Source organism: Neovison vison, chromosome 1, assembly GCF_020171115.1.
Source record: "Neovison vison isolate M4711 chromosome 1, ASM_NN_V1, whole genome shotgun sequence".
NCBI lineage: Eukaryota > Metazoa > Chordata > Mammalia > Carnivora > Mustelidae > Neogale > Neogale vison.
In genome coordinates, this window is record NC_058091.1 from 66495133 (window position 1) to 66639311 (window position 144179).

The 144179-nt window shown below is 39.1% G+C and overlaps 2 protein-coding genes across 3 annotated transcripts; both read left to right on the forward strand.

Moving 5' to 3' along the window:
• The first annotated feature begins 6702 nt into the window (after positions 1 to 6702).
• On the forward strand, positions 6703 to 91569 carry HBS1L (HBS1 like translational GTPase). 2 transcript variants are annotated; one of them, XM_044248383.1, is made up of 18 exons: positions 6703 to 6888; positions 10864 to 10929; positions 18555 to 18683; positions 19188 to 19382; positions 56490 to 56598; positions 61542 to 61801; positions 62261 to 62426; positions 65114 to 65231; positions 69527 to 69673; positions 71458 to 71532; positions 72090 to 72207; positions 73296 to 73364; positions 76050 to 76154; positions 79878 to 79968; positions 80389 to 80497; positions 86547 to 86647; positions 89651 to 89795; positions 90912 to 91569. In XM_044248383.1, the coding sequence occupies exons 1-18, from the start codon at positions 6846 to 6848 to the stop codon at positions 90921 to 90923; spliced, it is 2058 nt and encodes a 685-aa protein (XP_044104318.1). In that variant the 5' UTR covers positions 6703 to 6845; the 3' UTR covers positions 90924 to 91569. The 2 variants fall into 2 exon arrangements, with proteins under 2 accessions (XP_044104318.1, XP_044104328.1); XM_044248393.1 differs by lacking the exons at positions 56490 to 56598; positions 61542 to 61801; positions 62261 to 62426; ... (9 more) ...; positions 89651 to 89795; positions 90912 to 91569 and adding an exon at positions 20611 to 23352.
• A 9053-nt stretch (positions 91570 to 100622) lies between these two features.
• On the forward strand, positions 100623 to 122373 carry ALDH8A1 (aldehyde dehydrogenase 8 family member A1). Its single transcript, XM_044248405.1, has 7 exons — positions 100623 to 100851; positions 104752 to 104899; positions 106219 to 106374; positions 107984 to 108133; positions 112315 to 112571; positions 115987 to 116148; positions 121322 to 122373. The coding sequence occupies exons 1-7, from the start codon at positions 100714 to 100716 to the stop codon at positions 121772 to 121774; spliced, it is 1464 nt and encodes a 487-aa protein (XP_044104340.1). The 5' UTR covers positions 100623 to 100713; the 3' UTR covers positions 121775 to 122373.
• Positions 122374 to 144179: the final 21806 nt, after the last annotated feature.

The following is a 144179-nucleotide window of genomic DNA, read 5'->3' on the forward strand; positions in this document are numbered from 1 at the left end:
TTATGAATAAGTTAGGGTTTTCTGTATCCAATTAAAAATCTTTACCCATCTTGTCATATAGATATTTTCCTGTATTTTTTATAGAATTGTGATCAAACTATTATTGACAAGACCATCCTTTCTCCTCCTGAGCTGCAGTTGTGCCTTCATTGTAAACTGGATGATTACATGTGTATGAACCTGTTTCTGGATTGTTTATAGTGTTTCCATGGTGTATTTGTCTATCCTTGAATCAATATCACACTGTCTTCCTTGCTGTTACCATTAAAGCAAGTCTTAGTGATAGTGTAAATCCTTCAACTTGAGAAGGTCATTTTTTAAAAAAGATTTATTTATTAGAGAGAGAGAGCACATGCGCACATGAGAGGGAGGGGTGGGGTAGAGGGAAAGAGAATATCAAGCAGGATCCATGCTGAGAGCAGAGCCCAACCTAGGGCTCTATCTCACAACCCTGGGATCACGACCTGAGCTGGAACCAAGAGTCAGGCACTTAACTGACTTGTGTTTACCAGGCGTCTGGAGAAAGACATTCCTTTTTGAGATTGTCTTGACTATTCCAGAATCATTGCAGCTCTGCTTAAATTACAGAATCTGATTGTCAATTTCTACCAAAGAATTGTTAGAATCTAACTAGGATAATATTAAATATAAATTCATTTGGGGGCATTTGACATCTCTTCCTGTTAAAATGACATAGTATATTTCTCCATTTAATGTGACTTTCTTTTATTATTCTGAGCAATATTTTCCAGTTTCAGTTTAGGCTTTATTCCTATTTCTTTATAGTAATCATAGGTATTTGATCATATTTTCTATGCTAATGTAATTTATTTTTAATTTTTATTTTTCCACCTTATTCCTATCATATATAAGTACATTTTTGGTGTATCCATGGCACTAATTAACTTACTAATTTTAATAGTGTAATTATGTACCTTTATCTTTAAATTTTAAAAATTATTATCTAGGGGCATCTGGGTGGCTCAGTGGGTTAAGCCTCTGCCTTTGGCTTGGGTCATGATCCCAGGCTCCTGGGATGGAGCCCCACATCAGGCTCTTTGCTCAGTGGGGAGCCTGCTTCCCCCTCTCTCTTTGCCTGCCTCTCTGCCTACTTGTGATCTCTCTCCCTCTGTCAAATAAAGAAATAAAATCTTTAAAAAAATAAAAAAATAAAAATTATTATCTATAATAGAATAAAAACACATGGAATAATTAGAACTACATTATCAAAAGTTGTGTAAGACTAGTCACAGCAAACTGGCAAGCATTACTGAGGGAAATTAAACATCCTTATAAATGGAGAGACATATGATGTCATGTGTTGAAAGAGTACATATTTGTAACAATGTTAAAATATCAATTTTCCCCAAACTGATCTATACATTCAATAAAATACCAGTCAAACTCTCAGCAAGAATATTTGTAATAATTGATCACCTCATTTAAAAATTCATATAGAGGGCACCTGGGTGGCTCAGTTGGTTAAGCATCTGCCTTTGGCTCGGCTCGGGTCATGATCCCAGGGTCCTGGGATTGAGCCCCATGTCGGGCTGCTCACTCGGTGGGGAGTCTGCTTCTCCCTTTTGTTCTCCCTCTGTTCTTTCCATCTCTCTCTCTCAAATAAATAAATAAAATCTTTAAAAAAATTCATATAGAATGTCAAGGACCTAGACTAGCTAGAAAACTCTGAAAAAATAAGAAGTTTGAAGGATTAACATTATCTAACTTTAAGAATTTTGAGGGGCACCTGGATATCTCAGTTCATTAAGCGTATGCCTTCAGCTCAGGTTGTGATCCCGGGGTCCTGGGATTGAGCCCCACATAGGGTTCCCTGCCCAGCAATGAGTCTGTTTCTTCCTTTCCCTCTGCCCCTGGTGTCTCTCATGTTCTCTCTCTCTCTCTCTAACAAATAAATAAAATCTAAAAAAAAAAAAGGATTTTGAAGATACAATAATCATGACAACATGGTATTGGTGTCAAGCTAGATTGATAGAATGTAGAACCTAGAAACAGATCAGACATATATGGACAACTGATTTTTGATAAAGATGCAGATGAAACTAAGTGGGAAAAGGACCTTTTTATATTTAAAAATAATTGTTCTGGAACAACTGCATATATATATATATATATATATATATATATATATGAAAATGAACTTTGATCCAAACCTTATACCATACACAAAAATCAGCTAAAATGGATCAGCTGAAAATGGATTTAAAAAAAGCTAAATGTAGACCATTAAACTTTTTTAAAAATTAAGAGAAAATTTTTGTGACTTTGGGTTAGGCAAAGATATCTTAGATACAGTATCCATATTTTAAAATAATATATTATTTTAAAAAATTGATGAACTGAACTTCATCAAACCTAAAAACTTCCACTATTTGAAAGACACTGTTAGAGAATGAAAAGACCAGTTACACATGGGGAGAAATATTTACAAATTGTATCAGATAAATTAGTTTTATCCAGAATATTAAAACAACTCTCTAAAGTAAAAAAAAAAAACAAACACCTTATTGAAAATAGACAAAAAGACTCAGACATTTTACCAAGGATATAAAAATGTCAGATAAGCACATCTTTAGACCATAACCAGTGGAGAAACTGGAACTGTGCAGATGGTGGGAGCATAAAATATTACAACCACTTGGGAAAACAGTTTGGCAGTTTCTTTCTTTTTTTTTTTTAAAAGATTTTATTTATTTATTTGACAGACAGAGATCACAAGTAGGCAGAGAGAGAGGGGGAAGCAGGCTCCCTGCCGAGCAGAGAGCCCGATGTGGGGCTCGATCCTAGGACCCTGAGATCATGACCTGAGCTGAAGGCAGAGGCTTTAACCCACTGAGCCACCCAGGCAACCAGTTTGGCAGTTTCTTAAAAAGCTAGAAATAATCTGTCATATCATCCAGCTATTCCCCTCCTAGGTATTTATCTAGGAGAAATCAGTGTATGGCCATAAAAAGAACTGTACATGGATAATCATAGTAGCCCTATTTATAGTAGCCAAAATTGAAAATGACCCAAATAGCTATCAATAGGTGAATGGAAAAATAAATTGTGGTATATCCATACTATGGAATTCCCCTCTGCAATAAAAAGGAATGAACTATTGATTAAAGCACCTATACTGATGAAACTCAAAATTATTATGTTGAGCAAATGAAGACCTATAAAAGAGAAAACCTATTATATGACTTCCGTATGTAAAATTTTGGAAAATACAAACCGATATCTATAGTGACAGAGATTAATTGCTGCATGGGACCAGGGTGAGGAGGCCTCGGGGTGGGGAGGGGGTTGCAGGAGAGAGATTATGAGGAAACTTTTGGGAATCTGGACATGTTCATTTTCTTGTTTGGGTTAATGGGTTGACGGGTAAATACATATGTCAAAATGTATCAAATTGTATACTTTAAATATGTGTAGTTTATTGTTTATCAAGGATTCCTCAATAAAAGTATTAAAAACTTTTCAGTAATCTATGCTATTTTCATTCATAACCTTTTTAATGAGTTGATGTAAAAAAGAATTATTTGTGTGGTTGTTTATGCCATTTGTTAAATATGCTGAGAGACTATATCATTTTTTAACAATTATTTTATTTGAGCATAGTTGACACACAGTATTACATTAGTTTCAGGTGTCCAACACAGTGATTACTGCTCTATACAATATGCTGTGCTCCTAACACATGGAGCTACCATATGTCACAGTGAAATTATAATATCACTAACCATATTCTCTATGCTATGCCATTTATTCTTGTGACCTTTTTGTTCCATAATTGGAAGCCTTATGTCCCATGCGCCCCCACCCATTTGCCCATCCCCCTTACCCTCTGGCAACTATCAGTTTGTTCTCCCTATGTACAGGTCTGATTCTGCTTTTCGTTTGTTTTTTTCTTTTGTTTTTTTTTTTAGATTCCATATATGAATGAAATCATGTGGTATTTGTCTTTCTCAGAGGATCTATTATTTTTAAATTCATTAGTTCATTCGGCAAACATTCACAGTCCTGGGGAAACAAAGATCAAGCTTTCCAATTAGTTGGATAGAGAACTAGCATTTATTGAGTATTGAAGGAGTCCAGAGCCTTTCACCCCAAAATATGCGACTTTGGCATACTGATTGTCCTGAGCTGAAGGAACCTCAGAAATAGCAAATTTATCCTTTTCTATATAAAACATGCCATGTCATTTCCCTTATGAGAAAGGTACCCTCCCTATACCAGGATGAGAAAGTGTCCTTATTGCCAGAGACTGGGAATTGATGCTGAAATGGATCTGTACAAATTTACTGAAATAACCCTTATCTTCTGCTTGTTTTGTACACTCTTGCCCCACCATATATTTCCTAGTTACTTCCCCACAATTTACTATCCATAGCCCATATCCCTTTGTCTTAACAATTCTTGATAAGTTGATCATTTTTAAATTTAATTTTTAAAAATATTTTATTTATTTATTTGAGAGAGAGAGAGCCAGAGAGAGCATGAGGGGGGAGGAACCTGAGAAGCAGACTACCCATGAGTAGGGAGCCCGACATGGGATTCCATTCCAGGACCCTGAGATCATGACCCGAGCCAAAGGCAGATATTTAACAGACTGGGCTGCTCAGGAACCCCCCTTTTTTTTTTTTTTTTTTAAAGATTTTATTTAGTTATTTGACGCAGAGAGAGATCAGAAGTAGGCAGAGAGGCAGGCAGAGAGAGAGGAGGAAGCAGGCTCCCTGCTGAGCAGAGAGCCTTATGTGGGGCTCGATCCCAGGACCCTGGGATCATGACCTGAGGTGAAGGCAGAGGCTTTAACCCACTGAGCCACCCAGGTGCCCCCCCCCACTGTTTTTTTGTTTAGAAGGTATAAAAGCTTCCTGCTCTGGTCACTTCTTTGGATCTTCATTCTCTTGTGAAGGCTCCTATGTATGTGCAAAAATTTAAACTTACATGCTTTTCTCCTGCTTTTAGAGTTGGAGACCCAAAGAAGGTAGAGGTATTTTCCTCTCTTACAGAACTTGTTATGTAACAGCTCTGTTTTACATCCATTACTTCATTTACTTTTCACAAAACAGAAGACATATCTTTTTATGCCCATTTTCCAGATAAATAAATTGAGCTCCCAAAAGTTAACAGAATGTGGCAGAACTGGCGCTGAAATCCAGGCTTGTATGACTCCAAACTTATGGTACTTTCAATCAAACAACAATACAAAAATCACAACTAAAGAGTTCTAGGGGCCGAGAATAAAATCCCTAACACTTTCTGAGGAAGTCAGTGAAGTCTTCACTGCTGAAGAAGCTCTATTGCTTGAGATGTAGTCAAGGCTCTAAAAAGTATTTAGAATGTAAGAGAGTGCATTATTGATAAACCAGAGGCAAATTATATACTATCCCTCAGACAGAAGTAATATTTTTCTTCTTCATTGCTTTGTAGTACTGTTTATGTGGTCATTTTATAACTCATCCTCTTCGTACCTCAGTGAGTTATACTGAAGCTCATAACTGACAATTATACCACACTAGAAGCTGCTATTTGTATTTTAATAATGCCTAATATTTTAAAGCATCTGAGATCTGTGTGAAATCATCTTAAAAGGATAATTTATTATTCACCACTCTGAGTTAGATGCTATTACTATCTCCATTTTACAAAGAAACAGGCTGCAACATAAAAATTACCTAAAAGTGTAAAATAAAACCCTTAGGCCATATAAAATTAGCAAATTTTTTGGTATAATTTTGTCTTGGAGCTACATTAAACATCAATGATAGTTAAGAACAAACACTTGGTAGTCAGACACAGTCAAATGCACGTTTCAAATTATATTTAAGCCACTTACAAATATGAACTGCATCATTCTTTTTAAAATTATGTATAGTAAAGTTGAGGAAGATTTCATTTCTAGAATTTGGTGTAAATTATCACCATTTTGAAAACACAGGCTAAAACCGAAACGTAATTTTAGTATGATAATGACGTTGGTTTTTTACATGGCATCATTTACTTTGAATTTTGTTTCCACTTTGTGTGCTAAGAAATGAGGACATCTAAGGCCAGCGCTATGTCCAAAAAGCTATATTTAATACCCTTAGCATGTTACACATGATTATGTGTTCAGTGAATGCTCAAAGAATTCTTCATGATGCTGATGGTAGCTGCCTGCCTCGCCAAGGGCCGACCTCTGCTTCCTAGAGACGTTAACGCAGGATGGAGCATATACGTAAAACCATAAATTAACATAAACGAAGGCGTGGTGACCTATTGTAGCCAGGTTCTCGGTTAAACCGTATCTACCCATTTAAACAGAGTCCTTTTTACCCCCCTCTAAATCTTGGACTACTTCTTAAATTAAACGAGTACCAATTTGTGAGTGCCTATTACGTCCCTAACTAGGCCTCAAAGGTTAAAGTTACCTAAGTTTCCTGCTTCTATTGAGCACACAGTTAGCTTCATTATGAGAAACCAGACCCCGGAAATAACCTGGGACGCTGACACAGGGCAGGAACGCGGGCTCCAAGTTTTTGGTACAAACCGACAAAAAACCACGGACTGGGATCCCGCCCCTTTGAGCCCTCTGTCAGTCAACCTGTCTGTGGGCGGGCGCCAGGCTAAAAGATTACGTCCACGCACATCTCTGCGCATGCGCCCCAGGGAGGCGGGTGACCCTGGGACGTTACCGTCGTGCAGTGCGCAGATAAGTCGTCGCGCGTGCGCAAGCGCTCAGCGCGGAGGCCTGCCGGAAGTCAAGATGGCGCGTATGTGGTGTCCAGGCCGCAGTTGGCGCTTTATCAGTATCTAAACCGTGTGTTTTCTAAGGGGTGGCTAACGCCTTCTCCGCCGCCATGGCCCGGCATCGGAATGTCCGAGGCTATAACTACGATGAAGGTAGGTGGCAGGGCATGCCGGAACGTCATTTTCGCCGTTCCAGCTGGAATCTCAGCCCGGTGGCTCCCACTTGGATCTGTGAGTTTCTCGATAGTGGTGCCAGGCTGGAATTCGGAGTAGCCTCAGTTGGAGAAAATAACAATACATCTGAGTGCCAGCGACTGGCATTGTTTTAAGTCATGATTTCTGCCCTCTGGGATTGATTTTATTTAGGGAGAGGGAGGTTGCTGCATGCCGTCGTATGGGAAGGACATTTGGGAATGTTGGGACCTGGTGATATTTGTGCACGTAAGCATTATCATCTCTCCCCACCATTTTCTCCTCCCAGGTCGGGTAGACAGTTGTCTACTTCTAGGTAGTGTCTTCCGACCCCCCCTTTCAAAAATGCCCATGAAACTGTGCTAATTTGTAAAAGGCCGGTTGACTTCATGCTTACATTCAGCTGTCTGCTGTAACTAGATTTACGTGGTAAATTGTTTGAGTTTGTTCATACATACTTAGTACAAAACCTGGCTTGAGCAAATAGCTTATTCTCTATGAGTTTCAAGTTAAATTGGAAAGTTAGGAGACGATAAAAAAGATATCAGAAAGACCCAGTGAATAAGTGGATCAGATCATCTTGAGGTGTGTATACCCAGTTCTTGGTCGATCATGCTGAATTTAAATGTATTTTGGAATGGGAGGAGAAAAAAAGGCGATGCTAGAAGCAGGGGGGCTCTGGATCATACTTGATTAAAAAAAATGAAATAAAAATGTGCATATGAATGTTCTCTAGGAATTTAAAAGGAGTTAGAATTAGTTTAGGGTAAGTGCATCCTCTCTACAGTGGATAATTATAGGCATCACCAGCATCATGCAAACTAAAATTATAAACAAATATGAAGGAGTACAAAAAAGGAGTAAAGATCTATTGCTTTTTAAAGTGCAGGTCGTGTAAGTGTGCTTAATATGTTGGTGGTTGTTACTGGCACTGCCAGACAATTATTCTAGAACATCAGTATTGCCCTAACCACAGTGGAGGGTAGCTAACACCCTGTGCTACATTTGGAGACTGTCACCTAGTCATCTTGTCATGTGTTATGTTCCTGGTGTTCACTTAAGATTGGAGGCCGTTTTAAGTGTTGCAGTGGATGTAAACATGGCGTGTGGATCACTGCTACCTGCGAGATGACTTTAGCCTGACAGTTATTTTTGAGGTTATGATATGAAAAATATGAATAGGCCTAACTGCAACTTATTTATTAAATAAGTATTTATGGGACGCCTGGGTGGCTCAGTTGGTTGGGCAGCTGCCTTCGGCTCGGGTCATGGTCCCAGGGTCCTGGGATCGAGTCCCACATCGGGCTTCTTGCTGGGCAGGGAGCCTGCTTCTCCCTCTGCCTCTGCCTGCCTCTTTGTCTGCCTGTGCTCACCCGCTCGCTCGCTCTCTCTCCCTCTGTCTCTGGCAAATAAATAAATAAAATCTTTAAAATAAATAAATAAATAAATAAATATTTATAATTTCCTCAACCAACATTAATTGAGTGCTTATTCTTCATTAATGGAGTGCTTAGAGTACTTCTTTAAGCTTTGGGGACTGATAGTTGGATGTTTGAGAGACTCTAAAGGGGAGAATATACAAGTAACAGATGAGTCGAGTATGACATGCTACAAAAATTACTCCCAAGGTGCTGTGGGAGCTATGTAAGTGAGAACACCTTATTCAGTGTGGGTTGGCGGAATTTAAGCAGGATTTCTATGTGAAGTAAAGTCCTTCTGGAGGAGAGGTGCTTGGCATGTGGGAGTAAGTGCCAAATCTCTTTTCATCTAGGCAACTCCAGTTCAGGTTGTCCTTCATGTTTCTTTGGAACAATTGGTGACATCATAAACAAGCTGTTCCTATAGCATAGGAAGTTCATCCCCAATTCCTGGTTATAAAAGTTCTACTCATTTTAAGGATTCAGTTTATTTCTCTTTTATCTTAAAGTTTCCCCCCTTGTATTAATTTCAAATAATAATTTGAAAATTCTTAAAAGTAATACGATGTTATTAGAAAGTATGTGCTTTAAACTTGTTGGTTCCTCTATTTAACTTTCACTTTGTTCTTTGTAATTTGGGTAGTACTTTACTTGGCTGCCTTCATTCAGCTAATGCTATGTTAACTACTAATTTAAAAGTGCTAGGAGGGCATAGTCCATACCTTATTGTTATGTTTACTCTATTGTTCTATTTATTCCAGTAGCTGGAACAATGCTTTATGTGCAGTAAATATTATAGAATTTTATTGAGGAGAAGAACCACTTTACAAAAATCTTAGGGAAGAATTCTCTTCATTTTTTTATATTATGGCACTGTTAGGATCAATTTCAGTTGAAAAACTGACCTAGAAAAGTTTCTTGGCATTCATATCTAAAAATAGTATTTTGCAAGTGGCTCCTTATTAATTTGCTGATAATAAAGTGTTTACTTGGGATTGTGGTCTAATAGTTTATTGACTGTTACATATTTTTTAAAAGATTTTATTTATTTATTTGACAGGAGGAAAGAGAGAGAGAGAGAGAGACCACAAGCAAGGGAGCAGCAGAGAGAGGGAGCAGCAGAGAGAGGGAGAAGCAGGCTCTCTGCTGAGCAGGGAGCCCAGTATTGGGTTGGATCACAGGACCCTGGGGATCATGACCTGAACCGAAGGCAGACACTTAACTGGCTGAGCCACCCAGGCATCCCAGGCAGCTACATATTTTTATCCAATAGTAGCATTTATCTAATTTTTCTTTGCTGTAAATGTTTCATCCCTTGAACATGTGTTCCTGCTATATGAATACCGTCAGAAACTAGCTAACTATCCTTTGGAATTTGCTTAAATACTTTTTTCCCAGGGATCTTTCCTTAGCCACCCCACTCCCAGTTCTGTTTTTGTTGTTCGTATGTGTGATCCCAAATCACTCAATAATCACTCTGTATTTCTCATGTCTCAGACACTTATCATGTAATTTTGTAATTGCCTGCTTTTGTGTCTTTTTTCCTGTTAGATTTTAGATTATCATAGAGATCTGGAAATGTACCTGTCATTCACTGTTGTCCCTCAGATACGTCTAATAGTCCTTGGCATAATCTATATATCAAATGAATGAATGCATTTATGTAAATATATTTACCTTTTTTGTATGTTTTAGTTTTAAATTGATTCACTAATTTATAATAAAAGGAAAACTAATTTAGTTCTAGCCGTGTGCCAGGTAGTTGGCTAAGACAAAACCTTTCCCTGAAGGAGCTTATAGTCTCATGGAATGAAACAGATAATAGTGTTTTGAAGGCAACTGGAGGAGTGTGCTAGAGAGTGGAAGTGGCACGGGGGCTTGTGGCTTTACCAGAATGGTCAGGGAAGACATATGCAAATAGGTGATGTTTTAGCTAGAACCTTACTGAGGAAAAAGAAACAGCCTTAGGAAAATCTGGGCAAAGTGCATATTCTGGTCAGTAGGAAAAAAGTCTCATTAGCATGAACAAAGAGCATAAGGGAATTTAGGATAAGATGGTTTTTATAGAAATTAACCAGCTGGACATGAAGAAAAACTGCTTTCATGCTCTGATTGTATTCTTTATACTAGTTAGTTGTATGGGAAACAAATGCTTTGGTCATGGAAGGGCACTTGGTGAAAAGAATGAATTGATGACTTCAGATTTTTAACACTGGAGAGACGATTCAAGTTTGAGGTCTCTGATACTATCATTTTTTAACATGCAGTGAAAACTTGGAAGAATTTTAAGAAAACCCAGTTAGCTTAAAAACCAAAGAACTATGTATGTCTTTATGAATATAGAAAGTAGTACCTACATTGGGGTAAAATTTTTAGAATTTTTTGGAGATATAGACATTCCAAGCTCCTTAATTTTGAGGGACAGTTTAGTTTGGAGAGAATTCAGATGCTCCTTTGTTAATAACTAAGAATATAAAACGAACTTATGAAGAATTTGTCTCTTGTTTTTTTATTTTAGATTTTGAAGATGATGATCTCTATGGCCAGTCTGTAGAGGATGATTATTGTATTTCGCCATCAACAGGTGACTTTTAAAAAAGAATTTGATTTCCACTTATTTGGGTGTTAAAAAATGTTAAGTATTATTGTCATTCTAGGACTAGAGTGTTCCATAAGACTATAATGTTATGTAACATTTAAAAAGATAATGTCTTTAACTTTTATAAATGTATAAAATTATTTCTTTACCCATGAATAGAGACTAAAGTTTTGATTTCATCATTTAGCTTTAAACATTTGAAGAAAACTTTGAAAACTATGTTTTTTCCAATATTCTTTGTAACTTGCAAATAATCTGAGTTGTACCGAAGTGGTAATTTAGTCAGTAACGAAAATCTAGAACTTCTGAAGGCCGGTAGTAATTAATTTTATATATTCAGCAATCTCTTGAATCTTAGAAACATTGAGGTGTCACACATAGACTTCCCTTCATATGGTACTTCAGTTTATCTACTTTTAAACAGTTTGTTAAATCAACCAAATCCATGTAGGCCAGTCTTCCTGGAGACAGACTGATTTAGAGTTCACGCTCCTATAGGACTCCACATTAGAGCTTCATCTCCCGATTATACCAGCTAAAAGAGTTCTTCTTGACACCATATAAAGGAAACATGATACATTCATACCTTCTTTTCAGCAAAGACATAGTCTTCGACCAGACCTTTTCTCCTAATTTCCCTAACAATGTATTTGTCTTCATATTTCTGCCTACTCTATAAACTTTTGGTTAAAATGCATTGCTGAATTTTACTCCGCCAGGAAAGGGTAAAATTAAATATAGATAGGTACAACATAAATATATTCACAAAACTCATTTTCTGTGACTTCAAAGGCTTAATACAATTAACATTTGTATCAAAATCCACTTTGTCTTTAATACCATATAGTCTGCAGAGCTGTCCTGTACCCCTGTGCCTGCTGTAAGCTCCCTTTCAGTCTCTGAAGACCAGATATGTTCTTTTGACTTTAGAATTCCTTTTTCTTTATAAAGCATAGGTGTTCCACAAGTTGTCTTAGCACCTCTTCTCTTCCTGCCATTTCTTATCCTGTTACTTGTTCCTCTGAAATGCATCTAGCTCTTTATTTGTACTTTCCTCATTTAGCCTTACTAATCAAGGCCTTTCCTCTTTCTCTAGTGTTACACTGTTACCAATCAGGATCCTATTAGGAGATAGAAATTGCACCAGTTGTTTTGTCAGAGAGAATTTAATACAAGAAGTTCACCAGATTTTAAAGAGTGAAAAATGCAAGAAAGGCAAACAAAATATCAAGGAAGGTGGTAACTTCAGGAAGCATTTAGTTGTAGAGGAGCAAATGGGTGAGGTCAGACCCAACTTTTTAGAAGCTTGTAGAGGGCCTCCTTGGAGCTGGGGCTTATACCTGTGATGAGGGTTCTGCTTTGCCTCTGAAATTCAGAGGAGGGACTGTGAAATGGGGGATTCAACTCTCTGAGGAGGGGGACTGCATGGCTGGTACTGGTGTCGGCAAAAGGACCCTGTGAACCTGGGATTCAGCCTCTTGAAGAGGGAATTCTAGCTGGCTTGCTGGTCATGGTGTCTGAGGGATGTAGGTGGGGACACATGGAAGCTGGTTTTGGGAATTTTGGGCAGACTGCTCACTGGTTCTAATTGCCGTTACTGTAGTGCGCAATGTGGGTGAGGCAAAGGGGGCTGCACAAGTAGTAAAAAGGAAAGGAGCACTTGTGTTCTTCCCCTGGGCTTCCAGTCTCCCTTTAGCATCTTCCCCATTGGCTGATCCCCAAAGGAGCTAACTGTCGAAGCAAGGAACTTCCTGGAGACTGCAACCCCAGTATCACAAAGCAGAATAAAGAAGGCTGGGTGTGAAGCTCTGATGGCTTCATCAGCATTCCTTTAGAGCTCCTTATGCAGGGGTTCAAGGCCACATTGCATAGGGATGAGGAATAAAATAAAAGAAATAAAAAAAAAAAGTTTTTGTCCAAGGAACCTCTCAGACCCATGCCATTTGCAATGTTAAAGAAAACTTCATGGCTTAACCCTTGCGGGCTCCTGTAATAATACTGTCAGAGTTAACTAGGTGATAAAGTGATAGCTGCTGGCATGAACTTCATCACTCATATTGTTAAGCACAGTAGAGAGCATGACATGCTCATGAAATAAGAAGATGATGTGGGTGTGATAATTAGATTGGAGTTTTAAAAAAATCCCTTCTACAAAGTAGAGACTGGATTGAAGGCGGTACATGAGTGGATATACATAGATTAGTTTGGAGGTTATTGTACTAACTAAAGATGGAGATATTAGACAGTTCTCAAAATGTCCATGTGCCATTAGCATCACTTGAGAATTTATTAGAAAAGTAATTCTTGACCCTGTTCCAGTCAGAAACTCAGAATGGAGCACAGCTACTGTTTTAACAAGCCCTCAGTGGTGTGTTGATGCTTGCTTTGAGAATCATTTGTTTAGGACAAGGGTGATAGCATTAGATTTGGAGAGAGATTCTAGAGATAATTAGAGGAGTTAAGGCCTACAGATTTAGAAGTTGCTTGAATCTGACTTGTACAAGGGTGGGAACCTTTATAGAGGGAGGAACTACTGAAAGAAATCTTAATCTTGCAGGTTAACACATTGATTTATCTAGTCTTATCTGAATAAATCATGCTTAATCTTGTGTTAGGAATTGATGATACATTCTGAGGTCAGACATTCTGAGGGTGTTTTTCTGAGATTTACACTCTTGGTCTAGCTTACCTGAGGTCAGAGTTTATCCTTGTGTCTCTCAGCTCTTTATGTGTGTCTTGTGTGTGGTTCATATTCAGGACAGTTTTATAATTTGAGTTACTTTGGTATACTCCAAGAAGTCAGTGATATTATTGAAGCAGGAGATAGTTAAATGGTTTTAAGTTTTTTCTGTGACAAACTGTGTTTTTAACAAAAACATCTGGTTTGGGATTTTTTAATTTTTTAAAACATAGTGATGATATTAGATCAGAAACTTTTCTTCTTTAGTGGTATATTTTCCAGGTGATTTTCAGGAAAAATAATGAAGAGTTTTAGAAGGATCCTCTCTGTTCTCAAACTGCCACTGTCATTGTAGAGATGATCATATTCATGGTCTTAAAGAATTCTAATAATTGAGTACTTTATCAATAGGAATTTTTCTAAAATTCATCAGTGCTTATATTTTTTTGGACTCTATTAAGCACAGTTTTCGTGATTTTTAAATGTTACAGCTTTTTTTCCTTTGGAAAGATTGACTTTGATACTGAATATTGAACATATGTCAAGGAATTGGGGATGGCAAAAACAACATATATATAACTTTATTTGAACAGTTATGGGTTTTGTTTTGCCTACTGAAATTAGAAGTGTTAAAAGATAAACCAAAGCATATTGAAATTTTTAAGAATTTATTTGAGCAAACATCAGTTTGAATCAGGTAGCTCCAAACTGGAGGTGGTTAGGCGTGCTCCACTGGAATGGAGCTAGGAGCAGGGGTTTTATAGAGAAGACAGGAAACAAAGCAAAGCAATTATTTGTTTGGCTATAGCTTAAGGGTTGCATTATTTAGGAAAGCCTAGTTGGCTTTTTGTGATTGATTGTTCCTGAGACATTCATAGTAATTGACTCTTTGCTTCGTTTTTCATTTGTTAACAAGGCATTGGAGCTACTGTAGTCAAAAGGTCTTCTATGATAACTTAAGCAGTAGTAATCTTTATTCAGTGCGTTCCAACTCAGAATCTTTATTGAGTATTAATGTGTATGAAAACCCCTATTTAATAAATTTATAAATTAGTTTAAGGTAGCATGTTAGAGGTCGTCTTCAGACATGCCATAGCAGTGTGGTGGGTGGAGCCATACTCCTACATGAAGGGGCCTGGGAAGGCTTCTGGAAGGAAGGGAGATTGGACTGGTCAATTTGGGAGGAAGAATGGCTTTGTTCCGAGGAAGAAAATAGCGCTTGAGCAGTGGCCTCTATGTGAGGCTTATTTGAGAACACATACGATGCAGCAGGAAAGAGGACTAGGAAAGAAAGTAGGAGGCAAGCTGTGGAAGGCAATTTTTTTTAAAAGATTTTATTTATTTATTTGGCAGACAGAGATCCCAAGTAGGCAGAGAGGCAGGCAGAGAGAGGGGGAAGCAGGCTCCCCACTGAGCAGAGAGCCTGCTGGGATGCGGGGCTCGATCCCAGGACCCTGGGATCATGACCTGAGCTGAAGGCAGAGGCTTTAACCCACTGAGCCATCCAGGTGCCCCTGGAAGGCAATTTTTAATTGTAGGTGTGTCCTGTCAGCTTAGTGAAGGGTTTTGAGTGAGGGGGCTGTATTTTGGGAAGGGGATTGATTGACTGTACAGAGTGGACTATGGGGGGCTTATAGGCCAGTATTTCCTAATCTTCCCTGATGATACTGGTTAGCTGGGAGACCAAATGCAGCTTTAAAAATACAGGTTTCCTGGGGCGCCTGGGTGGCTCAGTGGGTTAAAGCCTCTGCCTTCAGCTCAGGTCATGATCCTGGGGTTCTGGGATCGAGCCCCGCATAGGGCCCTCTGCTCAGCAGGGAGCCTACTTCCTCCTCTCTCTGACTGCCTCTCTGCCCACTTGTAATCTCTGTCTCTCAAATAAATAAATAAAATTAAAAAAAAAATACAGGTTTCCTGCCCCATATCCAACCTCACTGAATCAGAACCTCTAGAGCAAGAAGCCCAGACAGCTGTGTCATTAATGAGTGCCTCTTAGATGATTTTTATTTTAAGGTGTTAAGGAAACAATTTGGTTTTGAATCAGGTTTTGAATTCTTAAAACTTTCATGTTTTTTAAACTGCCTTAAGTTTTAAATGTCAACATGGGTGTCCCAATTTTTCAAAAAGCATTTCCATTAAAGTTTGTGATTTAAATTTAGAAACAAATAGCATTTTGTATTATCCTTTTTCTCTCCATTGTTTTTTTTCTTACTATTGTATTGTATTTGTTGCCTTTTGGGCTCTCATTTCAACTTCAAAGATTTGGACTATTTTTCCCCACTAGTAATTATTTTCCCGGGGGAATTTGTCTATCCTCCTTCCCTCCCCACTTGCCAGCAAATCTAGCCAACACTGCTTCCAAAACAGCGGCCATAGTATAGGTTTCTGAGTTGGGTTTGTGTGTTCATCTGGGGTAAGAACCCCCCACCCCACCCCGGAAAAAAATAGCTCCTCTGAGGTTGAGTTGCAGCCTGGATATTGACAACTTCCCTTTTCCTGTCAGTATTTCCTAAGTAAAAATTGTTGGGGGAAATTATCTGATTTTTTTCCTCACTTAATTTTTTATTTTTCTTGGGGTTTTCCTCACAGGTAAAAGCTATGAGAGGAAGTTGGGGCAAGTATATTTGTTACTTTTAAGCTAAACTGAATAGTGTATTATAGCTAGGAAAATAATTTGTAAATCACCAGGCACAAAGTGGCCCAGTTTATGTTTTTTAGTACTACCACATTTTATTAACCTAAGATGCCACAGAATGTAAGGTATATTGTAATTTTAGGTACCACCTAAAATAAATCTCCTATCAGTCTAAGTGTTGCATGATGTTGGATGCCATTTGATTGTAAGACACATCCTCGTTCTGAGATTTTAACATGAAATTAGTGGTCATCTTAGAGAGTCTGTAAATAGGATGACTCTTCTGTTTAGCCATGCTGACTTTTTAATAGTGTTCTATTCTTGTACTGAAGGGGGATAAAAATAGGGAGAAATATATAAAACATAATGTGTGTATTCTTGAAAAACCTTATGGTCTTCAAAACTGTATACTGAAAATAACAGAACATCTGGGAAAAACTAGGATCATGACAGATCAGTCAACCTGTAAAGTACTATCAAAAGCAGTAATCATCTTAATAAAAATGCTTGCACATTTGAAAAGATACCTTAACTTGCTAATAAATATTCCAGTAAATACAGGAGTTCACATTTTAAAAAACGTAAAAATCTTTATAGAAATGTGAGAAAAAGTTGAACTAATGAATAAAGTTGCAAAGGCAAATGCTCACAGATGTTGGAGAGCTAAGCAGTAAGCATGCACAAAGCGACACACGTCCTCCAAACTGAGCCAAGAGGAAGCCTGTGGGTCTCTCTGGCATTGCAGTCCCATTATAGGTACAGTGTCATATTCTGTGCTGGGTATTCCCTTGTCCCTGCTGCTTTTAGGTGATGCCAAACATTTAAGTGTTGAGGGGAAAAAAATCTCATAAGTCAAAGCACTTGAATATTAAGTCCTCATCATTCTCCTCTTCACCATTTGTGTGAATAGGTCTTGTTGAGGGAACATGCCTTGTAGCAGAATAGATTGAATCTCTCAGCTGTCCTGTATCTCTCTTGTTTGTTTTTCTTGTCCAACATGTCTTCCACCTCTTCCTCAGTTTTTCTGACCCTCTTACCTCATTTTTTAGAACTGTGCTGATCTTCAGTGATTACTTAATCTTCTGTGCTTCTTTGGCACTTGTTATCTATATTGCTCTTTTGGCTTTTAAAATACATCATTACATTTTTCTTCTTGGCCTTTCCTACTCTTCCGTAAGGCCATCGTTGATTTAGTCTATGCATAGATAGCTGTTATGCTACAGCCTTCTGCATATGGGAGTTACACATAAGCCATAGTATTATTATCTGGGTCTTATGTGCATTATTTATATGCAATAGTTGCAAACTTTGAATGGAGTTAGCTTCCCTTTATTTCGTAGATGTGCCTTCTTGAAAACATGAACAAAAGTTAAGTGTAGGAACACTAAGCAGTATTGATTTCAGTGTTATGTGCTCTTCCAGAAAACTAAATAATATAAAATCCCTAATAACACCTTGCCTGTAGAATACTGTATTGAAATTTCCTTCTTATTCTTTAATTTTATTTCTTCACAATTGAGCACAGTCCTAGGAATTGAGTTCATTGGGAATTCAGCTGAGGTGGAAGAGTTAGCACGTGGGATGCGTGTGATGATTTTGTCCTTTGCTCACTTGCGTTTTATTTATGATACTCAGACATATATTGTCTTTCCTCCTTTTAATGAAATCTACAATACCAGCAATATATTAAGTAATGATACTGCTGTAGAATGGCAAAGACTAATCGCTAAAAGTCAGTGAGGTATGTGGCACTAGTATACAGCATAGACAGTGTTTGACTGAAAGTAGGAGTTGTTCAAAAGTTAAGGCCTATGATTTTGGTCGCTGTTGGGTTCAAGCAAAATTAGCAATTCTCGGAAAGTGAAAATTAACTTGTTTTTAGTATTTTCTTAATTATGCAGATAAGCAGGTTTGGTATGTGGTTTGAAATATTTGTTCCAAAGATGAGAACATTTTGCATGGAAGATGGAGTAGTAGGCAGGGATGAGGTGTTAGGAAAGGTAGTGTTCGAAAACTATGACAAAAGTCAGCTCGGTGGAGCTGTTAGAGATAGGAAGAAAGAAGGAGGATGGTTGTTAAAGCCAGTGAGTAGTTACTGAGGACATCCGACCAGGATTTAGGATATGGTATATTTTGTCTTTGTTTTTGATTCTATCCATTATTCTAGAATTTGGGTAAATGGCCATAGGTGGTAGGTCAGAATCTTTAATTTCTATTTTAACTTTTGTCGGGGGAATAAAAGACTTACTGGGAAGTGGCTGTGCTACAGCATTTTCCCATCATTTTCTCTTCTAGCTGCTCAGTTTATTTACTCGCGGCGTGACAGACCTTCCCTTGGTGAGCCTGTAGAAGAATACGATTACGACGATCTGAAAGAGTCCTCCAATTCTCTTTTGAACCATCAGCTGAGTGGAATTGATCAAGGTATAGTAAAGAGTAGTTAATCTGTGCTTCCTGTGTGAACGTGATTGATGATCAATACACCAGAATTTATTAGGTTTATTGCAGTTGTTCACAGTAGTGATTGTGGGTAAGAATGGTACAAAAATGTCTCTTATGTCTTCAAAGGAAATTTACATTTTATTAAGTATATTTTTTGAGGAGTGTATGGTTAACTCGATGGTTGAAATATTGGTTGTGTGGCTGTTATTTAGTAACTGGAGTATTTGACTGAGATCTTCACTTATTTAGGAGAGAAACTTAAGTGGTTTATTTTCTTTTAGCAATATTTATTGTTTCATGAGCTCTAATAGGGAAAGATAGGTATGTTGTGGATAAAAATATAGTCATTATAAGTAATTTTTGCCAAGGAAGGAGGAAAGTTGGACATCCTAATAGAGTTTCAAATCCTTCTTTTGTTTTGTTTTGAAAACTGAGGGTTCTTTCATGACATCATTTATGTATGGCTTTACTTACTTTCTGTTCTAGCTCGTCTTTATTCATGCCTTGATCACATGAGAGAGGTGCTTGGAGACACTGTGCCAGATGACACTTTGATTGAAGCCGTTCTGAAGAACAAGTTTGATGTGCAGAAGGCTTTGGCAATGGTTCTGGAACAAGATAGAATGCAGAATTGGAAGGTCAAGAGTGAGGGAGCAATATCTACAGGGAAGATAGCAAAAGGTATGCTTTTACTTGTTTTCTTTTAGTTTTTTTACAGTTAATGCTTTAAAAGAGGCTTTGATTTGCTTTAGCTGTTTAGAAAAATGGGCAGAAAATTGTGCATGTTACAGTAATCCTGATGATCATCAATTGATTTACCCATTTGTGAATCTTTAAACTGAGTGCTGTGTTTTCTTTCCTTTGTTAAAGATTGTTTTTTGATTATTTCCCTGCTTTTTTTAAAACTAGAAGAATATAGGGGGAATAAAAACAAGACAAGACACTTGTTGCTTCTTGTCAGTAGCTTAGAGAGTTTTTAAATTTTTTTTTTTTTAATTCTGATGGCTCAGGAGATGGAAATTAATAGCCAGACAATTAATTACAAAAATGCCCTTATGTTTATAGCATTTGTAAATGTATTAGTTTTATTTAAATGTCGTAATATCATAATTATACTGTTCTTGCATTTCAAAGCCTGATCTTTTATTTTAAATTTATAGAATTTTGGGTTAGTTTTTGAATTTAATTGGCATAAGAAGGGAACTGAGGTATCTTTATAATAATTGGTATGGTGTCTGTCCGTAGGAGCATGGTGATTTATTAACTGGCTTGATATTTCCTATATCCCGAGGACTAGATTTTCACCATAACAAAGTTGTATGCAGTCTCTTAACATGAAATAAGGGTGGTTTTTTATTTTTTGTTTAAATTTTAAAAGAATTTTGATGGGGAGGTACCTGTAACTGACCAAATGAAAATGAGTCTATAGTATTTTATCTTTATTAGTAGTTCATTCCAGAAATTACAGATTGTTATTTGTTTGCGTGTTTTTAATACATTAAGAATATAGGAGAAGATGAACTAAATAAGTTCCTTTCATTGGTCTTTTAGACATTTTTAATTTGACAGTTCTGATGATAATTTTAGTATGTTAAAACCTCACATTATACAATTTTTGAAAATTAGAATATTGACTAACTTGGTACTTGTATTTGTATATATCAGTGAGCAAAGTGAGAAGGTCACTTTAAGATGGTTAAAGGAAGGTAAAATTCCATTATTATTGTTTTTTTAGAGTGTTCACTTTTATTAAATAATGATCAAATGTTTGATCACTTTATTCATGTTATAATCAAAAGAAACATTTAGTAATTAAATGCCTCATTTCATGTTTCCTTTTGGTTGCTGTGACTGCCTTCTGCATATATCAACCTATTCATCTGAAAATTAATGGCTTTTGTAAGGTAAGGAGTCTTATTATCTTCCTCTGACGTTTCAGCTGATAATATTCAAAGCTCTTGTCCTCAATCTGCAAACCACTTGGATTATAGTAGCAAACCCTTTGATTTTTCTGGCCCAGTAGGAAAATCTGGATTATATCCTAATTCCTCAGTTATACCAAGTCACTATTTACTCCACAAAAAAAAGAAACTTGACAGACCTAAAAGTGAAAAGAAACTAGAATCATGTAAGTTAACAAAAGAGCTGTCACTAGCTGACCTAATTGATGAAATGCCAAGAGATTCTTGTAAAAGTCAACCATCAGTCAGATTATCAAACACAGGTAGTCTGGAAGGTCTGTTTTCAAAGAATCTAGGTGCTGATATGTTAAGACCTCATGAATCTGAATGTGTTTCCAAAGATGATTCTTCATTCAAAGAAATACCAGATTTAAAATCCTTAATGACAAAGGACATAACACCTAATAACTCTTTATGTACTCAGAATAGTTCACTACCTGATTTGCAAAGCATTCTAGTACAAAACAGCATAGGAAGTTTAAGTAATCCTTCTCTCTTAACTAGCACTTTGGAAGATACAGCTCATGATAATGTAAACGCTGCTAAAATGACTGAAGTTGGAAGTGTTTCTTCAATTGAACAAAGTACCAAGAATTCCATTTTAAAAAATGACAGTTTGCAGTTTTCCCAGTGTGAAAGTCCATCCCTAGCTGAACTCTTTCAGGAACACAAAGAAAACAATCCAAGCCAGTGCTTTCCTTTATCTGATCTTTGTAACCAGTCATCTGCCAGTTTCACAGATCTAAGTTTGGGATCCTTTCCCCTGTCACAGCTAGCAAATCGGTATCCATCTTCGACTGGAATATCAGAATTAACAGGATCCCTGTCATCTTTGGCATTTTGTAAAGCTTCTCCTACAAGAGATCTTGAGAATTTGTCACTTTCTGATTTGATTGCAGAAACAATTGATATAGACAACACTCAAATTAGGAAGGAGTCTTCTAAGCTCAGTTTATCTGAAATAAGGTCACCTGGAATAGATTCAAATATTGATCTTAGTGTCCTTATAAAAACCCCTCATCTTGTTCCAAAACATGCAGTAGACCAATCAGTTGCTCCAACATCAGAAACAAAAGTTTTAAGTTCAAAGTTAGGGAAAAGTTTCAATTCTACTAAGTCTAATAAGAAAACCAATAAAGGCTCTTTGACTAGGAAACCACCTTTTTCTCTCTCTTGGACCAAGGCCCTTGCTGCTAGACCTTCAGCTTTTGCTTCAACACTGTGTCTTCGTTACCCACTGAAAAGCTGCAAGCGACGCACTCTTGACCTATATAAGACTTTTCTTTATAGTAGACAAGTTCAAGACGTGAAGGACAAAGAAATAAGTCCTCTTATAGCAATAACACCATTTGACTTCAAATCCGCATCTCCTGATGACATTGTAAAAGCTAATCAAAAGAAAGCTTTCACTAGAGAATAGTAACAAAAGGAAAACTTGCTAACTGTTGAAGAGCTTCTGTTTTAATTTAGTCTTTATAGAATTACTTGATATTATGGGATTCAAGTTGTGATTTTTACATTAAAATCGTCTTAAGTCAGTTGATAGTTTTAGTTGATAAGTGTTTTTGCACTGAAAAAATTTTTTTAAACTATATCTTCTTTTAAGTGATAACTGGCTTTATTTAAGTTGTTAGCCTAAAATGGGTGTATGTTTACAAAGCGTATATGGAAACTTGATATTGTGAAATCAAACCTCTCAGATATTTTTGTTTGAGCATTCAACTTTATAAGTTTTTACAACAAGACATTTTCTTTTATAAAGTATTTTTGTGCTTCGTTCTTAAACGAAAATGCCACTTGGGATTATTAAAGTTTAGTGATGAAGATTTTTCTTATGATACGTGGCATAGCATAGGTGAGACGTAATTATATTTTAAAATATTAGTGATATCATTCCGATTCATTATTTTTCTGTAGGTGAATACTTAAAATTTTTCTATTAGAAAATTTTAAAATTCCTGACTCTTCAGAATACTGTGGAGGTTGTTGAAATACATTTTTGATGGTAATGAAATGAAAAACCTTTAAAGGACCATGTACGTACTGAAGTTGGATTAATACTAAATTATTTTTATACATTTTCAAAACCATTTGTCCTAAATGCACACTCTGCAATAAGTATGTATGAAATGTTTTCAAGTATGGCTGCATGTTGTTTGAGTAGATAGTTTTATCAGATCTCTTACTTTTTTTTTTTTACTGTGAGTAATGAAATGTGGAATTTTCCTTTTTGATACTGACAGCTGTGTGTACTGCAGTGACAAAGTTACAGCAATGGTAGACCAGTAAGAGCTCTTCTAGTTGCTAGAACAAGTATGTAATTCATTCCTTAAAGCAGTGGTCCTTAGCGAACAATCAAAATCGCTGGGGAAATTTTTTCAAAACACAAGATACTGTAGCTTCCTGAGGGTTGGCATTTGGGAATGTGTATTTTCAAAATAGTCCCTAGGTGATTTTGATATGTTACTTTTACTTAAGAACCACTGCCTTAGGGGAAGAAATCAGTAGCATGAGAGGCATTACTAATGCTAAGACCAATGTGAATTTATACTTATAGTTTCTAGGAATCAGGAATACTAAGGAAATTTCAAATTAGGAATTACAGTCTTTTACATAAGAGGGTGCTGATGGTGTATTATTAATATTTCTTGCAGGAAAAAAATAGTATCTAGAATGTTATTTCTTAATGAAAATGAAATAGCTGGCCTTTTCCCAGTAAAGAAATATTTTTCTCAGGCAGCTACTTCACTATGCTTTTGTAATTTTTTTTTTTTTATTTCTTGTTTCAGTTTATTTTCAGAATGACATTCCAATATTTTTAACTGTGTATGATGTTTTTATATCCAGTGTTTTGGTGGGAAAACTTAAGCCAGAATTATGTCTTCATTGTTCTTGACCACTTTTTTTCATGATGTCTTCAGTTTTGTTTTTAACTGTATATTTCAGTGCACATCATACTGATGCTTAGGAGATCATATAAATCACGTTTTGTTTATGGTCGATTTTAAAGTTTGAATGAACTCAACTGCTGATTTTGTTTTCCTAGCCTTAAACCTTTGATGAAACATTTTAGTAATTTTGCAAAATTAGTATATGTCTCATCAACTAGATTTATGTATGGGCAGTCTGCCACTTAGAATTAATTGTATTCTATGAGTCTGTTTGGAACTGACAATAATTCCAGATAGATTAAGTGTTATGCAAGTGGTCCACTTTGCACATGAACCCACAAATACTTAACCCATATTGAAATTGAACAGTGGTACTATTATTTTACCTTCTTTTATAACAGATTTTCAAGTGGAAATACAATACTTTTAAGCCATATATTAGATCTTGTAGAGTGAACTAGGTCTCCTTTTGTTGACTGATTAGGATTGTAACTACCACTTGTAAGATTATTTAGGGGGAAAAACTTTGTTGCAGAATGTTAGGTCTCCCTGTTGCCCTTGTCATGCCTACTCGTCCATGAGGCACATACATGATATGGCCTTATTGACTAAGGATGTGTCACAGTTTCTGAGATTCAGAGAGTAGAACCGAGAAGGTCCCTTGCCCCTTCTTCCTTTGGCCTTTGGCCTTTGGCCATTGATAAAGAGACCAGTAGCCTCTGTATGGATACATTCCAGTGATGATGATTGCTTGCACTGAGTGCATATTCTGCACCAACTGCTGGTTTTTGACTGACTGCTGTCTTGGTAGCTCAGGTATGCTAAGAGTTTTAGATTATTTTCTAATTCCAATATCAGTTTTGTGATGCAAAGCCATTTTTATTTGATTATGATCAAGAGCATTTTTCTTTAGGAATGTAAATGATACTGTAATTATATTCTAAGTGACATAAAATACAAAAGATATTTAAAATTACTATTTTTGCTCACTTTTTTTGGTCTTTAAATGATCTAAATGGTTTAAATGGTTCATGGATGTTTTGTCCTCTTGCATTCTAAACTCTTCATTTGGCTTTTTTGGTTATGGTTCTTCTTTTCCATTAATTGCCAAGAACTAGGGTTTCACTTGTGTACATGATGTTTTGCTTAACTTTTCTTTCTTTTTTTGTTTTACTTTTTTCCTGCTTCTAGTTTAATAACTTGCATTCTAACCTCTTTTTGGCTTTGAATCCTCCTTTCTTGAACTTTTCTTTTACCCTTTTTTTCTTCTCATATAAATAGTAATAAATATTCCCAGCGTGTTATATTTCAATATTTAGTATTCAAGTGGCAGGTCATCCAACTGATTGTCACACTATACTAGAGTTTAAACTAGCACAGTGCTTTTCTTTGTGTGTAAAAGGGAGCACTGTTAAGATAAACACAGGTAAGAGAAAAGTAATGAGTTCTTATGTGATTATTTACTTTTTAAATTGACCCTGAATTTATATGTGGACCATTACAAATAAACAAGTACACAGTTACACATCGAGGAAGAACTATGTATCAACTGGTTTTTTGTTTTGTGTTCCTACAAGTATATGTTTGGTTATGGAGTCATTTTTGTAGTAGCCTAAAAATTGCTTTTTGTTACTTATATAAACAAAGAGAATGTTGACCCGACAGGGAAGTGTTGATAGTAATTTCTTTACCAGTTTTCTTCGAAAATTATATAAGACTCGATGTATGCAGTTGTACATTATATTTTTAATTTTTAGGGTGTAAAAGACTTGTCATTTTGAGTGTATATATACATTTTTGTAAAAGCTACATTGAAATAAATTATAATTCTGGGATTCTCTTAAATAAGAAAACATCACAGTTTATCCGTAGGGATTTTTTAGGTAAACTTGATCCTTCAGAAGGGGATTTTAATAATTTATGCTGAAGGTACCTGCTTTTATGTTCCTATAAACAAATTAAACAAAACAAAACACAAAACTATCTGGTTGTAAAGAATTTCTTCTAAGATATTTGTCACTTAGAATTCTTGCTTTCCAAAAGGTAGAATTTAATAAATGTTTACCTTGGAGGACTTAACATACCATGCTAAAGGGGGGACCATTTTAAACAGCAAAATTACCAACTAAAATTGTAATATGAAAAATGTGACACTGGATAGGTCATATAAAGGGTATTTGTTTATGGTGTGAGAGCTGAAACAAGAAGGCAGAGTATCTATCACCTTTTGACCTCAGCTGGGACTGTGCATGTTGGGGGGGTTCTAATTTTTTGCTTCTCTGCACTTTTGTGGGCATGATTGCAAAAATGCCTGCTGCACATAGTGATTTTTGGGGTTAATACATTTTAGTGAATAGGTAAATTTGCAGATATGGAAACGGTGAGTAATAAGGATGGACTTACATGTTTTGACCCACTAGTCTCCATTCTTACTGCTACTTTACCTTTAAAAGGCTCTTAGTTTGGGGCAGAATTACTGAAACACTGTCTGGTTTCTTTACTTCTCCGTTCATTTCGCCCAAAACACTTGACACATTACAGCCAGAGTAACTTTTCCAAATTTAGCTCTTTCTATCCTCTGTATAAATTTTAAAAATTATTTTATAAGACCTTTTAGGAGCTGGGTTCTGCCCATATGTGCCCCTCTCCCCAACCCACTCAAGAACAAACCACTTGAGTTTCTTCTGCTTCTTTGTAGTGTTTTGCCCATACTGTTGCCTGCATTACTCACCCTGGCTGACCATCCTTCAGGTTGTAGTCTATATATGACTTTATCCCAATCCTCCTGTAGGGGAACCTTCATATGCATCCTAGTTCACTATATTCCTTTTATTACCATTCCATGTAAAATTACAGTCTTCCTCCCTGGTGCATGTAGTCCCTTTCCCTTGTAACCCTGCTTTATTGTTCCTCACAGCACTTAGATCATCTGACATTGTGTGTGTTTACACAGTTACTGTTTTCTTATCTGTCTCCTTACCAATCCCCATGCCCCCCATGCAGTTGCTATGGGTACAGGGATCTTATGTGCTTGCCTCTGTCTCCTCAGCTTAGAATACGTCTGGCTCATAGATGTAGGAAACGGTTTAAGTAGAAAGTGAGTGTGGTCCTTAATACAGTCCCACATTCTTGTTCCCTACAGGAAGTTGTAAATAAATCTGTAAACAATTTGCTTCTTTTGTATTATTCCTCTAGAAGTTTACTTACATATCCCGTATGTGTACCTACATGTACATATTTAGACAAATGGAAAGATACATGACACTTCTATGTCTGTATCATTTACCACAGCATTTTGCCTATCATTCCTTACCATTTATGTAGAGATCCATCTCATTCTTTTCAGAAGCTGTGTAGAATTCCATAATAGGGTTGTACAGTAAATAGCCCTTGTTGATACTCATTTTAAAGTATTTTCAGTTGCTTTTGCTATGACTCCAAAATGAACATCCTACATTTTTAGAAATTGAATTTCTAAGCCAAAAAATATAGACTTTAAATTTTTGATTGATACTACCTAATTGTCTTTAACAGAGGTTGTTCCGATTTCCTTCTCACAAGTTTGTCAGTGTTTCTCTTCAGATTCTCACAGATATTATTACTCTTTTTGGTATTACACCAACCTGATAATTAGAAAATATTTTTTCATTTATTTGTATGTCTTAAATAGAGTTAAGGTAGCTGCTTTATTGTATATTTAGATACATTTCTATTTCTTCTTCTGGGAACTGTCTGTTAATCTTTGCCCATTTCTCTGCTTGTTATTCGTAATGACTCTTAGTGTGTGTGTGTGTGTGTATACATACAACGTATGTATGTATTGTATACACACATGCATACACATATGTGTATTTAAATGGTAAAGATATTAGTCCATTCTTATATGCATGGAAAAAACTTTTTTTCGGATTCCCAGCTTGTCATTTTTATAAGACAATTTTAATTTTAATACGTTCGAATGTGTTGATCTTTCTCTTAAAGGTTTTTGTTTGAAAATTCTGTTCCACTACAAGATAATTTTTTAAAAGATTATTCATTTTTTCTAATACATTTGACCTTTGCCAGAGTTGTCTCTTTTTCTTTCTTTCTTTCTTTCTTTTTTTTTTAACACCTTTAAGTCTTTGATCCAGCTGCCATTAGGGAGTAAGATTGGAATCCAGTTTCTTCACCAGCATCTTGTCTTTCGAACAGCTGGATTTGTAATGGTACCTTTTCTTGAATTACATATCCCTTTTCTTTCTTAACTTTATTTGAACTGCCATCTTTGGCATGTACTAAGTTCTTCTCTATCTAATTTGGGACTCCACTGTTCCATTTCTTTGGCTCGTTTTATGCCAATACCAGATTTTTAATTACTGTAACATTTATTTTATAATTTTGATTATGTTTTGTAGGCTCTCTTGTTTCTTCTTTCCTTTTTTATAGTTTCCGTCAGTTATCCCACTTGATTATCTAATTTGGAAACAGCTTGTCAACTTTTCTGAAAAAAATTGTTATTTAGATGTTTAATGATATCAGAAGTTTTGTGGAGAAAATATACTTGTTTTTATAGATAGTAAGAGGCTTTTAATATTACGTTATTAAACATAAAATTTTATTTAGTAGATTTTCTAGTAGACCTGTAATATTGGAACAACCTTAGTTAGTCATGGTAAATTGTTCTTTTAATATGATGGATTTTGTTTGTTAATATTTTATTCAAGATTATTCCATCTATTCATAAATTTAATTTGCAGTTATGTGTATGTATGTATGTATATGTTTGGGTTTTGGTTTCTCTTTGTGATGTTTTTATAGAGAATTTAGAGTTTTTCTTTATCCTTAAGTAATTTTTTAAAAAATAGAGATTATTTTATTTATTTATTGTTTTAAAGGTTTTTTAATTTATTTGACAGAAAGAGGCACAGCAAGAGAGGGAACATAAGCAGGGGGAGTGAGAGAGCGAGAAGCAGGCTTCTCCTGGGCAGGATCCCAGTGTGGGGCTCGATCCCAGTATGCTGGCATCATGACGTGAGGCGAAGGCAGATGCTTAATGACCGAGCCACTCAGGCACCTGTATCCTTAATTAATTTAAAGAGCATTGAAGTTATTCCTTTCATCATAGGATTTATCTTTCTCAATATTCTGGTGTCAGTTTGAATGTTTTGTTTTTCTTAGAAAACTATCTTCATAGTTCACAAATGTATTTGTTTAGCATTATAGCAAACGTCTTTTTTTTTTTAATTCTTGTATGCAGTTAAATCTCCATTCTTATTTAACTATTTTTGGTAGTTTATTTATTTAAGTAATCTCTACAGCCCATATGGTGCTCAAAATTAGGTCCCCAAGATTAAGAGTTGCTTGCTCTTCCAACTGAGCCAGCTAGGCAACCCTATCTCCATTCTTATTTTATTTTATTTTATTTTTTAAATTTTTTTACTTTTTATAAACATATATTTTTATCCCCAGGGGTACAGGTCTGTGAATCACCAGGTTTACACACTTCACAGCACTCACCAAAGCACATACCCTCCCCAATGTCCATAACCCCACCTCCATTCTTATTTTAAATATTGTTTTCTCCCCTCTACTTTGCTCTTCCCCTCTGCCCATTTTTTTTTTCTAATTACCTTTGTTTTATTCTCTGAACACTGGCTCCTGGATTAATAATTAGCTCTACTGGTATTTTTTCATTAGTTTGTGAGTTCATCTGTTTATTACCAAATCTGTTTTCCATTTTTTGTCCTTCCTTTGTGAGTGGAACATTTGACTCAAACACATTTTTAATTCTTTACCCTTAGAAGTTAATTTTTATTTATGAGATTGCAAACAGAAAATTTCAGAAAATAATTAGCAATCACTCATGGACCCATCATTTAGTTTCAGATCTCTTCCTGTTATTAAGAAATAAATTGTTTGATCGGAGTCCTAGCGCCACCTTTTCCTTATTCTTCCCCACTACCTTGTAGTAGATATGCATTGTTCACATTCTGTCTCATTTTCTTAGGTCTCTGAAATTATATTTTTCCTGTGGGTACTGCATTTGCTGTGGCTCATGGATTCTTTTAGAATTACTATTATTTTTTGGGTTCTTTTAGAGTTACTTTATTTTCTGGATAATTCACAGTTTTGATTTTTGATTTTGATTTCCTTTTTAAGCCAAGAACCTGAAAGAATTTTACAATTTCCAGGTTGTTGTGGGAGTTTTGTTATTATTGTTGTTGTGATTATTGCTTTCATTGTACTGTTACCAGAGAATGTGATCTCTGTCCTTTACTTACTGAAGTATATTGAAGTTTTTCTTTGAGGCCCAATGTAGTTTTAGAATGGTTTCATAAGCATTTGTCAAGAGTATGAATTCTGCCTGAAGAATACAAAATATGATACATTTCTGTTAGTTACTTTTTTGGGTTACTATTTATTTATTTATTTTTAAAAGATTATTTATTTGAGAGAGAGTACACAGGTGGCACAGGTGGCAGGGAGGGGCAAAGGGAGAAGCGGACTCCCCATTGACCAGGGAGCCTATGCAGGGCTCCATCCCAGGACTTGGATCATGACCTGAGCCAAAGGCAGATAGATGCCTAACTGACTGAGCCACCCAGGTGCCCCTTGTTAGTTACTTTTAAATTGTTACAGGGTTCAGTATTCTTACTTAAATTCTGTTTCCTTAATTAGTGTTTTAAGCTGAGAGAGGTAAGTTAAAATATAATAAGACCCTTGCATTTTATTTCATCTTACTACTTACAGGTTTTACCCTATGCCTTTTGAACATGATCTGTCTGGATTTGACGTCTTCATTAATATAAAGTTCTCTATGATTTGTTTTATGTTTTTTGACTTAAATTCAATTTGCTTACTGTCATGATTGCTGCTTTCTCTGGAGTTGTATTTGTTCATCCTTTTGCTTTGAATCACTTTGGTTTAGTAGATGTGTGTAATTGTGTTTGCCAGAGACTGTTTTAATAGATGAGTTTTTCTCATTTATGAGAATGATAGGATAGATATAATGCTTTCTGTGATATGTGGTCTGTGTTTTGACTTGGTGTGTACTCTTTGATAACTTTGATTTGTACTGTCTTTGTAACATAGTCACATACTTTAATTTTTAAATTTTCCAACCCTAAAAGGTACCTGTTGATCTCATTATGAAAGATGAAGTGATTAATTTATACTTCATCTCCACTCTATTTCTCATAGTTTTTGTTGATATTTTAAGTTCTTATTTATACCTTTTATAATATGTTTAATTTCTACTAACTGAATTATTAACTTTAAACAGTTATTTAAGGAGTCCTGGATTTAAAAGTTGAGCTCAGCAAAGTTACACTTTCTCATACCTGCCCCCTTCTCTCTTTTTGTCCTGTATTTTTAGTTATGTTATTTATTGCCAAGATTTATAGCATTTTAATTTTATTCTTTATTCAAAACTTCCTTAGTTTCAAACCAGCCATAGTTATTTTAAAATAGATTTCTCATAATTAGGCTTCTTTTTGTATCATTTGACTTTGACATATGGTTTCACAGATCACCTTGTAAAATATATATGTGTGAAATGTTTCCCAAATTTTTGAATATTTGAAAATGATTCTGTGGCCTGTGTTTGCATGGCAAACATTGAGAGATCATGGTTTCGGGTCCCTCTTTCTTTTGTGGAGGGCTTTGCAGACATTGCTGTACTGTTTTCTAGTGTTGTATGTTGCTAGCTAGTCTGATTCTGCTGCTTTTAGTGTGACTTTTATTTCTCTAGTGTTTTCTCCCCTGTATTTCTGAATTCTTCAGGCTTGCTTTCCAACTTTTTCTCCTCGTGTTTTTAGCATCTTCTCTTTTATTCTTAGTGTTGTTCTCTTTCTCTTTCCTACCTTCCTTACCCCGCCTACCCTGTGTGCACGCGGGCATGTATGTGTGCATGTGTGTGTGTAGAAAATGGGATAGAAACTAGACATTTTTTTTCCTTAAAGCAGTTGACAGATTAAACACCGCCTTTTCAACTGTAAAACTAGACTGATTGGAGAGACTCATGAATAAGGCAGACTTTGTACCAAAGATTTAAATACTTAGGTATAATGATTCCAGTAACCATATCAACCTGATTTGATCATGATGTACCACTGAGCAGCATAGAAGGAAATCTATTTCTCATGTAGAGAATATTTCAGTGTCTTTGTACTTTTAGGATTTTGGAACAAGAACTTAATACTTGTGTGAAAAGTGGCCTTTTATTATGGTGTAATGAATTAGAACTCTGATGTCTAAAATAATGCATTAAATGTCGATGTGTCTCCTTAATTCGGCTAACATTTTAGTTCATTTTTTTAACATATGTAATATGGAAAATCACCAATAGCAAATATAAATGACCTTCGATGGGTTATTGTGTAATTTTGTTACACATTAATATGAGTGGACTGCTAAAAGAGCTTTTATTTATTTATTTATTTATTTATTTCAGAAGATTTTATTTATTTATTTGAGAGAGAGAGACAGTGAGAGAGAGCATGAGAGGGGAGAAGGTCAGAGAGCAAAGCAGACTCCCCATGGAGCTGAGAGCCTGATGTGGGACTCGATCCCGGGACTCCAGGATCACGCCCTGAGCCGAAGGCAGTCGTCCAACCAACTGAGCCACCCAGGCGTCCCAAGAGCTTTTATTTAGAGAGTAAAATCCTGGGTATATCTTTAAGTTTTCTCGTGTTTTCCTTGCTACCTTAAATCTGCCAAAGGAGAAAACACTCTCCAAAACTGAGTAACACGGACTCTTTTTTTAAACAAAGGCATCCAAATTGAGATATATATAGTATTGTTTGAAAGGAACGTTCTTGGCATAAAAATCTCAATATTTATCTTCAAAATTGTATAATTCGTCAACCTAACTTGGAAGAAAAATAGTTTTCCTCACAGTGGATATTATTATGTAAGATGAGGTTAAACTCTTTGATGGCTATTGAGGCTTTTTCTAACATTAAGTTTATTTTATTTATTTTTTTATTTTTTAGAAAAATCGTTGGCCTTTAAAAAAGTAAGCATTGAGAAAAATAGCTGTCTGCAAATCTGGTAAAGGAATCATATGTAATTTAAATTTAATGGTTTTTACAGTTCTTAAATTGATATTTCCATTGCCTTACAAAAGTAGGCAATAATTATTTAAATTAATTAGATCATTCAAAGAACTGATTGTTTAAAAATGTTGGAGGCTTTGGAGAAATCTATTTCAATAGTGTACTTTGTAGTTGAACTACTGTTTTTGGTAAGACTTGTCTTAAGACATTGGCTTGCCCATACTGTTTAGAAATCTACTCATTTTCTTTTCCCTTTGTGTTTCTTCTTCTTTTCCCTTCATTTGGAAAAGAAAGTCTAATTTTACATAGTGAAGTTGTATTTTCTAGCATTGCTTTTCTAGGTTTTATAGTGTTAATACTCTATTAAACAGTCTTCATATGGTATATCTGTATTCTCCTATTTGAATGTAAAATATTTATAACCGTACTTTCATGTTCTTGAGTCTTAATGGTAGGTTATTCACGAAAGAAGGTACAGGAGTTAAAAAAAAGATAAAAGCAGAATTGTAAATACGTCTGCAACAGGATCATTTTTTTCTACTTCTTTATTGTGCTGTATTTGTCTTTTCAGCATTACCTGACTAAATTGAAGAGAAAGTGACATTAGATTTTTAGGAGATGCCGCCTCCTCTTTCCTCTTGGGTAGAGCATTTTGTGAGATTTTTATCTTTGTCCCAAAAACAAATCCCAGTTTTAATTTAAAAAGTTTGTATTACAAAGAAAGCTTTAAATAATGAGATTTTATGAACACTTTTATATGAACTTTCAGTAATGTGCTTAAAATATGTATTTCATTTTACTTTAATCCTTTGTTGTAAGGAGTTTAAAATAGGTATATTTAATTTAAACTACAGTATTTTTTATGTCCCTTTCAATATCTTTCTTTGAAAATTTTTTTTCACTAGCTTATCACTAAGTAACTTTATTCAAGCAATTAGAAGAATTTTATACTTGTATAGAAAACTTCAGAATTAATTGGCTTTCTGCTTTAAAATTATGTGGGCTTTTGAAAGGAAGTGGTTTATTTCACTGAAGAAACTCATCTGGTTCAGAATGTTTTCAGATAGGTCTTAAGATTCTCTTTGTACACCTACACTGGAAAAACTTAAAACCCTAATTGCTTAATTTAAAAATAATTTGCTTTAGATTCTCAAAACAGTTTATCATCTTCTTGATAGAGCTAGTACCTTATAAGAATTGCATGAATGCTAAATACAGAGTTTTCTTTTGGGCTTAATTACTTTTTTTTTCCAACCATAGAAATTATAATCTGATTACAGGTGTATACTTTCATATTTGATTCCTAAGCAGTTCTTTTAGTATGTTTTTGAGTGCTTAATGTATGTACATAAGTATTGCTAAGTACTTGAGCAAGGAGTAGAATGGAAGCAAACAAAAAATTCATTTTAGTATTTAATTTTCATATTCATTTTTTATGAGAAAACCGTGTGGTAGCCATTAGAGACATAGATATAGGTCACAGACTTTTCTGTGGAGCTTTATAGTAGCTCCAGTATCCTCCTCGTCTTCAGGAGAATCTGGGGGTTAGGTGGAAGAAATTGAGGCCCAAGTAAAATAAATAATTGGAGTTAATTTCACATGAATATTGAGGGGCAAATTGTAACTCAAAATGAGTTCTTTTGAACTCCATTGCTTTTTTCATGGTTACATAGTACTCACGACAAAGTTTTATATTCTAAGAATTTAACCTTGTTCGGTGTGTTTTGGTAAGTATTTTAAGGATAAAATTAAATGCTTTGTTAAGGAAGTCATCTTTACCATCAGTGAGGTATTCAGAAATTACTTTCAAGTATTTTTTCTGCCAGTAATGACTTCACTAAGAGACAAGGCATTCATGTATAGAGAATTGGTATTAATTTCTAAATCCTTGCAAATGAGCAGTCCTAAGAAATGAAGCCCTTTCTCATTTAATTTTAAGTCACTTTGTGGTCTTCCATTTCTTGAGCAACAATTCTGTTTGATTTAAAATCTTGAAAAATTTAATTTTTTTGTAGTTGCAGGCCTGGTGCCATTTTAGAGCAAAAGCTTAAATAAATAATAGTGTTTCTTGAGCAAACTAAAAAATTCAGATGAGGAAATGAAAGAAAAAACATTGTACCTAGTCCCATTATCCAGAATTTAGAGTTAATAGCATTTTGATGCATTTAAGCAATAACAGTAGACAATATGAGTGATTACTTATATGCCGGATATTGTACTTTTTATCTCTGTTTTCTCCTTTAATGTTCACAATAATCACATAGAGGTTTTTTTTTCAGGTTTTATTTATTTTGAGAGAGTTGGGGGATGCAGGGAGAGAGGCAGAGGGAGAGGGAGAAGGAGGCTCTCCACTGAGCAGGGACCCTGACGCAGGGCGTGATCCCAGGACCTGGGATCATGAACTGAGCTGAAGGCAGATGCTCAACTAAGCCACCCAGGCACCCCATGTAGGGATTATTTATATCCTAGTTTTATACCTGGAGGATCAGAAGCTCAAAAATGACTAAACATCTTGCTCTAGGCCACGAAACTAGTACATGGCGAAACCAACGTTTCTAGTAAGATGCTTCAATACCAATGTCCTTCTCTCTTACACATTTTTTGTGTACCTGTTTCTGTATATAGAGAATATTAGTTTTTTTTTAAATGGGACCACACATCACTTTTTAAACACATTATAACTTAATCATGTACCATAGACTTTAAAAATTTAAAAAAAATTTTTTCAATTTTATTTTTAATTGGGTAAAATACACATAACATAAAATTTACTACATTAACCATTTTTTATATGCATCCTATGTTTACTGCAGCATTATTCACAGTAGGCAAGGTGTGGATGCAATCAAGTTGACCATTTTTAAATGTACAGTTCAGTAATGTTAAGTATATTCACAGCATTTTGCAACCAAGCTCCAGAACTTTTTCATCTTGCAAAACTAAAACTCTGTATTCAAAACAGCTCTTCATTTCCCAGCCCACCCCCCCGACCCCTAGCAACCATCCAGACTTTTTTTTTGTATGCCAGCAAATTTAGGTTTTCATAGTATTCTGTTATTTAATCACTTACTCTAGGAACTTAAGGTTTTCAATTTATTATTACAAAAAACGCTTCGGCAAACATTTTGTACATTTGTATATTTTTTCAATTCTGTTAAAAAGGTAATTATAGAGTAATACTGGATAGAGTAGCTAGCTGAAAAAGTATGGACATTTTTAGTGCTTTTCTACATATTGTGAAGTTACCCTTTAGAAAGATTGTACTAATTTACTTCTTATATTTAATTTTTAATCATAATAGCATTTCTGATATTTTATAAAGGATAATTGTATTTCACTGATGGATTATATATTTGTATTGAAGTTTTCTTTCACTAATTGGTAAGAGTCAAAGATGGTGACTTTTTATGCCATTTTTGGGAGGCTTGCTGTGATGATGATGGTCACTCATGTGTTCCTGAAAATTTTATCTGTGCTGCATTGTGCATGCTGTTACATAGGTTGGTATTGTATAAAATACCACTTATTCTTGAGAAAACAGTATCTAACTTAGAAGTTTCTATTTTAAGTAAAATAGTCCATGATGTGCTATTGCACACTGTATGGCACATAGAAAATGCTCACCAAAGGCTGACTGACTTCGTTCAAAGAAAGGAAGTGCTCTTTCACTACCAAGGAACAAGCGCAGTTAAAAGGTGATTCTATTAAAGGCTAATGCACTGGGGTGCTTAAATGACTTCTGACTTTTTAATAAAAAAATCAGTCTATTAACATAGTGTATCGTTAGTTTCAGTGGTAGAGTCCAATGCTTCATCAGTTGCATGTACTCATTACATCAAGTGCCCTCCAGTGGTTAACATATTTAGACTTTTTTTTCATCATTCATGATGTTTTCGTATAAGCCCCTTTTGGCTCTTCTCTCTACTTAGTCATTTTAAACAGCCTGATATAGATTCTCCTATATATTTCTTTATTTTCACATAATATGTAGAAACAGACATGACAATACACGGATGTTTTTTCATTAATGTTTTATTAAAATACTGTAATTTCATTTTCCTTATAATACATTGTTAGCTGGGATATTTCCAATTTACTCTTTTTGGTGATTTTATAAAATTCCATGATGTGGCTATGCTACAGTTTATTAAAAATTTACTGTATTGGAGGATATTCATTTTATTCCCAATTTTTGTTCCTATGAAGAACACTGTTTATAGAACATTTGCAAACCATATCCTTACAAGCCAGGGCTTTTGATGTTAGGAGATAGATCTGTAGTGGGAGTGCTATGTTGAAAGGTGTATTGTTTGCTTTAAATAGGTGTGGCTATTCTTTATGAAAGTTACTGTGGTTCACCCCTTTTCCAGCAGTAGGTGTTAGTACTTTTCTTGATTTGGGGAGTCTGACAAGTGAGAAATTATTGTTGCTATTTTAGTTTGTATTTCTATGATCATTAATGAAGTCAAGTATGTTCATATATTCATTTGCCATTCAAACTTTCTTCTGTGGATTGGTAATTGTATCCTTTGCCCATTTTTAATTAGGTTGTCTTTTCCTTACTAATTTGAAGTCTTTATATTATACAGATACTAATTTAAAGAAACTGAGTATAATTGACATACAGTGTTGTATTACTTTCAAGTGTACTACATAATGATTCAACAATTCTATACATTACTCAATGCTTACCACAGTAAGTGTAATCAACATCTGTTACCATGTGACATTATAATTGACTTTATTCCCTATGCTGTACTTTTCAACTCCATGACTGTTTTATAACTGGAAGTTTGTACCTCTTAATCTCCTTCACCCTAACTCCTCACCCACCTCCCCTCTGGCAACCTTTGTATTTGAGAGGGATTTTTTGTTCATTTGTTTTTTAGATTCCACATATAAATGAAATCATGTGGTATTTGTCTTTTCTCTGACTTAGTTCACTTAGCTTAACTTTCTCTAGGTCTATCAATGTTGTTACAAATAGCAAGATTTCATGCATTTATTATGGTTGAATAATATTCCTCTGTGTGTGTGTGTGTGTGTGTGTGTGTGTGTGCGTGCATTATGTATGTATCACATCTTTATCCATTCATTGATTGATGGACACTTCGGTTGTTTCCATGTCTTGGCTATGGTAAATAATGCTGCAGTAAACATCACGGTGCATACATCTTTTCAAATTAATGTGCTTGTTTTCTTTGAGTAAATGCTCAGTAGTGGAATAACTATCATATGGTATTTTTATTTTTAATTTTTTGTGGAGCCTCCATACATACTGTTTTCCACAGTGGTTGTACCAGTTTGCATTCCCAACAGCTATGCACGAGGGTTCCCTTTTCTCCATATCCTTGCCAACACTTGTTTTGTCCTGTCTTTTGGATACTGGCCATTCTGACAGGTGTGAAGGGATGCTTCATTGTGGTTTTGATTTACATTTCCCTGATCCTGAGTGATGTTGAGCATCTTGTCATGTGGCTGTTGGCCATTTGTTTGTCTTCTTTGGAAAAATGTCTGTTCAGGTCTTCTGCCTGTTTTGTAATCAGATTATTTTTTGGTGTTATCTGAGTTCTTTATATATTTTGGATATTAACCCCTTATTGGATATCATTGTTTGCAAATATCTTCTCCCATTCAGTAGGTTTCTTTTTCATTTTGTTGATGGTTTCCTTCACTGTTACTTTGGTGTATTTCCAATATTTTCTTTTTGTTTTTGTTCCCTTGCCTAAGGAGACATATGTGTAAATATATGGCTAAGGCCAGTGTCTGGGAGAGAGCTTTTTTTAGTTGTATGCATTGTAAATAATTTTCCTAGTCTTTATTTTCTTTATCATCTCTTTTTCTACATAAAAATTTAAAAACTTGATGACACTGTGTCTGTCTTGTTAATTTACCAGGTTCCAATCTTGGATTTAACACCTCCCTTCCCCGCCTCAATCTCTAGGTTATAAACATTCTAAATTTTCTTTTGAGAGAATTATATGAATTTTTTTTGATGTTTGACTTCTAATTCTTCTAAAATTTATTTTTGTGTGGTGTGTAAAGAAGGGTCAAACTTTATTTTCTTCCAGATTTTCAACATATCAGCTTTTATGATGTGATCAGTTGTGTGTGATACAGTAGGAGGGGATAGTAGCTCCAAATTAGATCAGTATTGTTTTGCAAACTAGCTCTGTCATTCGTTATCTGCATGATTGGTAAAGTGACTGGATTTTTCTGAGTCTGTCTTTAAAATGGCAATAATGTTATCTACTTCAAATGAATTAAGATTTATTTTATTTTATTTTTTTTTCTAAGATCTTATTTATTTATTTGAGAGAGAGACAGTGAGAGAGAACATGAGCGAGGAGAAGGTCAGAGGGAGAAGCAGACTCCCCATGGAGCTGGGAGCCCGATGCGGGACTCGATCCCAGGACTCCGGAATCATGACCCGAGCCGAAGGCAGTCGTCCAACCAACTGAGCCACCTAGGCGTCCCAGCTTCTGCCATATAGTAGTCTCTTAAAATAGTGCTTGTTTCTTTTATCTTCTTCCTTTTACTAATTGCTTTAAAATTCGTTACATTTGTTATCAGGGAATTATCTCTGGGTATGGGTAATGTTCAATTTTATCAGGTCTTAAATCATTTGGGAATGACTCTTGGTCCCACATAAGAATTCAAGATGAGGGGCACCTGGGTGGCTCAGGGGGTTAAAGCCCCTGCCTTCGGCTCAGGTCGTGGTCCCAGGGTCCTGGGATCGAGCCCCGCATCGGGCTCTCTGCTCAGCGGGGAACCTGCTTCCTCCTCTCTCTCTGCCTGCCTCTCTGCTTACTTGTGATCTCTGTCTGTCAAATAAATAAATTAAAAAAAAAATTCACGATGATGTCTGCAGTTAGTATATGACCTTTTGTATATGGCTTTTAAAACTTCATTTTTTTTTTTTTTTTAAGGATTTTTCAGTGCAGTAGCCTCTTCTGTCTTTAAGGCCATGTTCTTGGAAGATCCCAAAGGTAGAATTTAGGAAAAAAATTGAAGACTAAGTGGAAATAAGGATTAAGATAAACCTATGTAGGCCAGGGTATGTGTGTATATTTTACAGTCCTCAAAATAAAACAGTGTGAATAACACCTAGTTAATGAGAATATTAATGAAATTTAATACCTTTTAAATTTGAATTATAACAGTTTAATTTTTACTTACCTCTTTTTAAATTGGACCTCTTTCTTGAAGTTTTCAACAAGGTTCTTGTAAACTTTCTCCTTACTTCAGCTCCTATCTGTAGTATGAGACTTTTCCTCTGTGGCTTTTCCTCTGTCCAAATATTTAGTGTGTTACTGATTTTATAATCGAAAGTTGATTCTCACTCCTAGTTTCCACAGTAATTTGGAGAAGAGCACAGGTACTTGTGTAGATTGCTTGGTTTTATACTCCATTTGAACCCCTTACTAGCTTTGAGTCTTTAGCAAATTTCTTAACCTTGTGTGTCACAAGTTCCTCATTTGCAAAATTAGGATAATAGTCTTATTTTTAGGGTAGTTACAGTGTTGAATGAAGTCATATATTAAGCCATTATAGCATGTCTTGGCACAGTTAGGAGCTCATTAAATTTAGTTATTCTGTATTGAGGTGTTTCTCAAATACACATTCATGCCTAAATTTAAGATGTGAAGTATTAAGAAGATTTGTTAGGGAGAGTCTCATGGGTGGATAATCCCAGGAATAGGAGTATAGATGAGGTTTCTCAGGGAAAGCTTAGAGTAAGTGAGAGAAGGTCTAGGAAAGAATGGGATACTGATGTATATATATATTTGAAATACACATTTTATTCTGTAAAATAAAAAGGCTTTGTTTCTAATTCTGGTCTAACAAATTTTTTATCACAGCACTATTAACAAAATGTCAATGGCTTTTTTAAAAGGAAAATTATTAGTGGTATAGTACTGGCTTTATTTTTTAACTCTTGAAGTAGCCAGGATTTTATTGCTATAGAATGCTTAAAGTACTGTAATTTAAATTCGTTACATATTAGATTTTAAATTTTGTGGCTGCTACTTGAAGGTATATAATCTAAAGTAATATACAGATTGAAATCTGTTCATCTAAAGTTTTTTAGTTTTTAAAGATTGCTGGCTCAACAATATTTGTATTGAAACCTGATCCCAATTAATATTTTGGGGTGAAACTTTTTCTTCTGTGTGATAGCTGATGGTGCTGCATGGTGGATTTGATGAGGCAAATTTTTCTATATAAAAAGTTTTAAAGTGAAAAAATAATTCATACTGAATAAATCATAGTCAGTGCAGCTGTAATATTGAAGGAAGTGGTATATTCTCTGTAACCTAGTTGATGTGCTTTTTGAATGTACATCTGGTAACTAGAATTTAAATACGTAGTCAGATTCACTGAAATGATTTCATATCTGAAGTAGTTGTTTTTCATTGAAAATTTAAGACTTGGTTTCTCTGAAATTTTGAAAAGTCTTCTTTTTGTGTGTGAGTATACCTGTATGTACTGATGTATTTGAAACGTTTTTAGGAACAGTAATGATTGATGGCAAAAGTATACTTACTTGGAACTCCCCTCACCACTCCAACCCCCTTTTCTTTCTAAGTAATTTTGAATATTTTTTAAACTCATGGTGTTTTGATCCGAATGACTTTAAATTGTAAATTTATCTTACATTAAGAGTCTGTTACAGATTTATTTTGAATGTTTCTATCTTAGCCTTATAAGTCTACACAATTATTTTCTCTTTCTGAAATTTTTCTTTTCATCTAGTTACCTATTTTTCTCAATATCAAAGTAATATATACTTAATTAGAAAAAAGGGGAAAAGTCACTCATGATTTTCTTACCCAGAGATAATAGTTTTGTGTTTTGCCATATTTTTTTCAATTTTTTCCTGTGCATATTTATTCTTTATCTCACTGAGGTTTTTGTGTATAATTATTATACATACAATTTTATATCCTATTCTTTCTTTACATTTTATATCTGTCTGGGCACACACTTTTAAATACAGAATGAATTTTTATATCCCAGTTTGATTCAGTGAATTGAAAAACACTGATTAAAAAATCGTGAAAAGCATTTTTAATTTAAAACAAAAACTAGGGTTTTATGTTAGTGTTTTTACATCTTTATAGGTACTTCAAATTTAAAATTATTTAATGCCATCACGAGAACAAGCCTACATTTTGAACGTGTTCCTTGTAATATTTCTTATGTTTAGTTGGGAATTTTACATGGGAAAAAACCAAACACACCTTTGTTATTTTTAATTGGTTTTAAGAGTATTATTTCTTAGATAACTAGTCCTCTATTTGATGTGCCTGATATTATTAAAATGTTAATAACTTTTACCATTGGTGTTATTTAGAGATTAATTACATGCATATGGGGGAGAGATTCTCACTGAGTAGGCTAACTAGTTATTTTTAAAAATAGGATTGTGAGGGCAGAAACCTTAGAAGGGCATCTGAACTAATTTCCTGACTTAAGGCAGATCTTCAAACATCTTTTTAGGTATGAACCTGAAACCAGTCAACAAGAGGTAGGTGGTTGTAATTTGCAAAGAATGTTAATCTGGGTTGATCAAATTGTTTAACCTACATGAACTTCACTTCTTTATTTATAAATTTATTTTTATCCCGATAAATTATTCTCAGTTACTTTTCTGCCTCAGGACATCTGAGAGATATAATTCTTTGTCAGCATCAGTATCTTCCAGTGACAAGGATTTTCAAAGGAAGAGGGACAAGGATGGTCTTGTTCTTTCCTCCACCTTCTCTTCCCAAGCTGAGAATCACTGGCTTAGAGAATATATTACTTTTTTCCATCTATAAAATTATGTAATCTTATTAAATATTTGAGTGACTAGTATGTATGTACCAGGCACTGGACTGGATGTTGTGGAAAACACCAAAAAGTACCCTTCTGGAGCTCATAGGTTAGTTGGAGAGATAAGGCACATATTTTATATTGATACTTTACAGTATAGTCAGAAAACAATATATGCTGTATGAGAATATCCAGTAAAGGTTTTTGACTTCAAGTCACACCATTTTGGTCTGGAGTTCTCATCGGTAAGAATTTAGGAGTATCATGTGTGAACCTAAAATTGATAGCCTTATGCTTTAGAGCCTAAATATCACTTTCCCCTCCGAAAATCAGCATCAGCAAAAGGTTAAGGAGTTAGTATGCATGTATTTGTTATTAGGGTAAGATTAGCTTATCCTTCTGGTTTCCCACCGGAATTTAAAATTGTATCAGAAACTTCTTTGCTAACCAGAGAATGTTTTTTTTTTTTTTTTTAAAGATTTTATTTATTTATTTGACAGACAGAGCTCACAAGTAGGCAGAGAGGCAGGCAGAGAGAGAGAGAGGGGGGAGGAAGCAGGCTCCCTGCTGAGCAGAGAGCCCCATGTGGGGCTTGATCCCAGGACCTTGGGACCATGACCCGAGCCGAGCCGAAGGCAGAGGTTCAACTCATTCAGCCACCCAGGCACCCCAGCCAGAGAATGATTTAACTACTAAGCTCTAACCAAATAGATTCTTTGGAGATTTTGAAATGCAAACATTAAAGGAAATCAGAATTCTTGATTTTAACAACTTATCTGAAGCATCTGAGTAGCTACTAATGATTAACCTCGCTAAAATCACAAAATCATCATCTTGACAAAGGATTGACAGTTTATAGAGATTTGATTGAGCAGTTTTGTATACATTTAACTTCAAAATAAACCTGGTTCAGCTGTCTTGGGAAAATCAAGCCCATGAAGTCTGGAGGCGGTGCAACCAGAAATGGGAAAGGGGAACATGGCTTGGAAGCAGCCCAGAGAAAAGAAGCAAAATTTCCATGAGACATGAGATCTTTAGAAATCTACTTAAATTTTTCATCTGTAAAAGGAGGGACTGGACCACATGATCTCTAAAAATATAGCCCACAAAATTGCCTGACTACATGAATCTAAACTCCATGGAAGGATTCTACAAGGAATGTGAACACTTATTTTCTGCCTACACCTGTATTCGTTTGAGTTCCTCCGTGGCCTGCCTGCCTTGTCATCCATCCCTTTCCAGAGGCTGCCTCATCTCTTCCCAGGCCATAAGTTGCTTCCTGTGTTTAAATAGGGCTCTCCTTTCTTCTGTTCTGCAAATGTGATTATCCAGGTTTCTATCCAAGTTCTCTTTGCCTTGCAAGAATCTCAGACCCAATGTGTTCTATATTTGTATCTGATTTAGAGTCCTAGGGATTAAGATCTTGATTTGTTGCCTCCCTGACATTTAATTCCTCATCACGATGTACGGATGTATTTTGGTCTCCTGCCCGTTTGCACTTTCTCACTCCCTGTGCTTTGGTACTTGCTCAGTTATAGTCGTAGCACTTGTCTCCCGCAAAATTCTCTTTAATCTCTTTGTCTGTATTTTCTTTCAGTCTTGTCTGTCTACATGTCTGTCACATTTAGAATGAAAGTTACCTGAAAACAGAGACTGTTACTCATCTTTGTGTCCCCAGTGCCAAGAACATGTTATAATTTAACTTGCAAAACTCTCAAGACCCGAGATAGTATCTAAGCAGTGTTTAAAAAAATAAGTTGGTGGCAATCCCCGTCTATTTAGGAGGAGGCAGTTTCTGTATGGACTTTTGTAATTTTGCACTTGATGAAAGGACCAGTCAAGAGAAGCAAGACACTGATAGCAGATTTCTTTTAGTTCTTGGGAATATATTTTCTTTTCGGTAATGACAGAAACATCTGATTTTTCTTCCTTGCTGGAAAATTTGGCGACTTTTACTTATCTCACCTGCTTACATACATCCAGGTATCAAGTAGTTCTAATTTTACCTTGTAATAGCTTGGATATCCCTTTCATTGTCTCCAATCGTTCTCATTTTGGGTCAATGCATAGAATTTCTTGCATGTGTTAGGACAACAGTTTTCTAACTGTTCTCTCTCCAGTCTTGCCTTCATAATCCATTTTCCATGCTGTGGTCAGAGTGAGTTTTAAAAGCTCTGATACTTTATTCTAATACTTTAATTCTGTTGGTGAGTCTTTTTTTTTTTTTTAATTAACATATAACGTGTTATTAGCCCCAGAGGTGCAGGTCTGTGAATCACCAGGTTTAAACACTTCACAGCATTCACCATAGTACATACCCTCCCCAATGTCCATAACCCCACCACGCTCTCCCTACCCCCTCTCCCCGGCAACCCTCAGTTTGTTTTGTGAGATTAAGAGTCTCTTATGGTTTGTCTCCCTCCCGATCCCATCTTGTTGCATTTATTATTTTCCCACCCCCCCAAACCCCCCACATTGCATCTCTACTTTCTCGTATCAGGGAGATCATATGATAGTTGTCTTTCTCTGATTGAGTTATTTCGCTAAGCATAATATGTTGGTGAGTCTTCTTATATTTCATAACCAAGTTAAATTCCTCAGTGTTTTTCATGGCCCTCAGTGTGTTGCCTGCTTTTCTTATGTCTTACCCACTTACCCTCTTTCCCTGTGTCCTAGCCATGCTGATATACCAGTAGTCCTATTATTTCAGGCATTGTGTCTTATTTCCTGATCCCCTTTTCCTTATTTTGTCCTCCAAGATTTATTAGGAATATTTTAAAGGAAATTCTTTCAGTGTGGGTGGGTGGCACCTTTCCTGTACACTTATTTTTCCTGCATTGTCACAGTTCCCATGGTAGTACGTGTGTTACCTCTAGTAGACTTCTGTTTCTTGAGGATAGGAATTATGTTGTATTATTTTATCTGTTTAGCCTAGTACCTAGCGCAGCGTCACACAGTTGTCATATTCCTTCTCCCCATCATTAATATGTGATTGCCAGAGAGGAATATGTGTCTGTGGCTACCCTGGTATCAAATGAGGAAAAGGAAGTTGGTATTTTGGTGATATCAGAGACCCGCAGACTATGCTGCTTTTTGTCATTGCTATGGAGCACTGAATACTTAATATATGTCACACGTTGCTCTGAGCAGTATACATGTATTGGCTTATTTAAAATCTCATAACATCTCTGTAAGGTAGATTCCATTATTGTTATTTTGTAGATGAGGAACCTAGGCACAGAAGGAAGTTCTATAAATCATTTGAAGTCACATAGTTAATAGCAGAGCCTGGATTCCACCTAGGCTGTCTTGTAGCAGAGTCCATGTCTTACCTACTTGACCAGACTGTGGTAAGTTGGAGGCTTTTGACATGGAGTGGTTATGGGGGTTCTCCTATGGAAGCATGAAAGTGTGCAACTGGATCTACACTTTATTCTATTGCCAATTACACAGAGGAGACAGGTGTTTCTGCCTTGTAGATTCTCAGTAAATTTTTGTAGGATGAATCTGAATCTTTGATCATACAGTGCTAACGTTGGCCTCTGTGATTCCAGCATTATCAAGAAGTGTTGGTTTCCTTGTATGGATAATTTTAATGAAAATAACAGTATTTGCATGAACATAGAAATAGCATGGGCTATGGCCCTGGATGTGAGAAGACAAGAGGTGCGTGTGCCCGAAAATTTCAGTCCACTTACAGGAGTAGTAGGGAAGAGATGAGTTTGGAAAGGTAAATCAGCCTTGAGGTCTTAAGGGCCTGACCTAACTAGATGGGAAAGGAAAGGAAAGGACAAATTTGAGAAATGTTTATGGGGAAAAAGTAAATAGAATTAGTATTGGTAGTATATAGAGATTTTGAGAAAAGGAATCAGAAATCAATAACTGGGATTTCAAGCTTGATTGGACAAGAAAAGGCATTTGATCAGTTTGTGGGCAAGAAGATGAGTTAGGAGAGTTTTTATGCTTTTGAGATGGCCATTATAGGGTATAGAGTGTATATTTAATGTTTTTTCAGATAATTATAGAGCAGTCCTCACCTGGACGAAAGTGTCTGTAGACCCTAAGGAAATGCTGCTAAACATCCTGCAGAGGGGACGCCAGAACACCTCCCTGCGCCCCCTGGCCCCTCAGCAGAAAACTTTCCTGCCGAAGTATCAGCAGGACCAAGGCTGGGAAATCCAGCTCTAGAGCACGTGAGGTGTGCAAGATAGAGTTACCATGACGTTGTTCAGAGAAGTCACATTAATAATTCCCTTTTAGTTTTCATCCTTATTCCTTTAGAAATTTGTCAGAGCATTGGAAGAGCTAGGAGGCAGTGATTTTGTTTGTTCACTTCAGCAGTCAGCAAACATGCATCAGTGAGGTACAAAGTATAAATATTTGCAGAAAGAGAGAAAGAAAAAACTTATAGCCATTTCTGTCAAGAAGCTTCAGAGTCTAATCGAGAGTATTTCTTTCATCTTAGTGGAGCATTCTGAATATATAGTTGTTACCAAATGACTGGCTAGATGAACTTGGCACTTTCGTTTCCAAACATGAACTTTTCAGTAGTGTGTGGTATTCAGGATCATTGGTGGGAAGAGTTTGGGTTGTGGTATGCTGATTCTGTTACTGTCAAGTAGGATTTATATTATTAACTTCTAAGAAAAATCAAGAGTGCCCTGAAGAAAGAAGTTTTTAGTGTTTTGAAGTATTTATCTTAATTTGTATGCTTTTCACTTAAAACATTTAAAAAATTTTATTTATGTGACAGGGAAAGAGAGCACAAACTGGGGGTGGGGCAGCAGACTCTCTGCCAAGCAGGAAGTCTGTGCAGGCTTGATCCCAGGACCCTGAGATCACGACCTGAGCTGAAATTAGATGCTTAACCAACTGAGCCACACAGGCGCCCCTTCACTTAAACATTTTTAATTATAAAAATAATATAGTTGTATCATAGAAGTATATATATTTTGCACTTGATTTTAGCCAAAAGGCTGAGAAGCAATGTATGTACATTTTCAAATGAAAGTACCTCCTTTTTATTATCACTCTCTAGATGTAATCACTTCTAAAAGTTCAATTCCATTCTTGTGGACTTTTTAATGCCGGTAATATAGTGATATAGCATCTTTGATATTTAATATTGTACTTGCTTTTTCCACTTAATGTGTCATGGTTTCCTTTTCATGAGTGTGGGTTTACTACTTTTATATCTTGATTGTTTGGATGTACTGTAATTTGTTTAATTGATCCCTTATTGACATACACCCACCATTTTTTGCCATTACAGACAGCACCACAGTAAATACACCGTTCTACAGTCCTGTTAATATTTATGTAGAACACATTGCCAGAAGTATAATGTACATAGTAAAATTTTTGACTTTATCACATTTTTCTGTGCCAAAAGTACATCAGGCTGTGCTCTTGCTAATAGTGTAAGATAGCACTCTTCTTCCTCTTTCCCTTGGCAACTCTAGATACTAATAAAAAAGTAGAAATATTTCTATTTGTTCCTCTGCCCTGTCTCTCTCTCTGTCCTCTCTCCTACCACCTCCACTTTTTAGTCCTTTTCCTCAGTCCCCTCTAATTTGTGTTTCCCCTTTCCACTGCTACACCTTTCTTTGACTTGTGTATCTTGACCTGGTGCTTTTATTGTTCACTTCTTTCTCTCTGAGTTGTTTTCTCTTGTTGGTTTGTTAGGAGCTCTTTTATTATTATTTTTTTAATTATAATTTTATTTTGTTTTTCAGTGTTCCAAAGTTCACTGTTTATGCACCACACCCAGTGCTCCATGCAATACGTGCCCTCCTTAATACCCACCACCAGGTTCACCTATCCCCCCCACCCCTCCCTCCAAAACCCTCAGTTTGTTTCTCAGAGTCCACAGTCTCTCATGCTTCATCTCTCCTTCCGATTTCCCCCAATTCACTTTTCCTTTCCTTCTCAGGAGTTCTTTTATTATATATATTAACCATATATATATATATATATATATATGTATGTATATTTCCCCTACATATTTTATGTTTCCTTGTGGTATATTTAATCAGGGAGAAATTTATATAAAACTTGTTAGTCTTAAAGATTATAAATATATATTTCTAAAGGGAATATATTCTGTAAAGATTTCATTTGAGAGAGTGAGAATGCACAAGCAGCGGGGGAGGGGCAGAGGGAAAGGGAGAGACAGGCTTCCTGCTGAGCAGGGAGTGCATTGTGAGGCTCTGTTCCAGGACCCTTGGATCATGACCTGAACAGAAGATAGAGGCTTAACTGACTGAGCCATTTAGGTGCCCCTATAAATATATTTTTATTTTTATTTTGTTTTAAGATTTTATTTATTTGATAGAGAGAGTGCGTGTACAAACAGGGGGAGTAGCAGGCAGAGGGAGGAGAGAGAAGCATAGGCTCCCTGCTAAGCAGGGAGCCCCATGTGGGACCAGATCCCAGGACCCCGGGATCATGACCTGAGCCAAAGGCAGTCACTTAACCACCTGAGCCACCGAGGTGGCCTATAAATATATTTTTCTTCTTTATATTCATATCTTTGATCAACAAAGAATTTATATATGATACACCACAGACATATGATAGAACATTTCTTTCCAGTGAATGGCCAGTATTCCCAATACAACATGGAATAACCCATCCTTTTCCCACTGATTTGAAATACCACTTTGCATATACTGAATTTCTATTTGTAACTCTGCATATTCTTATATATTTTGTATATACTCAAATGCTGTTCTTATGTATAAGAAATATATTCCTATTAATTGGTCCATTTGCAGATGCTCTATTCTCATTCATCAAACTATTCTTATGACCCCATTTTAATTTACTTCAGCTTTATAAGAGGTCTCGATATCTGGTAGTTCAAGTCCCCTGTTATTCTTAATTTAAAACTTTTATTGGTCATTCTCTCACATTTACTCTTCTAGATGAAGATCAGCATCAGCTTGGCTTGTTTCTTCCCAAAATAGTCCCTTTGGATTTTGTACTACTGGATCATTCTTTTGTTGTTGTTGTTGTTGTTATGTACTCTTTAAACTTACTTGCGTGATACTTAAGCAAATTAAGAAAAAAAAAAAAAGAACCTGGGCTCAATCTAAAGATAAAGTATACTTTTGTGTTACTCTCTGTGACAAAGCCCAGTCTTACTCAGATTTTTGCCTGGTTGACCCTTAAATACGCTTTTTCTCAAAATTATTTTTGCCTTCTTTTTCTTTTCAGGGTCATGTCAAATTTCATTTGTTGCAAGACTTTCCTAATTAGATGCATACTTTGAATTCTCTTATTGTTTCTATAACTCATCTCTACCACTTTATAATTGTCTCCCAGGGTAGTGTATAAGCCCTTTGAGAATAGCCACCATGCGATTCATGTCTTTTTCTAAACCCAGTTATATCACAGGGCACGGTTATATAGCCTTTGTCAAATCAACCAGTACGGACCTCAGTTTTCCTAAAGTAAAGTAGGTATGATTATACATACTTGGCATGGTTGTTAATGAAGGCAAAAGAACATGTAAGCACCTAACGAGAGCATACGAGAATGCCCATAGCAGGGCCAAATTGGCTTTCTAGAATGCAGATCTCTCAGGGTTAGGAGGTGACTGGTATTAAGTGCAAGTAATAGAGAGTAAGTCGAGGTTATTGTCCAAAGAAGAGATGATGACAATTTGTAGAAGCAGTAGATTATCTCATGTCTTCAAAATGTAAACTCTTAGGGATTAATAATCACTAAACTCTCTGGAATGTTTGTTGTGGGCACAACACTGTTTTCATGTGCTATGGAGTATGTGAACATATGTATAAGACAGTTTCCACCCTCCCAAGAGCTGGTAGTCTAAAATTGAGTGTGCTTTAAGACCAAAAAAATAAATCAGAGATAGGTAAATCATGTGGATATGTAAGTTTACATTTTCAGTAAATTCAGCAAGAGTATGATAGTTGTGTGATGCTGGGGAAATTGAGCTTTGTATCTTTTACAAAGGCATATACATTTAAAAAGATCTTCAGGGCAAGGGACCTAGATAATTTTGTATTTAAGAGAAAACTTAGACACTGCTATTTATATCTCAGTTGAGAAAAGAAAAGCAGTGAAGCCCTGGAGAAAGCATCACATGAAGGAATAACTACAGGGACAAAAGAAGGCTTTGCTTTAGAGACAACTAGTATTTGAGAATGGTGAATTGGACAGGTAGGGTGAGATGATTAAGTGCGGGTCCTGCCACTTCCTGTGAAGTCACTTAATTTCCTTGTGTCATTTTTTCGTCTATAAAATAAGCAGGTTAAGCTTGATCAGCTGGGTAAGCTGTTTTTTCCATCTGAATGAAAAATCAAAATGATGATTGATTCTCCTCCATTTTCCTAGAGCCTGAACACTAGTCACTAATACGTGAAATTTCAGAATGCAGATCTTTTTGTGATTGGTTTTACATGACTTGGGGGGAGGACATTGATTATTTTCCTCTGGAATGGCACATTTTACTTTTACCTCCTAATGGGCTATTTGATTTAAAAATCATTTTAGTGGTTTGGGAGTCAGAGACATAATACTGGACAGAAATCATTTTTTTCGTTGTAACAGATGGTTTCCCACTTAAAATGGTTCTACTTAGATGTTTTGACTTTACAGTGTTGCTGAAGATATGCATTCATTAGAAACCATACCTTGGATTTCGAATTTTGATCTTTATTCAGTTGATAATGTGGTGCTATCTTCCCTCATGACGCTGGACAGTGGCGGTGAGCTGCACTTTCCAGTAACTCACCTGATCACAGGCGTCCTCAGCCAGTATGCACACAGCCATTCTGTTTTTCACGTTCTGTACAGTACTCAGTAGATTACATTGGATACTCACCACTATACTAAAAAGTAGGCTTTGTATTAGATAAGTTGTCCCAACTGTAGGCCAATGCAAATGTTCTGAGCATATTTAAAGTAGGCTAGGCTAAACTTTGAAGTTCTGTAGGTTGGGTGTATTAAATACATTCTCAGCTTATGATGTTTTCAGCTTCTGATGGGTTTATTGGGAGCTGACTCCATTGTAGGTTGAGGATGATCTGTAGATCAGAAAACTGAAGCTAGCAAAATTAAGGGGACTGCTTAAGCTGTAAGGTAGGTAGTAGCTAAGTAGTGGCAGAGCAGGAACCAGAAGCCATACCTCCTTTTTCTGTGCAAATATTCATTCCATACTGACATTTTTTGGACTTTCTGAAAATTTAATGCTCAGTTTTTTGAGGTATTTTATGCAGTGAATGAATTTCTAGTTGGTTGGGGAAGGTCGGAGAACACAGTAAACATTTCATACCTTTATGTGATGGCTTCAAATACTCATATGTGTCTCTTAGTGATCCATGACTGGTTATTTGAGTTATTAGTTCACTTCTAACCTAGTTGTAGATTTTGCCTGGCATCAGTCTGATGGTAATTATGAGAGGAACTTTGTAATATGGTTGGGTAAGTGGAAGTGTATCACATTGCTGTTGACAACAGCTCAGTGGGAATTTACTGAATGTATCTTTTTTTCTTTGTGGATAACACCAAATTGAAATTCGCGTATTTCCAAAATAGCCCAAGTCAAGTTTATCAAAGGGAGGATTCTACAGGTAGAATTATTGAACCCCTTGAAATAGCGTGCAAAATTAGTGTGTATGGTGAGTTTTTCTGGCAAGTATTTCTCAGTGTTTTTGTGAGCTTCTTAAAGGGGTGTGTGACCTAAATAAGATTTCAGAATTACTGCTCTAATGGGTGATAGTCAGAACTATAATACTAGACTTATTTTATTCTGAGAAAAAAAAGATTTTTTCACTTAATTGAATTTTCGAAATACTACATCTTGTGTTTGATGTCTTATAGATAAGAATCACTAGAAGTGAAAAGGTTTTATATTTATTGCATCCCACAGAAGTACTATAAGATCATATTGTGATTTTTGTGCTTAAGACCTTCTATGTCATTTAAGTTTTAGTTTTTTTTTTTTTTAAGTCAAAATTACAGTGCTTTAATGTACTAAATGTGTAGGAAGTGGGAATTAGTCCTGGATAGCTTGAATTAAGACATTTCTGTGCTTTATGACTCTTCTGCCCTATTTGGATAGAGGCCAAAATCCACCATGCCTCTTTGCCTTGCCTTAGGATGTCTTACCTACCTACAGACACCAGCACTACCACCAGCATCATCATCATCATCATCATCGTCAGTACTGTGTGTCCTCCTTTTTTATTCCTCTCTGATCTCTCACTCCCCTCTACTTTTGCTATAACTCTGGAACTGCTTTTTTTTTTTCCCCCATAAAAATCAAACCTCTCTGTAATTTTCAGTGTTTTCCAAGTGGTTTTTCCACTCCTTGCCTTACTTCACTTAAATTCCCTCAAACCTTAGGGCCTGGAATGTCAACTTTGTTCTCTTTACTGCCTTTTCCTTATTCCTCCATTCTTTTTTTTCCCCCTCAAGTCTCTGCGCCTTTGAAATTCCCATCTTTTGCCTAAATCACCTGTTCATTAGTCCTTACTGCTGTCATTTACTGAGCAACCTCGTTGTCCACTCTTCCTTGTTCATTGAATACTGGCAGTTGGCCTATAGTACTCTTCTTCAGTTTCAGTTCTTGATGATCGTAGCTTATTTGTGCATCAGTGTGGGAAAACACTGACAGAAGCCCCACCTGGACTTACAGTTTCTTGACCACTTGATTTCCAGTGACCTTTAACTCCTTAGCAATTCACTCTAATTCCCCTCCTTCAGAATCATGAATTACAGTCCTGTTCTGACCACGACTATCTAGTTGTGCTTCTCAGGTCATGACCTTCTCTCGACCTGTGGACCTCTCTTCTTTATCCCAGTGCATCAGTACTTTTCCTTTGTCATTTTATGTGTTAAATCCCACTTAGGATTCCTGTTTGATTAATTTCAATAACTTTTCTTCCCATTTTGCCAGTACCTTTAACTGCCTTATTTCTCTGCTTTCTCCTTGCATCTATTGGGTAGAAATGTAACCCTGAATGAAGTAGTTAATGCCTTTGCTGTGCCTGTTCCTAAATGGCTGAACACTGCTAGAAAAAGTCACAAATAGGGGTGCCTGGGTGGCTCAGTGGTTTAAGCCTCTGCCTTCAGCTCAGGTCATGATCTCAGGGTCCTGGGATCGAGCCCCACATCGGGCTCTCTGCTCAGCGGGGAGCCTGCTTCCCCCCCCTCTCTCTGCCTGCCTTCTGCCTACTTGTGATCTCTCTCTCTGTCTGTCAAATAAATAGATAAAAATCTTTAAGAAAAAAGTCACAAAGAAAGGCAGAGTGATTCCATTATAAATTTATTATCACCTATCTTTTTAAAAGATGTTTTCATTTGAGTATCATTGACCCACAGTGTTACATTAGTTTCAGGTGTTATCACAGATCTTAAGTGGGCCTTCACTACTGTCCAGCCATTCCCCCTTGTATGATGACTATTGAAAACCATTTGCTTCACCAGTTCTTTTACTTCCCTTGTTCACCCTCAGTCTCACCAGGTAACTGGCTCCTTGTGACAGAGTGAATAGAAGCTAACCATTAGGAATTTTCATCTTCCAGCTCCTCAACACACAAACCTACCTCCTGTACAGTAATACCTATCTTAATTTAGATTCGGCCTATGCCTCATATCCTATCCCTTTCTGCTTTCCCAGGAGTTCTAAAATATGTAATGTGATGTTATCTCTTCCTAATATTTTCAACCAGTCCCTCTCAGTGCTGTCCTATCAGCTGACCTTTTTTTTTTTTTTTTTTTTAAGATTTGTTTGAGAGAAAAAGAGAGATCACAAGTAGGCAGAGAGGCAGGCAGAGAGAGGGGGAAGCAGGCTCCCCACCAAGCAGAGAGCCCGATGCATGGCTCGATCCCAGGACCCTGAGATCATGACCTGAGCAGAAGGCAGAGGCTTAGCCCACTGAGCCACCCAGGCACCCCTCAGCTGACCTTTTTGCTACCATTCTACCATAGCCCTCCCTTTCCAGCCAAACTTTTTAAGTGAGTCATTTGCACATGCCTGTATTCTCTCATCTAAAGCTGTTGGGACCAGAGTTGCCTCAGGAATCTGAAGTTTTGGAATGTGGAAAAGCATTACCATGTATGTACTACCTATGGTGTGATAACCTCAGTGGAATGGGGGGCTGCACCCTGTAATCATCACATTGTGATTTCTGACCTTGATATGTATGACTTTTCACTTTAAGTGGGATAAATAAGGGCTATAATAGCCTTCATGTCAGTTTAGGTCAGGTTTTGCTTCCAAATTCAAATAAGACAAAACCCTTAATTTTCCAGAGCTTTCACATTGTGGAAGTGTGGATAAGAGATCGTGGCTAGGTACTGCCTCTGTTTTCTCATCTTCACTTTTTTTTTTTTTTTTTTTTAAAACCCATTGTGATGTTTCCTTCTCTCACTTCTCCCAGATGGCTCTTACAGACTCTACCAATGACCTTTACTTGAGGCGATCATGTCACTAGTGAATGTTTCCCGATACTTGGGTGGTGCCAGCCCCATCAGCCACTCTTCCCCAGGCTTTCTTGGCACCCCCCACCCCGGCCCTCCTTAGTCACCTTTTGCAGGCTCAGGGTTCCTGTAGCGATTAAAGGCTGGATTTCTTTCAAGGCCCTGTCCTAGAACTACTTCTGTTCTTAGTCTGTATTTACTTGCTTTGTGATCTCACTTAGGTGTGTGTCTTCAACTACTTACCATGTGCCGATGAATCACAGATAGATGCTCCAGCCCACACCTGTCCTTGAGCTTGACTCTGTCTTCTCCTCTCTCCTGGTCTTCCTCTTACTTGCTTACATCATTTTGGTGGCTTCCTATTTTGTTAGGCTCTCTGGCCTGGCCTGAGGGCTCCCTGTGTGGCCTGGCCGCTGTCCCCGCTTCAGCTTCAGTTAGTGAGCTGCGTTCCCTTTCCCTTCTGTTCTTACTTCCTCTGAGGTCCACGCTGCCTCCCACAGCACAGTCACTGTGCAGGCTACTCTCTCTGTTCACAGTACTCTTCCTTGTGTGTAGTTCACAGTGCTCTTCCTTTCTGTGTAGGTCTTTCCTTTTGCATCATTGCTGAACTCTTAGCTTTCCTGTGGAAGCTTCTAATTTGTGTGCCCTGCCACCAAACCTTATGGTACCGTGTACATATTCTAACACTAATAACAGTTTTTTATTTTTGGTTACTAAGTGCACCTTGTCCACTCGATTTAAGCTCTTTCAGCACAGGGATTATGTCTGCTTTTGTTTGCCATTATATTTCCAGCATAGGGATTGGCATAGAGTAGGCAAATAACAAACGTTTTGTATGCATTATATACATTAATTTACCTTTTCTAACTTAAAAAGTAATTTATGTACATGTATTTACCAGTGTATCATGTGCAGTTTCCAGTTTTAAGTGGACCCAATCCTGATGGTAATATTACTGAAAATTACGAAGTTACATTCTAAAGAATTCCATAAATCACAGGTCCTTTTTTTAAATATCAAATGCATTAAAGTCTTTGACCTAGCTCTTAATTGATCTTGTTTTTAATTCACTTTTTCTATATTGACCTCTTCCCCCATATCCTTGTTAGATATCAGATATCTTCCTAACCCTAGTATTGTGTGCAAGTAAAGTATATACAGTGTCCAGCATAATTCAGCAGCCTCTTAACTTGCTCATCAGTTTATAGGTATCACGGGATTAAAAATAGCTTAGCCATCTGCTAACTGACCAAACAATTTTAGTAGCATGAAAGGGCGTGGTAGGAGACAGGGACCTAGGGTCTAGGTATTCTGTCAGCAAGGCTTAGAGCAGAAACCACCTTGTGACCTCTTAATACTGAAACTTAAGAGTCAGTTCAAAATTAGGAAGAGATTTGGTAGAGGTTAAGCATAGCAGAGTCCCAGTAGTAGGGGATTTCCCAGAATATAGGTAACAGAAGAATTTCAGCATTTTAATGTTCACTGAATTTTTTAGAGAAAAGATGTATAAAGATACAAATTCTATAATACTAAATTATCATGCTGTATATTTATGTAGTATATAGTATGTGACATTTTCTAGAAATCAGCTTTAACTAATTAGCCCTTCACATTTTACTCTCTAATTAGGAAAATCATTAGACTCCCAGTCATCTCGAAGTGAATCTGAAATTGTGCCAAAAGTTGCTAAAATGACTGTGTCTGGAAAGAAGCAAACTATGGGATTCGAAGTGCCTGGGTAAGTTCTTAAGCCCTCCCCCATCTTTTTTTGGAAATCAGTATTGTCTTCCACTTGACTGTTAAAAAGAGAACCTACCTTAATAAATTTTGCATGATGTGTTAGTAAGGTTGAAGTAACGTGGGTCCTCAGTGTGACATGGTACAAAGAAAAGGGATTGAGAAATTAGGCTTGATACTAAATATGCATGTTACTCAATCTATCTCACTGTCCATTTCCTGATATAAATTAAATAAATTTTAACAAAAATCCTCTATTTTGTGAAATCTAGCATTCTGAGCTTGGGAACCCTACCACTAGATGGCGTAGGTAAGCAGTGTTTGGGAAATAAAAGTGGTTGGTGAATCATGTAATCATTAATTAAAAATTTTTTTCTAACTCTAATCTTTAAACTCTCTTAGATTTTCAGGTTGAATGAAACGGATCACTAGAACAAAGTCACAAAATATAAAGTGAAACATACCTAGAATTTCAAATCTGGTGAGAAATTATAGATCCTACATTAGTAGCACTCATTTGTTCTTACCATAAGAGGATTCCCCCAAGAGTTTTTTTTTCTTTCTTTCTTTGTTTCTTTGTTTCTTTCTTTCTTTTTTTAAAGATTTTATTTATTCCAGTGAGAGAGAGACAGAGCACAAGCAGGGGGAAAGGCAGAATGAGAGGGAGAAGCAGGCTCTTTGCTGAGCAGGGAGCTCTATGTGGGCTGGATCTGAGGACTTAGAGATCATGACCTGAGCCAAAGGCAGCCCCTTAAATTGATTGAGCCACTTAGGCACCTCTCTGAAGAGTTTTTGTAAGCCAGGGAAATTGGTTGCTTGAGACTTAACAACACAGTAAACTTTAAACCTCTTTGAAACATTGACTTTCAACATTAACTTTAAACCTCTTCAAAAATTTTGATGGTTTAATTATTTCTTAAATCCTTTACTTATAAATTATACATCTATTTTGTCTATACTTTAGATAGATAAGAGTCAACATTATGAAATATAAACAAAAAAGTAGAGGACTTTTTTTAATTTCAAGAAATAAAAACTAAGCAGCCTTATTTTTCTCCCTTATAACATTGCTGTATCTAAATTAATGGAAGTTTCAAAAAAATAAATAAAAATTTAAGAATAAATAAATAAAATCTTTAAAAAATGGAAAAAAATAAATTAATGGAAGTTTCACAAGTCTTCGTTGTAAAGAATCTTTATGATCACTTAGTTCAATTTTTTTGATTTTATAGAAGCAATACTTGATTTAGATTCCAATTAGGTGAAGGGAAGTATCCCATATCTAGGACAGAATGAGTGTTCAGTGTATGTTGAATGATTGGATGAATGAAATTTTAATGAGTGACATTTAATGAATTAAAATGAATCACCTTTAATTTGGGTAACTGTAGCCCACTACAATAATTTTGAGTTCTCATTTAGTTACCAAAAACCTAATGTATTTCTTTTCTTTCAGAAAAGATTTCTGTCAGAATCATAAATTTATTTTTTATTCTTGTGTTTTGGGAACCATACAGTCCTATAATGGGATTATCTCCACTAAGAGGAAGAAAAATAAATAGAATATATAATTCCTTATACTAAGGATTTTATAATCTTATTGAAAAATGTTTCAGAAATCTTAGCAACATACAAATAAACCTAAATTAATGTATCACATTAAAAGTAAGTGCATAATTATCTATGGGAATAATTATAATAAATGATCAAGAAAAACATAGTAAGTACAAGTTAATAATTCTTGACAACCTAACTCTGTACTTCACAAGTATAATACAAGCCTTTCAGAACCTTACAAGACTATATGCTTCATGAGGACAGGGACCATTAATGTTCATCATCATATTTCTTTCATAGAATAGCTTATTTATTGATCAGAGTCCTTGGGGAAATATGTTTTATTTTAAAAATAAACTTGGAGGGGTGCCCGGGTGGCTCAGTTGGAGAAACTTCTGCCTTCAGCTCAGGTCATGGTCCCAGGGTCCTGAGATTCAGTCCCACATCGGGCTCCCTGCTCAGTGGGGAGCCTGCTTCTCCTGCTCCTTCTTTTGTTTCCTCTGCTTGTACCCTCTGGCTGTCTCTCTCTCTGTCAAATAAATAAATAAACAAAATATTAAACAAATAAATAAACAAACTTGGAAAAACATAAAGGTGAAAAAGCAGCCTGTGCATGAATATTTTGTTACGGCTCTAGGAGAGAAGTCATCAGAACATGAGGGGTCTGTAGGAAGAGATCAGGATACTCAGCAATGTATAATATTGCTTAAGGACCAAGCTATATTGTGTCAAATACTTATATAGGATTTTTCAGAAAGTTTATACTAAGGATAAAAAGCTGTAATTCTGATTTGATCTTGAGGAAGCACAGAGAAGGATAACAAAATGCTTCTGAGTCAAGATTTCAGTATCATAGATACCTATGTAGTGTGATTCCCAATGGCAGCTCATAAAAAAGGAGTAATGCATTGCTTAGAAGAAACTAAAACAGCAAACTTTTTCTTCACTAATATTAAAGATGGTAAATACCTCTCTAGAAGAAGCTTATTTAAGTATAAATGGTTAGAACCTTACATAGACAATAAATACTCTTGAATTTAAATTAGCTTCCCAGTCTCATTTAAATAAATGAAGAAGAAAGATTAAGTCCCTACATTCCTGTAGAAATAATCCTACTTTTGGAACAATGGCTTAGGAAAAACACCAGAGTAGTCATTTTTTAATAATAGGTAAGTTTACAAAACTGTATCAGAAAGCACCTGAAAAAATCCAACCAACTTACTTTTTTTTTTTTTTTCCACATCAGTCAATAGTTACAGCCTTTTTAGGCCTCATCTTAGAGATTTTTCAAAACCTTAAAATACTGAGTTTTGCTTCGTAATATGTAGAAGTTTTTACTAAGTACAGACTTAGCTAGGATGCTTTTCTAATTACTTGGTTCACCTCCTTCTAAAACTGTACAATTTATTGAACGAATTTGTATTTTACTTAGACTTTATTTGAATGTTTTCATGACATCAAGAGAAAAGCAAACCTTTCATGTGATGGAGTTGTACATGAAATAATCCAGTCAGACCCCTGCTTTGTGAAGCCCTTCCTCCGCTGGGCCAGCTGAGCTTCAGGCCTCTACCTGCTGTCAGTCATAGCTATTCTGCTTGGATCTCTTCTCCATACTGGAGTTAACATAAACTTTCCTTTGGAGAAAAGCTTCTGTAACTAAAAACAGAGATTTGAAACCAGAAATTGTGATTTCTCCCGGGTCTGATCAGAACCAGAGCCCATGTCTAGTTACTTTGGTTGAACACTTTTATTATAATTTGTAGGGTTTTTTCAACTTGTCTAAATGCAGAGTTGTCATGTTTGGTTTTAGAACTAACTGTGGTCATTCAAATGTTTGCAAATTATAGTCTCATATTTCACTTAATTTACCCTGTTGAAATCCTTTAAAAGAATTGGAATCTTTTTCACATGCTTAAATTTTTTTCCCCTGTGGGTCTAGATGAAGCTAATCTGTCTACACGGTGTCAACAAACAACACCAAAATTGTTAGTAGAGATTGACGAAAGCAAGAGAGAAAGGGAGTGGGTATGAGGTTTTTAAGGAAGTTGCAAATATAACTAATGGGACTTTTCCCTGAGGACTAGGATGAAGGTCAGTGTTCAGCATATGAAAATGCCCTGAGAGGGGAAAATTGAGTCCGTTTTTTTTGTTACTGTGGACAAGAAGAAAATAATGTACTGTTCTCACATGAACTGCTTTTTGTATGTAATTCTTTGCCAGTTCCAAATTGAATTGGATAGAATTGGTTTCATTTTTAATAATTTGCAGTTTAACCTGTTCTTTGTCCTATTTCTGTTTATCTGTGTCCCTGAAAGGAATGTAAACTGTATTGTAGTCTGGTTGATTAGATCCCATCGCTGCTAGCTGTTCATGGGATGGATTGCCCTGATATAGTTTCTGTAGATAACAGTCAAAGAGCTAATGAACTAAGGTCCGTGTTTACTTTTGGAGGCATCATCATTATCAAAGAACGAATAGGTTATGCTACATGGCCTTGGGGTCTACTTTATGTATTTGAGTCCCACACTAGATTGTAAGCTTTTGGGATTAGTAGATAAATTTCTCATCAGCATCTTCTTTTCTTTTCAACATCAATGCCTAGTAGAAGTTGTAGTTTTTAGAAAATCAAGTATTAGTTGAATTAATGAATTAAATAAAAAACTTCTTTGTTGAAATTATTAAGAAAATGTAGACAGGGACGCCTGGGTGGCTCAGTTGGTTGGACAACTGCCTTCGGCTCAGGTCATGATCCCGGAGTCCCGGGATCGAGTCCCACATCAGGCTCCCAGCTCCATGGGGAGTCTACTTCGCTCTCTGACCTTCTCGTCGCTCATGCTCTCTCTTACTGTCTCTCTCTCAGATAAATAAATAAAATCTTTAAAAAAAAAAAGTAGACAGAGTTAGCTCCCTTAAGGATAGTGTTTGAACAAAAAAGATTGTTAGTCTCTGTCCTGTTAGAAGAATGAGTTAGGGATGAAGCTTTTTTTTTTTTTTTTTTTTTTTTTTAAATAGTACTTTATCTCTAGGAACACATTTAGTACCAGGTTTTACAAAATATCTCCATTATGCATTTGTTCTGATAGGATTATATGGCTAAGGCTATGTGGTCTTGAATTCAGTTATTTTATAGAATATTTTCTTCTTATCTTAGTGTTTGCTGGACCGTTTTTCTCCTGGGATCCTCCAAGTCTGTATTTGTGTGGTTTGGGTCTACAACTTACCATTTCCACCTTAATAGAGTGGCCACTTAGAAGAGATCATTGTTGGTCTGCAACCAACATATTCCGTATAAGGAATAAGAAAAGACAACTTCTCTACCCTTCTGACCTTATAGGGTGTCAGTTGAGTTGGTTTAAACACTTTTTTTCCTATCTCTGCTTTCTGTAGAGTAACTGAAGAAAATGGTCATAGTTTCCACACACCTCAAAAAGGACATCTTAGTGAAGGAACTGGCATTGCTGCTTCTGATGTTCTTGACACTGTTTCTAAACCAGTTCTTCCATCCCACACCATTCAAACATCAGAAGAGCAGAGCTCAACACCAACGCCGGTGAAAAAGTCTGGCAAGCTGAGGCAGCAGATAGATGTCAAAGCGGAACTGGAGAAGCGGCAAGGAGGGAAGCAGCTCCTCAACTTGGTGGTCATTGGTAATGCCCTTTGTTCCTCTGGGTGCCTGGTCACATCTGCCTTAGCCTGGCCACTTCCTGGTGGCAGCATGTATACTCGTTCCCACTCTGAGTGTTTCTGGGTGAAAATGGACACAAGCAAGGAGGTATCACATCATAGTGCTTTCTAGTCACCCTGGGGAAAATAATGCCAGATTACCAAGGAGGTCATTAGACTTGCTTGTGGCATTTTCATTTTGTGACTGTTCTGAAAATGCCATGTCTTTTGACAGTTCGAATTTCCAGAAGTCAAGGAAATTTTCCCCCTCTCTCAAGAGACTCTTTTTTTCTCCATTTACTTTAACTATCATTTGATAAAAACTGGTATTTATTACTCTAAACACTGACGTGAACTATTGGATTACATATTCATGTAACACCTCAATGTGAACAGCGTCTGGAAAATGTACCTAGTATTAATCCTGAATCAATTTTCCTTAGGTCATGTTGATGCTGGGAAAAGTACTCTGATGGGCCATATGCTTTATCTTCTGGGTAATGTAAACAAAAGAACTATGCATAAGTATGAACAAGAGTCTAAAAAGGCTGGCAAAGCTTCGTTTGCATATGCATGGGTCTTGGATGAGACTGGCGAAGAAAGGGAAAGGTAGTCACTATATTTCAAAATTTTTAGTTTGAAATGATGTATAGTCTTTTAAATAAGTATATAGTATGTGTTGAATATGTATGAAACATGTCCTGAAATATTTTAAGAAACTTCTTTTAGAGAAAAGCTTTTGTGAGGGAAATATTTTTATTATAGTTTCATTAAATCTACATACATTTTCTACTCTTCCAAATTCTATGAGAATAGTTGAAAAGAATGTTTATCAAAAAAACTTAAAAAAAACCCACACACAGGAAAATGGTAGTAAAAAACCTTAGTTAATTATTCTATGGGAGAAGTTTTAGTTGTCCCCCCTAAGTATTTGTTAAATTGACTTGATTTGGAATTAAAATTATGAATAAGACTAAATTTTATATAAGGTAACTTTAAGGGAAGGTAACTTTTTGTAGTAAATTGTCTTCTGTCTGGAATTAAAATGACCAGTATATTTAAATTATCAGACTTAATTAATCTTTATACTTTCTGTAGTATGTTTTTATGAGATAGAATCAATGAACTAGTAATTAGATCTACTTCCTACAATAGAGATTTAATCTAGTCAGTTACTGTGCCCGTTGCTAACTCTGCAGGAGAGAACAGCTATTCATATACCCCAGCCAAAGTATTTCTTTCAGAGTATTCAGAGTGGTGGTTTATATCATGTCACAACTGTCAGAGATGGGGGAACCAATGACACCTTTGTCAGGAAAGAATGAGGACACCTAGTAAGTGAAATGGCAGGTATATCAACTGTGTCAAAGAAATGACTGAAGACTTTGAAGTCCTCCCAAAAGTCATAAATCAACAAAGAAATTATTCCGTGTTCCCTGTCTTCCTTCTGAGTATAATTTGAAAATATATTTGGATTTTCATACTTTTAAAAAAAGTGTGTATTTATTTTCTTGAGTCTTGAATAGTCTACATTATAATATATAAGGTAATTCTCAATGAAGGGGGGGGTCATAATATTCTTTAGTTTTTTTGATAAACAGAATTTTATGTCATAGTGGGTGTTTTTTTTCTCGTAGTTGGTCTTTTTTAGTCTATATCGCATCATAAGTTTGCTTTCCAACTAGTAAGGAAAATTAGTTGGCTGCAAATTTTTGGAACATGAGTGTTGGAAAACAGTGGAATCCTGGTATGATGTCAGTGTTAGAAGACTAAATAATTTATTTCTACCTACCAGGTTACCAAACAGATTATTAAAATATATGGCTCTTTAGTTATATTTATGTCATCTGTTAAGTGGGTAAAGAGAACAGTAAAATTTAAGTTAGAATGACTTGTTAATATCTGAGTTGAGCTGGAAAGTGAGCTAATTATCTAATTCCTAGAATAGTCAGTAGTTTTCATGGTTTTTTAAATTTTTTATTTTTGATAATACATCTACTGGTTGGCTGTTATTTTTTGCTGCTGGTAGTTTTCTATGCTTAGCATGATGCAATTTTAGAATATTCTTTGGTTCTGTAGATAGCAGATATGTCTAGATACCTAATAAGAATTTTAACTCACCACTGTATGTTCCTTCATAGTATTTCAAAAATACAGTGTGTTACTTATCCCACCATGTTAAATATTTATAAGTCGTCTCTTCTCAGTTTGAACAGAAATTAGTAAAACAAGTGACATTTTTATATCCTTAGGGTTACAAATGTAGACCAGAGCTGGCTCAAGAGTATATTCTGGTCAAAGCAGTATAGGGAGGAGCTCTGAATAAGTCTTGGTTTATCAGTATTCTGGGTGATTATTTGAGGATTATTAGAATTAAGCATCATTTCCACCAAGTTAAATGGCCCATTGTTTTAGATTAAGCTGGAATGACTTGATCAGGGAGACCCACAGTTACCTCAACACTCTGCTAGGGGAGACACATAAATTACTCTAATTGTCAGAACGCTTGGCAGTAAAAGGGATGGCCCATCCATTATTCTGGACTGTTTGGGGCAAACCAGGATGAATGATTACCCAGTTTATTGCCCACCCGACTTCCTTTTCCTGATGTCTGGAAAGACTTAGTACCTTTGTAGACTCTTCCTGGGCTTTCTTATAAACCGAACCTACATTTTTGTGGCTAAGAAGCAGTACTGTGTTGGTCTCCAAGAAAGATGAAATGGGATGTGAAACAAACTGCTCTTTACCTTTCTCAATTTTTAAAAAAAAATTGCTATCTCCTTTGATATTTCATTTTTTCTAATTGTGTAACATACTAATCTGCCTTGCAAATGAAAGTTTATAAGTTTATTTTTATAATTAGTGAAGCATCTACATATGAACATGAAGAAAACTGCCTCCTGATAGTAGTCATTTTTCACTTTACCTTCTCTGGTATGCAGTAGTTACTGTTTCTTCCTCCAGAGGTATCCCCATATATCTTTCTGTGTTTACAGTCTACCTAGCCTTTTACCAAAAGGAAAAAAAAAAAAAGAAATGGGAAATAATCCAGCATTTTGATTAAGTTCTTGTGGTATCTACAGCCTTATTTTAAAGACATACACATGTAATTTTGTTACAGCAGAAATTCTAGCCCCAATTGGTAGCTTAATTCATCAAAATAGTAGACTGTGTAATAAAACTCCCATTATTTCTTAAGAATTTAGACTGTCATTAAGCCCATATTATTAAATAATTTAGTCCATAGCATTGATTATTTCTATAGTGTGTTCTAACCATATTATGTTTTCTTTAAGGGGAGTAACAATGGATGTTGGTATGACGAAGTTTGAGACCACAACCAAAGTTATTACGTTAATGGATGCTCCAGGCCATAAGGATTTCATTCCAAATATGATTACAGGAGCAGCCCAGGTATTCAGATGTTTCCTGAATTATACTACACTGATTGTACATGTAATTTCCTGATGCTGAGCTTATAATTCTAGGATTATAACTTCTAAAATATTTTGAAATTTAAAATTTTAACTTTTGAAAAAATTTGACAACATAGATAGTATTTTTATGATCTTATTGGTCCTATATAAAACTTTTTTTAGTTATTATATAACTACATATTAATTATGTATTTATATATTATATATATTATTTTTTTCTAGTTATTATATAAAAGCCATGAATTTCTTATAGTAAAAATACTGGTAAGGTACTTGATGAAATATAGCTTTATATTATATTAATGAGTTGGAGTGAATGTTTCAATATCTGCCTTTTTACTCTATTTATTTTCAAGGCCTATATCTTTTAGAAGCAGAAACAGTGAAGCTTGGGAGTTTTGCCCCTGTGGTTTATTTACTTTCCTTATAGGATTAAAAGACAGTTGCAATTTGTAGAATTATATAATTCTTAAGGATACTGGAAAAAAAATCAAAGATAATAACTTTAAAAAATTAAAACAATGAAAGTAGCACTGTACATAGAGGCCATAGCTTCTTTTTCAATAAAAGATGGAAAATATAAAGAGTTACTGGAAAATATAAAGAGTTCAAAAGTTTGCCTGTGTCACTTGGCAGAAAGTGTGACTTTAAGCAATTGGCATTTTCTGAGTTCTTAACATCTGTTTAAAGGGCATGTTAATACGAGCATTCATCAACCTAAAAAGGATGTTCTATAAATAAATTAGAATATTTTCAAGATGAATGAAAAAATATTCTTTTTCAGGAAATTGAAACATAATTTCAAAATAATAATTTAAGATCCATGGACTGAACAAGATAATGAAGATTAAAAAATAGCACTCTTGATGGAGTACCAGATATGGGCTAGACACTATATGAGGTGTTTTGTATACATGTAGTTTACTCCTCATAAGAAGGTGTATATTATTCCCATTTTATTTTACTTTTTTTTTTAAAGATTTTGTTTTTAAGTAAACTCTCTACCCGTGGTGGGGCTTGAACCCACAACCCAGAGACCAAGAGTTGCATGTTCTACCAACTGAGCCATCCTGGTGCCTCATCCCTAGTTTAAATTAGTGTATTTACCATTTCATGTACCAAAGGAAACAATGTATTTTTCCCTTTGTTTCATTATGTGTGTGTGTTTTCATTCAATGAATACTTGCTGAATGCCTGCTGTGTGCCAAGGACTATGGTAAGCAATATAGGGGTATGAACTAAGAAGCACATTTTGTTAGTTTAATGGGAGAGGGAAATACCAAAACAAACAGTTACAGTAAAATGTTTTTGAATCCTAGAATCTTAGACTCCAGAATAATCATAAAGATCATTTATTCAAAATGGCTAATGGAATTAGGATAGGAAAGGATTTCAGAAATTATCTAATTGAATTCTGTTATATGACAAAGAAACGGGCTCAACATATTAGGGAACTTAGTGTGCAAAATACTGGGGTGGGCTTTTAGGGATATAAGCTAAAATGGGCGATATGCTGCTTCTCCTCAAGGAAATCACATAGGAAGGTGAAACATACAAAGACGAAAGGTTAACACAAATGTATACACAGTATACGTGATAAGGAAAGATCTCTTTGTCGTGCTGAAAGGCTTCCTTGAAGATGGGTAGGCATTTGAGCTCCCAAAGGCAAGCTGCTGCAAGAAAAAAGAGAAATTGCCCCCCAAGTTTTTGGAGATGGTAATGGGAAAGAGAATTAGGAAGAATATTTATTGCCTTAGATATCTTAATGTCAATTCAATAAATTCCAGAGGTTTTTTTTTTTTTTTTTTTAGATTTTGTTTATTTATTTGCCAGAGAGAGAGAGAGAGAGCACAAGCAGGGGAAACAGCAAGAGAGAGAAGCAGGCTCCCCACTGAGCAAGGAGCCCAATGAGGAACTGGATCCCGGGACTCTGAGATCATGCCCCAGCCGAAGGCAGATGCTTAATCAATTGAGCCACCCAGGTGTCCCAATGATTTTCAAATCTTAACCTAAGGAAATACAATTTGACAGTTATTAGTAAAACCTGATTAGAAGGAGATTTACAGTTATTGAGCCTAGGATTTGGAAGGTCAGGGTAGGGTGCTTTATATAAACTACACTTACTCTTCAGTGTTTCTATGAAGTGAGCAATTTTTTTTTCTTTTTAAGTTTTCACTTACATTCCAGTTAGTTAAGGTATAATATAATATTATTTTCAGGTGTACAGTATTGTCATTCCACTCTTACAGCAAGATTAAACAATTTACTGGAGGTATGAGGCCTCAGTGAGTACACATGAGTGAAACAGTGTCCATTTCCAAATGAATTGCTCCAATTTGTGCTCTTAACCAAGAATTCTTGTTCAAAGAACTGGATCTCATTGAAGAAATTAGGGTTCATTGTCTCAGGTCATGAAAGATTGGAAATGAATGCAGAGTTTTAGATGAGAAGAAAGGCAGGAATATTTGGGTAAGCAAAAAGGAATAGAAATCATGGTGTAAATTGCCCCACCAGAGTATGTGGATGGTACTTCTAATTTAAAGTTCTGTTCAGAGCAAAGTGTCTGATAAATTCTTTACTTTTGGACCATTTTATTTCTCATTATGGTGAAGATTATATGGCAATATATGTGAAATTCTTTAAAAACTGGATAGCACAAACTTAAAATGTCATTGAGGAAACAAGGAAGAGGAAAGCTATTTTGGACTCTGTTCAGACCAGAAGACCAGAGCGCTTCCTGTGGATGGAATGTAGAAGGATCCTTGAGAGAGTGATTATCTAGTACCAGTCTGAGCTAGCTCTGGAGGGCACTGCTGGAGTTCGTCATTACATCCTGGATTATAGAAAAACAGATTTCTGTAAGAATAGGTAGGCCTGCAAGGCAAAAACCGCAAAGGGGGAAAAAAAGTAAGAGTCCTCCTTTCAGGGATGTCCTGACAGTGCATTGACAGAAGTACTTGATGAGGATGACAGTAGAGGGACACCTGTGATTACACAAAGCATTCTCCGCAAATTTTCAAAGACTGCATCCACATGATGTAAGTGGAGTCACAGAAAGAAGTATCAACACAGGGGTGCCTGGGTGGTTCAGTCGGTTTAGGGTCTGCCTTCGGCTCAGGTCGTTATCTTGGGGTCCTGGGAACGAGTTCCGCATTGGGTTCTCTGCTCAGCAGGGACCCTGCTTCTCCCTCTGCCTGCTGTTCCCCCTGCTTTTGTGCTCTCTCTCTCTCTCTCTAAATAAATAAATAAATAAATAAAATCTAAAAATTAAAAAAAATGCATCAACACGAAAGAAATAGTGGGAACCCATAAAACTAGTGTCAATAAGGCTAAAGAGGAAAAGGAAATAAGGCAAAGGTTAGCTTACTTCCTTCTTTCTTTGTGTGTAAATGGCGTGTGAGAGGAAAAATGTCTTTCACCTGGTTCTCAAAATGCTCCAGAAAGGTTCAGAACCTTTGTTAAGTCAAGGTTCTTTTTCTCTGCCTTAAAGGGTGAAAGTGCTATTTTTGGAGAACTCATTTGTTCACAGTTTTTCATTATCATAAATAGTTTATAATTCTCTAGGATAAGTTCTAGGAAATGGAAGTGATGGAAAGCAAAATATATATAATTTTAAGACTTGATACTTACTGTGAAAATGCCCTCCAGAAAGCTAGCTTCCTTCCTTAAGCTAGCTTCCTCCCTTAAGCATAGGCGGTGCTGTGCCTTTGCCTGTAGTAAATCATTCTGTCTTTTAAGTCTTGCTTATGTGATTTCTGAAAGTGAGAGAAGGAAAGAATATGTTCATGTATTTTTGGTTTCTAGTGAATTTGAATTTTTTCATGTTTCTCGGCCATTTGTATTTTTCGAGCAAATTGTTTGTTTGTACCCTTTAACTATTTTTCTACAGAGCTGTGTCTATTTTCCCTGTTTTAGTAAAGTTCATATTAAGATTATAACTTAAATATCTGTCCCTGTTTTATTTATTTTTATTTATTTTACTTATTTTTATGTTTTAACTGTTTATGTATTTCCTTTGCCTTTATATTTTAATTGGTATGTAATCAAATATGGGAATTTTTTTATTCTTTATGTCATTATTTTTGGCCACATGCTAGTATTTTTTTTATATTTAAATTTTAATCCATCTGTGTAAGTCTTTTGTTTTACTTGGGGCTTGGGGTCAGGTTAAAGTCTACCTTTAAAGTCTGACCATAGTTAATTAACTAATCTGTCCTTTGAATTAAAATGCTGTGATGTTATTCCTAGTTTTGATTATTTCTTCTTTCTTAGGCAGATGTAGCCATTTTAGTTGTAGACGCCAGCAGGGGAGAGTTTGAAGCTGGGTTTGAGACTGGGGGACAAACACGAGAACATGGCCTCTTGGTTCGCTCTCTTGGAGTCACCCAGCTTGCGGTTGCAGTCAATAAGATGGATCAGGTATTTGAAGGCAAATGAGCATTCCTTTCATTTCAGATGTTAGTTAAGATGTTATCCTGCCCTATCAAGGACCTCAGAGGTCACTAGAGTACGTCTTATCAGTCTGGTGGCCATATTTAAAGAATTCATGATCCTCATATTAAATACATAAGATACAAGTAATTTTTAACCAAAAAGATGTCTTCTCTCACTTCCAACATTAATTTTAAAATCTTACCCAAAAACTAATGATGTACTATATGTTGGCTAATTGAATTTAAATTTAAAAAAAATCTTAAAATTGTTTTTAGTTATAAAATAATAACACAATTTAATTTAGTATAAAGAAACCGGAAATATCCTATTTTCCAACTCCCCCTTTCCCCCTGAAATCTTTTGACTTTTCATTTTGCAGGTCCATCTGTTTATTTTTATATGTAAAAATATTTTTCTTCATAACGCTGTGTTATGTTATCTGTTTTGTTATCTCCTTTTTAAAAAAAATGATAATGTTCTTGTGCATGTTTCCAAGTAATTAACTTTTGTATGAACAGGTGGTTTTTATAGCTTTTTTCTAGTCTGTTTTAAAGATATATTAACTTATTCAAATAATCCCCTATTTGTGAATATTTCCAGACGTGTATGTGTATGTGTGTACTTAGAAAAAGCTTATTCTTTGGAATTTCTGCACCTAAGGTCATATGCATTTTTAGGACTTGCTATATGTATGATCAAATGCCTTCAAGAAAAGTTCCAGTTACTTACTCTCACATATAGTATATGTACTTTCCCAAACATTTGTTAACACTGCTATTATTAAGTGATTATTTTCCAACTTCATATGCAAAGCATGTCTCTTTTTTTGTTAACTTGAATGTTAATATTTAAATATACTCTATATATTAACCATTTATGTTTTAAATTTTAGAATTATTTATGTAATTTGCTCTTTTTAAAACTTCTCTTAGCAATTTTTAAGTATAATTTATTTATTAAAAATATTAATCCTTATCTTGTCTTAGATACTTTCCCAATTTTTTTACTTTTCATTTTGTATGTTTTGACATATATTCAAATTTATAAGTATTTTCTTTTGATTCTTTTTTTACGATTAAGTATTTTCTTACCCTGGGATCAGATACTTTTTCACCTGTATTTTTCTGCATAGTTCTTTTACAGTATCATTATTACATACACCTTTTATTAGTTTGAAAATTCTCAAATACAGAGAATAGAAAAAAGGAAAGAATAGTAGAAAGAATTCTATAATAAATACCATATTATACCCGTTGCCTAAGATTCTCCTATGTACTTGATGGCATCTTTGTCTACCCCGTGTCCACCCATTAATTCATCTTATTTTGACAAGAATTTCCAAGTAAGTTATGCCTTGTTACACTTAATCCTAAATACTGTAGCATGCAGAGTTCATATCACATATACATTTTTAGTCTCTTTGGCTTGGGGGGGTGTATCAGTAATTTTATTTTACTTCAGTAGTTGGTCTGAACACAGTTTAATAAATTATTCACTCTGTCTCCTTAAATTTGAAATCACTTACAGCATATACAAAACGTTCTGTGTGTATTGAAGTTTGTTTCTCGGCTTTCTGTTGTAGGAAAAGTTATTTTTAGATGATGTTAATAGTAAGATCTCATACTCTGAGTTTAAATTTTAATAGATTTCATATTTAATAGATTTTATGTTTATATTTTACTGTCTTGCTTTACATTTTATTGGAGAAATTTAAATTTTATATATAGCGTGGTCTGAAGTATAGTTTTTAAAAATTGAATCTTTATCAGGTTAATTGGCAACAAGAAAGGTTTCAAGAGATTACTGGAAAGCTTGGGCACTTTCTTAAGCAAGCAGGTTTTAAGGTAAGATAATTTTTAAATTTGTATAGTTAACCTCAAGTCTCATCTTACTGATATGGCAGAAAAACCCAATATTTGGTGTTCTTGTCTTACTAAGTATGTTTAATTTCGTTTTTTATTTCTGCCTGGTAGCAAATATATCTTGTGTTTTTTGGGTTACTTCACCATAGAAAATGCACATTTTATAAGTTGGCTTGAATTTAATGTAAATAAAAGACTTTTCTGCAGTTAGTAAATTAGGTGGATAGGTTTAGGGAGGTCACAGAGGAATGGAAACTATACTTCCATTACAGTGGAAACTAGTGGGGAGGAATTTCTCTAGCAAAGTGTGAATGAAGTATGCCTATGTTACCAGGTTAAAATGCTTTGAGTGTTTTGGAACAAATTTTTAAGTTTCCCACAAAATCAAAACAGTTGAAAACTGTTGGCTCTTTGATTTCTACAACTTTTAAAAAAGTACATTGTTGCATTTACAGACTAGGTGCAGCATGGTAATAGTGAGCCTTTTAACTTTTTGAAAGCAGTGTACTAAGTTTCAGATATTCAATCCTTTTTAATAGGAAAGTGATGTAGCTTTTATCCCTACGAGTGGTCTCAGTGGTGAAAATCTAATCACAAGATCTCAATCAAATGAACTCACAAAATGGTATAAAGGACTTTGTTTATTAGAACAAATTGGTAAGTATACTGCCTTACTAATTTTGATGCATTTATAAGCTTGATATTGTTATTTACAGTTCTTGTTGGGAGGCATTGTTGTATGCGAAAAAGCATAGGATTTATAATCAGAAGAGCTAGGGTATTATATTTATGTAATAAATATAAATATATATAATTTTTTAAAATGTATCTTTATTTCTCAAACTCAAAGCTTTATTTCATCAAATTCTAATACAGTTTGCATTGACAAGTGATTTCACCTTCATCACATAAGAGGGTCGGTGACATCACACCAAAGAGGAAGCCTCACATATTGTAGGCATCACTAAGAAATTTGTATTTCAAAGGCAAATCAAGAGTAACAAAATGTTTTCAATTCAGTCTAATGAGTATCTTACTTTTCATCTTTATTAATTTGGAAATGACTGGATAAATACTCTTGATTTTCCTAAAGCAGCTATTTTTCTTTATCCTTTGCGGGTAGTGGAGACCAGATAGCTTGAGTTTTAAAATGCCCACATACCCATATTATTTAACGACTTCCTCTTTAATGGATCATCTTCTCCATCTTCTCACCTTCCTATGCAAACACACGTGACAATTTTTACCAACTCTCACCAGCCTGGGCAAAACTCCAAGCGTTTTCTTTAGCTTAAACTATTTTTGAAAAAATGATATGTAAACAAGATTGAAAACTCACCAAAACAAAACAAAAACAAAAACACATTTTCTTTCCTCATCCTCACCTTCAGGAGTCTCCACAAGTAATCCTGAAAAGTTGCCAGGTCTTTTAAAACCCATCCTCCCTACGCAACTATGATTTTGAAATCATCTGCAGTATTTAAAATAATACTCCATTTTCTTTATTTAGTTAATGAGGCTCAGGCCTACCCTACCTAACTTACAGACTGTTGTTAACCTTAAATGAGATAATGTGTATGAAAACATAAACTACCAAGTGTTATATGAATGAAAGTCAATTTGCTATTAGTAATTATAAAAGAAAGTTATTTTCTGGGAGACTTGGGTCTATAATGGGCCACCTAGACTGGAGTCAAAAATTACTTTTAAATTAAATCTTGTGTTTTTTTTGCCATTTTTTCCAGATTCTTTCAAGCCTCCTCAGCGATCTATTGATAAGCCTTTTAGATTATGTGTGTCTGATGTTTTCAAAGGTAAGTGCTCCCTCATTAGTGCTGCTTCATTCTGGCCCCTGCTTTTATTTTCTCCTGACCTCTTTTCTTAGACGAAATTATTATACTGTCTTGATATTCTCCCTTCTCTGTGGCCAGTGTAAGGATCATTGCCAAATTATTCTTGAAGTGCATAGTTCTAGTTCTTTAGCTCTCCTGTCCAGAAAACTCTCCAGTTTGCTTCATTTACGTCATTTCCCCAGCTCATACTCATCCTCCCAGTGTGGACCTCTTTATCTTTTCTCTTTCTAACCTCCTGTGTTTTTTTGTCTCTTCTCATCTCTTTAGTTTCTGTATCCTTCAGCCAGACTGGATTGGTAACTCTCTCTTAACCACATGGAGTCTTTGTTGCCCAGTGTTCTGATTTTCTTTACTTGCCCATCTCCTACCCATCTGTAGTGGTCTGGGTCCAGTCAGGAGATAGATACCATACATTGGTAAAAAGAGAAGCTGCTTATAAAGAAATATTAGTAAGGTAAAAGAGTGACTGTAAGATGAAACAAAACTCTGTCTGGTACTGGAGGACTGAGAAGAGGATGCAAAGGAGGAAAAACTTAGAAGGCCATCCTAGAGAAGGTGTATTAAATTCCGAAGGGTACCTCCAGTCTAATGTGTACAAGATCCTCTTTAGAAAACTATAAAACAGAAATGAAATAAAGGTCTTAATAACTAAAAGGATATAGTCTGTATGTTGGAATAATCATTACAGTACAGATGTCAGTGGTCTCCCAAATCTCTGTTATCACAGAGTAGGCAGTGCAGAGTGGATTCAGAACTGAGCAGGAATAAATTGGTAACTGATGGGCTCACCCACGCACATATCCTATGGTGCCCCTCTGTGTTCTCTGTATTTTCTGTCATTGCATTGTTTGTGTGGTATTATAATTGTTTCTGTGCATTTTATTTAACTTAGATTGTGAAGTCCTTAAGGGTCAGTACTGTCTCTTCTGTGTCTTTATCTGCAGGACCTAGCTCAGTGCCTGGCACATAGTACATGTTTAATAAATGTTTAATAAGTGGATGAATGAAGGTACTTCCCTAAAAATCATTCAGTGAAATTGATATGATTCATTATTATTAGCTTCCCAATTCTAGAAGTAGAAGAAATGTGGTAATGCTTTTTCAGAATGCCTGTTATCTATTCAAAATACAAAATGCAAAAGTAATGTTTTGATTAACAATATTTGCTGACTGTGCTTTTTCATCTTTTGTTCTCTCCTTGGGCTGCTTCCTGGCTTCTTCTTACACTCCTCCCTGTCAGCATGTTCCCACTGACATTACCAAATGACCTTTTGGTTGCCAAAGCCAGTACTCATTGTTCAGTTCTGTCTTACTTCCGAGACTGGTAGGCGTATCTGCCTTGAAACTTTCCTCCATCCGTTTCTGTGACCCACTTTCTCCTGTTGTCCTGTTTCTCTGACTTTTCTGTATCTCCTTTGCAGGCCCCTCTTTTTCTGACTCCTAACTAGTGTTCTGTCGCTTCAGTCTTTTTCTTAGTCTATCTGCTGTTTTCAAATAGCATGGGTCCTCTACCTCCTGTGTCTTGATGGTTCCCAGATCCGTATATTACTCTCTGGGTCCATGTGCTAACTGCTTCTAGACATCTCCGCAGGGATTGTGCTTCCCGGGCTCCCATTCTCTTGGAATTTGATGTGATTGGTGCCCTCTGGAATGTCTTGTAGACACTTTACATTCACCAAGCCTTAAATGGATCTTGTTCCTTAATTCCCTATCTCACATTAAATGTGAGACAAATCTCACCATCATCTTAAGATTTCTCCCTTTTTGCCCTTGTCTGTCATCTACTTCATCACCCAAATATCTACCGTCTGTCTGTCTGCAGTGTATGCATTTCAGTCAACCCCCTTTCCTCTCTGACACAGAAGTAACAACACATCACTTCTCTGTTCACAATTCTTTACTGCCTTCCTATTCTTTAACTGAGGATGCAGTTCTAGCCCTGAGCATGATTTATGAGGGTCCTTTATTAATTTGTCTCTTGTCTATCCCTGTTGCCTCATGTCTTGCCTTTTTCTCCTTCTCGCTATGGTCCCATAAACATGTCATATAAGTGACATGTAGGTCTTAGCACATCTCACATGCAGTTATGACACTGTGCCTTTGCGCAGTGCCCTGGGTCAGCAGTGTTTTCCTTCTCCCCACACCCCCCCACCCATATGCATAAGTACCTGGTAAACTCCTGTTCTTTCCTCTTCTTAGTACCCAGTTAAAGTGCAGTCATTCCCCTCATCATGGATTCTTTTGTGTACCTTTTTCTATTTTCATTGTGCATTTTAAATAATACTTGTTTCTGGACAGTGTAATTGTCTTTGCCTTTCTCTTTGCTGGAGTAAACCCTTTATGGGTAGGGGCTTATATTTTCATCTTTTAGGTTAGTACATGCCTTGGTACTTAGTAAGCTTTCAGTAAATATTTGAAAAAAGAATGAATTTCACTTTTTATCACATGAATATTGTGATTTGCAGGAAAGTTTAGAGTAGAATGTGGTATGCTGTATTTAGTATATATGTTAAAAATTCTGAAATGATCACTGTTTAATGTTCATTGCACTGCTAGTTTTGTTTAACTCCTTGTAACTGTAGCTGACAGCAGCAATCATCAGATAACACTGCTATATGAATTGTAAGATTTGGGCATGTTTTGCAGATCAAGGATCTGGATTTTGTGTAACTGGTAAAATTGAAGCTGGTTATATCCAGACTGGTGACCGACTACTAGCAATGCCTCCTAATGAAACTTGTACTGCAAAAGGTATTCCTCTGCAAGATTCTTTTGCTAAAAACCTTTAAGTTGAGACAGCAGATTTTTAAAAAGTAGTTTAGTTATTAACTCCTGAGTAAATAACCTCTTAGTGAAATTGTAACTGACTGTCAAAGTGATACTAACTGTTGAAGATAAAAATGTGAAAACATTAAACGATTTTTTCTGTTGTGACTATGTGTATATAAATGTACATAGAACATTCTAACTGTGGTAGCATTTCTTCTTCTTCTTCTTTTTTTTTTTTTTTCCTGATTCTTAAAGCCTGGTTAGGATTTAACCAGATGTATAGACACCTGACAGATACATTTAAAATAGTATTCAGTAGCAGAAATTAAATCTAACCCCATCCTGGAACTAGACAGTAACAAAGCAGACTGCTTGCTGTGCTGTGTTGTTTTGAAATGTGTATTTCAGAATTACTATAAGTTAACAGCTTTGATCATGTTTATACCAAGAAAGTTCTTTTTTGCACAAACCTAAGAAAATAAGATGCAAATGCAGAGAATCCTAATGTTGAAAAGAGAAATTGAGCTAACGTGCCACAGTCCTGCTTTCCCACCTGTAATATATGGCCTTTCATAATGACCGATAACTATTTCTATCTTCAAATCCTTTGTACTTGCAAGTGTACTTGTTATTCTTCTGAATTCTGCTTAAAAGTTTAGAATTCTGTACTTATCTTAATCTAGCTTCCAACTAAGCCTCCAGCTTCAACATGAAACTGATGATCTATTTTATACTATAGAGTAATAATTTGTAACAATTTTAAACTAAAGTATACTGAGAATACTAAAAATTTTTAGATTTCAGTAATTTCTCTCTCTCTCTCTTTTTTTTAAGAATTATGTATTTCTTTTGAGAGAGAGAGAATGAGTGGGGGTTTCAGAGGGAGAGGGAGAGAGAATCCTAAGCTGATTTTCCCCACTGAGCATGGAGCCAGTGTAGGTCTCGATCTCCCCACCCTGAGATCACAACCTGAGCTGAAACCAAGAGCTTAATCAACTGAGTGCTCAACGTTGCTTAATCGACTGAGCCACCTGGGTGTCCCTCTTCTGGATATAGCTTATATCCAGAGTTGTACCTGACTGGTTCATAAATTTGAATGTACATTTTGTTTGAATTTATTTTCTTACTTTAAAAGCTGATTTCTTAAAGATTATAAGAAATTAATATCTGTTTAGGTAACAGAGTTTAAACTAAATTTAAAAATGAATAAGGGAATGAAAGCCGAAGTTACTTCCATTTTACTTTATTCTTTTTGCCAGCCTAGGAATCATGAAAATTCTGTTTAGATAAAAAGTAATTCACACATATTTTTTTAAAGTTTTTTTTTTTTAAAGCTTTTATTTATTTGACAGAGAGAGAGAGAGTGACCAAGCACAAGCAGGGGGAGAGGCAGAGGGAGAAGCAAACTCTCCACTGAGCAGAGAGCCCAATGCAGGGCTTGATCCCAACACCCTGGGATCATGGCCTAAGCTGAAGACAGATGCTTAACCAAGCGAGCCACCCACGTGCCCCAAGATTTATTTATTTTAGAGAGAGAGAGAGCTCAAGAGTGCAAGCAGGGGGAGGAGCAGAGGGAGAGAGAATCTCAAGCAGACTTCCCACTGAGTGCGGAGCCCCACGAGGCTCGACTTCACAACCGTGAGATCATGACCTGAGCCGAAACTGAGAGTCGGACGGTCAGCTGACTGGGGCACCCAGGCGCCCCAGTAATGCATGCTTTTCATAAAAGAATCATTTTCCGTTGATGTATTGTTTACAAGTTCACATTTCTGCTTTTGTTTTTTAAAGTGATCAAGAGCTACAACACTTTTGAAATATGAATTTGTTTGTATGTTAATGAGCTTTTTTGAGAATAAGAATTTTTAAAATAATCAATAAGCATGAATTAAAACCATGATCCTAAAATTATCCTGGACCTTACAGATTGGCTCTTTGTGACCTCCAAAATCATAATTTAACTCTGGAAGTACCACATTCTTTTCCTTTCTCCTTCCTGTCCTTTCCCCACCAGAAAAACTCTTAACAATTTATCTTTAATCTTAAGGGGTAGCTGTATCAGAAGCACCTGAGCTTTCCCCACTCCTTGACAGCCACTGTTGTAACTCAACTTGGAAGTGCTCAGTCCTCAATTTCTAACTCTTGCTTTTGCTTCATTTACTTGATTTTTCAGTGCACCCTCTATCTCAACAATTCTGTCACTAACCCATAGTATCCTAAAAGAGAGAAGTGACTAAGTCTGCTACCAACAAATGAAAATGCTAAATTAAGTTTTCATTTTATTAACATATCAGGTTCATGGATTGTTACAAAAGAACTGCTTTGTGTGATGTCTGTCTAGTGAAGAAGGCCCTTAAGAAGATGAATATCCTATATAGGACAGTGTAACATGTTTGGAGGGAAAAAATCAGTTGATAGATTGCCTCTAAACAATTTTATATTGCTAATTGACTTCTAGTGTGAAAGCTCTCAGAATCTTAAGCTAAAGGCAATCTCTGTTGTTTGTAAGTAGCTAGCCCCTGTGTTCAGTTCCACATTTCAGAGCAAAAATCAGATATAGTCACTTTAAGTTTACATATTAAAACCAAATTTAATTAGTTGAAAATTTAACAAACATTTCTTCATATCATAATTGTTAACACTTTTTAGAGTCAAGAACCTCTCTGATGCCTTGTTGAAAGTTATGGCCCCTCTTAGATTAATGCAGGTGTGTACATACATTAGTAAATTCTAAGTAAAACTATAGGTTATCTCAGAGTTCTTAAAGTTCTCCTTGAACTCATAAAAAGTCTAAAAGAAACTTAGTTAAGAGTTTCTTAAGAATATGCTACATGGAAAAAGTAAGTATTTTGAGAAAGATATGGATGAGTTATAATTTACTACAAACACATCAGTCCACTGTTTCACAGTGGTTGGCCTGTGTACTGTCTTCATCAAAAGGTTCAAGTTCTAGTGGAAAGGAACTTAACCCTTTTATTGCCCCTTAGAACCAGAAAATATGAGATACCTTTTAAAAGTTTTTGAATAAGGTAGCCGAGTAATGCCCTTTGTAATTGTTCTCTAGGATTATCCCTTGGTAATAAAGGTATATAGCAACACCTGGGACCATTTTTTGAATTCAGTTTCCTACACTTTTCATGTAGTCAGTTATTGTTCACCTCTCTCTCTGGGAAGCATTTCTTTTGAGCCAGGAGTAGTGAAGGGACCTGTGAAGAGCACCATCTGACTGAGCACTGATGTTCTAAGAGTTCCTCAGAGAACTCAGGTGGCTGTCTAAATAAAAGCAAATTTCAAGAGAATAAAATACTACTGGACACCTTCCTTTGTCCCATATTTTATGTTATCAAGTAATTTGAACTGCATTATTATGCTTGTACCTGTTAATGTAAGTGAGCTGTTTGAATAGGTGTGTTTAAGGAATATACCGGTTGTATAAATGAGTTTTAAAATTTTGATTAATTAAGCTGAACTCAGCCTCTTTTGGACAAGTAAGAGTCACTTTATGTTTAGGGTGGTGTTCTAGAAGAGTCAAGTGTAGAGGAAGTGTGTTTCCCTCAACGCTCAAAGTAACACTTCTCATTCTCAATCCATTCATATTGAAAATGATGAGTAGTGACTGATGAAGCATAAATCAGGCAAGCTCTTTTGGTTGTTATGATTTGATATCGAGGTGTTTCACTGTATGCTTTGGTTCTTACTCATTTCCAGGAATCACTCTGCACGATGAACCCGTCGACTGGGCGGCAGCAGGTGATCATGTTAGTCTTACGTTGGTTGGCATGGATATCATCAAGATCAAGTGAGTGAGAAAATGAATTTAAGCAACCATTGTTTTGGATATAGGACCTCAAAACATAGATTTTGCTGTTCACTCGCTAAACTGAAAGAATGAGTATTAATTTTGAATTTCATTTGGCCAAAAATAGGCACTTGTAGAAACATACGAATGATGAGCAAAACCTATTTAAAACTGAAATTAATACATGCAGCATGTGTACTTGACATGTCCTTTGAATGAAAACTATAATGTATAAAAATGGTGTAAGGTTAATGATTGTATAAAGCTTTGCTTTAACCCAAAAGGGAGTGGTTAGTAAAAGTCCCCAATTTACTTGATTGTTTTACTTTGTAAGTGGTTTTAGAGGTATTGCTCTTGGATGTATACTTCTCTTTCCTCCAACTACCTTCTCTCTTTCTCTTTTGTTTTGTTTTGTTACAGTGTTGGCTGCATATTTTGTGGCCCCAAAGAACCCATTAAAGCTTGTACTCGTTTCAGAGCTCGAATCCTCATCTTTAATATTGAAATTCCTATCACTAAAGGATTCCCTGTAAGTTTCGAATGTTTGTTATCGTTGATTTAAAGTAAACTTCAAAGTAACTTCATCCTAAAAAGTAGTAACTTACTTTCAAGTGATAATGCTCTAGTTATTTTCAAGTAACATCTTAATATTCTAATCCAGAAAAATATGACATTAGACTTTGAAAGTCATTTTTACTTTTTCATTTTGGTCCTTGAGGCTGGGGATTTTTTCAAAGAGGCATTAAGAAGAACTATAATCAGTAGGATACAAACTAATGATAATAATAGTCAAATTCATCTAGGGAAAATGGTAGACTTTTTTATTGTGTTTTAGGGTTATTTGACTAAGCTTCTCAGATTGTGTCTTTCTGTTCTTGCTTTAGTATGCTTATTTATAGTACTTTCCTATCATAAAAGTAATATATATAAAACTTTGGAAAACACACAAAAGATAAGAATATTCTGTAATTACATAATACATAATTATCTCTACACTTTACATTTTAGTGATTTTTTTTTTTTTTTAATGTGTGCACGTTGGTATTTATGTCTGTTCTAGGGATGCTTGCCACAGAGTTAACTTTAACTGGGCTGAAGCAACACGTTCAAACCCTGCAGGCTGTGAGGTTAATTTGGTAGATTATTATTGTCCAACATCATTTAAACATACACATTAATGGGGAGGAGGGGGATTTTATACTATAATGTTAGTTAGAAGACATACTGCTTGTGAATTACATGGGTCCCTTCTCTTACATGTAATTTTTTTTCAGATGTTTGGGGGCCATACTCTGTTTATAGTTTGATACTTTGTTTTTGCCACTTAACAGATGACATTTTCCCCTAGACTAGGCTTTTCTTTCCTTGATCAGCCTATGTAGCACAGATTTGTAGGACAAAAAAATGTGTCTCCGTGTAGTTAAATGACTTGCCTTTGGAAATACAGATTGTTTTCACCATTTGATGCATCATTGCAATAAAAATAAGAGAAGAATAATAATTGACCTTTAAACTTAATTTAGTTTGTGGTAATGTTTTAGGGATCAGGAATAAATTTATTTAGTTCATTTAAATTCATTTTATACTTACACACTTTATTTGAGATAACCATGTGCTTTGATTATAATCCTTTGTAATTATTTCTATGTTTGATTAGATAAAAATTATAAGATACGGTTAAAGTATTTTAGTTTTATACTCTATATTCCATTTCTCCCATGTGCTAAAAAAAAAAAAAAGGAGTAAAAGTTTCTCTCCCCCCAAAATGGCTATAGTTGAAAATATTTCATTTTTAAATATTTAGAATTCATGTTTGATAGGCAAGAAACTACAGCTAATTTGCTATGAATGAATGGCCCCTGTTCTTAGAAAGCAGTATGTCCAGTGGGGAGAAGCTGGAGAGGTTGGTTACTGCGTGTTTTTACTCATGCAGCAATAATTTTTTTGCCATTGGAGAGGCAGAGAGGTCAAGAGGTCAGTAGTTACTTTCTATAGTAATATTGTCTTCCTGTCTACTGTACTTTCTTAAAAATATGTATGAATTGAAAGTTTGTCAGTGCTGTTTTATGCGATTCCACCCGCGTATATTGATTGACGAATCCCCGGATGAAATTTGTTTCAGAAAAAATAGTCGTGTTTCGTCATTTAATCTACCCCTTGTGGAAAGAAACCTTCAGTTTTTGTTTGTTTGTTTTGTTTTTAAATCACAAAAAGGCTTCCTAGGCAGTTAAAATAATACTGTTTCAGGGACTAATTTCTTAACACTACAGAAATAGATTTGTGTCTCTTGGTTTATATGATAAACTCAATTTAAGAAGAAAAAATAGAAGAATGTGTTAGACTTTAAATTCATGATTTTTTTATTGTGGTAAAATATTTTGTAAATGTAAAATTTACCATTTTAATGATTTTTAAGTGTTCAGTTCAGTGGCATTAAGTACACTCACATCAACACCATCCATCTCCAGAACTTTTTCCTCATCCCCTCCTGAAACTCTGTCCCCATTAAACAATAACTCCCTGTTATCCCTTCCCCTTTTCCTCTGACAACTGCTATTCTGTTTTCTCTATGAGTTTGCGTATTCCAGGTGCCTCCTATAAGTGGACTCATATAGTTTTGTTCTTTGGTGTTTGACTTACTTCACTTAGCATAGCATAATGTTGTCAGAGATCATTGGTGTTGTAGCATGTATCACAATTTCATTTCTTTGTAAGGTTGAATATTGTTCTTTGTATGTATACGTCCCCTATTGTTTATCCATTCATCTGTTGATGGACGTTAAGATTGTTTCCATCTGTGGGCAATTGAACATCGGTATTTAAGTATCTGTTGGAGCCCTTACTCTCACTTTTTTCGGGTGTATACCTAGGAGTGGAATTGTTGGATCTCACGGTCATTCTGTGTTCAACTTTTTGTGGAACCACCAAACTGTTTTCCATAGTAGCTATCTCAGTTCATGTTCCTGTCAGCAGTGCACAGTGGTTCTAATTTCTCTACTTCCTCATCAACACTTGTTAGTGTGTGTGTGTTTTGGGGGATGTGTGATTTATGTTGTTTGTTTATAATAGGCAAACTCTAATGGGTGTGAAGTGGTATCTCATTGTGCTTTTGATTTGTACTTCCCTAATAGCTAGTGATGTTGGGCGTCTTTTCACTTCTTTATATATTTTGGATATTAATCCCTTGTCAGATACATGCTTTGAAGATATTTTCTTCATTCTGTGGGTTGTCTTTTTGACCTTTTAATAGTACTGTTTGATGTACAAAAGTTTTTAATTTTGATGAGGTCCTCTTTATCTTTTTCTTTGCTTGCCTGTACTTTTGGTGTCTTATATAAGAAATCACTGCCAGATTCAACATCAAGGAAACTCCCCCCTCTGTTTTCTTCTTCGAGTTTTAGTTTTAGTTCTTTCATTTGGCTCTTTGATCTATTTTGAATTAATTTTTTGTACTTGAGTAAAGTAAGGTTTCATCTTCATTCTTTTGCTTGTGGATATCCAGTTTTCCCAGCACCATTTGTTGTAAAGACTGTCCTTTCTCTGTTGAGTGGTCTTGGCATCCTTGTTGCAAACTAAATGACCATACATTCACTGATGATAACTTTGTAATGTAAGTTACCTGGAGGTATAAGGAAAATAGTAATTGGCTCATTTTGCCACCTAACAGATTACGTAGCTCATTATAGTTTATAATTTTGTTTTCACAACTGTACATGATGTGGAGTCCCAACCCTTACCTGAAACTTTTCAAGCTACTGTGTTTCAGAATGCAGAAATATTCAGATGATAGAAGGGCGATGTGATGCATGATTGTTACATTAAAACCCCTAACAGAGAATGGGCAACACCCTATAATCAAACATACTAATCATTCTGTGCCAGGTCTTATTAATATTAATGCTGAGTGAAATAAATAAGGACTGTAAATTGCCTTACTGCTAGTGCTGTTTTACTAGTTAAATGGGTGTATAGCAGAATTAGGAAAACTTAGGTTTTCAATCTTTTGGATTTTGGAATTGCAGGTAAGATTGTGCACTTATGTTAGTGTTGTCTGCACTTAAGGATGAGGAATTGGAAACTCAGGTGTGGTGACTATCTAAATGAGAAGTGATGAAGCCAGGACTCAGACTCAGTACTGTCCACTTTGAAATCCAGTACTTTCTTTTCCTTTTACATTAGGCTGCAGACTGTTTTGAATTATAGATGACTTTGGTTATATATAATATGAATTAAATGTTAAGATAATATATAATTACTTTCCACTTACTTACATGTAGATTTTTTTCACTCATGTGTTCCACAAGGGTTGTTTTTTGTTTGTTTGTTTATTTTTGAGCTACTACCTGTAAGATGGTGTGAAGATAAAAAACAAATAAAACTTAACCCCATACTGCCACAACCCATTCTTTATCCACTTCATTGGATGGAACCCACACATAGTTCACAAATAGGTAGAAGAAGCTTAACTAGGTTTGCTTTTTATTTTGAATGCCTTTGTTTCAAATTTGGCAAGCCGTGGATGGAGACCAGTACCAATTTCTTAGTCACACCTGAGCCAACATCCGCTTATTTACTTGTTTGTTGCAAAAGAAATGTTTCTTAGATATGTAGACCTATTATACATTGGTGCTCTTTGACCCCTGAATCTATTGGATGCCCAAATGTGACTTTATCATGCATTATGGATTTCCCCTAAGGGTTGATTGTTAAATTTTTCTAGAATGTTTCCAGTTTATAATGGTCAGATGCCAAAAAATGGAAACAATACAAAACAAAAACAACAAAAACCCAAAACGAATTTGCCTTTGCAGAATGATGGAGGTTCAGTTGTGCCTTAAAAAAATGAACACCACAAGACTGATTTACTCCATGTTTTAGGTGTTCTTTTCCATCATACTTTTATTTATTTTACAAATATTTACTGAGCATGGATTAAATATCTGGCACTGCACTGGTGTACATAGTTCCTAGTCTTATGCAGTTTATATTTACCTGGGATGACTGACACTTAAAACAGCAGTTACAATAAAGGTGAGATGTTACATTGTGGAATTACAGAACACAGATGAAGGGATCTATCTCAGACTAGGGGTTCAGGTTTTTTGTAAGAAACAGTGCTTTACTCTAAGAGAGGTAGAGTAAGATGAATAAGAGTTAGCCAGATGAAGCTGATGTGTTCTGGCCAGAAGCAAAATACGTGTAAAAGCCTGAAGATTAGAAAGGACTTGGTTCGTGTAGGGAGTGGAAGCGCTATGTGTCTGGAGCAGAGAATGCGAGAGGGACGGAGAAAGAGGAGGATGGAGAAGAAAGTGACGGTCAGGTTGAGAAGAGCCTTGGTGCCTTGTGGTGGAATTAAAGTTTCTGTGATTTTAAAAAGCAAGGAGGTACCATTAAGTCTATCTTTTAGAAAATCAGTCTGGTAGACATATGAGAAATGGGTGAGAGGTGGCAAGAGTGGCGGCAGAGAGAGCAGGAAGGAGCCTGCATCTTAACTCGAGTGAGAGCAGATGGTCCTGGACTGTGGACAGCATTGTCCTAGAGAGAGAAGTAGACAGAATTAACCAAGAGCTGATTGAAAGACTTGGTTTTTAGAAAATTACAGAGTTCAGGATTGTGGATCCATAGGTCCCCTGGGTATTTCTATTTTCTGAACGTGCAAACTGTTTGAACCAGGAAGTTTCATAGTAGAAGCGTCAGTGTTTCTTCAAGCAAGCAGCATAAAAATGGTACTTCAAGCCAGTTAAACTTTAGCTTTGCCACTTCCTTAGTGTTTGGTCTTTCCACTACCCTACCGCGGACAGGTTGCTTATTATTTAAATCAGGATAGCCAGTCCGGCTCTGCCTCCAGTTGACCTCAGCGTAAAATTCACCTCTGAAACATGTCGCCATGGCCACATGAAGTCACTTCGCCTTTTTGATATTAAACTTTCTTACACATAAAACATGAACAGTAATAGCAAATATCCAAGGTTATCAGTTAACTGAATGTTTACCATATCCTGGGCACCGCGCTTCAAAATACCATCATCTGATTTTCCTCATTGGTGGGGAGCCTGAGGCTGGAGGTGTTGGAGGTAAAGGGCTTTTAAGGACTTGCCTTAAATCATACCCCTGGAAACTGTAGAATCAGTCCCAACTTCAAAGCTTGTCTACCCTCCCACATAGTCTTTTATTCTCATTATCCAACAGTGAATACATTAAGTCCTGCTGACTATGACAAGATCTCCCTTCCCTCTTTCTCATGAGGGAGCAGTTTGCATCTGTTGAGCATCTCCTCGAGCATCTCCTCCATGGGGCACTGTCTGACCATGTCCTGTAAAGAAAGTTGTATGATCTATTAAGGTTCACACAGTGAGGTGTGGTGGAGGAGAACCTGGAATCGGCTCCATGACCTCTTTGCCTTAGTAAGTTAGGGAGCACCCTGGGCAGACTGCTGGGACTTAGAGGAAGCAGCTGGAGACCCTGGAAGTTCCCAGCGGGAGCGCTGGCTGTAATAACATGATGACAGGTGACTGTCAGAGTGAAAGGCCACAGATGTATGGTAAAGGGTGTTTTGATGTGACAATTTTTTGTTTTAGGTGCTGTTACACTACCAGACTGTCAGTGAACCTGCCGTTATTAAACGACTGATTAGTGTCTTAAACAAAAGCACAGGTGAAGTCACAAAGAAGAAGCCAAAGTGAGTGTTTTAATGCACAGAGTGAACACAAGCAACTTAGCAGATTTTTTACTGGTCAATTCATTTTTATAGTATTTCTGTTTGTGATAAGTGAAGTCTATTTTTACTCGCTCCCAAAATCTACCCCCCCCAAAAAAAAAACTAGATTAAAGGAAACACAGAACATCTATTTAAGCTCCTACCTAGGTATGAATGCTAGATATAATTTCTGTTGTGGATGGTGGCAGTGGGGTATGAATTGTATATAAAAATTTATGTATAAATTTGTATGTTTGCATCAGGGCCTAGATACTGAGGATATAAAAACAACGGGCACTTAAAAAAAATCAGTTCTGCATTTTAAAGAATGAATTTGAATTATGTCTAGCCACTAGTTCCAAATTCCAGCTGAGTGTTCCTCTTCACTATCTTGTCACTCCCTTAATGAGAATCATTCCCTATGCTAAGAACACTCTAAGAAGAAAGTGAATTACATACTGTGTAGCTTCCAGGGATTTCTTTCTGCTTAGAATCCACTTGGAGCTTTAAGCTGAGCTATCACCACCATGTTGTTTCCCTCTGATTTTTTTTTTTTTAAGATTTTATTTATTTATTTATTTGTCAGAGAGAGAGAGAGAGAGAGAGAAAGAGAGCGAGCGTACAAGCAGGGGAAGTGGCAGGCAGAGGGAGAAGCAGGCTCCCCGCTGAGCAGGGAGCCCAATGTGGGACTTGATCCCAGGACCCTGGGATCATAACCTGAGCCGAAGGCAGCTGATTAATAGACTGAGCCACCCAGGTGCCCTGTTACCCTCTGATTACCATTAATATCCAGGCCTAAATGTGGACAGGTCCCTTTGGCTGGGACAAGGTTGAGATTTTTCAAGGGAAGTGCTTCCAGAGAAAATTAAGTTTCTTACCCGAATTCAATAAAGGGTAACCACAGTTTGGCTTGGCTGCTCTAGCTTTGGGGTTTTCCTCACTTTAGCCCTCTGGGGAATCCCACCCAGAGGGGGGATTTTTTAGTCTTTTTAGTCTTTGGGTGTTCCTCCTCATTTGCACCTGTGTAGGAGGCCAGAGGGGGTTAATGGGTTCATAGGTTGGCTACAAGAAAGAAGTCTTCATACTGCTCTGAACCCAAGGCCTGTTTCTCCATTAGTTAGGAAGAAAGGGCTCCTTAATCTCTCTTACAGGTAGTCCCTTTTTTATTTTTTAAGATAAATTTTAAGAACTTACTGAACTGTACAATGTTGTGTTAGTTTCAGATGTACAGCTTAATGACTCAGTAGTTCTGTGCATTTTTCAGTGTAGTGACCAATCTTCATTTTTAACCCGAATCTTTAGCTTCTGTTTTGAGTGTGGCTCCTGTTCTGAGAACTGTAACTAATGGCTAACATTACTTGAGGACCACTGTTTCCTGGGCTCTATCATGACTGCTTTCACCTGATATACATTCTTAGCAACCCTATGAAGCACGTGCTATTTTCCCGATTTTTCAGATAAGGAAACTGAGGTGTAGAAAGGTTATATAACATGTTCAGGTTCACAGAGCTAGTGAGGGGCACTCAGGGTTTTAATCTAGTACCTTGATTCACATACACTATGTTATTTTTGGCAGAAGCCATGTTGTTTGACCCATCACACAAGTGATTTGGAGAATTCTTTTTTTTTTTTTAATTTTTTATTTTTTATAAACATATATTTTTATCCCCAGGGGTACAGGTCTGTGAATCGCCAGGTTTACACACTTCACAGCACTCAACAAAGCACATACCCTCCCCAATGTCCATAACCCCACCCCCCTCTCCCACAACCCACAGTTTGTTTTGTGAGATTAAGAGTCTTAATCTAGAATTGACTCATCACATCTAATCCTGAATTTTCCCCTCCTTGCTTCTGCTACAAAGTCCTTGCTCAGTGATGCTAGGTTTTAATATATTTTCATAGTAATTTTCCCTGGCACCTTATTTGTAGCTTTTCTCGTATTTTGCACCAATATAATTTGGTCTTTCTCCTTCATTTCCACTTCAAGGATATTGTAGACTCAACTGCTTTATGTGGAATGGAATCAGGCTTTCTAAAAACAATATTTAAATGCAAATAATGAAGATATTAGATGCTCTCCTTTCTTAGGAATGGGACTTTGGACTGAAATTGCCCAAAACCAATATTTGGAAGTTTTGGAATACTTTCTTAGAAACTTGAGTTTGGCTTATTCTAATCTGTCTGTCCCTAAACTAATCTTGCAGAAGGAGAGTCTATAATTGCTATCTTCTATCCTTCTAGAGCACATCAGAATTAAACTAGAGAGCCTTTTCAGAGTGCACCCTTTTGGGTTATATTCTTTCAGTAAGTTTACATGAGTCCATACACAAGGATTTTTGTTATGTATTTGTATGAAACTGTTCACAGTCAGGCTCATGTCTCCTGTGTCTGCCCCCCCCCTTCATTTCCTACAAACACCGTATTGTGGAACAATCTTATATGATTTTCTTCTGAACCCCTGTTAAATAATCACTATTCTATGTGAGAGAGAGAGGAGGGAGGGAAAGAGAAATTTAGAATAGTCTGTTGGCACTAGGAGATTATCCTTTTCATAGGTAACTTTCCTAACACATAATCTACCTGTTAGAATTTTATATTGTATCCCTCTTTTCTTTACTTTCTGTATTAACTGAACCTCTCAGTTCCATGAGGAATGAAAGGGAAAGCTTTGGTGGAGGGTCCTTGAGCATTTGGTTATAAGATCCTTCAAGGGTTGTATTTAGAAGATAGGTTAAAAAAAAAAAGTATATGTAAAATGAACCAGCTAACATTTCTTCTTCTATCTAGAATCATTCCTCTCATTTCTTTCAACTAGCCCAGAAAAACACAAGGGCATATATTTTCATTTAAAAATACCTTTTCTTTTGAAGTTTTTGAAAGTTGATTTGTTGATCGAATGTGAAATACTTATTTTTCAGTTGTTACTGTGTTTATTCACCTGTATGGGCCATCCCTGTTCCCAACCCACCTTTTATTTGACAGACTGTTGACTAAAGGCCAGAATGCCTTGGTGGAGCTGCAGACACAACGCCCGGTGGCTCTGGAGCTGTACAAAGACTTCAAGGAGCTGGGCAGGTTCATGCTGCGCTATAGCGGCTCGACCATTGCTGCAGGCGTGGTCACGGAGGTATTGGGAGGGGACTGGTGGCTTGTGGGTCCGGGTGTCTTTTCTGTACCTACTTCATAAGAATGATTCCTGAGAGCTTATGACTTAAGGGGAATACGGTTATAGTAGTAGAACAAGATTTTTAAATTTATATTAAATTTTTTTAAATGATGGCAAGAAAATGTTAGGTTTTAGAACTTTTCATAATGACACTTCTGAACTGTCCTCTCCACAAATAATGTTTCTCAGAATTTAAGTAAGTTTGTTGAAAAATAGATTTGTAAATAAGCAATCCAGATTATGTGAACACAGTCTTTAAGAGTCAAATGAATTGGGGGAGGTGATTTCGTTTGCTGGAAGAGCTCTCGTTACTTTTTTTTTTTCTTTAAATAACTGGTTCTCTGTGCATTTAAAATAATCCATTCAGAAAGTTCAGTGAATGTTTCTGAAAGGGATCTTTTGTATCATGTAAGGTGCAGTTGAGTTTTGAAGAAAATAGCCAGAGGTGAACCAGCAAGCCTCAGTAATTTACATGTACTTCTACACAATCATGATTAATCTAAAATCTTAGAAATATTATATTTATAATGAATACTTCATGTGGTTGTTTTCTGCATAAAAATTATTCACTATATTTAATGGGATGTCTACTTTGAACACTGGGCTCTGTTAAAGTTGTATCAAAATTTAGTTACACTTGCAACCTGTGAAAGGCTTTGGTATTCAGCTGCCCAAGTTTGTTACCCCCCCACTGAGTCCTAGCAGTCCTTCAGTTCATTCACCTGTAAAAGCTGGGTATGAGAACTTAATCTCCCACCATTGCAAAGTGAAAGGGCTGTCACAAATGCTTGGCACAGTAACTGGCATTCAGCAAATGTTACCTCACACACGGTCTCACAGTCAGCCAAAGCATTCTTTCTAAAAGAGCATTCTAGAAATAAGGTAGTTTCTTGTGGAAAATAATGGAGAGATTGTAGTAAGTCTTAGAAATAGCATGACTGGAAAAGGGGAAAAGTTACAGGAAAAAAGAAGTTTCATCTTAACATAATGATTATATTGCTGCCATTTTCCTTTTGTTTTCTTAAAATGTGACTGATTAAATTATAGCACCTTTTCTTTTTTTTTTTTCTTTTACAGATAAAAGAATGATGGGTCAAAATTTCTACCATGTTTCCAAATGCAGTGAAATAGCTAACCTCTGTTTTTAAAGAACCCAGTTGTTCAAGTTAAAGGAACAATGTGCAGTTGGTTATTTTTTTAAACAAGAGAGAAACTTAAAATGATATAATCAGCTGCAAAGAAGTATTAATCATCACTCCTGCAAAAATTTCAAGTTGCCAAATGGCAAAGAAAGGCTAATACTACACTTTCATTAAAACAACTGGCTTTCCCTTTGAAATGTTAGTGAATGGATTTGCTGAGGTTTATGTAAACCATCAGAAGTATGTAATAGAAGACATTCAGTCGTCATGAAATCAACTCTACTTCCAGCCATACCACAGACGTTTACAGTGTTCAACTTTACTGCACACATTTTAAGGAAAAGTAATAAAATGGATTGTTGAGGCAGTTAATACTCAATCTGAGTGGTTTTTTGTTTGTTTGTTTTTTAGTTAACTAAGAAAAGATTTCCTGAAGATTATAGGAAAGGTGTTTGGTGTTGAGCATAAGAATATTCTACCAAATGAACTTTTGAAATCTTAGTTTGGAATTAGTGGAAACTGTCCCTTTGGTAACAAAGATATTATTTAAAGTATAAATCCAGCTTTAATAAAATGCCTTAGTTTGAGCATAACAGCAGACTGTGTTTTGTTTCTTAGATTCTGTTGAGATTCTCTACCACCATTGCTAAGAATGACTTAAGGATTTTATGGGATCTGTTTCACCTAAGTTTCTTGGCTCTTTCACATGAATTCTTGTTGTTTTTTTGTTTGTTTGTTTTCCTAACATCAGGTCAAATTTCATCTCCTCTATTTCTCACCATAATTTTATTTCTCCTATTTATTTATTTATTTATTTATTTATCTAGAGGAGGGGTAGAGGGAGAGAGAACATTGAGCAGACTCCATGCCCAGTGCAGAGCCTGGCACAGGACTCGATCTCGTGACCCTGAGATGATGATCTGAGCCAAAATCAAGAGTTGGAACTTAACCGACTGAGCACTCAGGCCACCCTCTTCTGTTCTCATTTAGAATTACATATATGATAACTTTATCTCACATACCTTACAGACTGCAAGTCCCCTGGGAGTAAAAGTCATGTTTTTGTTTGAAGTTTCAACAGCAAACTCCAAGGTATATTTAGTTAACAGGTATTTGTTGAGTTGCCTCCTAAGTACGAGCTGCTTTAGAGTAGAATTCGTGCTCAGCCGAGCCTGGGACTCTGATCTGATAGACTGTATGCTAAGCTTTCTTTATTGGGAAATGGTGTAATTTGTACGTTGGTGACTTACCGTATACAACAGCATGTCCTTAGTTCTGCGGAAGACTACATCCATGTGCTAAAATGCACAGGGCGTAAATGTGCTGCTTGGAGAACGATAACAGTGAATACACCCGGATCACACATTTCTTTACTGAAAAGTATTGGAGTAATTGTTATTTCAGGTAAACTTGCTAAGATAAGAAAGTATTCTGTTTATATATTATGTTAATTAGGAATGTAACTGGTAAATCTGGCAAAACCTAACTTACAGTGACTTAAGCAAAAAAGAAAGACTAGCAGCAGACTTGCTTTGACTCCACCTAGATCAAGCAGCTCGCAGTGTGAGCAAAGACTCATCTCTACTCTGCCTTCCCCAGGGTTGGTTTTGCCCCCAGACTCCATACAGAACCCCTTGAAGTTTCACACATAAATCTTCAGAGGCTTCATCAAGAGTCAAGAGCAGGTTTAAAAGAGCAGGTGTTTTCCAGAAGTTCTAGAAATATCTTATCGTTGACTATAATTGAGTCTAATTTCTTTACCTGGGGCATCCTTGTAGTTGAGTGTGAAGTGAATCACCCCCAGCACATAGCTGAGATTCCTGGGAAGGAAATTGAGGGTGCTTTTAGGAAAGGGAAATGGATTGAGACCTCGTAGGGCTGGCGGCCAAGAACAAGAAAGAACCACCATGTTATGTAAGGTCATGATAGAATTAACTTTAAATAAGAATATAGCATAAAACAAATGGTGGTAGCAGTAGTAGAAATGAATTTTATTCCTTCTTATATTGTGATGAGGTATGGTCTTTTTATTTACATTATGTTTACAACTGGTTTTGCTGAAGGGGGGGGTGGTGACATTAAGGGGACCACCTGTGGGACAGGTGTGCTGGCAGTGGGAGATTGGGGCTAGGGGACAAGACATACATACAGCAGCAAGCATGCCCAAGTTTGGTTTTGGTGGAAATCCTCCCCGTGAAACTTCACCCATATTCATAACAGTACATTCCTCTGGGGTTACTCTGCCTCCCATACTGTGTTTCTTCTTGCTCTGTGTGGTTTTACTGTTTGGTCACACAGATGGCTTTGTTCTCTGATCTCAACTCTGAGTCTTTACTGCTCAGTTGCCTGTAGAGTAACTGGGCTTAAAAACATAGATCCATATTTTGACTCAGTGTTATTTCACATGTTCATTATTTATGACTATTTGGGCCTCTCTGTGATCTTTTTATAATATAACGAGATTTTCCAAAATATGTATTAGTAGCTTTTAAAAAAATGTTGTAAAAATACAAAATTATTTGAATGTCCCTGGCATATTACTGATCTGTAGGAGTTCATCAAGGTTATACAGCTGAAACAAACAACACCTTCCAGAAGATCCAATAAGAATCACTGGGTCATCACTTTCTAGTTTTCCTCTAAAATATCCATGGAGATACTCATGTAAAAACATTTTCTCTTTCCTCAACATGAGCTTGCCATATTCTAGGCGCAGGAGAGAGCTCTGGAGTGCAGGTCACTGTGCTGACAGCCCAGCCGGGGTGGGAATGGGTTCTCAGTACCACAAACTACGAAGGAGAATTAACAATATGAAAGTATCCAGCAGGAATGTACCCTAAGGACAATGCAGAAGGGTCTAGATGGGGAGGGAGACCATTAATGCTGAAGTAAAATTTTACTTCTATAAAAGATTCTCTTGGGTTAAAGTAATTCAGTCTGTAAATTATAGTCTCCCACCTGCCTATTTAGAAATTAGTGGGGGGGGGCAGGTTTTGCTTTGGCAAAATCATCCAAGAGGGCAGCTTGTGGCCTCCAAACTAGCAACATTTAAAATCCCACCAACAGTGAGAACCATTCTTTAGAACCCACCCACCTCCAGGAAGAAGAGCCACATGAGTGAGAATCTTCTCAGTAGGACCAGAACTGGCTCAAGCCCGCAGCGTCACGTTGACATGAAGGATGGGTCCCAGGGGCAAGATGAGCCCAATGGTAACCTTTGTTTGAGCCATCAAAAGCCCTTCTGTATCAGAGATCTCAGAAGAAGTAGAATGGATGAATAATAGTCTGGTTCTTTGAAAATGCCAAAGCTATTCAAGATTTTAGAAAACACTGATGAGACTGAGGCATGTAATTGCATGATAAGGATCAACTGGAATTCGAGGTGAAGCGTGAGGTTTGGCTCTTGTGGACCAGCTCTGCACCACTTTCCCAGGGAACCCCGGGACTCTGCTCACAGTAGCAGAAAGTGGGCTGTCATGAGCTTTCAGAGGACCCCGTTCCTCTCCCTGGCACACTTTCAGGGCTACAATTTCACATTTATTCATATAATTCACTATTTTCTCCTACTGAAATCTGAGTCCCAAGAGGAAAGAGACCTTTTCTGTTTATTATTTCATTATCGGTCTTAGTCCCTAGCACATAAACGATTGTTAAATGATTGTGAGAATTAATGCTCGTGATAGCAATATGAATGACCTTAATTTCCTTATGCTTGCATTGTCCGAAAATTACAAGTTTTTATTTCTATTCTAGTGCTGTGTGTACAGGGGCTATTTTTATAGTGAAGGAAAAAGAAAACTTAGGGAAGCAAACTTCAGCACTGCTTCTGTCTGTCCTCTTGTCTGTTAAGACACAGCCCTACTTTGGACAGAGACTTTCCTGACCTGGGGTGAGCTCGTAAGCCTTGGGGATTCAGCTGTGCTTGCATTTCAGAATCCGGCCAGGAAATCAACTGGCTGCCAGGGATTCTGCCAGCACCTGCACGGACGTGCAATAGCCGAGATGGCCGACAGAACTCACCGCATTCTCGCCTGCCAGCACTGGGCTTACATAGAATTCTTTTAAAGATGACTATGAAACATAGTAACAGGCCCATGGAAAAAGCAGAAGTACGCGTAGGGTTCTGAGCAGGTGGAGGCAAAAACCTTTCTTTCCTCTGCATTGTAGGTAACAAGTTTTCCTTTAACTGCTGCATGGTGTCCGTGAGATGTAGGAGATTTGATGGGTTGAGAACAGACTCAGAATAGGTTAGAAGAGATGGCATGGGGACCCAAATCATAATAGCAACATCCGAAGCCTATAAAAATAGATACTAATTGCATACAGTGAATTGATGATCTGAAATTTTCCTTGGAAACCAGTCCTAGATACAGATGGATGAAACTGACAGACCCCAAGATTGCAGTTGAAGACAGTATGATGTTTTTATGGAAAACATTACAAAGGGATTACAATCACATTTTTTTCTGTTAAAACTTTTACATTTCTAAGATTAAAACAAATCTTGGGACCAAAACAAAGCTCCCCAAAAAGTTATCTTCAAAGCAACAAAAAATGAACCCGTCTTTTCTGCAGCGCTAAATTTTAAAAGACAAAGGAACACAGGAGCTAAATATATAAAACTTTAAGTTAGAGGGAATGCAACCCATGAACCCATTCTTTACCTGTATGTTGTTTACAAGTGAGGGTAAGATGTCCTTGTGGGAGAGGGGTGAAGGAAGTGGGGAGGCAGGATGTAAATGCTCAGATCATGGAGATAGTCCAAAACTTTAAGATTAGGGAGGTCGTGACAGAATATTATGCAGCAAGCATAGGCTGGTGCCCGTCACTTGTAGATGTCATCTGTCAAAGACCACCAGGGCACAACTAGTCAAAATTATTTCTATTGATGCTTGCTGCAGCAAGAGAGAACACAGACCTCAGAGGACAAGGAGCTCAGTAAGAAGGCGTAAGGAGGGGCTGTTAAAGTATTGTCATGTGGAAGTAGGTAATTTTGAGGAGGGCTCAAGTAAGCAAGGGTTTCTTCTGGATTGGGTGCTGTCAGAAAGGGAGTAATTCTGCCGCTGAGGGACCCACTTTTATCTAAGAGGCCAGGGCAATGAACATGGAACAGCGATGGCAGTCACTCAAGTTAGCCACAAGAGGGGGTAGTTTCATCATTTTTAAGGTTTACACAGTACTTGGGTTTTCACTCAGGGGTGATCACAGAGCGACCTAGTCTGACGTCAGAGATTTAGGAATTGTTAATGTTTGACAGAAGAACACCATGGCCTGCCTGTGAGACCCTGGCCAGCTTCTAGCTCTCAGAAGTGACTTTTTCTTACATGGAAATCACTGAAATACGTAGAGGTAACAGTGTAAAACCGACCACATAAAGAGGTCAATTAAATTATACCTAAATATGGGGATACGAAGTAGCTTGTGGCTTTTGTAATATCAATTCGGCACCCCATCAACTGAGTTTAATTTTGTGATTCTCGGAGCAATGTTCTGTTGGAGAAGGTACATACCTCCACTTCCAGGCTCCTGCTTTCCTCCACCTGGTCCCATGATCCCCTATTATAGTGGAGAGATGGGCTCATTGAAAGACTGCAGAACCAGGAGGGAGGAGAAGGACATGGGGCCGGAGAGGAGATAGTCTGCTGGTCAAGTTTCTTGTGGAGACAAGGCGGGTGGGGTTCTGAATAGATATTTCCTCTGCCTGGGATTACCCACTTCTTGGCTGCCCGTTAACTTCCTCCCCATCCTTCCTTAGCCATCTCCCGAGTCTCCCAAGTCTCCCGAGTTCCATCCTCTGATCCCTCCAGGGAACTCACACTGGGTTCTCCATCCTCACACCTGGGAGCGCTCTACATCAGCGAATGCCTACCCTTCTCAAAAGGAATGCTTTTTGTCTCTGAGGTGAAAACACTCTATCTTCTGAAATATTCTGAACTCTTAGTCTTCAGAATATGAGTAAGCTCCATAGATCATGTTTATAGTTTTTGTCAGCTGAGCTTACAGTCCTGAGTCCTCTATTCTCACTGTGCCAGACCTGGCACTAATCCACTAATCCGTGCACTTGGGGGTGGGGTGGAGGCAGACCTGGTTGCTGCCGATGGGAATACACTTGAACACTACCCCAGCGCTCAGCAGGACCCACTGCGGAGTGCAAGTGGTCCAGCCCAGAGAATTCAGGAGCAGGTCACATCCAGAGGTACAGGAAGGCAGGTGGGACCACAGGGGAGCAAGGTCTCTATTCGTAGGCCTGGATATAGGGTTTTATGTCTTCTTAAGGGAAACAAGACAAGAGATGACTGGTCCTACATTTCGGGTATGAAGGCAGGTTAGGGCTCAGGTTGAAGTGAGGCTGGTTGCTGCGTCCCAAGGAAGTGCCTCCCACTTCAACCGAGCTCTGGTTCCAGAGTCAGATCAGAGGTTGATCTGCATGCGGGGGTCAGTGGTTGCAGTGTGGACAGAAAAGGGCTGGTAGGACAGAGGGAGGAAGGTGAAGGGCCATTGGATTATGCCAAAATGGACAAGGTCAAGCTTGAATGGCAAGTGGTGCAAAGTGCAACTATGACTAATCCCACGTCAGCTCAGAGGCCGGGCCTGTTTCTGTGTGGGGAAGCTCGGAGAAGCGCCAGCCCTTTTTAGAAGTACTAGGTCCATCTTCTCACACTACTCTGCTATTATGTGGCAGAAAATGCCACCCCCAGACTTAGAAAGTCTGTTTCTTTAAAAAGCTCTCCCTTAAGCAGTCCTCTACTTGGAATCTTTTGGATTATTATGAGCTTTACAAAAAGACCAAAAAAAATCTGACTAATCAATCCACATTAGTCTCAGTTGCTTCTGTCACATAATCAGATTTTTTCTCAAATGCTGAGGTGAGAGAAATCTCAGTTAAGTGGGTGAGGGAAAGGGACGGTCAGGCATATTTTTGAGCATGGAGTGCTTGGGAGAAAGGTGCGCTTTTAGAAGGTTCAGAAGGAACAAAAAAGGGAAGTCTAGGGAAGGTCTGTCTGTCTGGGCTGGGTATTTCCCCGAGGTCACTCTGTTCTGGGCTCCCTGCTACTCTGTTCTGTGGAACCAGGGCTGGGGTCTGCAAACCATATGGCTCACATCTCTTGCCAACTGGCTTTCTGCCAATGGGAGGCCCTAGGAAGAACCTAGGAGGAGGAGGAGGGAGGAGATGCTACCTTCTGTCTCCAGGCTCTGTCAGCATCTCTGCAGCTACAGTGGGTAGCTTCTGCTGCAGCCCCCGCCTCCTGCCCCCCCAACACCCCATGCCTGCAGGAGCCGCTGCTACCCACCTCTCCTTTGTGCAGCCCCGTCTCAGACATGGCGGCCTCTCTTCCCTGTTACTAGATGTTAATATTGTCTGGGTACCTCTGCTGGACTGTGGCCTTCCCTCAGCTGTCTAACCCAATGTAACCCTTTCCTCCTATTAGACTTTGAAATACGCACAGTATTTGTGTGTCCTGGAACAGACCAGGGCTGTGTGTAGCATTGTATCTGTTTGTCCATGTGGATGGTCCCTTTTTCTTTATGTGTTACTAGGTATTCAACAGAAGCACATCCAAACGACCAGAAACCACCCACACGAGAGAAAGAAAAGAGAAAACTCACCTGGAACAGGAAAGATTAAGAAATTTAGGCTGAGAAAAAATTTTTTTTCATCTTTGAACTTCTTCCCCGCTTCTCCCTGGGTAGGGAGAAGGAGCCTCAAGAATGTGGCCACGTTATATAAAATGAGTTCTAATGCCAAAGGTTCTGCAGAGGCTTTGAGCTGCAAAGGAGAAAAGACTAGGGGGCTTGGTCCTGTGCTCAGCAGAATGTCACAGGGCAGTTTTAGATTTGCAGAAAAGCCTGAAGCTTCATTGCACACGGAGCAGAGACCCTCTTGTTTGCATGCGTGATCTGCAAGCATTCTGGAGATCATTTAGAGAAAGACCAATTAAGTTGGGAGCGAGGAGGGCCTGAGGACGTGCACAAGCCAGCAAAAGTCCCAAATGACTGACGGATTTAGAGTATTGGTATCTCACATTTGACTAAATTTTAACTACAAAAGTTGCATATTCCTATAGGTTCACCAGACAGTATTCAAGAAATTTAAAACTATATGGAGTAAAAAGAGGAAGAAAAAAAAAAAAAAAGAGGAACCCTCGCTCTTCCCCTTCCATCCCCCTTAAGCAGGCATCCCAGGAGATCCTGTTGTGTTTATTATCCACTAGCTCTCCTTTTTCACTTAACAGTGAAATGGCTAAATCACATTCCTTACGCAGGACCACTGGTTGTCTTAACTCATATCATAATTGTCAGTTGGTAGGTATTTTCTATTTTCTATTTTGAAATTACAATAAAAAATGATGCCCTGTGACTTACCTACTTGCACCAAAGCAAGGAATTCTCTGGAAGAGATTCTGAAAAGGGGAATTACTAGCCATTTTATTTTTAAAAATTTTTTATTTTTAAATATTTTATTTATTTATTTGAGAGAATGAGAGAGAGAGAGAGAGCATGAGAGGGGAAGGGCAGAGGGAGAAGAAGACCCCCTGCTGAGCAGGAAGCCCAATGCAGGACTTGATTCCAGGACTCCAGGATCATGACCTGAGCTGAAGGCAGTGGCTCAACCAACTGAACCACCCATGTGCCCCAAGTGGGCACATTTTAAATGGTGATGCTTCCAAACTGCCTAACTGGTGTTCTATGACCACACCGCTGCCCCCCTGTCCCCCCACCCCCATTGCCCTGAATCAGGGGTGGAGGAGAGCACGTGCTTTCGCACACCTGCACACACAATGGGTGTTACAGTTTTCCAGTCTGACTGGGGAATCAGGGCACCTCTCTGTATTTCATATCCTCTTGATTAACATGAGGTGCAGCGTCTTTCAGGCCTTCTTTAGCCAATCTCATCCCTTTTACTATGAATTGGTTTTGTATAGACTTTGCTTATTTTTTTTCAATAGGATTGTTCATTTCCCTTACCAATTTATAGAAATTCTTACATGCATCGTGGCTATAAATCCCTGTGGGTTACTTGTATCCATGCATGGATGCGGCTTGTGCCCTTACTGGCGTGGCACAGTGGGGAGGATGTGAGCTGCTGATCTCAGAATGGAGGGATTGTTCACGAAGAGGGTAGGAAAACAGACGAGAGACCGAAAGAGGGAGTCTGTCTTCAGTCACCTTTGCGGAGTTAGGGCAGTGATGTGTTGAAGAAAATCACATGATTTGAGATAAACAGATTAAAGTTCATGCCTTACCAACAGAGATTTTGGACAAATTAACTTCTTTGAGGCTCAATTCCTTGTACCATTCAGGGATTTAATGACTTCACTTTATAAAGCATTGTTGTGTGCAATAAGTGAATAGATTCATGTCAAGCACTTGCTTCAGGGTCTGGCCCCCCATGTTTGAACAATAAATCGTTTATAGTGTGACCCCAATAAAAGGAGTCACACAGGTGGCCTTCTGACATCTTAAAGGGCCATGGACACAAGCTGATGTTCGCTTACCATATTATTATCCCTTTCTCATAATATACTGGAAGTCTGTGAAATATTCCTAAATCTTCTTCACTCAAGAGTTTGGAGACTGGAACATTCCTGAGCGTCAGGCCACCTCCCACTTTCACTGATTGGCAAATGAGGATTTCGGGACTGGAAGCAAGGGTGGGGCTAACTCAGGGTAGAGAAACGTGCAGGGAGAACCGGAGGAGACAACTGCCAAGGAGAAAGGCACGGGTCGCGTTCACCATGGCTGGAACAAAGGCACTTCTGACGCTAGAAAACTTCATTAATGGAAAGTTTGTACCTTGTAACTCCTATCTTGATTCTTATGATCCGTCCACGGGGGAAGTATATTGCAGAGTGCCAAACAGTGGGAAAGAAGAGGTGAGTGGGGTGCCTGGCTGGGCAGCTCGTTGAGCATCTCTTGGTCTCGCTCAGGTTCTGTGTGATCACGGGGCCGTAGGGTCGAGCCCCGCACTGGGCTTGTGCTCAGCGCAGAGTCTGCTTAAAGGCTCTTTCTCCCTCCGCCTTTGCCCCTCCCCTCCCCCTCTTTCTCTCATATAAATAAATGAATAAATCTTAAAAAGAGAGAGAGAGAAGAGGTGAGTATATTCACTTAGGGAAGATGGAAATATACCTCATGTGCTGATGAATTACGTGTCACTTTTCTAGGAGCAAAGGGAGTTGGGAAAAGGTGTAGAATTGTTAAACCCTAGCAGAGGGACGATTTTAGTGCTGGGAAGGTCTGTTAGGTAATGGGACTTTTAGGGTGCAGGATTCCCAGGCATCCGAAAGCGATCTTATGACACCTTTTGAAATGGTGTCAAGTGAAGACTATCCTCCATTCAGGAAGTTCGCGTTAGGCAACTTGGCTTTTGGGAAAGAAATAATAAGTATGGTAACGGCTTTTTTCATAGAAGTGAAACTCCTCTTCGTATTTCTTTTGGTGAGTGAAAGCAGGCGCTAACGTAAAAGCGAGTGGCCTCCGGTGAGCTTTCAAACGCGGATGCCTACGCCTGGCAGGAAGCCCATGACTTCGCCCAGAACGCAAGTGATCAATGAGGCGTCTTAATACACAGCTGCGTTTCTCAGACAGTCCTTAGCAGGGGTCGAGTAAAAAGTATTTTTTTGTTAAGAATGGCCCATGTTTCTGTTTCCTTTTCTTTACTAAGCGTTGCCTAACTTTGCCACTATATTCATGGATTTCTAAAAACAAAAACAAAAACAAAACAAACAACAAAAAAAACCCCAAACTTGTTGCTCCACTAAAGCAAAAGTGAAAAACCCAGGGATTGATTTTAGATTATCCTCTAATAATGCCTTATGTCTTTAAAACATCTAGTGATTTAAAACTGATCGTTTGATGAAATGCAAAATAAAATTCCCGTGTATTTTTGCATTTAAATTTAACACCGTCACTCAAAGTGCTTAATGGTATAAACGTTAAAATTTTTTTAGTGATGCAAAATTTTATTTAAGAAGTTTTATAAAATGTTGGATATATTTGTTATTTCTTTGACAATGTAGAAGTGTCTGGGGTGATGAATACGGCTGATGTGTGTATGCTCATCTAATGCCTAACGGGTTTTACTTTTTAAGGCACAAAGAACTAGATTATTTATTTATTCTTTAAAACATTTTTTTAGAACTAGATTATTTAAAAGCCAACTGTAATCTTCATATACAAATAAGTATCTAAAAATAAGCCTTCTTATACTAAGCCACTGTTTCTCTTTTATTAATAATATTTTAAAACTGTCTTGCATTTTAAAAAAACCTTTAGACTTGTGGACAAAAGTTTGCAAACATTGACTAATCTGTTGGTTAAACTGTAACCCACAATTCTGTTTCAAATGACTTGGGATAGATGTGGGAAATCCAGCTTTGTGCTATCCAATCCTCCTGGTCTCTAAGTGTTTTCCAAAGTGCTGTTAAAGATGACAAATATGACAAATGTTGTTGAAATATTTTCTGCGGCTAATGGTTCATGCCTTTTCAGAAGATAGAATGCAGTACAGAGGCATCTGCTAGGAGAGGAATAAATATTTTGGATTTCCCAGCAATTTAATTTGCAAATATTCTCTCTGATCCCACAAGTCTCAGTTTTTGCTCACTTGGAAAAATATCATCAACACACAAACTGCACACCCAGTTTCACAGAAAGTCTCTTAAAGAAAGTGCTGCTGGTGTTGCTAACAGGTTTTGTTGTGTGCTCCACGTTCACTAAGCCCTCTAATACAAATTACACCCAATGGGAGTCATAACAACCTACAAATAAGACTCTATCATCATTCTTACCCCACAGATGAGAGTGAGCTAACATTCTCATCTCTGATGCCTAGATCACACACACACACAGAGAGAGAGAGAGAGAGAGAGAGATTTGCGGCGGTATTTACAGGATAGCTTTGCGATCATAAGCAGAAACCAGAGTCCGACCCCATGGCTCCCAAGACCAGCTGTACTGCTCAGTATCTACTGTCTTGACTTAGAGCTGAACTTCCTTGTGCCTCAGTCTCCTTACCTATAAAATGGAATAACAGTAATACCTGTCTTCTTGTGTGGTTCTGAGGATGAAACAGACTGATGCAAAGCCCTTTGTGTTTGGCATACATAAATGCTTTCCAGGTGTTAACTTTTGCTCATATCGATTTAATACGTATTCTATATTACACAGACATAAGCCACCTTAGAACATATGACTGGACCTGAGTTTTCTGCATAGCAAAAATCTTAGATTTTATATCGACAACCCCAGGAAGATGAGATTTTACACTGAGCCGCCAGGGAGGCGGCGGCTTCTGGTGGTGAACAGCACAGCCTACCTTCTCCCTTCATCCCGTCCTTGGGTCCACAGTAGAGATCCAGCTTTTCAACAGAAACCACCACTTTTCCAGAAATTTATAATGAAGAGGAGAATCATGTCATTCTTTATTCAGCTCAGCTGGAAGTGACTGTTTATAAAGGAAACAGAGAAGGAGCGTGGATCAGATTTGGGGGGAGAGGGTGGCTGAATTGTCAGGTCACATGATGCGAGAAAGAGGCTCGTGGTTGCTTGAAGCCTATGGAAAAGGATTCCGAGGCTGGGCCCCGGGCCCAGGTGTGGAAGAAAGCTGTGAGTAATTCTAGAGTCTTGTCATGCGTGTGAGGGGGGAGAAAGCTGAGACACAGGCTATGGATTTGCTATCTCCGGGATAGACTTTGCTTCGACTTCGCTGAAGACCCCAAGACTCATTTTGCCTTGCAGGAATTGGCCTTGCTCGAACCTTCCCATATACTGTTTCCTTTTAGATTTGCTCCAAAGTCAGGTTTCCAAGCTATCTGTTCAAATACAGATGCCCTCGTTTCCCACAGAGGCCTCTTTTACTGGGCAGAGCCAGGCAGGCTACAGGGGCCGTGGCTCTGCCATAGCAGGCCAGCTGTGCTCTTGGAACCACAGAGATCTGGGTTTGAGTCCTGATGCTGTCACTTATTAGCTGTGTGACCTCTACTGAGTTACTTGAGTTCTCTGTGCCTCGGTTTCCTCATCCACAAAATGGGCATAGCAATAGTCAGGGTACAGAATTCTAAAGCAGGTGAAATAAAATAATTTGTGTGTTTAGCATATTCTTTATATATAAAAATAAGTAATTTTTGAGTGAATTTTTTTTAAAAGAAGATTTTATTTATTTATTTGACAGGCAGAGATCACAATTAGGCAGAGAGGCAGACAGAGAGAGGAAGGGAAGCAGGCTCTCTGCTTAGCAGAGAGCCTGATGCAGGGCTCAATCCCAGGACCCTGGGATCATGACCTGAACTGAAGGCAGAGGCTTTAACCCACTGAGCCACCCAGGCGCCCCTTGAGTGGTCATTTTGAGTGGAAATGATAATCTGAGGATATGATTTCAAACAAACTTTTAGGCTTTGTCAGATATGTTGGATCTGGATTAAAAGCTGAGGGATTCTACACATCTCGGTGATGTTTTCTCTCTCATACGCTACTGAAAAAATTTTTTGTATTTTAACGTGATTAAAAATGTACATCTGTTAAAATTCAAATAGCTTCCTTCTGAAGGCCGCATCTGAATACCCTGGTCAAAATGGAGCATTCTTCTCTGTTTTTGTGGTGCCCCTGATTCTCTGGTCACGTAAACACCACTTTGCAGGTAACTCAGCATGAAGAGGCCTTGAATATTTGAAATCAGGCAGAAGGAAATTAGGCGTGGGTGGACCTGTGGATTCTGGATTCATCCAACCTCAGGAGCAACGGTCTTAAGCTGACCCTCTTCCTCTTGCTCCTCAAAGATCGAAGCTGCAGTGGAGGCGGCCAGAGCAGCCTTCCCCGGCTGGTCAGCCCGGAGCCCCCAGGAGCGTTCGCAGGTGCTGCACCGGCTGGCGGATCTGCTGGAACAGTCCCTGGAGGAGCTGGCCCAGGCAGAATCCAGGGACCAAGGTGAGTGCCGCTGGCCCGCACTGTACCGGCCAGTGCAGTGCTTAAGGAAGAGTGCAGTACTAATCCTCGGATGCAGGCCATGCCTGCCCTCCTTCCGACTGGTCAGGTGACCTCCAGCCTCTTAACTACAAGGGATGGGACTCGGGTACTTCCTCCATAATAGCCCCCCAAGTCGCTCCCCTACCCTGCTGGGCCCATCAGTCTAGCCGCACCTGTGCTTCTCATGGCAGAGAAGCCATGAGAAGCCTCCACGCAGGAGGCTTGCATCTGGCAGACTCCTGCCCCGTTCTGATGGTCCAAGCAGGTCACGGCTGAGCCCAAGTTTCAGGGGCAAGGAAATAAATATACTTTGTCCATTTGGTGAAATGCATTGCCAGGGTTTTTGGCAAGGGGAGTAGATGTGGGGTGAAGGGAAGAAGAGGATCCTTCTAGGTAGACCATTCAAAGCAAAAACAATTGAAAAGCAGGTTATTTAGAAAGAATCTGTATGTCAGTATTGAACTCCCAACACAACTTCCCAATTTTAACCCCTTCCCAGAAGTGTAAGTAATAGATTAAATGTCCAATAGTAATATCTATTGGGAAACCCCGAGATCTTTTAAAATGATACGGATGCTTATAAATCAGCTTAAAGTTAGAAGGCAGCCTGAGTCCAAACTCTTCAGGAGATGCTTCCTGCCCGTACTCCTATACTGGGAGTCCCCCTGAATCACCAAAGACAACTAAGGAACAACCCAGAAAAGCTATGTTTCTCTTTTTGTTCAGTTCAGAAGCTAGGGCATATACATGGGGCACGTGGTGAGTGAGTGAGGGCCACACAGCATCCTTGGGGTCCCCTCAGCCTTTCTGGCACGTTCCCACCTTAAGGACTCCACCCCGTGTTGGGGTGACGTGCAGTATACATCATCTGTTTGTCAAAGTGGTTTCATTGTGTCGTGCAGCTACAGTTGTCTTAATTCCCACTACGCCAAGCCCTCCCAGCGGGTACGAAGCTTGGTGATTTTGACTTGAAAAAGCTGATGTGAACGGAGTGGTAGCATCTGGCAGATTCATGATAGCCATGAATTGTTCAGCCCGCAAAGCAAAGATGGTTTCACTTAATGTTAACCCTCCCCCCATTTCACCTGATAACTTCATATCTAATTATTTCATGGTTCTGTGAGACCACGGCCAGCTCTCTGTGTCATCAGGTGATGAAGTTTCAGGCTGGAGAGGACCAAGGTTCCGTCTGCGTGTGAGCTGGGATACGTGTACGATTATGTCTTCTCCATCCCCGGGGAAGCAGGCGGACTGTGCTTTCTGTTGTTGGCTTCTTTCAGGGAAAACCATAACACTGGCCAGAACCATGGACATTCCCCGGTCTGTGCAGAACTTCCGGTTCTTCGCCTCCTCCATGCTGCACCACACGTCCGAGTGCACGCACATGGACCACCTGGGCTGTCTGCACTACACCGTGCGGGCCCCGGTGGGGATCGGTGGGTGCTCGGGGAAAGCCTGCCCTGCGGGGGTGCCCAGGGATGCTCCCTCCATTCTGTAGAACTGGTCTAAAGGCACAGACCGAGAGAAAGGAAAGAGATGACTTCTACTTCGGCCGAAAATGAATGGGCCTCAAAAATCTGTTTCTAGTTTATTTTCTTTGTCTCACATTCCGTACTTATTCCTGGAACACTGTTCTTGGGAAATTAGCAGGAAAAGAAGGATGCCGGGAGGAAATTCACATACGAAGGTTCCTCCCACCCCCCACATTAAAAAACATTTTTTTTTTTTCCCCAGAGAGTTTTGTAGTCAAGAGCAAGGATTTTGGGTATGTGCGGGGCCAGTTTCATAACATTTGTATACCTCAGGATTCTTGTCTTAAAAGCTGGGAGAATAGTTTTAATTTTATATTTATATATGTTAGTGTGAATTAAATAAATTAGTACTCGTAGGGCACTCTGAATTAACTGCTTCCTGCTTTCTTTTAGAGGATAAGTGAACCTGAGCAATGACTCAAACTATCCACTAGATGTCACTGTTCCTCCAACCACCAAATACGCATACTTACTAGTTACATTTTATGATGGGATAAAAGTAAATAAATTTAAAGGAACGAAAATAGGACACATTACCACTTTGGTTATTTGAACTCTTTGGAAATAACATTTTGAAGGAATTAGGAAAAACTCAAACTTCTCTCTTAGAAGTATGGTGCTATATCATGCTGAAAAAACTGTTATCCTATAAAGAAAAGATTGTCTAGTGAGAAATATAATCATATAAAATATATGTTGACTTTCACAGCATAGGTTTGAGGGAAGAGTATAAATAAGATGGATCCATTTACAAATTCATAAAGTAAATTTTTTTTGAGAGTTTTATGGTTGGAAGTTTTATGGTTTCAGAACATTGCATGGAGACACATTCTAGATGCTGGTTCTGTTACTTATTTAGCAATTCTATCTGGTCATGAAACAGGTGATAACCCAGAGAGAATTTTTTATTAAAAAGTCCTCTGGCTGGCCAAAATGGATTTCATAGTCTATGCATCAAATTTCCCTGACTTTACTAAACAGAAGGCCCCGCTTGGCAGACTAAGAATGTATTTGCTCTTATTTTACCACTAATTCTAAAAAGCTCGAGATTTTATGCCTTAATCCACAACAGGTTAGAAACAGTGATGGAAAAACTTAAAAGAAATAGTAGCTAGACAGTTGGATGATGAAGAAGGAGAGAGAAGTTTAAAAAAAAAAATGTAAAGGCCAGTCTATAAATCTCAAAACTCATCACATTCTGGAACTGTTTAGTAACAGGTGACAGTCTCTTGGCTCTGGAGCTTACATTACCCTTGTTCATAAATACAGCTATTACATCAACAAGAAAAGAGTAAATTGTATTGCTTTATAGTTTTAAGAGGCACAGTTGCTTGTAATACATTTTAGAGTTATTTCCCCAAAGTTGGCTACAAGTAAGCCAAGGTGGGGGTTTTAGAAGGGTAAGCCTAAGTTTCACGCAGGGTGGAGGAGTTCCACGTCAATAAACCCAGTCTGGCCAGTCTAGTTTGAGGGTCCTGCCTTCGGTGGCAGTGTTTCTGTTCTCCTCTTGTAGCTGGTCTGATCAGCCCTTGGAATTTGCCACTCTACTTGCTGACCTGGAAGGTGGCGCCGGCCATTGCGACTGGCAATACCGTGATAGCCAAGCCCAGCGAGCTGACGTCAGTGACGGCGTGGATGATGTGCAAACTCCTGGAGAAAGCAGGTAATGAGCGGTGGCTTTGGAGAGGTGCAGGACTGGCTTTGGGGTTGCAAGTTTTGTGGGTCTCAGCCGTCACAGCGTCTCTGACATATGAAAAGTTGTTCTGACTAGAAATCTGCTCACCAAAATTGATTCCAGTGACATCTTTGGTTTTCCTCTCTCTGATCCTTTTCTGATAAATCCCCTTCACACACAGGGTTGGATCACACTCCTTCCTCTTCTTCACCCCTGTCCTCCTGGCGGGGGTGGGGGTGTGGCAGGCAGTGAAATGATTGCACACCTGTAAGTGAGAACAGGCTTAAAGATCCCCGTCAACTCCCACATCAGCTTGCTCCAGAGATTTTCTTCAGTGGATGGTTTAAAATCTTCTATTTGAACCACTTGTTAATCTTGATGCAAATAAGACTGCCCTTAAGTACTTCTCTGGTTTGTATGGTTATACAATACCTGCTAGAAATGTTTTTTTTTTTTTAAGATTTTATTTATTTATTTGACAGAGATCACAAGTAGGCAGAGAGGCAGGCAGAGAGAGAGGAGGAAGCAGGCTCCCTGCTGAGCAGAGAGCCTAATGTGAGGCTCGATCCCAGGATGCTGAGATCATGACCTGAGCCTAAGGCAGAGGCTTTAACCCACTGAGCCACCCAGGTGCCCCAGAAATGGGTATTTTTAAGAGATTTGAATATACCTCCCTCAGTTTTCTCTACATTTGGAGCCACCGTGTGGAAGCTGATATAATACGGCTCCTTGGCCTCTTTATGTCAACAGTGTCCTGGCCACGTTCAACGTATGTTCCTGGGAAGAAGGTTCTAGGGTATAATTCAGCATGGGCGTGGTCTGACTCTGCACCAGGGTTGTGTCAGGAGAGCCTAGCTTGCAACCCACAGGAAAGCGCCTTGCTGTTAGATGTCTCCGCTCAGGTCTCCATAAGTACCCTGCTCTGTTTATTTCCTTCAAGTCCACAGAGAAGTAGTGTTGGGCTCATCCATATCCATAAAGTAGGTGGTTTTGGAAAGAACCCAGACCTCCCTCTTCTGGATACCTTATCTCTCTAGGCAAAAACATACATACTGGCTTCCAAGAAAGTTGAGCCAGTTTTTACTCCAGGATTTAGATGGCAGGGTGAACTATGTGGCCTTATGACCCTAGTCTAGCTGCCCATTTCCCTTGTATTGTACAGAGGAATGAGGCCTCCAGCTTCAGCCTTTGGGGTGACATTGATGGATGCCCTAGGCTTCTAGAGGGTTATGATAGAAATGTGCCTATCTCTCTCATGTCCCAAGGGTATCATTCCTTCTTTACATGAGGGATCCTTTTCTAATGCCATTCTTTGCAAAATTAAGTGCCTAGTATCTACAGAGTTCCAAGGCCTTTCTTCCCTCTCTGTTGGCTATAGGTTTCCTGGAGTGGAGAGAAGGGGCCGATGCTGTGCTGTGATCTATGCTGGGGAGGGCAGCCCTGCAGGTGGGGTGAAGCCACAGAGCTGTGTTCCCAGAACCACTTTCTCTTGAAGTCAACCACATCTTGATCTATGAAGATTTCTCTTCCCTAAGCACTTTCCCCTTCTATATGCCCAGCTCCTGGGCTACACGAGAGTTCTACATTTCCATGAATTCGCATAGCGTTGATCTCATTTCTTGTGAATGAATAAGCTTGTTACACCAAGACAGTTCTTCCTTCCTTTCCTGCCTCTGCTGGCTTTGCTAAACTTTCTTCCTCTGGGCACCACGGAGAGTGTAAGGCTCAAATTGCACCTGTCTTAAGCCCTCAGTTTCTCCATTTGGATTAAGAATCTGTACGGGACATGTTGAATACTGACGCAAAAGAAAAGTAAGAAGACCTGCTGGTGCATTCTTGATATTTATAGAGCCAGTCCTCAGGTCCGGAGCATTCAAACAGACTTGACAGTTGGCCCTCCTGTGACGTAAAGTAATTTTAAAAAGTATACAGTGAGTACCCCTTTTATAGTTCTAGAACAGTTATTTCTTCTTGGCAGCACCAGATGCATGCCTCATTCCTGGAGTGTCCAGTGAAAGCAGAATTCTGTCCTTTCCTAGTTTTGTTCTGCCCAGTGGAAGCTTGTTGCCATCCTTCCCCATCCTGGTCCCTGGTGCAGGGAATCTATGCCCTGTGCTGTCTGTTAGCCACCTATTCTGAGTTTTACCGAATTATTCTTTGCCATCGTAGTGCCTCCTTTCTCGGGTAACTGGCATATCTTAAGGGTAGAGGGTCAATGTCTCTAGAAACATTTCATTACTGTCTCGATCAAATTGGCAAAGTGGTGCTGAGAATTACTGGCCAGTAGGTAAACACAGTAGGTAAAGTGTTAATGCCGTTGTATAGAGGGCAATTGGCCTACTGGAGTGAACTCATTTTCCTGGGATGACAAATATGTGATGTTTCTGAGTTTTCTTCACTCTTCATTAAAATGCTGTTGTATACATTAGCAGTGATTTGATCCATTTTCGCCTTCCGGATTTATAAAGCCCAATAGTCCACCTTCTCTTGCCCCCAAACCCCAATCAGAAAGTATTGGGCAAATATTCACATGCTCACTGTCTGATGGAGATGCAGGACCCCCCAGCCTGCAAATGGTGGGAAACTTGACCTTGTTTCTCCCCCGTCAACCACCGTGAGGGCCCCTCTCCTGAGCCCCCTCTCTGCCCCAACATGGGCTTAGCGGCTGTCACATGGTGTCTGACTCTGGGCCTGCTCTCCATGGAAGTGACTAGTATCTACAGAGTTCCAAGGCCTTTCTTGGATCAACCTGTGATCCAGGACCAACCCAAGCTAGATTTCAGTATGTGTGCACCTGCCTGTAAAGGAGAGGCCATTAGAGGGGAAGCGCCCCCAGATACCACCAGGAGTCATTGATTCCCCACACCTGTCTCCGAGGCTCACCTGAAGGGGGTAATCCCCTCAGGTTATCACTCCAGGGCTCTGGCTTGATGGGGAGGTATTCTGGTTGATGGTGGATCATCAACGCCAACTTGTTATTTGTACTCTAAAAGCATATTCTGGAAGAGATGGTTTTAATCCAACAGAGCACGTTTCTGTTAGGAAGAGAATGTCTAACCTGGATAGGGAAAGATAGGGAGCAGGGAAGTAGTTAAAAAACCTTACACATTGGAGGTTTTCTGCATCTCTGTACTTCCAGGCTGGAGAAATATGGGAAAGAAACTCAGCTAATCTCCTAAATCCCAAGACACAACATGTTTGCACTTAGGTTTTCTTTCTGGACACATAAAGCTTTCCAGAGTCAAGGACCATTTCTGATTTGGATAATGTACACGAAGTCTCCATTCATTCATTCACGTATTTATTTGTTAACTGCGTGCCCCTGGTTTTGCCTCCTAGTGGTTGCCCTTTAGCCTCATTCTGCCTCAGTTTGGTTTAGGTGAGGATATGAGTCCTCCCTGCCTCATCCAGTAGCTGGGAGATCTAGATCGCTTCCAGCAGTGACTGGCCCACAGTGAATGCGGGCACTTACTGGTATTAATCTATCTGGCAAATAGGGCCTTAGGGCCTTAGCGTAGGGGGGGCCAGTGGGGAGCAGTAGGGTCTCATGCTAGAAAGATGGGGCTCCCGTTTTAGGGTGTATTTGGCACTTTAAGTCAGTTCTAGAGTGTATGTCTGTACCATGGGACACAGGACCTTTAACTCAATACTCACCTTCTTGGAGGAGTCCAAGGGAGCCCAAGGGAGCCCAAGGAAGCCCTCCCTCCCTTCCCTGGGCCAAGCCAGTCAATCTCTCCATCTGTCCACTTCACATTTTCACACTGAATCGTGACTCTTCAATGCCCATGTGGAGCAGGATTCTTCTACCTTACAGGTCTTGACCTGCCTGAGGACATCTCTGTGACCCGAGCCCTTGATGCCTAGTCAATATTATGGAATGAATTAATTAGAAGGTTCTACTCTTCATTTTTCTAAGGCAAAGCACCTGGAAATATTCCACCTAGGGCACACTGAATTTGCGCTATAGTCTTTGCTTTGCCATTAAACTAGAGACAGCCATAAAACACGCTCCCCTCCATTGGAACTACTTCACTTTCAAGGAGAACCTCTTTGTCACTGAAAGTTCTCAACACACGGAGAAGAATTACTGTTGTAATTTCTGTTACTGTTTCTATATCCCATCTGTATCTCCAGATACAGACCTGGAGACTGTTCTGTTTCCTGTCCAGGTGTCCCACCAGGTGTGGTAAATATTGTGTTTGGAACAGGGCCCAGGGTTGGCGAGGCCCTGGTGTCCCATCCAGAGGTACCCCTCATTTCCTTCACGGGGAGCCAGCCCACGGCTGAGCGGATCACACAGCTGAGTGCCCCGCACTGCAAGAAGCTGTCCCTGGAGCTGGGGGGCAAGAACCCCGCTATCATCTTCGAGGACGCCAACCTGGAGGAGTGCATTCCAACGACTGTCAGGTCCAGCTTTGCCAACCAGGTGTGTCCTCTGGGTTGGTGTGTTTTGTTTTGAGTTTGTTTGTTTGTTTGTTTATTTTAAAATTCTGTGACCCAGTCAGCCTGGATCTGTTTCATCACAGTGCCAAGCCAGGAGTGAGTGGGTCAGTCTGGGGCTATTTCAGGGAAAGGAGATTTTGACATTGTGTTATGCCATCGACTCTGTTTTGTCTCAATGTCCATCTGTGGTTCTTGTGGAATCACAGCTTCTGTTGGGCAAACACCTGTTCTTGAGCTTTATCGGGTATAAGCTACGGACTGACTGTTTGCTCCTCTAAGCTTTTTCATCCCTGTATTCATAGAGTCGCCCCCATTCTCTTCTTGCTGTCTGAATGTCCTATCTCCAGTAAACCTTGTACTCTCCAAAGCATCCTAAATGTAGCACACACTTAGAAATAAATGCCTAAACCAGTCTAGAGGATGTTGCTGATGTCACAGAGTCATGGGCAACTTGGTATCTCCCGAAATTGTGTTAACAGATGTTTTTCTGGAAGCCAGAGTTCTCAGAAGATTCTTCGAGGTGGTGGCATCCCAAAGGGTTAGGAACACTGACCCAGATAGACCGGATGGTAAGCCTCACAGAGTCTGCTCTGGGGCTACCTTCGACTTTAAACGCCCCAGCATCAGGTCTCGGGTAGAGCAGGTGTGCACAAATACTGAATGATTTTCTCCAAAGGGCCTGCTTTTTAAAAATTTTAGCAGTGAACAAAGAATCCACTGAAGAGTTAGAACTGCCACAGAAAGAAAGATGAGTGAAATGAGATATATCTTTAACTTGCCCAAGTTGCTTTACGTAACCTTTTGAACCTTCATTTCCTTGCCTGGAAACTCCTGGAAGCAGTAATGATGTCTTCTAGTAGCGATTTTGTGAGTTGTAGAATGAAAGCCATTTTTGACAGTGGTTATTTTTGTGATTGTTATCATTGTAATTATTTCTTTCACAGTCATTCTTAGAGAAAGTGGCTTGATTGTGTCTGTAGAGAGCGTTTTTCTAGATCAACAGACTTAAATTTTAAGATTTTAGAAAATAGACTTGCAATTTTATGATACAGCTATTTCAATCATTAAAGTAAACAAGTATCCAAATGAACAATGAAATCAAGCATTTTGGTGTTTTAGTGACAACACAGGGTTAGGGACAAGCTGTGGACTGCGATACAGCCCAGAGGACATCAGGTGAACTCTGCATGAAAAAAACCCAAAAAACAAAAAACAAAACAACAACAAACAAACAAACCAAAAAAAAACGTACTCTGAGCGCTGAGATGGACTGTGGCTTCTTGGCTACCAGGATTATGCCAGAACTTGAAATTGCTAAGAGAACCTTCCTCCTGGGGGGGTATTTTAAATGTCCTTGGGGAAGAGGACAGGAACCCAGCTGGCTAATTCAAGACAATAGGCAGATTCAGGCAAACTACCAGGGCTGGTTTCTTTTTCCTTAACCAAGAGCTGAGTCCCATGTAGTGAACACTTCTTCCTCAGTTGAACATAATGGGCCCCTTTGAAACATCTCTGCCACACGGAGTCTCCTTCGGCCAGGGGCGCACTCACACTTCGACAAGCTGTGAGACACTGAAGAAATGAATGGACTTCAGCATCACTTGGCCTGAAGTTGAAACTTCCCGTGCCTGGTGGCCCTGGGCTTGGGTTCCTTCAAAGCTCCATTTCCTAATTGTAAGCTGGGAAACCTATGGCTTCGTAGAATTATTATGAAAAAAGCACCCTGCACGGTCTCTGGAATGTAGTAAATAATATTTCCCTTTTCTCATTTCCTCAAAAGTCATGCTACCAGAGATCCTGGCATTACCTGACTTTCCTGGCACTAAGTAATCCGGAAAACCCTGACTGTAACCACCCAACTCTCTTTACCACACCCTCCCTCCCCCCATGGCAGGGACACTTGTGTCTGGAGAGTTCCCAAGCCAGATACACAGATGGTTCTTACAGTGATGCTGCGTGGCAGAGAGAATTCTTTTTTCCGAAACAGTGACTATTTGACTTGGACAATACACCTTTGCACAGTTGTCAAAATAATTAGAAATATTCCATCCTTAGGATGGTTTGAAGATCAAATATAAATGTGGTGAACATCGTTATTTATGCAGAAATGTACTAACCATGCATACATAATGATTTGAGATGTCTTGACTGTGGTTTGTAAGTGACTGCACACTATATTCAGACGACAGTAAGGATCATTTTTTACTCAGGCTCCTGTTAGCACCTCTGCCCCAAACAGGCAGTATCTCTGTTTGGGTGTCGAGTAGGCATCCGAACCTTAACCCGTGCCAAGCAGAACTCTTGCTTTCCCTTCATCCCTTATCCCTGCAATACTGCTCCTCTCCCTGCCTTAGGCTTGCCTTTGGGGGGTAAAGCACTACCATCCGAGGTTCCATCAAAAACCTGGGACTCGACCTTGTTCTTACCCCAACCTCCTATCTCACTAATCCATCAACCCATCCCGTTGGTTCAAATACTCTGAAAATCCTGGAATCCCTGCTTCCGCAGAGCATCAATACCAGTTTTCTTGCACTTGGGGGTCCCACGTCCCTTTATGAATCTGGCGATGTCGGTGGATACCTATCACTTCACCCAGCTCCGCTGGTCCTGCCCTGGTGCAAGCTACCTCTGCGTGCCTGGACTTCTGGAATACTCTGTGAACTCTCCTCTGACCCCACTCTCGTTCTCTTCCATTTTACTCCCCACGGCTGCCAGAACGACTCTTTAACAATGGAAATTGGTCATATCATGCTGCTGCTTAAAGCCTTCCAGCGGCTTTTCATGATCCCGGGAGCAAGATGCAAACTCCTTGTGAGTCTGTGGGACTCCACATGGTAGGGTCTTGCTCTCACCTCCTGCCCTCCTTTCTTACTCTCCCTGCCCCCATTCCTGCCTCCACCAGCCTCAGCCCTGCCTGCCTTCTGCCTTGCCTCACACACCACACCCCTGCAAGCACACTCCTGCAGCGAGAAGCCGGTCCACCCTGCCTCCTGAGAATTGCCTTCCTCCGCATCTAGCCCAGTCAGCGCCTCCCCACCAACCAAGGGGCAATTCAAATAGCCCCTCCTCACAAGGGCCTTCCAGAACTCCCTTTACTCCAAGGGACTAAAAGCAGCACTTTCCCATTGATTTCTGTTCCCATCCTCTGCTTAGTTTTCTTGTATTGTTTTGCTCATGATCTGAAATTATATTATTGATTGAGCTCATTGACCTGTGCTGTTCCCTGACTTCCCCACAAGAGTGTGTGTTCCTGGTAGTGGGACTTTGTTTTGTTTATCAGTGTCTCCCATGGCCTAGACCAGTGCCTGGCACCTGGCAGGTAGGTGATCGGAGATGCAGGGCGACCTACCCATGAAGGAGTGTGTCTTGTCATTGTCCTCATGTGTCATTCTTGGCAGGGCGAAATCTGCCTCTGTACCAGCAGAATCTTTGTCCAGAAGAGCATCTATAGTGAATTTTTGGAGAAGTTTGTACAAGCTACCAGAATGTGGAAAGTTGGCGTTCCCTCTGATCCATCGGCCAGCATGGGAGCTCTGATAAGTAAAGCTCATTTGGAGAAAGTAAGTCAATTTTCTGCAATGGGAGTTTGGGGAGAAGCCCAGGCCAGGGCATAGCACACATTCCTGCTTTGAAATGTTGTTCATTACTATCCTGTTCTTAAAAAAATTCTGACCTGTAGGAAATGGTCTCTGGATACAGAGTCTACACATGTTGTCCAGGTTAAAGCCATGTGTACACGGAATAAATGAATTGGAGAAGTCAGCATGTAGAGAGCGAGGAAGAGAAAATTTGAAACATAATGGTCAGTGGATAAGAATGACGTGGATTAAGGGTGGCAGGAATTTCCATCGATACAAGTTCCCAGTGGAATGGGGTCTGCCTGTGGCTTACAGCAGATGCAATTCCAGACGTGCCGTGTCTGCTGGTTATGTGGTCCTTAGTGGGTAGAGTTAGTGGTGGTCTATGTGGGAGAAGTCACTGATGGTCTCTGGGTGGTTTATGGAATTTAGGTCTTTAAGGTCATCTTCATGTATTACCTGATGTGACTCCCAAAATAAGTCACAGAACGCTGGAGCCGTGAGACTTTGTTTTCAGCTGTGGTAACTGAGACCCACCAAGGAAGATGTACCCCTGTCCATTAGCTAGTGAGGGACAGAGCCTTTACTTAATTTTGTAGAAATCTTTGACTCTGCATACAATTGGGAGATTAACTACATTTTAACTTTGACCTTTACAGCACTGTGAAGCACAGAGGCTCTTAGCCAAGGGTATAGCAGCTCAGTGGTCTCCTCTTATTTCTTTGGTTTTCCCAGTGAACTACGAAGCAGGGTGAAGAGAGGAGAAGGTGCTGAGGGCCCAGGAGGGAGGAGAAGGTCTGAAACAGTCCTGCAGGACATCAGAAGGGATTCCCGTTGTTTCTAGCATTGTAGCCACAGAAGATGTGGACAAAAGCCAAGAACCCTGATAGATCTAAACCACAAATGAGATCTGATTTTTTTTAAGACTTGAAACATTGACGAGGTTTTAGGCCTGGTGTCAACCACTCCTTCACAAATCCTAGCCCAGAAATATCATCTTCTATGAAACCAAATTATGCTGGAAAGACAAGTGTTTATTTAACATGTTGGTTGGATTTTGTTTGCTTACTGTCCTTTCAATGTAGTGTACTTAAGTGCCTTGAATAACTCTGAAAATGATGAAGCTTACAGTTAGCAGTTTGGTTTTTTTTTTTTTTTTTTCCTGACCACATTCAAACATAAGCCCAAATTTATCTTTCAAACAGAAGTTTTTAAAAACTCCCTTGTATTTTTACCATGATATATTTTCTATCTCGGTCAAATAACTAAGAAAAGAAATAAACTTTCTATTTTGGAATAACTTAAGATTTATAGAAAAATCTCAGAATCTCAGGGCAGAGAGTTTCTATATCCACTCACGCAGCTTTCCCGTTTGCTAACATCTTCCAAGTCCACGATACAGTTGTCCACACTAAGAAACCAATGTAGCACATGTTTGTACGCCAAACTGCAGATTTTTCAATTAACCTCTCTTGACTTTCTACTTGATCCTTATAGAAAATAATTTTTCAAGCACTTGCTTATTAAAACAAAGTACAATTAATTACTCTGTACTCGTTTCAGAAAGCTGCATGGCTCTCCTGCTTTTAGGGAGAAAGATTTTGTACACACAGTTAAAAATTTCAAAATTGGGGCACTTGGGTGGCTCAGTGGATTGAGGCCTCTGCCTTCGGCTTAGGTCATGATCCCAGGGTCCTGGGATTGAGCCCCGCATTGGGCTCTCTGCTCAGCGGGGAGCCTGCTTCCTCCTCTCTCTCTGCCTGCCTCTCTGGGTACTTGTGATCTCTGTCAAATAAATAAATAAATAAATAAAATCTTTAAAAAAATTTTTCAAAATTGTTTTTTTAATCATTGGCCAATTATTATTATTATTATTATTATTAAAAGACTTTATTTATTTGAAAGAGAGAGCAGGTAAGAGAGCATGAGCAGCGGGGGGAGAGAGAAGCAGGCTCCCAGCTGAGCAGGGAGCCCCATGCTCCCTGGAACCCTGTCCAAAGGGAGACGCTTAACCGGCTGAGCCACCCAGGCGCCCTGGCCATTTTATTTCATTTTTATTTTTCTAGGGAAGAACACTAAAGATCGTATTCCCATTACTCCACCATATATAAACTTGCTTCGATCTGTGGAGCCCTCTTGTTTTGTCGTCCTACAGACTAGATCTCTCCCTGCTAGAGTAGAGCGCCCCGCAGGTGGGCTTACATTGCCTCCCCCATGTGAGGCCACGGGTCAGTCCTACTAAGACTTCAATGGCTCCTGGACATCTGTCATCTTCACTGCTCCACCTTGAGCACACGTGCCCAGATGCAAGGAGTCATGAAGTCTCCCTCTGAGTCTCCCACCAGGTGGACCCATGATGGGGGGGCTTGCAGATGGATTCTTGTGAGGAGGTGCTGGGTGTCTTGGCCCTTGAGAGAGAGAGAGAGATAATGGAAGCAGCTAGGGCAGTGTAAATGTGGCCTTTTCAGTGGGACTCTTTTCAGCTGGGTATGCTGCTTCGGAGATCAAGAAAGGCGTGCAGACGTTCCACCAGTGGTCATCTGTCCTCGCCTCTCACCAGAGAGCTGTGGAGGCTGCATCCCGGGGGAGGCCAGGCGGCCATCTTCTATCCCGCTTCTCTTCTGCAGCTGGTCTGTGTCTGCTTTGAAGCAAACTAGCCCTGCAGAGTCTGGGGTCTTTGTGTCCATCTTGCTTCTCTGTGGTTGTCAGGATAGATGGCGAGGCAGTGACCCAGGAGTCCGACTAGAATATGCAGAAGCTGTTAAGCTGTTCGGTCACGGCAAAGGGCTCAGAACCTCACAGAGACGCAGCTTGCTCCGAGTGGACGAGTGACTCGCCTGCCTCCCAGGGATGCAGGCGACTCTGTCCACAAGGAGGGTAGAAAAGGCTCTCTGCCTGTTTCGCAGGTTGCTTTTTGTTTTTGTTTTTCTTTCCCCCCGCTCGAATGCTTTTCCACGCGACTGTCCAGAGAATCTGGCTCGATGCCAGCCTGCCCAAAGATGCAGGAAATCGAAGATGGGATTCTGAGTGTTAACAGTGAGGCTGGCGGAGCGCAGGGCAGAATCCCCGATAGGGCCAGGCTGCAGGCTGTTAACAAAGGTCCACTTTGGCAGTTTGCTAGCTGCTTCTGTCAGATTTAAAAACAAACAAACAAACAAAAGCAAACCGACTTGCCGGGTGGGCAGGTCTCTGAAGTCTTCCTGCTCGTAAGCCTCAGATGGTGTGTGATATCATCACCTTCCTCACCAACAGCACCAGTGGTGGCTGGCATTCAAAAGACTTACTGCATGCCAGACATTATGCTAAATATTTTATATACATTTTATCTAAGCTTATGAATAGATGGGAGTGTTAATCCCATTTTTCAGAGGGGAAACTGAGCATTAAAAATCCCTCTGCGAGCAAGTGGAGGCTCTGGGATTTGAACTCTTGGGGCTCCCCACCTGCCCACCTGACCTCTGCGCCAGGATTTTATGGGCAAAGCTACCAAGTACTAACTACTCTCTGATCCTAGAGAAAATTTTGTAGTTATAATTTATTACATTTTATGGCATATTAGCAGTCACAACATTTTCTTTTTTCACATTTTCCTGAAAAGCTCAGCTCCTGAGCTGCTAGTTGAAATATCATTCTATCATCCAGAAAATAAATTTAGTTTAGTGTGAGTTTAATATATCTTATATATTAAAATTTTTGAAAGGTTTGCATTTTGAAAACAGACACTTTCCTTCATATTTTGTTATCAAGACTGTTTCAGAGATAATCATGAAATTCCATGTAGACGAGATGATCTAAAGCCACTCCATGTTTAATCATGAAAAAAAGTTCTGGCCCTGCATTCAGCAGGTGCTCCTGGAGATCTTTGCCTCAACTTCCCCTGTACACGCATTATGCTGTCTTTGACATCTTTTAATTAGTCTAAGTACGTTGTTTCAAGAGGAGTAAGAGAATAGGGGAAAGAGAAGTCCAGACGTAATTTAGTTTTCATCTGCAAACTAGACAAGGGCTTTTTCTGGAAGAGCTTCGAGATCAGGGCACGTGTTGGGGGAAAATGTGTAGCAGAGGGGAATAAGAAGCTGTCCCAAATATTCTATTTTTTAGAAGTCTTTGACCTCATGGTTTATTAAGTATTCTATAAGCTAGAGCAAAATTAAAAATAAGACAACAGTACTTTATAATTTTTGTATGGCAAACACATAACTCTATGTTGAGTATAGTTCTACAATGGAGTACTTATCTAATATAGGACAGAATGCTCAGAGTAATATAAGATACGTAGGGATCCAAAGTATGGCTTCAAAATTTACTCTGCCTTTGATGTACTGCTTAGTACTGCTTCTTTTATACTTTTAATTTTTGAGATCACTTTTCTACTTCTCCTATGCTCAGGGGTAGGATAATGTTATCATTGTGTCTGTAATGAAATTTCCATACATAAACATATGTATCCTTTTATAAGGGGTCATTTCTACAGCCATTGTGAATAAACATCTGTCACTATCTCGAAGTTACTGGATTTACTTATTACATAATATTTCCCATTATAGTTAGCTATTCTGTATTAACTAGATGTGTTTTCAGAATGTAATCAGTAATGAGACTAGAAGTTAGAAATGATTTGTTCTGGAAGCCTTTCTTGGTCTTTCATGAAATCTTACGCACCATTCAATCTCCCATATTCTGCAGTGGACAGAGTCCCCTCCCCCACCGCCCCACACAAGGAGTAACTATTCTTTTGTGTACCTAATTACTGAATATCCCTGAGTGTGAATTCTAGCTTTCCTGTTTACTAGTGGTATGAACCATCTACCTTTTCTGAGGTCCAATTTTATCATCAGCAAATAGGCGGTAATAATGCATAGCTAATAGAGTTTTGAGAGAATTAAATGAGAATGTATGAAAAGCATTTATCTATGTGCCTCGGACTTAGACAGTAAAGAAATGACACCCCTCCTCTTCCTTCTGGGGGCTGACTGTCCAAATGATGGTCAGAGCACTTCCACCTTCCGGCTTAAGCAATAAGACAATCAACTTTAGATTTCTTAGCAATGGCCTTATCCATATTTCCTAGATGATTCAAAAATATTGAACTTTCTGCTGCTTCGTGTCAAGGCAAATCGTAAGATGTTGCTAATCATGGTTTTCACCCTCCCAGGTCAGAAGTTACATCAAGAGAGCCCGGTCGGAAGGGGCCCAGATTCTGTGTGGTGAGGGGGTGGACACGTTGAGTCTCCCCCCCAGGAATCGTGCAGGATACTTTATGCTTCCCACAGTCATAGCAGACATTAAGGATGAATCTTGCTGCATGAAGGAAGAGATATTTGGTCCAGTGACGTGTGTCGTCCCCTTCGAGAGCGAAGAGGAAGTGATTCAAAGAGCCAACAGTGTTAAATACGGGCTGGCGGCCACGGTGTGGTCCAGCAACGTGGGCCGTATCCACCGGGTGGCTAAGAAATTGCAGTCCGGCTTGGTCTGGACGAACTGCTGGCTCATCAGAGAGCTCAACCTTCCTTTTGGGGGGATGAAGAGTTCTGGGGTAGGTAGAGAAGGAGCCAAGGACTCTTACGAATTTTTCACTGAAGTCAAAACCATCACCATTAAACACTGACCCTGGGTAGTGGAGAAGCCGTGGTCCACGGCTGGCTGCAGAGAATCAGTAGTCCAGTGCGGCGAGCAGATACCCCGGCATAAATTCCTGCCACATCTTTGCTCAGCGGGGTTGCTCTACCTTACGCTCAGCAGTTTGTACTTTCATTCGTTGTCACAGAGAGGCTGACTGTTTCCCTGTGGAGTTGAAGAAGAGACTTCTGAGCAGGAATGCACAAAAAGGAAGCCAAGTAATTGTCAGGTTCCTTCTCTATTGTGTCCTCGCTGTAGTTTTTTTCATTGTTTTGATTAAATTCTTGGAAATTCACAGATAATCATTTTTTTCCCATTTTTAAGTATATATAAGAATGTCAGTGATAAACATAGCATGGAATTTGTCTGAGCAGACCTAAATGGTAGGTCCCACTAAATACATCTGTAAAAGGACAGGGAAAAATAAAAATAATGACTACTTTTGGAGGAAATTGGAAGCAAGAAGAGAAAATAGTTTGATCCAATTCTACTCGAGTGTAATCAATTCCAGTTCTTCGGGTCTGTTTCCCATGAGGCTTAGAACCTACTAATCCTAAAAGAATAAACGTTAAGCAATTTTAGTAGCCAGTATGACGTATGTCTTCTTCTTGAATTGTCCTTTGTTCCTCTTAGGGGTATGGACTTCATGCAAAGTGATAGAGGTATTTCTCGTGGCTTTTTTTTTTTTTTTTTTGGTCTCCTAATGATCAGAGGAGAAAACTGAGGTTTACAGAGATTAAAGTTGCATGCTCAAGGTTACACGAATGCTGAGGGGCAGAGGAAGGATTTGAACCCAGGGCTGGCTCTCAGTCTCCAAAGCCATGATTTCTGACCACTCACACTTGCACAGCAGCCACAGTCTTACAGTTCATGGAACACATAGTGTTGGGTCTCCTCTCCGTGTCTCCCTCCCTCTCCCCCTCCCTCTCAGGCGTGCAACTCAGGAACTCCTCAGGCACAGCCCTTCCTACACAAACTAAAACCAACTGTTTGCGTGTCTGACTGCCCAGCTGGACAGGAATTGCCTGAAGGCCCAGGCAGTGCTGCTCCCCACCCCACCCCACCCCCGCCCCCCAAAGTCTCCATTCCCAGCACAGGGCCTGGCACACAGAAGGTGCACCAAACAACTTCCAGGGATGGAATGAGGTCTTCCTGATGCTCTGGGGTGTTCGTTGCATGGTGTTTCGGGATGTGGGTTGGGCCAGAGTGGGGCAGAATAGTCTTCATGGTTTGTGTAGGTTTTCGGATATGTTGGCTTGTTCTCAAATGCTGAAAAACACAAGCCGTTTGGAGGCCAAGCAGCGGTGCCGAATCATATCTGGTTCCCAGCTTGTCCCTCCCCTCCCTTCTCCTTTTCTCACCTGCCCTGTTCTCCAGCTCACATCCTGGAGTCTTCATTAGTTAAATCTAGAAGCAATTCCAAGAGGCAGTAGGAGGAATTCAGCAGCTCCTAGTCTCTAAGAACCCACATCTTTGGTCTATACCTGGTCTAGCCCAAGCTCATCCTTATTTTTGAAGCCTAAGCCACATCTTGATTCCATGTTCTGGCGACTGAACGTCTTTGCTCCCCATGCCTCAAGACCCACCTCCCACCCTGCTTGTGTTCTGCCTCCAAGACTGTTCTCTAGGACGTGGAGCTGGCCCTGCTCCTGTGCTCTTGTCTGGGCTCTGGATCTTGTCTTGTGGAGGGGACTGCTTCCTGCGGACAGCCATTCTGGATGCCAGTTCCCTCCTCTGTGCCTCTCTGGAGCGTCAGAAGCTTCTCCTGGGCTCATGAGGTGGTCCCATGGACCAGATGCCATTCTCTATCACCCCAACATGGGTCCAGTGCTCAGTTGTGAACACCAGTGGCTTTGATTTCGGGTCCCCTGTGGGTCTGCGCCAGTGTGATGACAGAGTCCCCACAGAGCAGCGCCTCTGTGGCTGCAAGGCGGCCGGGTCCCCCGCCTGCTGGACGTAGGGCCACCCCGGAAAACCCTCAAAGGGGACTCACGAGGGTTCCGATCCTATCTGTTGAGTTTTATTTCTGAGCTGGGTGATGGGGGCTTGCATGTTTGCTGTGCTCTTTCACACATAGGCACTACATACTGAAAGGAAAAAGTGGATCGTGGATTGTGGATCATGGCAGGGGGACAGCCTGGGCGCCTGCACAGGGGGAGCTCACAGCATGGTGAGCCCCCTCTTCCCCACAGAGCCACTGTGGGGGGTTGATCAGAGGTGACCCAGATGGAAAGCAGGTGCTGGGTGGGCAGGAACAGGGACTCTGAGGAGCCCAGCTTCTGAGTGTGCCTTTCAGTTCTCCCCAGTCCGGGAGGTCTCTGGTTCACAGGCAGATTGAGATCCAGTAGGTCTGGGTGGGGCCTGATTTTAGTTGGAGTGTCAAGGACTTCCAGAACCCTCTGTAGGAGCTACGGCTCCATGATCCCTCCTCCCTGTCTTCCCGGGTCTCAGGAGCAGCCCCTCCTGCACTGGTCCCCTCCTAGACCCAGACGAAGTGCTCACACACCAGAGCTGACCTTCCTGGGAGAAGGTCTCCAGTGCGGTGCGTGGCACGGAGGCTGAGATAACTTGGGACCCTGCGGCTTCGCAGAGGAGAGACATCCACTGAAGCATTTCCCCGCCCAGGTAGAGCAGGTCTTCCCTCCATGGCTCCTTTGGAAGGTGCACTGAGCCGTCTATGCAGCCCCAAAAGAAGCCTGTCTCTGATCTCTTGCACGCAGAAACATAAGGTTAGCCCCTCCATCCAGGGAAGGGGGTTACCAGTAAACTGCTTTTCCAAACCCCAAAAGATAACTTTGCCCACTACCTATAATAATCAACCAGTACCCTTTTTATTCAACATTATTACGGGTCAGTCAAGGCTCATGAACTGTTTGGATAAAAGACCAACTAACTGGGGGAGAAAGAGATAAAAGAAGAGGTTGTTGAACCCTGAATTTGTCTCAGAGATTTGAACACCCAGCACGTTAGTCACCACGGAGCGTGGCTATGCCAAAGGAGCGAAGCAGGGGCGTGAGAGAGACCTTGAAAATGAAACATTGGCTCCCCAGATAAAATGAAAAATCAATAGAATGGAACCATTGGTTTGGCTGACAGCTAAAGTACTAATCTGGAAGGTCAAATTGAGAGAGTAACTCAGGATGCAGAGAATGACAGAAAGGAAACATATGAGAGAGTAGTTGTGATGGGGGATCAATCCGGAAAGCTGATAATTCATCTGAGATGAGAGAACAGAGGTGGAGAAGCAAATAAATGATAAAAATGAATATCTCTGAACGAAAAAACTTCCCCATGAAAAACACTCACCATGTGCCAGGAGCTATTCTGCTGAAATTTAATAATTCCTAACATAAAGCTTGCAGTGAGAATTACCAGGATACCTACAAGCTCTGCCCCCAAGCCCCCAAACCCACAAGTACAAGCACAAGGTGCTCATCATACATTTTCCATTAATAGTACTGATTTTGGAAGACAGCAGAGTAAGATTTAAAGTTCTCAGGAAACGTTATTTTGAACCTAAATCTTGTAGCCAGCTAGCCCGTTACTCAAGGATTCAGGCAAAATAAGACCACATCCCAGGAGTTTTCTCTTTCCGATGTGATTTGGGTTGTACCTCAGGAGAAGGAAAAACGAATCCAACACACAGCAGAACTTCTGAGGAACAAAATGAAAAGACATTTCAAATCAGCAGCAGCAAACAGGCCTAGAAAGCAGTTGGCCCGAAGTAGAACACTGTAGACAGGACGTGGTGGTTGACAAACCCTAGTTAAAAAGATGCGTAACAATCCGGAAGATCTTTACTCTGTAAAAAGGTCCCCCAAGTGTGTTCTCTCCATTACAATAAAGGGAATAAAAACTATTCGGAAGTGATGATCAGATGAAGTGAACTGAAGTGCTATGTGACTTGGAAAAAAAGAAAGGGTCTAAATAAAGCGACTCTTTTTTTCCATTATTTTTTGGATGGATATTTTTGGTGACATAAAGTTGCATTTCCATCTTTATGGGTCTTACATATTACTTGGTTCTCTCTCTCTCTCTCTTTTAAGATTTTATTTACTTAACAGAGAGAGAGAGAGAGAGAGAGATCACAAGTAGGCAGAGCAGCAGGCGGGGAGCGGGGAGCAGGCTCCCTGCCAAGCAGAGAGCCAGATTCGGGGCTCCATCCCAGGACCCTGAGATCACGACCTGAGCTGAAGGCAGAGGCTTAACCCACTGAACCACCCAGACACCTCTCTCTTTCTCTCTCTCTTTTTTTTTTTTTAAAGATTTTATTTATTGATTTGCCAGAGAGAAAGAGAGAGAGAACACAAAAGCAAGGGGGAGCAGCAGGTAGAGGGAGAAACAGGCTCCCCACTGAGCAAGGAGCCCAACTCAGGGCTCCATCCCAGGATCCTGAGATCATGATCTGAGCTGAAGGCAGACGCTTAACTGACTGAGCCACCCAGGCATCCCCATGCTACTTGGTTCTGCAATTAGTATTTATATAATCTTAACATTATGAATATCTCTCACTGGCTTTTAATTTTTAAAGTTGAGCTACAGACAAAGTACAGAAAACAAACTTAAAATGACAGAACAGTATAGAGGTTCAAGCCCAGATGATGATATTAATCAGGTGACGAGTCTGGAAGAGGAAAGTGTGAGCCGGAGGCTAGCCTGTGGCAATCTACTTTCCTCATCTTACTGCACAGGGAGTGGGTCCTTGATGCCAGAAGACGATGAATCAAGAAGCAAGCATTGAGGCAGATTATTTAAAGTGATGCATGACCCATTTAAGATCTCAAAATGTTAACATCACCAACAAAAACTGGAAGGTGAAATGGAGGAGGCGAGCTCAGAGTACAAAGTATGTGAAATGCACACCTTTCCTCATAGGAAGCAGATATGTATTCTCTGAAGCTGGTAAGGCCAGAAGCACAGGTGCACACACATGGACTAGTTCTGTGGTAGAGAAGACCTCAAACCAGAACTGTTTAAAAATGCTTGCTTCTGGGGCTCCTGGGTGGCTCCGTCCTTCATCAGGCTCCCTGCCCCTCCCCTGCTTGTTATCTCTCTCTCAATCTCTCTCTCTCTGTGACCCAAAACCAAACCAAAAACAAAACAAAGTTGCTTCTGAAGAGTAGAACTATGGCCAGGCAAAGGGGTATTTGGCATAACAGAGAGAGGTTCATTTAAATCATGAGGTACCCCTTGAGTTTATTTTTTTTTAAACATGTTTGAACAGTCTTTTGTAAATAATAGCATATATATTTAAAAGCTCTCCCAGCGATGCTTTGTTATACATGTGGGAATTGGGAAGAATGGGCTCTACACAGTCCGGAGTATTCTAAGTCGTTGACCCTCTGAGCCCTGGTTGCCTTAAGAGATCTGAGCTCCCCCGAGGTCCTGGAGGCTCAGTCTGATTGCGGAGAACCTGGGAAATCTGCCCCTGGTCAGGTCAAGGGAGGAAGCCTCCTCTGGTGCACCTGGCTTGGCCAGTCTGCTCAGCTGGCATTCCAGAGAGGAAGAGGGCAGGAGAACCTCCTTCCCATGGCCTGCGCGTGGAGCAGGAGGGGCAGTTTCCAGATAATTCACCTGCCTCAGGCCATCCCTACTGGATCTCCCCTAAGCCTGACCTGAGACTTTTAAAAAGAAAATGCCAAAGCTTTGGATTTCCTTATCTGCTGGGAAGTTCCCATGTCCTTTTCTTGGACATGGGTGTGGCTGCCTGTGACCTACATTAGGGCTGAACCCACCTCTAGGGTGTCCCGTGGACAAGACCCTCACTTCAGGCTTTTCAGATGAAGGTTTCAGGGTGTAGTTTTAGGAAGACATTTTGTTCATGGGTGTCAAAAGCAAGCCTTCTGAGAAGAACGTGTCCTCGTGGCCATTAGCCTAACGGGTCCGAGCATTCATATGGTCAGTCTCGGCTGCTCTGCTGGTCAGGACCCCGGTCAGTGCTGACTCATCCCAGGGCCTGGGCAAAGCGTCAGACTCACTTCTCGGAGGCCTTGCCAAAGATATGATGGGCAGGCTTTCTGGGAAGAGTCCTATTTCCGATTGCAACTGGCCATTCATCAAGCATCGGGAATTTGCCCAATGTTGCCCGTTAGCAAAGGATATGTCATGTCCTCACTCGCATTTCACTTTCCCATCCCACAGCTCATTGCATTCCTCGTCCACATTCCTCAGTCCAATCTTTCTTCAGGAGGTATCATTACACTCCAACCTCATCTCGTAATTGCCTTTCCAGTGTGACTCAACGTTTTCCAACAAAGCACTGAAAAATACTCCTCGGAATATTAAGGACCGGGGAGGTCATTGAATCATAGCGAGGCAGCATTGCCAGGGATCCTGGGATCACCCTGTGCCACTCCCCATTTCCCGATGGACCATTGAGGCACAAAGAGGCTAACTGGCTTGCCAAAGATCCTACAGCAAACACTCCCTCCAAGTGGAACTGGAGGTACAGAAATAGACAAGCATTCGAGAGAGGGGTATTCTGAGGACAGTGAAAGATAATTGCAAATTCTCGTAACTATTTTGGACTTGCCTCCCACAGATAGTAAGCAGCTGGACTCTGTATCCACTGAGGCCAAGATACTGGGGAGAAAAGGGTTTTAATTACCATTTGAGTTTATACGTAAAATTAGAAGTACTTTATTTTAATGTTTCGAGCTCAGAAATAGTGGGCGGTGGAAGAGGGTGGAAACCCCTTTTCCGGAGGACCCCAGCACAGGTGGTGCCCCTGAGAAGGGGTGCGGGGTGTGGGGTGGGGGAGCAGTCACTGGTTCTGTGTCACTCCTATCGGGGGGTTCCGCTTCCGCAGCACCACGTGCCACCTGCCTGAGTGGGAGCAGAGCTCTGGGCCGGCACCTCATCAAGGTGTCCACGCATCGGACACAGGGTCTGTCACTGGGAAATAAGGCCCCAGAGCGCACTAACTCCTAAAGAGGAGAAATCAGATTTCTATGTAACATCCTTAAGAAATCAAAGCACGTAGAAATCGTCGAGATAGGTAAAAATCTGACGATCAGCCTGTTTATCCCTTTTGGAAGCTTTGGATTTCTCTGATGTGTGAAGTGTACCAAAGTACATGCTCCTCGTGTCCTTTCTGCATTAATTTCTGGTATCTTCGGGGAAAGGCACTCTACTGGTTTGTAGTAATAAATCAGCAGAAAGCAGTTCTGAGGGGTTATTTATAAGCCTCTGGGATCCCGAGGCCACTGTCTGAGACCTGGCTGTTGGTGGTCTGCAATCAGACCGAGCTCCATCATCAGAATGGATATTGTCCTGGTCCCCACAGCAGCGACAGAAAACGCTTCCTGAGGCACCTCCTCTGAGCTGAGCAGACTGAACCTCCTTCCCTGTCCTGCTCCTTCCTCTGATATCCTAAATAAAGAGAGAGAGAGTTCACAGCCCCGGGACAGTATTTGCAGAAAACGCACTGCACCCTTTCCTCAGGATGTGTTTCGTGTCGTGCCTTCTAATCTTGAGAGAGACTAACTCCCTGAACTTAAGGTTAGAAATCATTAGGCAAGAAAATCCCTTCTCTTGATTTCTTGTAACTGTCCAAACTGATGAGTCGTGGAAAAATCGCTGCAGGTCAGACCTCGTACTCTTCCTGAACCTTTGCACCGTATTGTTTATAGAAAGAATATGACATCCCTTGGCATGATAAGGTGAGCGTTGCTATTTCTGCCTTTGGACGGTTCATTATGCTTTGCTATCACAAGTGGAAGGGGCAGATAGCTGCAGAGACCTAAAAAAATACCGTGATTCCTCGGGATTGCTAAGCAGGTTGCTGCAGAAAACACCTCCTTTTGTTTTGGCAAACCCATTTTGGAAAAATGATTTAAATCTTGGCAGCGATAGAGAGCTTTTTACATCCTATTTTGATTGCCTCAGAGGTCAACTACACAATGAGTAACATCTAATTTTTAAGCTCGGAAGGGCTTTGGGTGGCCCAGTCTTCTTTTTCTTTTTTGATCAACATATTTTGAAACTGATATAAACCTCATCTCCATGCTTCATGTAAAGCATTCTGAAAATAAGTTCCATTCTCCGGAGAGTGTCAGCTCCTGGAAATCAGGGATTGGAGTCTCATATTAGTCATGCCAAGATTTCTTCGACCCCAATGGCAGATCAGTGTAGACAGAGTGGAACTTGAATACGTGTTTGCTGGACCGAGCTTAATAAGAATAAAAATCACCATACGACAGTATGAGCTTTCTCACGTCCTGGGGAATTAACACACTTGTTTATGATAAGGCTGAAGTGGTCCTAATTATGCTAGTTTTTACTGATATCTGAGTAGGCACATTCACCCCACAAACAAAAATATGCATTCGAATCTAATATTACATTGTATGTTCACTGGAATTTAAATAAAAACTGTTTTTTATAATAAAAAATAAATGTTAGATACATCCTAAAAATTATTTTTTATTTTAAAAATTTAAATAGAAATTTAAATAAAAAATAAAAAATTAAAAAAGAATACAAAGGGCAGGTGTCTTGGTTCATCAGACAGTACAGAATCTGATGCCAAGTTCTTATTTCTTGGCTGAGGGTTGTGGCCCAGGTGGTGAGGAATGGGGCCGGGGACCTCAGGCTCCACTCAGACAGGTATGGTCTGGCCCCACCCACAGTTCCTGTCAGAGTTCATTAATGTGACCCCTTGAGAACCACTCCCCAGAAATCTAGGCTAAGGGTGGCTGGACTTCTGGAATAAATTCTAGACTTTTTGTAATGCTCTTCAAAGTGTGTGTCTGGGGTCTGATGGAGTAGAAAACACTTTACAGCTGAAAAATTGAGAGTGACAGTAGAGGCCAATAAATCCATCTAATAAGAAAAACGTCACTTGGGAACATGAGCTAAAAATTTTACAGGAATTTGAAATCAGAAATGTACTGACTTGAGAACTTTGGATTAAACTCACTAAAGTGATGAATTAATACCTGACGAAATGAAGCCTTCTAGTAGGATAACCTGGCCATTTAATGAGGAGATGACATGATGTATCAGGAAAGTCTCTGGGGCCACTGCTTGGACGTGTCATCTACAGCTTCTACCTTTACTTCTTAAAAACCCTGAAGTCCTTGGTCCCCCTTTTTCTTATTCCTGTGGTAGTTCTGCTACTGTGGCTAGTGTCAAGTTTTGAACTTGATCCCCACCCAAGAAACAAAAATTAGGTGAAAGTGTTTTTCCTCTTATTTCTGTAAGGTGGGAAAATGTTTCCTCTACCTTCTATGTTCTGTCCCTGTGGCCTGTAAATTAAACTTACAAAGGGCAGACTAACAAGAGAAAAAGCATACAGATTTTATTTTTAATTTTACATGCATGGGGGATCCCCCCACCTCTGCAAAAATGAAAACTCCAAGTAAGAGGCTTGGGGTTGGGGGAGTTATATACCGTTCAAATAAAGGGTGACACATTGCGGAGACAAGACTATATGCAGGAAAGAGGGTTTGAGCCTCTAGGGATGATAAATTGTGGGAAGGTAAACAAATGGGGAAAACTAATGTTAGATAAGGGGTATTTAGTAAAATTCATTTACAGAGACTTGCCTAGGTCCTGTCTCCGTTTCTGCTGATAAGGGTTGCTCTCGTCTTCCTGGGATGGGAGAGGGCAGAGGACACTTTCAAAAGGGGAATTTATGCTCTGCTTTTAGGTAGATAGGAATACTGGGCAGAGAGCACTTCCTGTGTCTTCTTTTTCTCAAGTGCTTTCAGTCCCAAATCATCATTATCCTGAAGTGATATTTTTTTGGAAGCTTGAAACAGCACCCCTTTATTAGCTCTTAAAGAAAGAAAAAAAATAACTATGACAGTCTAAGTGAGTATTTGGATGTTGCGCTTGAGTGACTATGTTCTGGGAGAAAAACATGACTAGGTGGAAAAAAAGTGATGAGATGCTGTGGGTAATTAGGTTTTCTAAGCCCCAGGAGGATCCTTAAGACTCTGTACTCACAGCACAGAATGGGGATAAATGGCAGCCCTAGGATAAGTTCCACATTTTGGGGTTGCAGGCTTAGTCTAGAGAAGAAATGAAAAAGGCAAGTTCCAGTGGGTGGTGTTATCATATTAAGAAGGTCTACAGAAAAGGAAAGGCCCTAACCACCAGGAGTCTGCCAACTCAGTCTATCGTGATCAAGTGGTCAGGAAGTTCAGGTCACGAGTTTAGAATGGAAATGGTCATTTTTCACATCTTTCTTAAAGTATTGTATCTGGAAGGAATCTTTTCAATAATAACTTAGAACAAAGATTTCCTCAAGCATTTCATTTTAAATGTGTGATACTTTTTTTAAAAATGTGTGATTCGATGCACATATTTGAAGTGGCCCAGATTTGGGGGCACATCGTGCCTAAGTTACGGGCATTTGAAATACTTTCATTGACTATCCAATGAGAGTATTTCAAATGCCCGTTGAGAGTATTTCAAATGCCTGTAATATTTGTAGGCTCACACAATGGAGCACAAAAGAAAAGCAGATTCTGAGTGTGTCCCTTCACGGAGTTTCCAAATGAGGGAGAAAGAGAGAACAACCGAAAAATGGAAGCAAAACTAAATAACACAAAGTCAGGTAAATAAATAATATATAACGCAAGGTGGAAATTATCATGAATTGGTATTTCCCTCGTGGGATAATGTCGGGAAGTTCCGAAAGAGCACAGGTTTCATTGCTGGTGGGAAAGAGGTAGACTGGAATTCTAGAAAAGGAAATTATTTTTGAACATGGAGGCACTTTTAATAAAACCTGTTGTGATGGTGTCGCTCTTTCCTGGAGGATGACTCTACTCCTCAGGCATAGGTGACCTTTCTAGCACCTGCAGAAGAGAATTGCCTCTAAACAGATATGTCTTGGGTCTCTGTGGAGCCGAGGTTGCTCCACAGGAGTGATTTCTGGCCATTGCACCTCCTTAAAGAAGCCAAGTGCATTGAGGGAGGGTAACAGAAGCAATGCATCCTGGTACTGCGAGTCTCTGTTTATTTTGGGCACGCTCACTCTGTTCCGTGGAGCTACGGTTCACAATGAACTTCACAGCTTTATTTTCTTTCTTCCGGGAATTTCTGATCTCCTGTTAACCTTTGATTGCCCTACTAGATATTTATTTTCTAGCATGGAATTTTCCCATTCAGGTATGTATGGGATCTTGACTTGATTGTTAACAAAGCATAGCTTTCCTGGGATTAAATAATCACATCCCTGAAAGCAAATGTTTTATAAGAAACACTTTCTTTTAACAATGTCTTTAATCCTTTATAGCCTACATTTGCAAACTGTTACATTTCTCCAACAGGGCTTACCTTAAAAATATCAGCCCGAGATTTCAAAATGCAAATATTTCTAAAGATACCATCCACTGTTTGAGCCAGAGGGAGGTGGGGAACGATGCACATATTTGAACTGGCCCAGATTTGGGGGCACACCTTGCCTAAATCTTGTTCGATCCTGGTCAGGCCTTTGCAGACACTCTGGGGTGTCAGCGCTGTGTGCCTCTGGTGGATGGAAAAGGCTGCCATGGAGATATAGCCTGGGACCCTCGGGAGCTCAGAGGGAGTTCTTTTATCAAGTCTGGGTACTGCTGAAGCAAAAGGGCAAGCTTTAAGCCAAAGGGAAAAAGGAATCCTGAGTTAGACTAGCTATCCCCAGCCCCCAATACTCCCCAGTCAGAATGACTTCCATGTGCTGCATTCTGCAACCATGAGGTGGGAGGGGCCCGGGGGTGTTGTGGGGGGACCAGGACCATAGCTCCCATCTTTGTTTGCATCTGGAGCTATGCCCATCCTGGTGACATCTGCTTGCCAAAATTGAGCAGGTGGGGGTTGATCATTTAAAAAGAAAACATTACTAACCTCTGTGGAACCAGACTGAAGGCTTGCAGTGACAAGTGTCACAGCGACTATAAGACCCATGGGGACCCTTCACCAGAGAGGGGGGAGAAGGGGACTTGGCTTTGTCTCATTTGCATTCCTTTCCTGCCTCCTCATCCTCCTTTTCCTTCCCCCTCCTTCTTCTTTTTCTTTTTATTTTTTTGATATGTTTTATTAATGCGCCAATTCTGGATTTTTTTTTTTTAAATATCTGCATCATCAAACGTTCCCCACCTCACCTCCCTCCATCTCCCACACCCGTAGGTATTTCTCAGATATGGTCAGAACAGCCTGTACTCAGAGCTCCTATCATGGGCTCCCCGGCACTCTACGCGGGCATCTCTGTCACCGAGGATTGCAAAGCAAGATGAAGTGTTAAGATTGTGGGGACATGTATTAGGTTACAGGTTCTGAGACATCATGTGAGGTGGGGTGACAGCTAATGTACCCTGGCACATTTTCTGAGCTTGGCCTCTCTTGCAGCTTGGGCAGTGTTCAAGGAAATGGTTGTTCTGGTCAGGTGGTGGGGAAGGGGGACATGGTAGGGGACACCCATCTCCTCTTCATATTGTGCCAGGGAGCAGGAACAGGGGAAAAGTCCAGCTTGGCTAGCCATCCTTAGTGTCGACCCTGTGTATGAGCTAGCACACGCTGACGTGCTCTTCTGGTACAGGGATTGCAAAATGGCATGGGTGGGGGGCTGGGGGGGTGGGAGGGGAGCTCCTTGTGAGTGAGGGGTTTCCTTCCACAGGCTTGCTCTGTAATGGGAAGACCTGATGCTATTTCCCTCCCTTCTGCCCTGAGTGTCCTGGGGTGGGAGAGCCTGGGGCAGGAGACAGGAGCCTTGAGTGCTCAGTGGAGAACTGCAGCCATCTATAACCTTCCCCACTGGAATCCTGGCCCCACCTCTGGAAGGGGGCGTACATGCGATGGGGGATCTGTTTGCACGCACTGATCTAATCATCACGGATCCTGGCCTCTCGGTTTACCGTCACGGTCTCCGTCAGTCCGCAGAAGGTGTGAATGACATCAGCTGAAGACGGTGTCGTTACGAATCCTTCTTGACCAGCCAAGGAAATGCATACTGATGATAATCGTGCTCTGCAAGTAATGAAAAGAAAATCCTTGTCTAATCACAAGTTATTTTTTACATATGAGTCAGAGTTCCTGAGTCCTAGTTAACAGAGCTAGTTTCACTTACTAGTTACAGGATGTGGGCGGAGTATGAAGAGCTCTGGATTAGAGGGCAGGGTGGTGGTCTGGCTGTGATTCAGTGTGGGGTCTGCTATGGCTGCGGAATGGCCTGGTTAACTGCGGGAGACTAGAAAGAGCCAGGACCCTGCATATCCCCAAAAGGAGTGGGGCTCCAGCTGAAGGGCCCGATGCCCAGGACCGCGGGGCTAGGAGGCCAGAGCGCGGTGTGTTAATGACCACCAGGGGGCAGTCACTGCGAGCACCTGGAAGCCGGAGGGCACCTGTCCTACCAGGGGTCACCTGTTACCTTTGGAAATACAAAGTAGAAGTTCCCAAACTATGGCGGGCTGGGAGTGGCCTTAGGACATGTTGTTATAGACAGAGGGGCCCTCCTGGAATTCCCAAACGGCCCTCTGATTCCCAACAGGGAGAGAGGAAAAAACAAGACAGAGCCCTGATGCCAGACAGTGCTGGGAGCAGCAGGAAGGTTACCCAGAAGGGTAGCTGTCACCAGGCCTGCAGGCAAAACAGAGTCTTATCTCAGTGACGTGGTTATCAGACTCCAAGCACAAGGTCAGGGTGAAACTACCCACCACATGGACTTGAGCCGGAAGCTCCTTTAATCCCTTATTTTTCAGCCCAGAAGATGCTCTTCCCAGCTGGGCCGGGCCTGTTGATCAAGAGCCAGGGGATGGCGCATGCGTGGAAGAAGAGAAGGAAGTGGATGGAGAAATGGGAGGCAGATGCTGGGACCCAGCCCAAACCGGTCTAACACGGCTGCTGTTAGATAGGGTACCTTAGATAGCGTGCATTAGATAGGGTATATTAAGGCATTTTAAAAAACAAAATCCCTGGGAAAACTCTTAGGTAAAATAAGAATGGAAGAGCTACAATTTTCTGAGACAGAGATGCCGGGTTTCCCAAATATCTCAACTTTTGCCTGTACCTTTGCCTGGGCTGCCAACTGCCCAAACCCTCAGCCCCCTGCTGTTCCACTTGGACAACCCCTATGTACTCTACCTTCCGAAACTCATTTCCATCACCCTTTCCTCCAGGGAAAGCCTTATCTGCAAACCTGACTAGGAGACATCCTCCTTCAGAATTTATTGGAGCACTCAGCTGAGTTTGAGTTAGAATTTTACAGTTTTCTTGATTAGTACATTGCCTTTGGTCTCTCTCCCACAAGAAGGCGAGCTTCCCAAGGACAGAGAGTATGTCCTGTTAGCTGCTGGATCCCTAGACCCTAAGAACCCCAGTGTCTGGTATATTTCAGGTATTCAACAATTATTTATTGAGCGAATGGCTGTTTTGAGAGAAACAGGAGTTTTTTGGTGGGCAAAAATGGGAGCTTGACTGTCATATTTGATTTTGTGGGTGATTCTCACTGATGAAAAGAGATCATTCTGTAAACAACTATCAGTGCTCTTCAGGGCATCCGGGGACACCAGATTAGAGGGAGTTATAATGCCTCTGAATACTGACGATTGACAATTAAGTCTTTACATAGTAGGCCCAGGTTTGACATAAAAATAAGCAATAATGAAGACCAGTAGATTCCTTAAGGAAACTCAAGTTCATCCATTGGGCAAAAACATGGCAGCAAAATCTCAGCTGATTTTTCCTTCTCCCTACCCCCTAAACATTGTATCCTCTCCACACAAATCTATGTAAACAAATAATATAAAAATAAACAGAGAACACATTCTTTTAGGGGAAAATAACTCATGCCCATAGCTAAAATGGAGGCTGTGGAAGTGGGGTACCATTCATTTGGTTTTGATGAATGTTAGAGTTCTTTGATTTCTAGCAGCAGAATCTAGTACTGGCTGTTGAGTAAGTCACATAATCAAAGGGAAAACTGGAAGGCAGGGCTTGGGAATAAATACAAGCTGAAACATTTCTATGTAGCCCAAACTACTACTTAGTTTTGCTTGGTAATAGCTGTGTCTTGAAAAAAAAACATCACATTTTTATTCTGTTTATCATATTGCTTGGGTTTCAATTCTAGGAGAGCAGCAGCTTGCTAGCTGTTCCCAGCCCAGAGCATTTTTTTTTTTTTTTAAGAAAGGGAGGGAGAGGGAGAATCTTAAGCAGGTTTCATGCCCAGTGTGGAACCAACCCATGGCTCGAACTCACAACCCTGAGATCATGACATGAGCAGAAATCAAGAGTGGAACACTTAACTGAGTCGCCCAGGTGCCCCAGCCCAGAACATCTTCAAGCTGCCGGCAGACTTTACCCAATGGGAGGAGGAAATTTCACAAAGGAAAATCAAAGTGCTATTTCCCAAAGAAGGAAGTAAGAGTTCAGGGAACTATCAACAGATGAATGTGTGAACAAAATGTGGTATTTACATACAATGCACTATTATTCAGCCTTAAAAATAATTGAACTTCCAATATATGCTACAATATGGATAAGCCTTGGAAACATTCTGTGAAGTTACATAAGCCAGAAGCAGAAGGGTGAATAGTGTGTGATTCTACTTACAGGAGGTCCCTATGTCTCATTCATAGAGACAGAGAGTAGATTAATGTTTGCCTGGGGCTGGGGGGGTGGGAAGAGGAAATGAGGAATTATTGTTTAATGGGTATGGAGTTCAATTTGGGTGGGAAGAAAAATTCTGGAATTGGATGGTGACGATGGTATACAACAATGTGAATATAGTTCATGTGACTGAACTGTACACTTAAAAATGGTTAAAATGATATATTTTATGGTTTGTGTATTTTGCCACAATAAAAAATAAGAGTGCAAGGTAGCCAATGTCAACAAGTGTCAATACAGGGAGAAAGTGGAAGGTCATGGTCTTTGGAAGTAAAGGCCATTGGAGTGCCTGGTGTAGGGACCAGAGAGCTGGACTCAAGTCCCAGTTCTTCTGTGTAACCTTAAGCGGGTCACCAAACCTCCCCAAGCCTCTTTTTCTCATTGGTGGTTAAAAACCTTAGCACCATTACCTATCACATAGGACTTGGGTTATCCCATGAATGTATTTTTGTGAGCTTATAAGATTCTACAGAGATGACGGCATTACGATGTGAGGGAATGAAAAGCGCTCTGTAAACCCGTATTTCGGCGATCTGGGTGAGAAGCAAAGACCATCACTTTCTCAGGTAAGGAAGTGTTCTGGAGGTGGCTCTCCCAGATGGAAAGCAAGGATTATAATAAAAACATGAGCAGGACAGCTGTTCATGTATGTGTTGCAGAATCTAAATGAGCCTGGATCACCCTTCTGGGCTCCTGCTCCATTAAGATTTCGCAGCCCTCAGTGAAAGGCTCAGACATATCGTTAACCAACGAAGCAGCCAGTGTTTCCAGCTGAGAGTCTCTAAATAGGCTGCCAACAATAGAGCTCTTAACTGATGTCCATAAAACCAACAGGGGGTGTCTGTTGGATACGTATGACCTATGTCTGGTACAGGGTTAGGACAAATGCAAGGATGACTGATTTTAGGCCAGATTCCAAAGACTTGGCATTAGAAGCCAATTGTCTATTTCTAAGCCAACTGCTTATTGGCTAAACTGAGATGTAAAAAAAAAAAAGGATTAAAGCAGGTTTGGTTGCAAGATTCCTTTGCTTCTGTCATTTCTCTAGATTAAAACCTTCAGAGAGAGTCCACTGGAGTTATAACTTGATCAACTTTGAAGGTTATTGGAAGAAATGCTAGTAGGTAGCTTAAAACTTTTGATTAGAGTGTTCTGGGCACCCAATAGGCACTTGGCTTTTTCACCCTTGGCTGTCCATAAGGAGCCTAGTTCTAACCACCTGCTGATCAGGGGCTCAGGGATTCACCTCTAGAATTTGTGTCTTCTGGAACATGTCTCCTCTCAAGACACCTGAGTACTACCTGGCTTCAGTACTTTCTCGCAGCTATGTCCTCAAAGGTCTTGTTCTCAAGGTTTTCCTCCTTTTGAATTTGGCTGTGATGTATATGTGTGTGAGTGTGTGTATACATATATATGTATACACACACACACACATATATATACATTGACACTTTTTAAAAAATCTGGTATTTCTACCCATTCTATGTGTTTAAAGTAGAAGGGGTTACTTCCTACAACATGCTCAGTTTACTATCTCAACTGGGAACGGAGTTGGGAATTTCTGTTACTAGATTCCGATGATGTTGATATTTGGACATCCACGGAACCAAGGAAGGACCGAGATGGCGCTGCCTTTATGGGACCTGCTATCTCCTTGCACTGGTGATCTCCTGGCAGTCAGCTCATGACCATTTAGACTCATTACAGCCTTTTAGAAGGAAAGGACAGACCTCACTCATTACCATGGGACCAGTCTTTTTGAGGCATTGGAATGATTGACTTATATTGATATAAAGTGACTTTATTTTCATATATCCAGTAATAGATCAGAGCTGGGGTTGAGGATTCAGGGAAAGAGGCATGATACATGGGAAACTAGGAAAGAGGTAGAAAGAGGAGCAGAGAGAGAAGAAGAATGAAGACAAAGGAAAGGCAGAGGAGGGGGAAACTGGACGGTCTGAGAGAAAGAAAAGAGGAAGAAAGGAAGAGAAGTGGGGGCGGAGATTGGCCTTCCTCTGTCCTGTTCTCTCTGGGAGGGATGAGCTTCCTGCCCCGTGACTTCTGGCAGCAGCTGAGCCTTGGTCTGTGATCACATCTGGAGGTGACAGCCGGCAGGTGCATGCACCCTTCATCTGTCAGGCACGCTCAAAGTCCAGCTCAGACCCTGGAGCCTGCTTCAGTTTGACCTGAGTGATGCTTGTTTTCAGTGAATACATCCCCTGGGAAAGCAGCCCGCTCCTATTTTTCACAATTTCTAGGCACTAACTTTACGGCAAGGCTGCTGTCACTCCGTTTTCGTTTTAGAAATATGATGGGAGCATGTTGGGGAAAATTTTTAGCCAACCCACTTGCTGTGTAACAGGGAACATCAGTGAAAATCCACCATGCAGACGTTTGTAATGAAAGGATTTTGACAATGTTCTTGATGCTCCCGAAGAACCAGAGAAGCTATCAACCTGACTGATCTCCTGCATTCACATGACCTGCCACATGGGTTTTGCTCTAATGCACAAAATTAATGTGGGACCTTGGAATTGTGAGATTGATTAATTCTAATTAGTTCTCTCTTTAAATAGCCATGTTTGCTGTGCGGTACTATTTAGAAACTTCTATCACCTCATTCTATTTATAAGTTGCTTTTATAAGCATCGGATCTAAAGGCTGAAAGAGACCTTAGAAATGTGTGATGAAAAGAGCACTTTCCAGTTCTAGTTCTGAAACCCAATTGTTCATGACCTTGAATAAATCACCGAGTTTCTCTGGGTCTGATTTTCCTTCTCTGTAAAATAAACTGCTTGAACTGACTGAGCTTACGACAGTTCTCACAGTCCTTTACGTGTCTCCCATTGCTGCTTCGCGGTGAGAAATGGAGGCTCTGTGGTGTGAGTGTCCCACTCGTGAAGGACAGGCTCACCCCCGTCTTGCCACCTCTCCCTGCAGGACATTCCACACACTCTGGGGTGCCTGCTATCTGACTGGCTTCCACGTGCACCCAGGGAGCCAGAGAAGACCCCTACCAGCTCCAGAGAATCAGCTCCGAGGGTGGGTGGGAAACGGGCCCGGCTCCCAGAACTCCCCTTGTTGGTTCCAGTCTGAATACAGATGTTTTTCAAACAAGTGTGACATTTCTCAAGATTCGCTCACCTGTCCCTTCAGTCTATTTTTGATCTCCTCAGATTTTCTTTCTAAATGAAGGCCAGACTTATCCAAGTAGGTGGACCCCAGGGCGAGGACCAACCATGGAAAATATGGACCCGGTTACTCCTGCCGCCCCCTGACCCAGCGGCTCTGGCTTGTTTGTGCTCTGCACACATTACCACAGTTCACAGCACCAGCGTCTACACAGTGGCCCAAACCTGACACGTCTACGTCACGTTTGACTCCTGCCTCCTCTGGACCACTTACACCAACTGGCCTCTGTTAGCTTCTCCGGCTGCCTTAAATGACCACAAATGTTTTTGCTTAAACCAACAAGAATTTATTCTCTTACAGATCTGAAGGGGTCCAGAATCAAGATGTCTCCGGGCTCCTGCTCTGTCTGAAGACTCGAGGGGAGAAGCTGTTCCATGCTTTCTTCTTAGTTTCTGATAATCTCAGCATCTCTCGGCTCATAGAAACAACACTCCAATCTCTGTCTCCATGGTCATATGACATTCTCCTCCACTTCTGTCTCTTCTCCTCCTCTTACGAGACACAAGTCATACTGGATTTAGGACTCACCATAACTAGTGTGACCTTACCTAAACTTAACTACATCTACAAAGACTTTATTTCCAAATAAGGTCACATTCATGCATGCTCAGGACTTCAATATATCTTTCTGAGGGACAAAATACAACCCACGACAGCCTCTAAATCTGGTTAATTCAACCTATTAATGATCTCTTATGTCCATCTCCCCTTCATCCCCATTGCCATTCCTTTAGTGCAAACCCTTATCTGGACGTATTCAGAGTCTCCCAACAGCCCTTGGAAGAATATTGTGGTTGTTTTGTAAGACAGAGGGCTGGAAGTGGAATTACTAGGTGAAAAGGCATCATGTCTTTAAAATTTTGATAGATCCTACCCATTTTTCTCTAAAGAAGATATTTAAATTTGTAATCCCTACATATAATGTCTGAGAATGGCCTTTCCCACCGACTATCGTCAATACAAAATTTTCTGAATTCAAACAAAGTTTTCCTGCTAACCCATTAAACAATGATGTTTCAATATTTGCCCCTGTATTTTCCTAATCACCAGGGACTCAGATCACACCTCACTGTCAGTGGGTGAGCCTCTTGCTCTGATCCTGTTCTCTCCCCTTGCTCTGCCATCACAGGCGGCCTCAGTGGCCTCTAAGCAGTAGGTGAGAGTTGAGAAGCAGGTTCTCAGCTTTGTGTGCTGATATGCTAAGGAACGCATAGTGGGCTCCTTCATGCGGTCACATGGCTGAGTAAACAGGCTGGTTGAGATGCTCCTTCCCTAGGACTGGTGCCTATGGAACCCTCCTTGTATGGATTGTGGTGGGGACTGGGGATCTTTCCCCAGTTTCCCCTGGGGACCTTTCCCCAGGCTTACACTTCACTACCCAGATGACTCCCTTTCCCCTGCCATGAGCCTAACCTTCTGCTTCTGGAGGATGGATGGAGGGTTGGGGTAAGTATAGAAGGACCAGTTTGGCCAACTTGGTAAGGCTGAAGGGAGTTGGGGCAGCTCCTTAACACAATTTACGGTGTGTGGACTTGCTGAGATGACTGGCCTTAGCTTTGGAGCTTTAGCCAAGATGTCAAGACTGAAGGAGAAGGCTCACGCAGCATTTTGCTACATACATGTTACGGATGTGTGCATACATGGGAACATGTCTGCCCGGGTACTTTCACGCTCTTACTGCGGCGAAGGGGACGTCTGTGTCTTTTCCACATTACTGTGCATGCGTGGCCCACTTTTACTCTATGTTTATACAGTTTAATAGTGCTTAAGTTTTTACAGCAAACATTTGTAACTTTTGTGTGTAAAAAAATTTAAATACTAGGAATTCACCTTTGAGCATCTTTTTGCTAGCTTATAGAAAGTACAGGGATCCATACATTGGAAGATTTTTCTTTCAAAAGGAAAGGGCTAATTTTTAAATTATTTTCTGAGTGCATGTCCTATGCACACCTTTGGAACAGGGCTTATTTAAGCGTTTTATTATTTCGAAATCCTACAATACCTTGTACAGGTATTCCCAAATAGGAGGCTAAAGGCGGAAAGAAAGGAAGGAAGGGGAAAGGAAGGGAAGGAGGACAGGAGGGAGGCAAAGAGGGAAGGAAGCAAGGAAGGAGGGAAGGAAACTGAGTAGTCAGTGATAAGGGAATCCTGAGGACTGCTCAGAGGTGAGCCGGCTGCCACATTCTCCAGCCTCCTCTTTAAGTTTACACAAGACTTCATTGTGATTTAAATGTATCTTGCAAAGATTCTATTGCAAGCCTGCTAGGGAGATACTTAACTGATCACACCTCTAAGACCTCTGAGCTTGTCTTTCTCTTCAGAAATGGCAGAACTCTTTGAAATTTCTATGAAATTATGTGTCCAAGGATATGGTCCAAGAAATTTGGTTATGTGTTAAGAGTTGGTCAGCTGCTTGAAAGTGATGGAGAATGATCCAGAACTCCTCTGGCCTGAATCACAATCCTGCGGTCTGGTCTGTTTTGCTGGCAGGTACTTGGATTCCAAACTCTACTTTGAGCCTGAGCTCCAAGGGAGCGGAATGTGAACTGAAGCTTTCTTTTCAAAGATTCCAAGATTAGGGGTGCCTGAGTGGCTCAGTGAGTTAAAGCCTCTGCCTTCATGGTCATGATCCCAGAGTCCCAGAGTCCTGGGATGGAGCCCCGCATCGCATCGGGCTCTCTGCTTAGCAGGGAGCCTGCTTCCTCCTCTCTCTCTGCCTGCTTCTCTGTGATCTGTCATATAAATAAATAAATTCTTAAAAAAAATTTCAAAGATTATAAGAAAAAAAAATTAAAAACCAAGAATTAAAGATAGAACATGACAACACACATGGCTACTAGATATGGAAAAATTATCCAGCCTCAAGAGTATACGAACAGTTGTAAAAATTCTCTACCTTTCAAATTGAGAGGGATTTTTATTTTTTATTTTTTATTTTATTTTATTTCAGTTTTTGACAGGAACTTAAAAAATGCTATCTGATGACTAAGGAAGCAAACACTCTCATATTGTGCTGCTGAGAGTTGATCGGCACAAAGTTTTTAAGAGTGGAATTTTTCAATCTGTGTATATAGGTGCATGTATTTGAACCAGCAGTAACACTTTTAGGAGTTTATTTCAGAAAATATCCTAAATTTGCATAATGATTTAGCTACATGCTGCTTACTACAGTCTTATTTGAAATAATGAAAACTGGGCGTAAACTCCACATCCTACAGAGGAAATACGTTTGAAAAGTCACAGTTCATCCATAAATAAAATACTCTTCGGCCACGAATGTGGATGTCATGATCATGGCCCTTCCAGCTGTGTCTGCAGAGCTCAGGGGTCTCATGCCTGAGGGTGGGGGCTCCCAGCACCTCACACTCCTCTCCTTCCAGAATAGCAAAATGGTGAGAATTCTACTGCTAAAGCAAAACACAAGTTCCGATTCAAGGAAAGATGTTTGTGATGTGATATGAAAAGTGAAAAAGACAACAAGGTGGTGTGAACACCGTAAGTTTCCTTATGTGGGTGGGATGATGATTTGGGCTTTTCCTCCCCAATTTTCTCTTCCTGAAGCATGTCTGTCTCCCCCGAGGGACAGGATACACACAAAACCTAAC

Excerpts from the sequence above, each read along its gene's own strand:
- ALDH8A1 (XM_044248405.1), top strand. The coding sequence starts at position 100,714 with ATGGCTGGAACAAAGGCACTTCTGACGCTAGAAAACTTCATTAATGGA. Across the intron at positions 104,900-106,218 it reads GGCAGAATCCAGGGACCAAG|GGAAAACCATAACACTGGCC; the intron begins GTGAGTGCCGCT and ends GGCTTCTTTCAG. Across the intron at positions 108,134-112,314 it reads CAAACTCCTGGAGAAAGCAG|GTGTCCCACCAGGTGTGGTA; the intron begins GTAATGAGCGGT and ends TTTCCTGTCCAG.
- HBS1L (XM_044248383.1), top strand. The coding sequence starts at position 6,846 with ATGGCCCGGCATCGGAATGTCCGAGGCTATAACTACGATGAAG. Across the intron at positions 18,684-19,187 it reads GCTGAGTGGAATTGATCAAG|CTCGTCTTTATTCATGCCTT; the intron begins GTATAGTAAAGA and ends TTTCTGTTCTAG. Across the intron at positions 69,674-71,457 it reads CAGTCAATAAGATGGATCAG|GTTAATTGGCAACAAGAAAG; the intron begins GTATTTGAAGGC and ends AATCTTTATCAG.